The sequence below is a fragment of the Onychostruthus taczanowskii genome, unplaced genomic scaffold (assembly GCF_017590055.1).
Source record: "Onychostruthus taczanowskii isolate IOZ18803 unplaced genomic scaffold, ASM1759005v1 scaffold10, whole genome shotgun sequence".
Classification (NCBI taxonomy): Eukaryota; Metazoa; Chordata; class Aves; order Passeriformes; family Passeridae; genus Onychostruthus; species Onychostruthus taczanowskii.
In genome coordinates, this window is record NW_024496526.1 from 1,995,083 (window position 1) to 2,131,704 (window position 136,622).

Below are 136,622 nucleotides of genomic sequence, written 5' to 3' on the forward strand. Positions count from 1 at the left end.
TTAACAACAGATGAAGGCACCCAGCCTGCAGAGAAAATCTATCTCCTGCCCTGGGAGCCCGAGATCCTCATTTCCTAACTGAAGGGGGATCATAATTCCTCAAATCCTATGAGATCTGCAGTGCCACAGCTCTGACATTGAGGTTGTAAGGTCTCTCTCCACCAGGCACAGGCAGGTGACAAAGCTGAGACACAGGGAGCTGCTGGGAGTGAGGCTGGATTCATCCAGAAGGAATGGCTTCCCCAGGGCTCAATTTCACAGTTGAGAGCAGTTTTGCACTAGGAAAAAGAGGTTCCAGGGAGGGGCTTATTTCCAGGTCAGGTGTGGCCCTGTTGTCACTTCTCTCTCCCTGTCACTGTGCCTGGCTGCTCCGGCTGGGGTTCCTGCCAGGAGATGGAGCTGGATTCAGGGATGCCTTTGGCTTTGCTGGGAGCTGGGGTTCCACAGGAGGGCTCAGCAGTGCCATCCCCTGCCTGAGCACTGTCCCCACTGCCTGCAGGTCATGGTTTGCACCATCTGCCAGCCCAGGGATCTCCCACTCTCTCTTGCTCACCATCCCCTGCCCCAAGCCCCTCCATTGCTTCCACTCCCAACCCTCCCCGTCACAATCCTATTTTCAGGAGTTTTGAACACAAACCAGCTCCCCTCACCTTTGAACTGAGCAACACTTAATTCTGCTGCTGAGATCACAGGTTCCTACCAGCACAGGAACATAAAATTCCAAGACTGGCCTAGCCCAAGGTCTGTTTTTCCAAGACTCCAACTGCCCCTGAGAGCCCCCCTCAGAAAGGGAGGAAACCAGGCAAAGGCAGCACCTCCTCAGGGAAGGAGTATTTGGGATAATCTTGGAAGAGCTCTCATTTCCACCCATTTGTGTCCCTAGTTTTGATGGCAGTGCCCAAATGCTGAATACACTAAATTATTGTGGATATAAAGTACTTAACTTTGGGGGGAAATCCTCTGGAATTGCACTCAAGCCTAGACATTTTAATGCTGTGGATGTTGCCCTTGGACACGTGGGTTAGTGGTGGCCTTGGCAGTGCTGGGGAATGGTTGGATCTTGGAGAGCTTTTCCAACCTTAATTATTCTGTGGCTGCAATGAGTTAAATAAGGAGGCTGTGCCAAGTTTGGAGCCTGGGGAAGAGGAGGCCCAGGAGGGCTCTTTTCACTTTTGCTGAGCAGGGTTGTGTTTCCTCATGCATGGGCAGTGTTTTTCAGGGTGATCCTTATCAAAAAGGGTAAAACTGGGTGACTGTGAGAGCCTTCCAAACCTGTCCTTCTTTGTCCTTGTCACCCTGGCTGGTTGTTCTCTGTGCCTTTCCCTCCAGGTATCCAAGAGCCAAAATGTTGGTGAAAAACACACCCAAGCATCTCATGATCATTATGGGGCTCTTCCAACTCGGAATATTTGATGAGAAAACAAGAATTTTTGGATCCCCTGCGCCTTGTGGTGAGGATGAGCTGGACTTGCAGCTCCCAGGCTCGCTGGGAGGGCTGGGCTGGCTTTAAACCAAGCTGCGCTGTGCCATCTGAAATTGGCCCCCAGGAATTAGGCAGACTTTGGGAAATCAGCACTTAGTGCTGGCTTTGAGTGGGTCAAATGGCACTTTGCTTTGAGGGAGCTAATGGAGGGTGAGTGTATAATTTTGTTTTTAATTTTGGTTTTCACCGAATACAAATGAAAAGCCAATCTCCTCTCCTGTCAGACACAGACAGAGATGGATCTGGAAATCTTGCTCAGGGGTGTTTTTTCATCCTAAGTAGCTTCTCCTGCTCATCTGCTGAGCCACCAAAGGGCAGCTGTTGATTTATTACCCCTGGTGTTTGATCCATGGGCTTCAGCTTATCCTGGGCACCCAGCTCTCCTCTAACGCCAGCCCACTAACAGGGAGAGCTGCTCTGCACTGTAATTACAGGCAACGTGACATTCCTGCATATTTTCCTTCCCCAGACCTTCAGATTCCCCCAGGCCATTTCCCCTCCTCCTGGGAGGGGTTCTTTTCCTTTCCACACCTCTGGAGGCATGAGGTTCATGTTAAATAAAGTGGGAAGGAAGGAGTTTGCTCATGAAACTCTTCAAAGGCCAAGAAATCTGCAAGCTGAGCCAGCCCCCAGCAGCAAACAGAAACCTCAGATCCTGTGGATAAGGCAGCAGCCCAGGCATGAAAACAGAATTTAGGTGAAAATTAATGTCCCAGATGGGAAATAAGGGAGGCTCTGATTGGAGGAGCAAAAATTGGTGCCCAGCTTGGAAGTAAAAGGCAAGAGTGGATGCAAAAAGCTGAGCACGAAGTGTCTGTACAATTCCATGGACCAGCCAAATGAAAACCTCATCACTTCCTACCCTGCCTGATTTTGGGTGGTTTTTTTTTGCACTAGCCCTTCTCTGAGCAAATGACCTTGCAGATTCCCTTCCCAGTCTTTCAAGCCATTTGTAAAGCTAAAACCTTGTCTAACAGGGATAGGCTGGGAAACAACCCAGCAGAAATGGGTTGTATTTTCTCCACCATTATGACCACATTAATTTAATTTCTTTTTCCTCAGTAAGGTGACTTAGAGTATATTGAAGTGTGCAGCAGCTTCACAGGAGGATTTTCCTGGGATGCAAAAGAAGCCTGAGACTTTTTACCCATTTTTCCCCCAACAGGGCAGACACAGATGAGTGTTTTCTGATTGTTGTACTTGAAGAATCTGAAGAACGTCTGTTCATTTGAATTTTTTTAAAATTTGTAATTTAAAAAACATTAGAGAAATTAGGTTAAAAATCACTTGTGCTCTTCTTGAACATGTTTTCAACAGCCCATTTATGCCCCATCTCAGACAAAAGCAGAGGAGATCCAGCCTTTGGTGTCTATGACCCTGGGGAAAGCCAAAGTTGTAAAATAACACCCTGACCCTTGGTGAGTGTGGTCCAGGTGAGCCTGATTCCAAGGAACTGCTTGCCCCGTGGGAATCTCATGACCAGCAACTCCTCACAAAACCTAATTACTTCTTACCAGAGGGGAAAAAATTTAGGTCCATCTGTCACATAGGGTAATACAAGGATGTGAGGATTTGACTTAAAAAGAGGTGATAGAAGCTTTAGTGCCAAGCTCTGCTAAAATAAACCCTCCAAAACCTCAGGGGAAAGAGAACTAGAAAATTTCATCTACAACACCATGGCTGATGGCTGAAAGGGCAACAGAGGGAAAGATGAGCAGAGCTGATTATTTATATGTTGAGAACCTGACAGGGTCTGTACTCAAAGCCTTCAGTCCCAGCTGATGGCTTGCCCATTGCCACCAAAATTGCCAGTTTTCCTTCCTTTCCAAGAAAATTTCCACTTTTGTACGGATGAACAGGAGGAAAAAAGCCAATTCCTCAAGTGTGGGCTGTGGAATGGGGAAATGTTTCCATGGAGGTGAGTTCATGTGCTAGGGAATTAGTACAGGTGCATTTTCCTTCAGGTTTGGGTTGCTGGAAACAGGAGTAGGAGGGAGAAAAGTTTATCCTTTGTGGATGGAGTCTGAGCTCCTGCCAGGGAGGCTGCTCCTCTCCGGGTCCCTGCTCAGTACAAAGCCACCCCACCTCCAGCAGCACCTTTGGGCTGCCTAACATGAATATATAAATATTAATGATATTTACTTAGAGTCTCAGTGTAATGTTTACCTCAGCTGTGGAATTTATTTTACTGGTTTTACAGCTTTGGCTTTCCCTCACGTATTCTCATGATCAGTGAGTGTAACTCAGAATAGGGGAATTGCTCATTCCTTCTTTAATCCCCCTGAAGAAGTGAGATTGCTGACACATTCTTGAACTGGTGAATTATTCAAGGTTTGCTGTCTCATGGCTTTCTGGCATAAGAAACCCAGTCTCTAAACACATCTCCTATTTTCCAATGTAACTATTTAATTTCATTATTCTTTCAGGATTTATTGATCTTTTCTTGCTTTTGATTGCTTTTTCAATCATGTGCATGAGCATTGCTCACTACAGAGTCTACATCTGTGTGTCTTCTAAGCCTGGGCAGTTTGAAGTGAAAAACTATGAACTGCTCTGCAAAATCTCCTCAGGCATGCACAGATCAGCCTGACATGGATCATTTTCACCTCAATCCACCCTGACATACAGATGACCCTGTGAGGAAGAGCTGTGGCTGCTCCATCCAGTGTTAATGCAGAGATTTGTGGTCACAGCTGCCGTTCCTTGGTCCATGGGACATCACCAGTGTCAGCACAGGAACCCTCATGCTGTTCCTCCTTGTGCACCAACATGAAAACTGCTGTGGGTTATGTCTGTAGGGGCAAGTTCAGGACATCAGCACCCTTGAATAAGTTTATTACAAAGCTGCTGCCAGGATCAGTCACCAGCAGATGCAGCTGGGAGCTCAGAGGCTGCAAAAGCCCTGTTGGTTGGCCTCAGCTGCCTTGTGAGGCAGCTTCTGCAGCCCAGCAGCTCTGTGGGTCTGTCTGAGCCCCCCAGGGATGCTCCTGCCCCTTCCCTGCTGTCCCAGGGGCCTGCAAGAGCCTTCTGGGGCCACCCAGAAACCACCCTGGGTCTTTGGGGGGAGCTCCCCCATGGCAACCAGACCAGAGCCCTGAGTGTCACTCTCAGGCTTAGCTTGAACACCTCCGGCCACAGTGAATCCACTACACACATCTACACACAGGAGTACCCCATTCTAATATCTCATAACCCTTTCAGGAAAGAAATTCCTCCTTAAATATGACCAAAACATCTTCTGGCACATTTAAGACTGTGTTCAGTTGTCCTCTTGGCCTGTCCCTTGTTCCCTGGGAGCAGAGCCCAGCCCCCTCGGCTCCATCTCCTGTCACACAGTTGAGGAGCGTGAGAACATCCCCTCTGAGCCTCCAGGCTGAGCCCCCCAGGCTCCCTCAGCCCCTCCGCACAGAACACGAGCTCCACACCCTTCCCCAGCTCCCTTCCCTTCCCTGCACTTCCTCCAGCCCCCCAATGGCCCCCGACAATTGAGGGGCCCACAGTTAGACACAGCACTGGAGCTGTGGCCTCCCCAGTGCCCAGCACAGGGCCACAAGCCCTGCCCTGCTCCTGCCAGCCATGCCATGGGGCCATTTGCCTTCTTGCACACCTGGGCACAGTTGCCACAGGTTCAGCCGGGGTCCAACAGAAGTGCCAGGTGCCCCAAGGTCCTGAGATCACCTTCTGGGACAACCCAGCACCCTCCCTGTGCCTTTCGGTGCACTCTGGTACAATATGGATAGTAATAGAACAAAACATAGTTTGTAGTATTTATCAATACAATATTTCTAGAGGTGGGATTCTCAGTTTTCCTCTAAAAATGTACCTGTACAGGTTAATTAACTTTTTGACTAATTTGACTTTTTTTCTGAAGAACTTCCAGAGTTCTAAGTCATGAATGATGTACAGGCTACAAACTGTGAGCTGGAATGTTGGCATGAGCAAAGCCATGGCCTGCCCTGGTGCTTACAGACAAAGGGAAATCCAGGACAGAAATGCAGACCTGACAATAGGAATCTGTGAAAATATATAAAGGATATTGTAGCAGGGTTAGGAATTTTGTCTTGTGTTTATGGTTTCTTCGTGACCATTCTGAATATATAGGCTGCCCTTAGTTGACTTTCTAGCAGCTTTTTTTCATCTCCTTCTGAAAATAAGTATTTTCCAACCTTGATTGAACCAAGTAAATTTTGCTCCTTATCCACAGTGGCTGAAGAGGTGTATTCAGGACGCCCCAGCAGCAATTCCTGCTACAGAAGTGTGTCAGGCTTTTCACATTTTGCAGGTCGTACACAAACCCACTGTGTGCATTCCAGTGTCCAGATACCCCTGTCTGCACTAGATTTATCTTCTAGTCTCATCAAGACTTATTTTGTTTGATTTTTGCCACAGAAAAGCCGGGCTCTTGCCCTCAGAGAGATCCTCGTCGTGCTTGGCAGAGCACACAGAGTGTAAGAAATGCCACTCACTTCCAAAAATTTAGAAAGGTTTATTAAAACCTTATCAAAAATACAACAGAAGACTGAACAGAGAAAAGATTATGGCGCTGGGAGCAAAGGATTTTTCCTACTGTGTGCTCACCCACACAATGGAGGTTTCACCTTTTAACCCTTTAACCCCTCCCAAAGTTCTGTCCATCGACCCCTTCTTCGCTGCTCTCATCAAGACTTATTTTGTTTGATTTTTGCCACAGAAAAGCCGGGCTCTTGCCCTCAGAGAGATCCTCGTCGTGCTTGGCAGAGCACACAGAGTGTAAGAAATGCCACTCACTTCCAAAAATTTAGAAAGGTTTATTAAAACCTTATCAAAAATACAACAGAAGACTGAACAGAGAAAAGATTATGGCGCTGGGAGCAAAGGATTTTTCCTACTGTGTGCTCACCCACACAATGGAGGTTTCACCTTTTAACCCTTTAACCCCTCCCAAAGTTCTGTCCATCGACCCCTTCTTTGCTGCCCAGTTGTGGATTCACCTCCTTAAATCTGGACTGGAGGTCAGATGTTACCATAGTGACAAACTGACCCTCCCAAATGTCCCAAGCCCAGGCTGTCCCCTGATAACAACGTAAGGGGGTAAAACCTAACTATAAATCTATAAAACTTTTCCTTTTAATTGTGAGAGTCAACCATGGCATTAGTCATCTATCCCACGGAGGGTGGATGGATCCCCGGGATGTGGCCGCTGGCTCCATGTGCTCGGGCAGGTGCAGCCAGGGCTCCCCTCACACCTCACACACGGCTGGCGTTCCTCAGAATCCCCCGGGGATGGCTTCCAGCCCTCCCTCCTGAGTCACAAACCCCACCCCAGCTCAGCCCGGGTGTTGTAAACGACTCAGACCCCAAGTGAGAATGAGTTATAAAAGTTTTATTGAGAACAAATAAAAGTTTCACAAAGCAAATGGGACAGTGCTGGGAGCGTGGCTGACCACCAGAGGTTCGTCCACAAAATGGCGGCTCCACCTTTCACACCCCTGCTCTTGCATCAGCCAAATACATATTTAAACATTTTCCTTATGTATCCCTGGCCCCTCCTAAAGTCTGCCAGTCACCTCTTCTTTGCCACATTGGTGGAGACCTTCTTGCAGCTGTATTGGAGTTGAGGTGTCGTCACACCAAGTCCCCCCAGTGATGAGCTTCCCCCATTGCTGGCTGCCTCATGCGAGGGCACGTGTACACACGCTCCCCACACGTCTGTCACGACCCTGACCACCATGGCTGTCTGGTGGCAACAACAGAGAGGGCAGAGGAGAGAATTGAAGGGACAACTAAAAGGGGTCCGAAAACAACCTACAACACAGTCACTCATCAAAAGAACCTCGGACCTTAACAAAACTTCTTTTAACAGACATATATCCATTCCTCATTAGCGAGCACCAGTTGCCGCCCCACCCATCTATAACCCGGGGGTGTTCCCAGTGCGGGGGACACAGCCACGACCCGGAGCTGCCGTTCCGCCCCGGCTGTCGGGGCAGCCTCTCCCCACAGCCCCGCAGCCCACGGGGGAGGCCGGACCCCGGGGCAGAGCCAGGGCGGGTCGGGGCAGCCTCTCCCCACAGCCCCGCAGCCCACGGGGGAGGCCGGACCCCGCCGAGGCCGCGGGAGCAAAGCCAGGGCGGAGACACGGAATGGCCGGCATGAGCCGGGCAGGGCTTGTGGCCCTGTGCTGGGCACTGGGGGTGCCACAGTTCCAGTGCTGTGTCCAGTTGTGCGCCCCTCAATTGTGCGGGGACACTGAGGGGCTGGAGGGGGTGCAGGGAAGGGAAGGGAGCTGGGGAAGGGTGTGGAGCACATGTCCTTTTTGGAGGGGCTGAAGGAGCCTGGGGGGCTCATCCTGGAGGAGGTGTGGTGGGACAGGGACACCTCTCTCTCGGTTCCTCCGTGCCAGGAGGGTACAGCCGGGGGAGCTGGCTCTGCTTCCAGGGAACAAGGGACAGGACAAGAAGATACAGTTTTAAGTGCGCCAAGCGAGGTTTATATTGGACACTAGGAAGAATTTCTTCCCTGAAAGGATGATGAGATATTAGAATGGGCTGCCCATGCATGTGCTGGATTCGCTTTGGCAGGAGGTGCTTAAGGAAAGCCTGGACATGGCACTCAGTACTCTGGTCTGGTTGCCACGGTGGCGATCGCTCGCAGGCTGACTCGCTGATCTCAGCGCGCTCTTTCCCCCCAGTTTATGCCGCCATTCCGCGTCCTGCCCGCCGCACATTTCGCCTCCCGCGGGGTTTGGCCCCGCCGCGCTGCCGTAGCGCCGGTAGCGCGTTGCCTCGGAGCCGCGTTGGCCGCGGGTGCCGGCGATGTCGTTCCGCGACCTCCGCAGTGAGCGCGGCCGGGGCGGCGGGGCCGGGCGGGACGGGACGGGACGGGACGGGACGCGGCACCCCCGGCTGCGCCTCCCCGCTGCTCCGCTCGGCCGCACGCGGAGCTGCCGGTGGGCGGCGCCGCGGGGGATGCAGCGCTGAGCCGGGGAGGGGTCCCCGCTGCCGGGGTGGCGCAGCCCTGCACGGGCGGGATTCCCCCACAGCTGAGCGCTGTGTCTGCGCTGCTTCGGCTCAGTGAATCCCGTTAAAAACGCCTCTTTTCACTTGGGCGTGTTTTCTGTTGAAATGATATGATCTATGTTAATTATTGAGGTTTAATTTTTTTAACAGGCTTTACACTGGGTATATCGCGTGGTAACTAAGCAGCACTCTGTGGGAGATGGCAATCTTGGCAAAGCCCTTATTGGCTATAAAATAAGAAATCCCTGCTCTTCCTCATATTTCAGATTTTACTGAGATGATGAGGGCGCTGGGGTATCCTCGACTCATATCCATGGAGAATTTCCACACCCCAAACTTCATGCTTGTGTCAGAAGTGCTGCTGTGGCTGGTGAAAAGGTTGGTGATGAGGCAAATTTTGGGCTGATGCTGTGATCTGGGGAGTGTGTCAGAAGTGCTGCTGTGGCTGGTGAAAAGGTTGGTGATGAGGCAAACAAATTTTGGGTTGATGCTGTGATCTGGGGAGTGTGCTTGGGAACTGATGGTGTGCTGAGAAATTAGGGAATTCAGTGATATTTAATCATTCTTTGAGCTCTGCTGTTCTAAATACCAGATAGAAATGTAGTTTGCAGGTTTTTAGCGTCATGATGGAGTCTGCAGTAGCAAACCTAGTGACTCAATGCTGGCAGAGGTTTGTGGACACACTCATTCAAAAGTAGCCTTATCTCTCTCACATGTTCTCCAAACTCCACAGCCATCCTGTCCATGTCTGACCTTTTGTCCAAACAGGGTGATCTGTTGTGGGAACTTCACCAAAACTCAGCCAGTTCTTGCCTTGTTGCTACAGCCTGGTATTGTCCTCTATCCACATGTTTAAAAGAAATAAAATGGTCTGGTTCTAATCTTCTACTATCCAGTTGCAGTTTTACACCCACTTAAGCCATTGACAGACTTTGGTTAAATATTTCTGGATCTTGAAGTGTTATTTGAATTATACGTTACCTTCTCTCTCCCACTTAAGTGCAAAATTAAGAGTTTTTTTTAAAGATTATAAGGTAGAACATTATAATTGAATCCAACATTAACTAGTTTGCCTGATTGCTATTTTTTGGCCTGGATTAATAATTAATATCCATTTAGTTGTTAGAAATTTGCTGAATACTCTTGCAGTTGTAATGAAATTGGGATATACTCACAACCATTCAGAACTACTTGGACTAAGTTGCCTAAATAGTCTTTAAAATGCTGCTGTTACACGGAGGGTCCAAATTACTGAATTTCCTTTTATTCTTCCTTGGTTCCTGAAGACTGGCCACTTCTAAAAGTTTCTGCATCTCACTGATGGGTTTTTTAAGCATTTCACAGATTTCAGTTTATTTTCCCTTAAGTTTCCTTTACTTGTGAAAGGAGAGTGTTTGAAATGATGTCTGGCCATGAACTTGTGCAGTGTGTCAGGTTTTACAGCTCCTGCAGTTTGTACAAACCCCCTGTGTGCACTCCAGGCTCTGGATGCCCCAGTCTGCAGTAGGAATTTATTTACACATTTATTCTCCAGTCATGTCTGTGCTTACTTTGTGTTTGATTTTTGCCTCACAGATGAAGCAGGCTCTTTAATGTTGCCAGAACCTTGTTTTGATCTCCAGCTGTTGTTTGCACAGGTATGAACCTCAGAGTGACATTCCTGGGGATGTGGAGACAGAGCAGGACCGGGTTTTCTTCATCAAGGCCGTGGCTCAGTTCATGGTGAGTCTGCCCAGGAGCTGTGCTTGGGCTGAAGTCCTGAAATTCTGAAATCCTGGCTCCATGGCAGCTTTAGAGCTTTTCTCTTAACCCCACAGAGCTTCCCTGCAAGGGAAGTTGAGTTTGTGTTGCATTCTGGTGCTGCTTTATCCCTGGCAGTGCCCAAGGCCAGGCTGGACAGGGTTTGGAGCAGCCTGGGACAGTGGGAGGTGTCCCTGCCATGGCAGGGCTGGGACAGGATGAGTTTTGAGGTCCCTTCCAACCCAAGCCATGCCATGATTCTGTGATCCTGTGTCTTGTGCTGCTGGAAATTTGAAGAGACCAGGGCATGCTGTTACTGACATTCTGTACTTCCCTCTCCAGAGCAGGGATCTAAATACAATGTTGGGATCTAAATACAACATTGGGATCTGAATACAATATTGGGATCTAAACCAATATTCCTCCTCATCTCTCCTAATTTATAAAAGGTAACAGTGGAAGACACAGCTGTAGATGGGAAATGTTTTTAAACCATTTAAATTGTTTTAGAATAGATCCCACCTTGATTATTGCTAACTTTGGAGGCCTGAATCTTTTCTGTGCTTGAATTTTCATAATTTCTGGTGTTTTCATTATGATATAGAATCATATTTTGGGTCTATGAGATCTCCCATAGATCAAGGCACGTGGTTTTTTCTCAGATGAATTTTTTTATGCATGAGCATATTTGGATTGGACCATCAAATTTTTTAGTCTTTTGGAATAAAATAACATCATCCTTCATAAAATTCATGTTATTTGGAAGCAGTGTGAGCCTTTGATGTTATCACACACTTAGATTAACACTCTTCATTATGTGAAAAGAACTTTCTGTGGCTGTGGGTGGATCTGGAAGCAATGGAAGTTTTTATGCTGATACCAAAGATGAATTGCAATACTTTAAAAAAATTTAAAATGTATTAAAATGTCATTTTAACAATATTTCCCTTGTCATTTGTGAATAGTGTGCACCATAAATTCTCTTAATTCTTAATTTTGCCATGTTCAGAGCAGGGCACATCCCTGTACATATTAGAATGTACTTTTGAGCCCTGGAGCATCATGAGATGGAGTGAACAGGTCTGTTTTATTTGGAAGGGTTTCCCCCTCCAAGCACAAGTTTGGAAGCAGAAATAATGTGATGCTTTTCAATAGCTGATTTCATGTCAGAAATCCCAAGGGTTTTAGAGAATTACATAATATGATTCAGAAAATTAAATTAATGGAAATTACTTTAGTCATGCTGTGCTTAGCCTCAGTTAATATTAGAAGTTAGTGTGGGGATTATTGTAGGTTTTCAGCATTTTCAGGATGAGAGAAGCTTGTAGACATTTCCTTAATAATTCACTGTCCATGCAATCCACAATTACCTTCCCCAGAAGTTAATGGCTTTATGCATCCGTGGGCAGATGGGAGATGTGATGGAGACAGAATTGTCTCAGCAGAGAATGTCAGGACAGATCCATCACCAGGGAATGGAGCTGCAGCTTTGCTCTGCTTTACTGAACAAGGACTGAGGAGGTGTTAATTTTCCACACAAATTAACTACTGCTCTGTGTTCCTGGCAGTTTGAGAACTTACCAAAAGTCCCTTCCCAGACCCCAAAGTTCTGAAGTGCCTGCAAGGTTGCCTTAGGTGGGTTTTTAATCAATTCCCCCCTTAGAGCTGCCCTGATCAGTGGGGCTCAATACCTGGCTCCTGCCTAAGCCCACTTTGATCCAAATTTGAGGTAGAGTGCAACAAAAAGCCTCCAATGAGTTCATCTCATAGAAGTCCATTCATGAAAACAAACTCAGCAACCCAAGGGCACAAAACCTTTGCAAGAGTCCGACATCACAGAAAATTTGACTTCATGATATTAATAAAGCAGATTGTGAACTTAAGCAAATTTTCTGGCTGTGGCTGCTGATCTTGCTGAATGTTTATATTTTTGTCAGCATTTTAACCGTCTGATCTTCAGAATAAATAGCTGTGGTTTTTAATGGTTCTGTAGAACTAGAAATGTTGTATAAGAAAACAACTAATCAAATAGGTGTTTCAAAGATGAAGTGATGGAGGTGACTTTCCAAACATGAAGTTGTCAACATGGAGTTGACTCCACAGTGCCATTGTGCCAGTCTGAAAAATATATATCTACTTCTCTGTGTATTTTTTCTCTCTTTTTGAGTAGCCTTTGAATGAAAAACTTTTTTTTTTCCTCTTACTAGACATTGATTTTACTCTCTTGAGGGTGAATGAAGCTGAAATTGGAACTTGTGTCTCTAAAAACATCCTTTATAATTTAGTGCATCAGTCCCCTTTGGATAGAGGATGTTTAACAGAGTCTGCCAATTTAATGACCACTTCTCCTATAATGGAATACTTGCTGTTTCTGCAATTAATTTGTTAGATTGCTTCTACTGCAAGGGAAGGGAGGTGAACATACCTGGCTTTTCACTTTGTGTGCTTTGTGTCTTGGCTCATTTGAGGTCATTCTGAGACCAGCATTTCAAAAGCAATTTGTGATATTTTGTACTGTGAGTCTTGTATTCCCCTGGCTCAGGTGCACAACATCAGGAGCCTGTTCTGGAACTTTGGGCTTCAGTTTTCAGGAGCCACAGAAGATCCTGAGTTGGGACTTTGAGCTCTGGCAGCCCTGGGGCTGTACCCGTTGCCTGGGGAGCCTGTTCAGTGTCTCACCACCCTCTGGGGGAAGGAGCTTTTCCTGAGATCCAGCCTGACCCTCTCCTAACACAGCTCCAGCCATTCCCTGGGTCCTGTCTCTGCAGACAGATACAGAGAGTCATTTTCCTCTGCTGGGTTGAGATTTTGGGATGAGAGAGGCAAGAGGAAAATATTTATTGGGAATTAAAATCTCATTTTAAAGTCACAAAATCTTGACAAAATACATCTGAATAAGCATGGGCCAGCATCCATTTGCCTTGTTTCTTTGGAAAAGCTGGAGCCACATCCATGGTTTGTAGTGTGGTGCTTTCTCTCTTTAGTTGCAAAGGATTTTTTCCTTCAGTCCATTATTCAGTGAAGCTCAATGCAGAGCTTATAATTGTATTTTACCAAATATTACAATGTCTGAGTCTCTTCCCCCAGCTTGAAGATCCTGCTCTGCCAGAGCCTGAGGGAATGAGAATTCATTCCAGGAGCAGTGTAAAACCAAAGCTGTGTAATACCACCAGTGACTCATGGATGGGCTCTATCTGCTACAGCATTCTCAAAGGAGAAACATTTCAGCAGCAGTTTCATCTTAAAAATATACTGAAAAGAAGAAGTTAAGTCACTTTTGTGCTTCATGTGTCATTTTTAAGCTTCGTTTTTGGATCCATAGATGGTGGTCAATTTTTTTTTTTGCCTCCTTGTTTAGTTATGCCACCACAGACTCCCTCAAAGTTTAATCTGAAATTTGTGGTTGGCTCCTTGAGGCTATTCATTTATAATATGAATTTACTAGGAATTTCAGGAACAACATTTGTGTCCTTTCTGTGGCAGATAGTAATTTCCCCCCGTTATTATTTTGAAGCACAAAAAGATAATATTAGAATTTTCAGTATTTTTTCCCTTATTGTTCTGTCTTTACCTTTCAGAGATGGAAGGCAAGGGAATAAAATCACTAATATCATAGCAGGGAAAAAAATTGAGAGGAGCAGTAAAACATTTGGAAGGTGCTGCTGGAAGAGAAGACAGTTAAATTAGGATAACTGATCTCATTCTTGCAACTCATTAAGTGTGAAATTTACCTCTGTGCAGCATCATCACAAGACCTGGGCAGCACTTACTTTCCACTTAAACTTAATTTGAATTTAAATGGTGCATAGGGTTTTTGCTGATCTTTATTCAGGGAAGAAATGATAATAGTTTGAGGGTTTTTCTGCAAATGTTCTGACATGCAGAAAGAGCATAGCTTTCAGAAAAATTTCTTCTAGAAATACCAGTATTATGATGAGGCAAACTGGGGGTCTAAACAGGAGGAATTATTCTGTACAGCAGAGCCTGGTGCCCCCAAAAAGAGCTTTGAGTGCAGATAACTGAGGATTTTGTTCCTTGTGACTGCTGAATTGTTTCTTTCCTGCCCAAGGCTACCAAGGCTCACATCAAGCTGAACACCAAGAAGCTGTACCAGGCCGATGGCCACGCCGTGAAGGAGCTGCTCAAGATCACCTCGGTGCTCTACGGGGCCATGAACACCCAGGGAGGGGAGCATGCACACCTCCCCGAGGAGGACAGCACCAAGTTCAAGTTTGATCTGGGCTCAAAAGTAAGCAGAGCTGCCACTCTTGTGTTCACCTGGGAAAACTCATCTTTAAGTGGAGAATGTTCTGGCGAGGCAGGGTTTTAAGTCAGACTTTCAGGAAGTGGGGTTATGTGAGTCTGTGATTTGTTTTAATCTCTGAATTCTCAACCAGATGCATAATACAAGGTATCTTGGTTTGGAAAGACAGGTGTCTGCTAAGGAAGGCAGGAGCCTCCCCTGAACTGGAAACTGTAAACCCCCTCCCTTCGATTTGTTATAAATTTGAAATTAAGGGGCTCTCAGGCAAAAATATGGGAGCAAAAATAACAGTTCTTTTATTAGGAAATTAAAAAAAAAAAACAAAACAAAAAAAAAAACCAATGCAGGAAATCAAAGAAACACTGACAGAGTCAGAACACAACCTGACACCCTGTTGGTCAGGGTGCTGGTAGCAGTCCAGTTGGAATTGTGGCTGCAGTCCTCCTGGAGTGTCAGGGGTGGTTCTGTTGGAACAGTGACCCTGTAGAAAAGGGTGTAGTCTTCCTCTGAAGATCCAGTGGAAGAGGCAGCTGTTCCTCTGGGAATCCAGTGGAAATCCAAGATGTCAGGTTCTATCCCATTGGGAATGCTTGGCTCCTCCCTCTGGGCAGGGCATTTCCCAGTGGGATGCTGTAGTTCTTCTCAGTCATGCAGTGCCATTCGATGGCCTGTTATCAGCAGATGTCTCCCGGGAGGGGGGAGTGGTTGTGGAAGAGATCAGGAAAACTGCCCACTTAACAGAAGACAGCTGCCACACCTCTAACAGATGGTAAATAGAATACATATTGCATGGCAATCTAGGACACAAGGCAACGGTGGCACAAAACTGGTTCTCTTTGTATTAAAATCCTGTTGACACCATAGAAATATTGGAGTAGGCTGGAGTAAAGATTATTTTCTACCTACTAAACTTTTGCAACAGGAGGATCTTGCAAAATACTGACTGAAAGTTGATTTTCAACCCATTTGCATTGAAAGAAAGGGAAATCTTCCTGTGACCCTAACAGGCATCAAAGCTGTTGGAGCCCTTAAAATAAAAACTCTCTTGGTATTTTAAAAACACCTTCTGTAAATATTACAATAAAACAAAAAATATACCCAGCACTTTGCTAAATAAGAGGAATCTCTGTTACTACTTCTGTGGAAGATGTCCCTGCCCATGGCAGGAGTGGAACTGGGTGGGCTTTAGGGTCTCTTCCCACACAAACCATTGTATGAGTCTGTTCCTGTGATTCTTGAGAAAATGGCAGACCCAGAAGTGATTCTCCTCTCTGTAAGTCTGCTGGGTCTCTCTAAAAAAAATAACAAAAAACCACTTGGTAGATGCTCAAAAGTTCATTACTTCCATTGCAGACTGGTCCCATTCCTTTTGCTATATGAAGTTTTTACTTCTGCTTATGAAAAAGGTGATGTTTCTCTTTGTCCTGGGCAGCACATGAACCAACAGCTGGCTGAGCCACTGTTCTGAGGAGATTTGTGGGGTTTTTTTCCTTGGCCTAAAGTATTTGGGGGTTTCTCTCAGAAACCTGTACCTGACAGAGCCTCACCTGGACTGTTTCAAAGCCAAGACAGACTCTGTCCATTCTGATTCTGGTGTACAATGTCTGGCAGAGTTTAGACCTCCAGTGCAATTTTGTCATCAGAACGAGAAATGCCATGGATATTCTTTGTGATGTTGGGCATTCTCTTGCTATTCAGTGCTGTTGCTGTGTTCCCAGATTGCTGACTTGAAGGCAGCCAGACAGCTTGCTTCTGAAATCACCTCCAAAGGAGCAGTCCTGTATGACTTACTTGGCAAAGAGGTGGAGCTGAGGGTAAGTACGTGCTGGAGAGCATGGAAAAACTTGTGTTGACATGGTGTCTCAAATGAAAAAAGGGAAAAACGTCTCAGTTCTTATTAATGTTTGCATCTGACATGAATATTCCATGAGTTTGAAGGAATGGGCCTGATAGTTTGCATTTTCTTCCTACTGCTGTTCATGGCTGGACTGCAGGCAGCCTGAGACAGCAGCCTGGCATTTTCTCTTCAGCAGAAAGCTGAAATACTCCCTGTTTGGAAATACATGTGCAGGCTGTGGTGCTGGGGATGGATATTCTAACAGATAAATTATGAGTTCTGTTAGTTTTCCAAGGGCAAGGCTCATTATTTCTGTGGCAGGAGCTGGAGGCATCAGAGCCTGCAGGGTACATGTTCTTCAGCTTAGCTGAGGAGAATGGAAATCAAAAGCTGTTGTGTGAAGTCAGTGCACACTGCCAGGAAGTCTTGCCATTATTTTCTTCGGTGCCTTTATCTGCAGTGCTGGAGGTTCTTCATTTTCTGAAAAGGGACTTTAAAGGAGGGAGACCCTGCATGGTGTTGGAAATGTTCAGATGTCTGAGCTGGAGGGAGTGCACCTTTCAGAGCTGTAAACTCTGAGCCTCCACAATTAATGCTCCCAGATCCTTGTTTGATGGAGTACAGGTGTTTCCAAGGCTGGCTGATGCCCTGGGAAGCTCCTCCATGGAACACTGCCTTTCCTGCTGGATCCATACATCACTGTGGTGTGCAGGGTGTTAATACTTCAAAAGAGAGGGAGAAGTGATAATCCAGTTTAACTCAACATGCAGCAGTGTCACAGAACTGTTAATCAGTTGCTTCTCCTCTTGCACTCTGCCTAATTTCTTGGCTTTGGAGGAGTTTTCACAGAGCTGCTGTGTGATGTGTTAATATTTGCTTTAGTGGAGATTTGGACCCTTTTGCTCTGAGTACAACATCCCTGTAACTCTTCTAAAAGTCAAATGTAGACCAGTTTAGGCATTTTTAAAAGTACTCAAGCATTGGTTTGAATTGGGGGTTGTTTAGTCACTTGAAATCAAGGCTTTGAGGACACCGAGTTTAGAACTGCGCCCTGGAATAGGGCCAGGCACAAGTGGAGTGTGCTGAAAGCAAGAGCTGAAAAATGAGGAGATGAGCATGTGCTTCAGTGCAGGCACTTCTTAGTGGGGCCATTAAGAGCTCTGGAGTGGGAGCCTGCTTAGAGGTGCCATTTCTGAAAGGATTGGATTTCTTAGAGAGAGCAGTGAGCGCGTGTTCCTTGTGGCTGAGCGCACAAGGTGGGGCCAGCTGATCCTGTCCGGGTGCACAGGCTGTGTTTTGCACAAAGGTTTGGCAGATGGAACTTCTTGTCCCTAGGAAATGCTGTTCTGAGAAAGGTGACCTTCTGTGCCATTAGCTCTGAGTGCATGGCCTAAAGGCAGCAGGTGACAGTGACAGCACAGGGACAGCCTCCAGAGAGCTGCAGAAAATGCTTTTGGGCTCTGTTCCTTGTGATTTGGGGCTGGTTCCAGGGTTTTTTGGTGATCTGTTAAACCTGAAGGTCCCATTTTTGTCTGGCCTGTTAAAGTCAAGTTTGGTACATGCAACAAACTCGAGACTTGAGTGTGTAGCAAAGCAAACAGGTTTCAGAATAAAAGTCAGGAGATTGCAGGAACCAGTTTGGCCGTGAAATTTTTACTTTTTAATTATCAGCCCCCAAGTCTGTCTTTCACCTGAAGTATGAAATTTGCCCATCCCAGGAGAGGCTTAGAGCCAGATGCTGCTGGGTTTTTCCCTCACTTTGGGTGTGGGCTTCTTGTCAGTGCTGAGGGCAGGCAGGAATTGCCCTTCCTCCTCTGCCACATCCTCCCTGGATCCTTCATGGGGAAGGGCTCAGGAGACTCAGGAATGGCATCCTGCCCTTCCCACCCCATTCCAGGTGGCAAAGAATTGAAGCTCATTCTGGCTTTGGGTGAGTAGAGCTTTGCTGGTAGACACCAAATTAGTTGCCATTAAACCAAGATTACTTTTACTGCTTTTTAATTATTGATTTCCATTGGTTATTTTCTTCTGGCAGTGCCTGGCTAATTAATGCTCACACTAATTGGCACTGCCAGAGGGTTTGTGCTGTTGGAGGGCAGGGGAGCAGAGTGGTTTATTCCATTTTATTCCATTTTATCTCCTTAAATCTGTTGCATGTGCTAAAATCTATCAACAGCTGCCATAGTGTTTAAAGGAATTTGAAAACATGGGAGTTTTATGTTCCCTAAACCTCTCTTCTCTTTATTTTTCCAATCCATTCATTTCCAAATATTTAAATTAAAGCTCTTCCTACCTAAGCTTCAACAGGCTGATGATAAATCTTATTTCTAGCCTAAGTGAAGATGGCTTCATTTTCCAGGAACTATAAAGGAAATGCCAGCATTTGGCACTAATGGGTTGACTTGATCTGTTTTCACAGTCTGAGCAGCTTTTGGGGAAAGATCGCTGGGGAAAAGTGAAGTAAAACTCATTATTTCCTTTGGAAATGTTGACTCTAATTTGCTCCACAACCTTTACCTTCTATGTTGGAGTCTTTTTGTACATAATTTGTATAGAAACTGTGTAGAAAAACTTCATACATTAGATAAATTTCATTGCTCCTAGTCATGAAACACTTTTTTTAATAAATTACTTTCTGAATGAAAACAAATTTCAGCTAGAGAAGCGTTTAGGGGAATGGTTCTGTTAGATTTATTGGAGGTAGAGAGTGCTGTAAATGTATGTACATATTTTTGTGGAAGAGTTGAGGTCTGATTTCTTGGAAATATGGTTCTGTGCATTTCTGAAGCCTTTGCAAATACCTTATTCTCTGACTGAATATACAGTTCTGTATATTTAAACTGCTTCCCAAATTAATCTGTATTGCTAAAAAATAATCTTTCATTAACAACAGAGGAAGAAACAAAACCTACAGGGTTTGCTGAATTCAGACTATGGTGTTGTTATGTGGGAGAAAAAATCCCAAACAACCCCCAAAGCTGGATTGTCAGATGAAAATCCCAGATATAATTACTGAGTTCTGTGGAAGCTGTGCTGTTTCTAGCCCAGCTGTGGATGAGCACACTACAGGTTATTGGTGTCTTGTGGCAGTGCTGGAGACGCAGAATTTTTATTTAAAAACAAATTTAAGCATTACATTTGGAAGGTAATTTGCAGCTTCCAGTCTTGCTGGTCCAATCCTGGAGCACAGAAATTGCAGCTGGGATTTGTAGAGTTTAGTGGAGCTGATGAATGAGCTTGGTACCACGCAGTGAGATCCCTAAATGAAAAGCCAATTCTATGCAAATTCCATGCCTGGAGAAATACATCTTCATCTTTATTGTTTCCTTTCCTGCCAGGGGCACTTTCTCTGCATTTCATTACTATGTGGCTTTAATTTTCAGAATATTTACAGTTACCTTTGGAAGAGTAAGCAGGCATGTTGAGTTTTTTGCATGGGGAAGGTGGGGTTGATTTGGATTTGAGAGGGGGATGAGAGATTTTGTTTGGATTTCTTTCTCTGTCTTCCTACACGGTACTAAATGAATGGAGAAAAGAAGTTGTTGAAAATACCAGTCTGTGATTAAGGCTGTCAAACTCCAAATCAAGAAAAGTAGCAAGGGAATTAATGTCAGCACTCAGGCAAAATGCAGCACTGCTTCCCTATGCACTCCCTTGTCTGGGACCTACACAGCTGCCATGGTATACATGGAAAAAGATGTTGGAAAAGCCAGTGGTGCTCTGTATCCTAAAAACATGGCAAGGTGGGGGAAATGGCCAGATGAACTTTTGGGGGAAGGGAGGGATGATGAGCTGGACCAAATCATTCTTCAGCTCAAAACAAAGCACCAGTGAGACTTTCAAGGGCAGTTGTCCCCAGCTGAGGAAGGGTTCTCTTGAATTATCCTACAATGGAAATCCAAAAGGAAAAATTCCTGGCTGTTTTTAACTCTGAGTGCCTCCCACTCTGCTTCTGCCAGAGGTCCTGGGCCACACTGGCAGGAGCCTGTCAGGAAGCTGTCCTGCTCAGACTTGCTGAATTATTGGACATGGGAAGATAATGGAGCAAAAAAAAAAAAAAATCCACAGGAAAACTGCCTCTATGCTGCTGGCAGGCAGAAAGATTTCTGACCTCTCAGGCTTGTTTTCATTTTATTTACCTCTTAATTAGCTGGAAGCCCTGTAAAACTGAAGAAAAATGAAAATAATATTTTCTTTTAAGGCTTTTAGCTTGTGCTGAAGATGGACAATGCAGTGGGTTTGTGTCCTAATGCTCCTCTTGGCACTTAGCCCATATGTGCCCTTGAACAAAGTGTTTATTCCCTGTATCCACTCCTGTAAATAAAGGAATTGCTGAATTTGGTAGATTAAAGCTTTTAACAGCCACATGAAGTATTTGCCACTCTGTGGAGGATAAATTCTGGGCACTGCTCCCTGTTATTATGGATGCCCACAGCGCCAGCTTGTTCCCAGACTGATGGGAGGCACTGAGAATCTTGTTACCAGCTCAGCTGGGAAAGGCTGGAATTGAACTCTTCAGAGAGCCTAAGGCATTTAGACCCTGCTGTGAAACTGAGGCAGTGTTAGCTCAGCACCAAGCCTTGCACTAAGGACATTTCACTTGGATCTCTTTATTCCCAGCTTTTGGATTAGAGAGCCCTTCCTTCCCCTCCTTCCCACTCCCAGCACAGCTGCTGGGAGGAGAGGGAGATGTGATTTCAGAGATGGCTGCATCCTCCCTGCTCTTTGGAACTTAACTGCAAAAAGTCATTTTATTGACAATGTTCGAAACATTTTTCCGCCTGCCAAATGTTCCTTCTGGATACGAGACACTGCCTGAGGGAGGCTGATAAATGAATTTCCCTCATTTCCTGGGCTTTGGTTACAGAGCTGCCACACACAGAACTTGTAGTGGAAATTTGTAACTTGAAATTGCCACAACTCTGGAGAATTACTTGGTTTGCTTCAGTTTTTTTGAACAGTCCTGCTTCTAACCCAAGCCTAACCTCTCACTGAAGAAGAGGGCTAATTGCAAATTGGGAAGCCAAAATTAACCCTTGCACCTGTGATGCAGGGTTGAATCAATATTAGATAGCTTTAACCAGGATGCAGTGGTGTGTATGTATTTAAAGCCAGAAATCATTTTGTGTGACCTTCTTTGAACAGTCCTGCTTCTAACCCAAGCCTAACCTCTCAGATTTCATAAAGCCAGGAGTATTTAGCTTGAAGAAATGGCATCAGCTGTAAAGGAGTGGTTGGCACATTTCTCCTGGCATTTTGGGGACTGGTTATGTCCAGTGGAAGGTGTCCCTGCCCATGGCAGGGCGTTGGAATCAGGTGAGCTTTCAGGTCTCTTCCAACCCTGCCCTTTTTTCCTTTGTGAACCAACCAGCAGTGCCCATGCAAGGCCATTTCCAGCTGCCTGTATTTGGAATTTCACTCACAGGCTTAGCTTCTGCTCTGGAGCAAGAAGTTCCTTGTCATGTTCCCACAGTCTGGAGGAGACATCCCAGCCCACCTCCTGGCCAAGGAGCCATGAAGTGACCCCCTGTAGTCCTGAGGACTGATCCAAGCTTTTCCAATGTAGTCTGTCCTCAAACCTTTCCCAGAGTAAATGAAAGGTGAGGATTCTGAGGGTGTGGAAGGATCACAGGAGGCACATCCTGGGGTTTGTGAGCTGAGGATGAGTCAGTGGCATCAACTCCAGAGCCAGAAGATGGATGGAGCTGGTGAGGGAGGGAGCAGAGCAATGTAAATTCATCCCTGTCAAAAAGCTTTAAAGTTCCCTTTCCTGCCTCAGCAGAACCACATGCAGGTTACTTCTGATTCTTTCTGATCCATTGAAAAATTAAGTTTTCTCTTGCTTCTCTCTCCCAGACCTCCTTGTGACATGGGTTTTACATGCTGGGATAGCTGAGGGTTTGGGGCACTGATTGAGGCTCTGCTTTGCTGAGGAGGGAAATGTCTTTGTGGACACCCTTTGGAGACTGCTGAGATGGGCATGAAACCAAGCAGCATAGTCTGGAAGCAGAAAAATTCTCATTTGCCATGACTTTAATGTCTTGAGGGGACAGATGGGCTGTTGGGAAGGGTCAGATTCCTTCAGAAGGATTAATGTCCCTCATGAGCCTCCCTGTTCCAATAGTGCCAAGTCCTGGATTGCTCAAATGTGGTCCCAGCGTGGATGAGTGAACTCCCTGAGTAACCAAGTCCTACAGGAGAGCTTTGTGGCCTGCAGGGGCAGCTGGAATTGCCAAAGCCCTGTTTGCAGGGAGCAGGGGATGTGGGGCTGCCTGGATTGAGGCTGAAGTGGCAGTGAGGAGTGCACAAACTTCTGTGTGCATCAGGCTTAGAACTCCTGGGAAACAAAAAAAAATATTTAACCTGTGCTCAAAAACTCAGAAAAAGAACCATGGAATGGTTTGGGTTGGAAAGGACCTTAAAGATCACCCAGTTCCACCCCTGTCATGGCAGGGAAATCTTCCACTATCCCAGGTGGCTCCAAGCCCAATCCAGCCTGGCCTTGGCACTTCCAGGGATGGGGCAGGCACAGCAAGACCAGTGTGCTGGGAAAAAAGCTTTAATTTCTGTTCCTTACCACAAAATATGTGTTTAGAAAGCTCTGCTAGACCTTGAGCACATCAGAACATGTTATTACACCACATTTATCATCAGTGACTTGCATGCTGGTCATGCCTAATTACTTCTCTTGATTCCTTCCTGCAGTTTAGAAAAAGAGTGCATCCATTTTTCCATACATCAGGCACACTGGGAGCTCCTTTATCAGCTCCTGGTCCATAAACATGGAAATCCAGTACCAGTTGAAAATGCTTCCCTGGGCATATTTGCAGAATGGGTTTTGCAATAGTGGCTCTTCATTGTTAACTGGGAATGAAGCTAGTGGGGAGGGATTCCCAGTAAGGAAAGTGGTGGATGCATTTGCAAAGGGTCCTTCTTGAAAAGAGATATTAAAGATACAACTTTCCTCTCTGACAGTGTTCCTAGGGTAGCAGGAAATGGCCCAGTGACTGTTACCCAGGGAAGCTGTGACAGACATCCACAAAAAAAATCAGTGGTTTGATAGACTCAACATATATTTATGTTTCCATTATATTTCCACTAAATATTACTAATTTTCCATAATATTTAAAATATTTTCCACTTAGACTTGCTACTCCAGAGAGTCAGAGTTAGAGGCTGTGTTGTAACAGTGAAGTTACTCTGCCCGTTCCAAGGCAGAGTTTTGGGGATAGCTGTGTGTCCAGAGGATTCTCCTCTCCATCTCTTGAGGTGTGGGGGGTTAATTGCCCTGAACGTCTCCTTTCCAGGCTAACTCTGATTCCACAATCTGAAAATACAAATTCCTGTGTTTCCACTGCTCTGCATTTCCCTGACAGATATTTGCAGGCAGGTGTGTCAGTAGGACTGAACCTTGTAGGAAACGAGCTGGATTTCTGTGGAGGACTGTGGTGTGTACATGGAACTTCAGGCTCTTAGAGGGAAGGCAGAAGAAGGAAAGACATTAAACTTGCATCAATTATTCCACCTCAGAAGTTTCTCCAACCCCATCAGCTCCCTGCCCTGCCCCACTGCAGTGCCCTGTGCATGTTCTGGGCTGTTTCACCAGGCTGCTGGAGGGGAGCTGCTGAGGGAGTTCTTTATGATTACAGACTGCAGTCCTTGCTGTTTCTTTGACCTCTTTGCAAGTGGAAAGGACAATCATTCCCATTCCTCTGCTGTTTTGTTTGAAGTGTGTTGGCTCTGTGGCACAGACCCTCTGAGCCCACTTGGCAGGGCAGTGTGTGCACCAGGCTGGTCCTGGCAAGGACCTCACAAATAAACAGGGATTTTGCTGGTCCTGGCAAGGGTCTCACAAATAAACAGGGATTTTGCTGGTCCTGGCAAGGGTCTCACAAATAAACAGGGATTTTGCTGAGCTTCTGAAATGGTAAATGTTCCCAGACAACTGAGGTACATTATTCTTCCCCACCCTACTCCAAAAACATTTCTGTATGGAATTATTTGGAAATTTATGTTGCTCAGACCTTTTGTATCTTATTTCTGCCCAAATAAACTTTCTGCTTTGGAGTTTGTTTTTCTCTGCACTTCAGGCAGTGTGAGCAGTCACTGCCACTGACAGATGTAACTGCTGTCACTCTCCCCAGCAGAATTTATTCTCCTTTTCTCATGCCAGGAAAATGAGCCTTTGTGCAGCATGTGCTGGGATTGCTCAGACACCTGACCCAGCAGAGGAATAAGCTCAGCACAAAGAGCTGCTTTTATTGTTTTTTATGGATGAGCTCCCAGGTTGGGTTCACCCTGCAGTTCCTGGGTGAACCCACATTCCCTGGAGCTGGTGGGAAGGAAGGAGGCTCTGCTGGAGCTGAGCTGTGCAATCTGGAGAGTCTGGCATGGCATCTTAGCAAAGTTATTGAATCTGCTTTCAGAATTCCTCCTGTGGTGGGCTGGGTGCAGCTTGTGGCAAAGGATTTTTAGGTTCTTAATCAGCTATTTTCTAGAGAGATGCTTTCTCATCTTTATGCATCTGTTACCAAGTGTTTTGCCAATGCAAGATTGTTTTAGGGACATGGAGGTGCAGAATTCCCTGTCTTGCCTTCCAGTGCCAAGCAAGTAATCAGAAGTTTTCATGTAATGACCAGGTCAGTGTTTAAGGCATCAATTAGACAATTGCACAGTCAAGCCCATGTGTCCCCAAAACTGCTGAGAGGGATGTTTTAAATCCTTTGGGATCTAAACAAGGATCACTGGGGGGTGTTTGAGGAGTCTGACTCACTCAGTTATCAGAAGCAGAAATGCCCATACATCTGCACATGGGAGGCACATGGAATCATGGAGTATCCTGGGTGGGAAGGACCCACAGGGGTTATTCAGTGTCAGTGCAGGACACCCCACAATCCCAGCCTGTGCCTGGGAGCATTGTCCAAAGGCTCCTGGAGCTCTGGCAGGGTCAGTGCTCAGTGTCCACCTGCCTGGCACAGTTTGGTGGCTTTGTAGTCCTTGTAGCTCCACACTTTTGGGCTACTGTGCTCCTCTGCCTGCTCTGGTGTTTTCATGGGTTGTGTTGTACAGGTGATGGAATCTTCTGTGCCCTGCTCCACGTGTGAAATCAGAGCAGTTGCCAAAAATCTGCCTTCAAGAATAGCTGCAGTCAGACACAGCACTCCCCTCATTTGGAAAAGATGTCTTGATTGCTCCCTCCTGCTCATCTCAACTCGCTTTTTCATCATCTCCTGGTCTTTAAATCATCTTAGCCTTGGTGAATAAACACTAAATCCTACCCCATTTATTATGCAGATGATCCTATCATTGTTGCTTGATCACCCTCAGTTCTGCATAAATTAGTTTCTTTGTGTAGTGGTTAAATGTATTGGTTCATTTTATTTCATAGGAAGCAAGGACAGAATCTCTTGGCAGACCTTTGGAGATAAATGAGGCTGAGAAGGTGATGAAAATTGCCATTAACAGCGTTCTGGTAAGCAAAATAGTGTTTATTTCATTACAAAATTATAATTTTTCTGCTGCAAGAAGAAATTTGCTCTTTTTATCAACAGCCTGGGGTAAAGAGTGCCAAAGCCATCACCTGCAGCTGCAGTTGATGCATCTAAGAGCTGCTCTTAGCCTCTCTAGTGGGAGAAAACACACTGTAGTCATATTCCCTGCCTCTGTTGGGCACTTCACCCCAAAAGCTGTACAGGAGAGATAAAAATTGCCCAAATCAGCACAGAAATCTACACCCTCTACCCTGGCTCTGGAGGCAGGACAGCTGAGCTGGCCAAGGGGTGAGTGAGAGCTGGCACTGTGCTAATGAGGATTCTGCCAGGGCATCCCTGTGCTCCTTGGTGTGAAGGGCTTCTTGCCTGTCCTGCACTTGCCAGCACTGTCCTTGCTCCAGTGCCTGGCTTCCTGAATTTCTGAGCCTTCAGCTGCACTGTGTGAGGAGGGAGTTAATTAACTCCAAGTGATTCCTATCAATTATTTCATTGCAAACTCTATCCAGTCCAAATGTTTGACTACAAAAGTGGAGTTCCAGGTTTAAACAACCAGTGGATAATCAAGAGAGATTCCAAGCAATCTTCCCTTATGTTTTGCTCCTGCCTGTGTGAATACTAAATGTTGTTAATGTACATTTCTTACTCCAGCTGTAGAACTGATGAACTGAGGGCTGCATGAGAGAGAGATTGTCTTCCTGGCAAACAGCAGTGGCACACACTCAGCTCATTAATCCTGGCCCAGTCCATGGAATGACCTGCTGGAGCTGAGCAGCACTCACAGCTGGAATTCCAGCAGTGGAATCCTCCCTCTCCCTCAAAAGATGCTCATGGTTTCCTTTTCTTGAGCCTGAGCACACTGGATGTACTCAGCTGATTTGAATCAGTTGGAATATTCCCACTTCCCCTCCTGGCTCCTGTAGCACATGTTGAAATGTTCAAGATGCTTCCCAGATTTTGGAAAATATGGATAAAACAAAACTTAGGAAAGGATGAAGATATTCAGATATAGGAAGTTCTTTATAAAACTGACTTGTATCTTGAAGAGAAAAGAAAAATGATGGAAGCTTAAAATTCCCTGAAATAGTACCAAGAAACAATTGCATTTCTCATCTGTTTATTCAGAGAGAATCATGGAATCATTAAGGTTGGAAACAACCTGAATGATTCCATTGAGATAAAATCCAAAAATACCTTAATGATGCCAAAAGATAGGCTTCTTCCTGCCTTCTACTGCTTCTTCATTGAGAAGGAAAATTAAAGTTACAGCTGTGGGATTTTTCCTTCTTTAAGAATGTTGGCAGAAAAATCAGGTATTTTACATTTGCAAATGTCCAGTTAATTTATTATCCTGGCCACAAAGAACTTCCGAATTTCCACTGCCTACTTGACTAAACACAGATGAGATTATCCAGAACAATGTTCAGCATCTGAAAGATAAATGTAATTATCCCAGTGCCAGCCATGGTTCACCGTCCTTCTCTTTCAGGAAGAAGTCCAAAAGACCAAAGACATGTTGAGTAATGTGGCTTTGGATGAAGCCAGTTTGGAAGCCAAGATTGAAAAACGAAAATTGGAGCTGGAAAGAAGCCAGAAGAGGCTGCAGACTCTGCAGAGTGTTCGGTAAAGATCACGAACTGCTTATCTACTGCAGGAAGGAGTGTGAACAGAAAGGGTGGGACTGGTGCAAACAGTGCCTCTGTTCCCAGAGGTTTCTGGTGCTCACCACCAATTTGAAAAATTCCTTCTGCAGCCCTTGTTAGGATCAGATCCTCTGAGCACTGGTACAGTCTGCCACAAGATTCAAAGAATCACAGAATCCCAGACTGGTTTTGGTGGGAAAGGACCTTAAAGCCCATCCAGTGCCACCCCCTGCCATGGGCAGGAACACCTTCCACTATCCCAGGCAGCTCCAAGCCCCGTCCAGCCTGGCCTTGGACGCTTCCTGGGATCCAGGGGCAGCCACAGCTTCTCTGGGCACCCTGTGCCAGGGCCTGCCCACCCTCACAGGGAACAATTCCTTCTCAATATCCACTCTAAATCTCTCCTCCTTCAGTGTGAACCCATTGCTCCATGTCCTATCACTGCAGTTCCTGATGATGAGTCTCTTTCCCTCCCTGTAAGCCCCATTGGATACTGGAGTGTTCAGGTTCACAGTTTGGGTTGATTTCTGGCCCTTAATTAACATGCAGGTTTATACAATGTTCAATCTGACCTAATATAAAAAAAAAAATAGGAACTATTAGACAAGGGAGTGGTGGAAGGAGTGACCTGGATTCACATCCCTGTTTTATCAGCACCTCTTTGCAGGATGTGGAGCTCTGAGCAGCAGCAGTTGTTTTTGGGGTGCATCACTCAGCTCTCAGGTGTAATGACATCATCACTTCATCATACTGTCTAATTAAACCTGTAATGACCCAGGACACTTTTGTAGCAAGTAAGTCCCCAGCAAAGTAGATGATTTGCCAGCCATGCTACACATTAACTTTGTGCAGTTATGGAACAGTAGGATAAATAATCTAACATTGCCTTCTGAGGGGGCCAAAATGCTGCCTTTGTGCCTGTGTGAAAGGAAGAGGGAGTTGTACACAAACCCCTTCTCTTTGCTTTATGTAATTCCCAGGATTGTTTAGTGAGGGACTTTGTCTTGAGCTTTTATTCTGTGAAAACTTAAAAACAAGAGGTTTTTTGGTTTAGCAGATATGGAAGGGCAGCTGCAAAACCAAAATTGCATTTCAGAATTCTGTTTATACAGAGCAATATTTATAGACCCCTAGAGATCACAGAATGGCTTGGATTGGAAGAGACTCTAAAGCACATCTCATTCCAAGTCCTTGCCATGGGACATCTCCCACTGTCCCAGGTTGCTGCATGCCCATAAAGCCTGGCCTTGAGCTCTTCCAGGGATAGGGCAGCCCCAGCTTCTCTGGGCAGATTTCACTGAGTTCCCTGTGCTTGCTCTCCCCAGCCCTGCTTTCATGGATGAGTATGAGAAGATTGAGGAGCAGCTGCAGAAGCAGTACAGCACTTACCTGGAAAAGTTCCGAAATCTGACCTACATGGAGCAGCTCGTGGATGATCATCGACGGGCAGAGCAGGAGATGTTTGAGGTAGGACACTTTGGAAATGCTCAGCAGGACTGTAGAGCCTGCAGATGAACAGAAAATGTTTTAATTCCCTTTTCCAAAGCAGCACATGAGGAGTTGATTGAGTCACTGGCAGGTGAGGGACAGTCCAGTGACTGTGGCTGCTCCTGGCCAAACACAACAGCACAGCTGCTAAAGTTAAACCAGTTAAACCAGTGCAGTGATGGTTCTTGCCAGTCTCTGCCCCCCTGACTCATTTTCAGCTGCTGGATCTTGTTCCTGAAGAATGTTTTCAGAATTTCTGATCTTCCTTTTGCAGCATACAATGGATGTGTTTACTTCTACTGTCTGCTGATGTATAAGGGTTTCTCAGCACAAGGCTCTTCAGTCTCCTCAAAGTATCAATAGAAAAAGCCAGGAGCAACAGTGAGGAGATCAGATGTGCTGGGATCTTCCCTCTCATAGACTTCAGTCTTGTTTGGCAGAATTCTGCCTTCTCTTGACTTGTGAGTTGTGTCAGTTCAGTGTGATTATCCTCGTGGACAATCTGTATCCTGTTTTGTTCCAGACTTTTCTTTGGGGTTTACTGGACTGCAATGTTTTCAGCTGGCCTTTCCTTTGACTTCCAGCAGCTTCTTGTTTTGTTGTTATCTTTCTCACAGTCATTACCCACTCTGTCTTCTGTTCTTCATTGAAAACACATTTGAGTGAACCCTCTGCCCTGGGATCTCAGTGTTGCTGCAAGTGCTGCACCTGGAGTTACAGAATCACAGCATCCATCCTCTGAGACCATCGAGTCCCACCTGGGACCCATCCCCACCTTGTCACCCAGCCCTGAGTGCCACATCCAGGCTTTCCCCAGGAATGGGAACTCTACCACTCTCTGGGCAGCCCCTTCCAGTGTTTAACAGCCCTTTCCATGAGGAAATTCCTCCTGATGTCCAACCTGGACCTCTCCTGGCACAGCTTGAGGCCATTCCCTTCTGTCCCGTCCCTGTTCCCTGGGAGCAGAGCCTGACTCCCACCTGGCTGTCCCCTCCTGTCAGGAGTTGTGCAGAGCCACAGGGTCCCTCCTAAGCCTCCTTTTCTCCAGGCTGAGCCCCCCAGCTCCCTCAGGAATTCTCCAGACCCTTCCCCAGTGCCCTGGAGCCACTCCAGCCTCTCAATGTCCTTTCTGTTGTGAGGGGCCCACATCTGGACACAGCACTCAAGCTGTGACCTCATCAGTGCAGCCAATTAACCCATTGTTAATCAATGCTTTTTCATTCCACCACCACCTTTGGGACACAGGGAAAGCCATGCTATTGAGAAGTCTCAAATATTTTGCTGCATTATTTGTTTGAGGGATAAAATATCTTTTCAAAGCTGATGTGGGCATTTGGCAACTTGTGAATCCCTCTGAACTAGTTTCCCATCAAGCCTCTCTTCACAAGCACTGTGTCTGTACAAGTTTTTTCATCTCCTATCTGAAGTCAGTTCTAGCTCTGTGTTCCAGTTCTTCACCATATCCTTGTCCCCCACTCAAAAAAAGTCTTCAATTAAATCATAATCTTGAAGTGAAGCCTAAAATCTGATTTATCCCTTCTGTTCAAATGCCACTGAGACTTCACAGCCAGAGGAGAGATGCTTTGAACTGAGCTACCTGAAAGTGTTTATGAATTCAAGAGCAGAACTTTGTTAATGAGTTATCCTCAGCTCTTTGAGGGATTTTTGTTAAAAGATAATAAGACAAAGAAAAAGCCTTTGTCATTCACGGCTGTGCTGTGATTAGAATATGGAGAGCACACTTTATTTTCCTTTTTTCTTCTTTCTCTGAGACTCCTGGGACCCTACCCATATGGTTTGGTTTGTGGTTGCCTAGGATAAGCAGGGAGCAATGCTTCAGTCTAGTGCAGAATTAAAAATTATAAAAGCTGATGACAAAAAAACCACTGTTTTGCTTGGCACATTTCTATCAGCTGTACCTAAAAATACTTGGAATATATAAAGGATGAGACTGTGACCATCTCTTTGTGGGCAGGAGCCCAGTGACTCAGGCAGCCATGAGTGCTTTGCTGCAGAAGCTGTTGCTTTGGTAGGAGAAGAGGGCTGTGTGTGTATGTCCCTCTTCCAGCCAGATATTCAGAGGTGCTGGAGTCCAGACTGGGATTTGAAGTCATTGTCAGATGTCAGTCCTCAAAATCAAACTCCAGGACTTGGGGACTGAAAGAGGAGAAGGCTCCAGGGACACCTCAGAGCCCCTTGCAGGGCCTAAAGGGGCTCCAGGAGAGCTGGAGAGGGACTGGGGACAAGGCATGGAGGGACAGGACACAGGGAATGGCTTCCACTGCCAGAGGGCAGGGCTGGCTGGGATATTGGGAAGGAATTGTTCCCTGGGAGGGTGGGCAGGCCCTGGCACAGGGTGCCCAGAGCAGCTGTGGCTGCCCCTGGATCCCTGGCAGTGCCCAAGGCCAGGCTGGGCAGGGCTTGGAGCAGCCTGGGACAGTGGAAGGTGTCCCTGCCATGGCAGGGGTGGCACTGGATGAGCTTTGAGATTCCTTCCAACACAACCTATTACATTATTCTAATCTGGGTCCCAGCTAAACCAAGAGACTTGCTGGGGAACTCTCACCCAAACCAGTGAGGAGATGCACTGTTTAATCCATTTTGGGTTAATCTCTGGCCACCCTGGAGCACAAGGATGTGTCTGTCACTTCTTTTGGTCTTGATCTGCTTTTCAGGTGGTTCTTCCACACTTTGGCTACTTTATGGTGAGCCAGAACTGTGGGTTATTACATGCTTCAAAAAAAAAAGAGAACATTTTGCTCCAGAGCAATGCTATGCTTGTTGTCCTACAGTTTATAATCTTGTGTCATTTTCAGCATCAACAGAGGAAAAAATAACAAGGATAATTACATTTAATCTATTTTAAAACACACTCACTCCAGCTGTCAGATACACTGAAAATTATGTTGATTTTTTTCCCCAACCCTGATTTGTCTTTTGTTCCACCAAACAAATCTTAATTAACTTCTGCAGTAGCAGCATGAGGCAATTCTTTTATCATTGCTGTGTATTTGCTAAAGAGCTTGCCAGCAAAAAGCATCAGCAGAGTAATTAGATTAATCCAGCACTCCCTGTGCTGTTCTGAGCTCTGCTTCCTGGGCCCCTCTCCTTGAGCTAATCCACATTTTCAGGAGTTTTTGTTCTGATTGAGAGCCTGATGCTGTTGCTGAACAATGAGCCTGATCTGTGCTGCAGTTGGACTCAGAGTGGTTGGGTATCCACAGCCACCACCCTGGGCCAGAGTGCAGCTCCTGATTAGCAAAGTGATTTAAAGATTTTAATTAAGTGCCACTAAGCAGTTGAGGCATTCCAGCCCCTCCAGAGCTGGTGGGTTTGTACATTTTCAAGGTGTTTTCTCCAGCCCCGTGTGGCTCCTGGTGTTGTCCTGAGGCTCCTGATGCTTTGCCTGCCTGTGTCAGTCACAGGGAGCAGTGGCTGGAGTGTGATCAGTGGGAGGCTCCTGCCAGGCACTGGGCTGAGAAATCTGTGTTGAAAGAACTGACAGGCTCGTGTTGAGGCTGAGCCCAGCAGTTAATTGGTGATGAAGCAGCTCCTGCTGAGCACCTGCCTGTCTGATGTGGGACCTGCTGAAATATATGAAAAATACATAATTATTTGGCCATTATCACCTGGAGAAGACAGAAGTCCACACATGAGTCATCTTTCCAGTGAGTTTCTCACACTTACTGACAGCTGTCATGCACAACTTACTCATGGATCCAAGGAATTTAAACAAGGGCCTTTTGTTTTTGCAGTTTCCTTTGCCTCCTTTACCTCTTTTATTCTCCTTCTGTTTCTTGGTGCTGTTCATGGAATTAATCCATCTTCCTGCAGTTCTGTGCCAAGGTATGGATTTATGAGCTATGACTCCTCAAAGATTGTGTCTTATTTTTCTGCTTTGTAAAAAGATTCAGCACAGTTAATTCACTTTTACCCTGTTTCTAAGATGGAATCATTTTGGATGTTTAGACACAAAATCTATTAGAACTTTGGCTGATCTAAGAAACCAAATTTTCAGGGGTTTTTCAGATTTGGGGGTTGAAATTCTCTCTGGATTATAAATGAATGCCTCTCTTTTAAGGACAGCACAGGCTAATACAGTTCAAAAAGGTGGTTTTGGAATTAGCTTATGTAATGCCAGAATAACTTGGCAATTTCCTTCAGCATTTGCCTTTTCCCTGGAGAGAATGTGCTTATTCTTTCTTGTGCTTCTCAGAGGACACCCCAGAAGAACTTTCCTCTTCAGCTGCTTTCTCCTAAGGTATTTTCAGACTGTTTTTGTGCTGCTTGTGTGTAATCTCAGCTGAGGAGTGCCATGAAGTGCTGGACTCGGGGATGAGGATGTTCTTAGCCACTCAGTCTTTTATCTTTGGTGTGGGATTGCTTAAACTGCTTTTCTTTTCATCATGATGGAGTTACCAAAGGCATGTAGAGATAGAACAAGGGGGAATGGGTTCAGACTGGAGGAGGAGAGGTTTAGATGGGATATTGGGAAGGAATTGTTCCCTGGCAGGGTGGGCAGGCCCTGGCACAGGGTGCCCAGAGCAGCTGTGGCTGCCCCTGGATCCCTGGCAGTGCCCAAGGCCAGGCTGGACAGGGCTTGGAGCAGCCTGGGATGGTGGAAGGTGTCCCTGCCATGGCAGGAGGTAGAATGGGATGAGCTGTGAGATCCTTTCCAAGCCAAACCATTCCATGATTGATTCTGTGGATTATCAGTAAACAGTCCTTCATGATTAATCATGCAATTCCAAATAAACAGACTGTGTTGTGACTTACCCTTTGCAACCTGTCCATCCAAATAAAATCCCCTTTTCATTAAACTCTTTTTAGCAGAGCTTCTGAATATGCATATAATAATAAATAGGGATATCTGAGTTCTGCTCCACTCTGGGTCTGTGCTTTTTGCACTGAACTAAATTCACCATTCCCACTGTGACAGCTGTTTGCTGCAATAGCCAGCACAAGGTTAACATGAAAAGCAGATGGTTACAGTCTTTGATCTTTTAACTAATGTGCATTTGAATTATGACTGCTTTAAACATTTTACAAGTGCCAGGAGAGCACTTCTGGTGCAGCATTGCTGGACTGTGTGGAATGTCAGATGTAAAAGTAAGCACAGGCTGCTGAATTGTTGGTTGCTTCTATTTTGGCATTTAGTTCGGTGTGCAAGGGTGACAGTGTTGGTGCACTGAGACACAAAAATCAGTGGGGAAATGTGGAAAAAATTAGAGCAGGGGGAAGGGAATGCACAGAACGAGAAGGGGCAGTGGAGCGTAGGAGGAAAGGACAAAGAAATTATTGGCTGAGAAATGATGATCACAGAAGGGAGAAGCTGGAGATAGAAGGTGGGAGGGTGTGTGGAGAGTGCATTAGGGAAGATGAAAAGGTTCTGTGTGCATTTATTCCACTGAAATAAAATTCTGCAGTCCCCTGGCAATACCATGGCAACTGCCCTGATGCAGGTCATGCCTGCCTGCTCCTGGGCTCTGTTGATACTCTCTCCCATTAAAGCTGTGGGAGAACTTTTTGGGAAGTACAAACAATTGAGATCAGTTCAATTATCTCAGTCAGATCAACTCAGTGCTCAAAGATCTGTGTTTTCATAGGGATTATCTGGATATCTGACGTGCCAGGTGGGTGACAAACTTGCCTTAGGATCCCAGATTTGGGGCTATTTGACTCACAGCTTCAAGTTCTTCATGTCTGACACACTCCAGAGCTCATTTTATCACAGAGAGCAAAAAAGATCAAACAAGAGATTATTGAATCCCAAATCACCTATAGACTTTTCTGAGCAATGATAAAAATTCATATTCTGCTTCTAGCAGTCCCTGAAGGGTAAAGAGGTTCCTTGTGCCTCAGGGCTTGGTGCTGTGGTTGGATATGAACCCCCTGAAAAGATTTCTCAGTCTGGTTCTTTCTTGTTGCTGTTATAAATTTGTGCTAATTCTTTTATAAATTAAATAGTCTGCATTTGGGGAAGGAACACAGAGAGGATGTGCTGAGTTTTGCAGGGTGAGTTTGTCATGACAGCAGCTGTTTCTGTGAAGCATGAGATGTAACAGCTCTCACTGACAGCATGGCTTGGAAATCCATGGATAACTGTCACAAAGAGAAATCAGAACTCTCTGATCTCTAATAAATTCAATTCTTAACTTGTCTTACTGAATTTCTTGTGCAGTGACTCCAGTGGAGAAGAAGCAATGCATGAGAACAGTCTCCAGTGCATTCCAAAGTGCTGCCTTGTAGGTTTTAAATCTTCTCTTTATGCAGCTTCATTTGGGAAGAAGATGAATAAATGTGTGGTTCATGTTATGGTCTTCCTGCCTTCCCTGCATTATCCTTTTGAATATTCACAAAGACTTTAGATATCTGATTTATGTAACAGAAATCACTTGAAATTCACTCAGAATAGGAGACAATCAGATTACTTGAAACAGCACTGATCAAGAAGATCAATTTATATTTTTCCCCAGAGATCAACATTTAAATCGTTGAGAAACATTTAAACAGGTTGAAAGAAAAAAGCTAAAATAACTCTTAATTTAGGACTGATGTTTGGTGCTTTGCACCAAATGACATAAGTAGATAGTGTTAAAATGCTGTACAGGAAATTGAGGAGGTTTATGCTCTGCTGCAGGAACTTAGTGGGGAAAAGGAGCTGTGAGAGTGGCATTTTGATTTGCATAAACATGCATAATCTGATCAGGTGCAAAACAGTGAGGTCTGAGTCTTTCAATAGGAAAATAATTCTCAGTTTTCTGACTGTGTGAGAGCAATTCCTCATTGAGTTCTGTGAGATGTGGAAGTGGAACACTGTGCACGTGTGAGAGGTGCCCCTCTGAGATAAATGTCCTGGCAGCAGCCTTGGCAGGGGCTGGCAGGGGCAGTCAGTGCCCTGTGCAGTCCCTGCCCTCTCCTCCCAGAGCTCTGGGATCCTTTGGAGAGGATTCTAATGTTGGGATAACCCATGGGCCCAGCTCTGCATTTCAGCAGCTTTGCAGCAGGGTCAAACATGAGGACCAAGGAAAGTAAGAAATCTCAGGACAAACTGCACCCCTTTCTGCCTGGGGGCTGGGATCATATTTATTTTGCTGAAAATCCAGTTCCATTCCCATTTGGACTTCCCTTGTGCTTGATGCAGTTCCAAAATCAGTGGAAACCTCCATTGTAGGACACCACATTGTGAGACTCCCCTGATTTTTTTTTAAATTTGCTGACCTGTGAGTCTGAGTCTCCTCCTCAGGCTTTTTTTTCATCTGTGAGAGGACTGAGGAGGAACCTGCCCTGTGAAGCAGGGTCTGAGTGCCCTTGGCAGTGCCACACTCCCTGGAAATCCCTGCTGGTGGCCACCTTCTGCTGGGAAACTCCAGAGAGTGCATCCTGCATCTCAGTTCCTGCTCAGCCACCAGCGTGTTTGAACCAACAGCTCCAGTTTCTTACTCCATGGAGTAAACTGTAGTGGAGCTCTGCTGTGTCCCTGCCATTCCACAGAGGAGAGCAGAGCTATGGAAACCAGAGGAGCAGGAGGTGTGAGGTGAAACCTGCTGGTGTTGGCCATTGCTTAGAAACTATTTACCTGTTCTTTTGTGTTAAAGAACCCAAGCCTGATGGATGAACAGTCCTAGAAGCAGTGCAAGTCACTCACCTGCACTTCCTTCTCCAACCCACCCCAAGGAGATGTTTGAAAATAGTTTTATTCCAGTCATTTTAGGAGTGGGTACAGGATTGTCCTGGGGAGCAGGAAGTAGGAGTGCAAATGTTTTCAAGCTGGAGAAATGGTAAAAAACAGGTCTGTGGTTCCTATGCTTGGGCTCTGACAAGAGTTGGAGAGGCTGGATGGTGCTGCCACTTCATTTGGGTGGGAGATCAGGAATGAACTGAAGTGCGAGTCAGCCCCCTTTTGAAGATGCTCTTGTTGTGAGAAATGGGGGCTGTACTGAGCTAATTATCTCAAGATAGAAGGCAGCAGAGTCCATTATCAGTTCCTGGAACCCTCAAGTTCACCAACAACAGCTGCCCTTTAATATGGTAAACACTCTCCTTGAAAAGCCTGAGCAATCCTGACCCCCTTGAACACTTGAGCTTTGTGCCACAGGCAGAGATAATTCAGGAGTTGGAGTCTGGCAGGGATGAGGCAGTGACTGCTCTGTGGTGCTGAACAAGACTCTGCTGTGCCTCCCAGCTTCCAATCAGTGTTAATTTGGATGATGATTTCTTCAGGCACTGCAAACTGACCCCAGAATTGTACATTAATTCAAATAAATTACACATCCAAACAGTATCACTTGTAAGCTCGCTACAATAAAGATGTAATCCATGAAGGGAATGTTCAATGAGCTGTTATTGAGTCATTAGAATTCATCCCTTCCACAAAAGCAAATAGGAGAAATGGAGAGTTGTCATTAGGGGAAATTTGCATTGTATGTAATGCTGAATACAGAACACGTCTGATACACAGGATAAAGTCCATCTTCTGTCATGTTATTTCAAGTAGTAATGAACTTGTCTGTGTTATTGCTGACTTGAAGCTTCTTGTATGAAAGGATTTTGACTGGAAAATTCTAGAAAATGTTAGTGTGGAACTCTTTTTTAACTTCTTTCCTTAGTTCTGTTTAGATTTCTCTCAGTGCTGGCAGTGATGTAAAGGCCTGTGCCCTGCCCTGCTCTCAAGCAGCCTGTCCCAGTGCCTTCCCAATGCTTGTGTCTGCTGTGTCTGCACAGTGCTCCTGAGCTGTGCCTTGCCAGGGGCACTCACACAATCCTCAGCAGAGAGCTCAGTGCTGTTTCCTTGGATGTTCTGCTCCCTTGGCTCTGGCCTGTGGTTCCTGGATGGGTCAGGAGTATTTCTGACATCACAGAATGGTTTGGGCTGGGGGTCCCTTAGAGCTCATCCAGGGCCCTGGGCAAGGACGCCTGCACAGCCCAGGGTGCTCCAGCCTGGTCTGGAACCCAGCACAGCACAGCAGTGCAAAGGATTTGGGAGGGAAAGTTTTGAGCTGGGCTTTGCATGTTGTCTTTTGGGGTTTTTTTAATAGAAAACCAGTCAACTAAATCACTTTTAAACCTGCTTTCTTGGTCACTGACTGACACATTCATTCTGTCCCAAGCAAGGTCAGCTGTGACATCAGACTTTATCCAAGGACAGAGATTGCAGCCTTTTGAGGGCATTCCAATAGAAAACATGTACTGTGCACAGTAAAATGGGCAGAAAGGTTTTATATTACATCAAAAGTCACTCCAGAATCGTGCCAGGGGGAGAACTACTGGATTCAATGAGTAAATTACTCATTTACTGTGTGAGGATACGAGGGGAGAGCTTAGAGAGAGGCAAAGAAAGCTCACACAGAGCATGAGCTGGCTCAGGTCAGCAAACACATCCCACAGGGTGAGAACAAACAATTTCCAAGCTGCCATTGCTCACCCTGAATGATCTCCTGTTGAGTTCCCAGAGGGAAGGTAGGGAAGGTGTTGGTGTCCAGGTTATGGAGTGTGCTGTTCCCTTCCAACTCCAGTTCATGTATGGGTATTGCAGGGCTGGAGCTGATGAAGTCACGACTTGCCAAGTAATTCTGGGAGCTTTAGGAAGAAGTGTGTGAGAAATGTTAAACCAGTCTGATTTTAAAACAGTTGCAGTGGGCTGGTTTTGAATGCACTTCACTCTCTGGCTCTGTGCAGCCTGAGCTGGTGTCTCTGAGAGCTGCATTGGTGTAAATCAGCCAAAAATCCCATCTTTTCCTGGCTCTGAAGGCTCTGCTGGACCTTTCCCACACATCCCTGATGGAAGTTTTCCTTCCTAAAGACTTTCCCCAAAACAAAGTCATCATAGCTGGCAATAGGACAAAGGGAAATAGCCTCAGGCTGTGCCAGGGAAGGTTCGGGCTGGATATCAGGGAAAATCTCTTCACAGAAAGGCATGGGGACATGCAGCAGTGGGGTCACCATCCTTGGAAGCATTCAGAAAACATATGTGGCATTTGGAGACATGGTTGGCAAAAAAACCTCTTGATCTCAGAAGTATTTTCCAACCTTAATGATTTTGTGATGCTATGAAAACCCATGCTAGATCTTTTTTAATCTGATAGCTTTCCTTGATGAAACATTAGCCTCACATCAGAAAGCATTTGTGCTTTCCCCCTAATTTTCTTGATGGCATGAAAGATGCTCCATTAATTAACATGTTTGTCCTTGAAAAAAGGAACCTTTCAAGGAACTTCTGAGATGTTTTGATGACTCCTCTTGATAAAAGTGCCCTTTAGTAGTGATCTAACAAGTCTAATTGATTATTTTGATAAATGTGAGTGCTGGAGCTGGTATGCCACAATTTATTAGGAGACCCCACGTTTCTGTAACCCCTGTGGGATCACAGCTGATTCCTCCTCGTGTGTTCCCTACCATGGATGCACTTGTGTTCAGGCACGTGAGATGGGATCCCACTTGTTTTGCCTTGACAAGTAACATTCCAGAGCCTGTTCACAGTGCCCTGTTTCTTGTCAGCATCATCATCATCACCATCATCATCACCATCATTGCCTGCCAGACCTCATTCAAAACCCTATTCACAGCTGAGCAAGCCTGATGGTGGACGTTCATCTGCCCCTCTGTTTCAGGTGGATCTTGTCTCTCTGCCACCATACCTCAGCAGAATAAAAAGGAACAAACCCTTCAGCACTGCAGTCAGATCTGGTCAAACATAGTGAAAGCCATGTTCCCATTCAGAGCAGGAATTTTGGGGGAGGTATTCGGCAGTAGTGCAGCATCCAGGAGACATCATCTCTGCTCGTGGAGAGCAGCTCCAGGTGGGTTGGTACCTCCTGTTTCCATGAACTTCAGTCCCTTTCCCGTTGGCCTTGGCAGATTTCCTGTCATTGAGAGTTGTCACATTCTCATCAGGCTCCTCATGATTTCTCCATCCTTTGTCTCCCTCCTGCTGAAGGAGTGGCCACTCTCTTTTCAAAAGCAGCTGCCTCAGTGTGGCAGGAGCTGATCTCAGGTGCTTTGTTCAGTCACAGAGCGGGGAGCAGCTGCCCAGATGAAGTCGAGGTGAGCTGAGCCCTTCAGTCCAGCAGCAAATTGGTTTCCTTCCTCCGAGGGTACTCCAGAGCAATGTAAATCACTCCAGAAAAAAACCAGAAGGAAACATTGTTTTCCCTTGCCAAGATGAAAATATTAGTGAGAGATTTCTAGGGCTGGGAGAGTGTCTGAGAACAAAAGGAATAGTTAAGGCAGAAATTGAAATGCTTGATCCAAATGCAGAAAGTCAGTGAGCTCCAGTTGTTGTCCTGTGCTTTTGTACTTATTCCCTTCCTATTTCACCCACTCCTCTCCCTTTCCTTTCTGTTCAGTGGTAATTGCATCTGCCAGCTGGCTGCAGGGCACAAATTCTTTATATTAAAAATCCTGCTGGTGTTTAAAAAAAAAAAAAACAACCAAAACTTTGAGGTTAGCTAAAATCTAAAAAAAAAAAAAAAAAAGGAAAAAAAAAAAAAGCTGAGCTGTTTTAAATGGTCAAATACTGCATCATTTTTATTCTTCCTGCTTTTGAGCTCTCAGACTTGCTGCTTTGCAATCTCAGGGACGGAGTTGTCTTCAGTCTCGTGATTTCTCATTAATTCCAGCTTGATGTTATGGTTTAACCCAAAACTCAGGAACATCATAAAGGACAGGGATGAGGGACTGGCAGTCAGGTGGCTTATCTAAATCCTAAATCCTGGCTCACTGGCCTCGAGGCAACCACTGGGTCAGTGGCAGAGCAAGTTGTCTGTGGGTCTCCTGCTGGGGGATGTTCTCAATGGTCTCTGTTTAAAAACAAAATCACCCCAACCACCCCTCCCAGCCCAGAGCCTGCACACTGGAACCCAAAACTGTTTTACTTGTGCAGAGAGCAATAGATCAGAGCATATTAAAACATTCTGACACAATTTATTGCAAAGACTTTCATAGTCAGGTGGAAAACAATCTGCTTTGCTGTTGAAGAAGACAGAGTATCTGAATTGTCATTCCAACTCCATTCTACAAAAAGCATTTCTCTGGTGTGCTGGGCAAGTAACATTTCTGTAACAACAGAAAATGGGTGTGAAAAACAGCCCAGTTGATTGTAAACATAGGTGGAACTTATTTGATTTAGATTCTTTGTGTGTCACAGAAGGTCTCTGCATTTGCTGCTGCTCCTGTGTGGGCTCTGTGTGTCACCAAGGGAGGGTGGGGACATCACTGGTGACTGAGGACAGCCTTGCTCTGAGAGCAGGGACAGGTCAATAGCAGTGAGAACTCGTTCTGAGCTGCTGGGAGGAACCTTCTGCAGCCTTTGGCCTCTCAGCCAGTGGGACAGGCAGGCTGATCAGTCTCTCCCTTGGAGATCTTTAGGAGCCAAGAAGCTCCAGCCCTGAGTGCTGGGGTCTGATCCCACTGCTGGTCCTGCTTGGAGCAGCAGCTTGGGCTGGGACTTTGGAAGGTCCCTTGGAGCCAGGGTTGTTCAGAGGGTCTCAGTGTCAGCCCTGCTTTGCTGCCCATTTCCCTCAGCTCTTGGCAAAAATTACTGCTTTGGGCAGATTTGCACCCAGGAGAGGCTGCTTAATGTACAAAGGCAGAGAATTTCCATCTGGCTGTCCCTGAAGCAGGATTTTCAGCCCCAGTGATCCCTGGTACCCTGAAAGCCCTGGGAGTCTCTGAAGGGGCAGGTTTGTTTGCCTTTTGTGTTAATTAGTACTTAAATTGTGTTGATCTGACACTGTGATTGCCCGGTGGGAGCTGCCACTTCATTTGATAACATTCACTCGCAGAGGATGACCCAGAGAGGGTTTGCCTGCTGCAGCTCCTGCTCTTTGGTTACTGCAGAGTCTGAACAGGGGGTTAAATAGTGTTTCCTTCCCATCCAGCATCCCGGGGCACTCAGGCTGTCCCTGCATGAGCACAGGGACACATCTGTGTTTTTATGGAGCTGTCACCTGTCACTGCAGGGAAATGTGACACTTGAGCAGCCCTGGTACCACACCATGTGTTCCAGGAGCACCTGCATGTTCCAGTCCATCAGCCCCAGCTCCTGTGCCTGCCACAGCTCAGGAGCCCTGGGTCACACACAGGTGCCCAGCCTCAAACAGAAACACAGCTCTGATCAGCACAGGCTGGGCTGCCATAAATCACATCTGCTAAGGTGGTGTCACTGTGGAAGGTGGGACCTGCAGCTTTGATGATTGCAGGCACTCAAAACCTTTCAAACATTAAGTGATAAATTCTGGTTACTTTCTAGATTTTTGAATTGCCATCCCTTCTGCCCCATCTTTGAAGATGTCACTTGCTAAGGACAGTCAGCAGCAGTTCACTGATGCTCTCCTGGTTCTCACTGGTTTGGAGCTGCCCTTTTAAAACATTTTCTGTCACTGCAGTTTTTGATGAGCTTCTGCAGGATGTGGCAGGGATGGAGCCAGGGGCTGATTTGGATGGGAGGATGCACAGGCTCAGCAGCTCCCTTGGGCTGACAGTGGCATTTGACCAGCCGTGCATCAAGTTATTCAGAAACCTAAACCAGCAGAAAAACAACATTTTTCCTGCCAGTTAAGTGTCTGGGCTGCCTTGCAATGAGATCAGCTGAGCTGCTGGCAGCAGCACAGGTGAAAGGCTGGAGGAAGGGGAAAAGTGGCTCATTTGTATGGGTAAACATTCTTTTGGCCCTCATTTCTCTCATAGTTTAAGTTCATAAACCCCATCTTCTTCACCCTGCAGTTTCCCCAGCGTCCCATCCTCCAGTCAGGACCTTGGCTAGGCACATGCTGAGCTGCACTGGAGAATTTGCCTGCCTTCACTTTGTTTTGCTGGGTTAGTTTGCAGCAGGTTCCTTTTGTGTCACTGCACAAGTGCTTTTCTCAGAGCTGGAGAGTGGGAGAAGGGAAGGAGCAGGGAGCAGGGCAGGGGAGCTCTTATTTGTCTAAACTGGAATTGCAGCTTCAGCTGTCGTGGTGTGTGCCTGGAATTGCAGTGCCAGGCTGTGATTATGTCTGGGCTGATTGTTCCACTGCTCTGTGAACACTGTAAATGTTCTTCCTGGGTTATGAGTTTGTCCCCATGACATTTGGGAAATGTCCTTTTCTTTTCATCCTGGTTTTTCCTTTTTTGCCATCTGCACAGTGAGGGCTGCAGCAGGCAGTGGGTCTGGGATCCAGGTGGGGGATGATCCCTCGTGTATCCATCTGTCCTAGGGACAGAGCAGGGGGAGCTGCCTTGGGAATGGGGGCAGGGGATTATTTCAATCTCTGACCATATTTAAACTTTAGGGTTGGCTGAGAGGAAGAGATAAAGAAAAAGATTACAGCAATTGTGAGGCTGAGTGAGGAAATACTGTGACTTCCTGATGCAGAGGGAGGCCTTGGAATGACAAAAGGAAACACTGTTGGCTGGAGACCTCTGAAAATTTTGCGTCAGGTCCATGCACAATTTTCAATTTTCATAATTTTTGGAAAGGCTTTGCTGGCACTGAGAGGGTGGAGAGTGTTAATCATGAAGAAGGAAATCCTAAAGAAGAGCAGTTTCCTCCACAGAGTATTTCAGATGTTCTGAGTCTGCATGAAATGAGTTACATGCTTGTGTCTTTCCCTGGCTTGTTTCTGCAGGAATTAGCTTCTCCCTGCAGAACACAGCCATCAGTTTGGAGATTGCAGCAGTCCTGTTGCTGCTGCAGGGTCTCATTCCATGGCATTTGCCATCCTGACTTTTCTGCTTTATCCCCCTGACACTGTCACACCTGCTTCAGTTTTCAGGGTTCTTCCTTTGGTCCCAAGGATCCATTAGCAACACTCCTGTCTCTGCTGGCACTGAGAGTTTGTGGAGCAGACAGTTTGTGTCACTGTCCAAAGCAGATTTTGGATTTATTTCCTTGAGAGAGCCATTGAGCTGTGTTTCTCACCAGCTACAGGTGACACACCACTTCCACTTGGGAACATCTTCCTGCAAGCTTTTCCAGAATGAGTTTCATTTCCCAGGACAGGTATTTGTGCCAAGTTGTGTGGGACCATTCCAGTCTGTCCCCAGGCCTGTATTTCCAGCAGCTTCCTCCTGTGCTGGGTGGGCCTTGGGGGTTCCTTTCTCAGCCTCCATACTTGTGGAAACACACTTCCACCTGGAAGTGTCAAGAGCTTGTGCTCCATTCCACATTTCATGCTCTTCTTACTTTTTCCCTCTGTCCCATGGATATTCCAGCTGAGTGCAGTTTCCTTCCACAAGTGCACTGTAAGTGTGGAGGTCTGATCACATCAGAGCAACTGGTGCTTTTAATGAGAATCATATTTTACACAGAAAAATCAAAGGCTCAGAAAAATCTTATTTCAGTGTACAATTAATTGGCTTTCATTTGCCTGACTGGAATTGAAGAGACTAAAATTAGCAAAATTTGTGGCTAAATCTTCTATCAGCTGTTGCCACCTGTTCTTTTTGTGGGTTCTGGCTGTGCCTGATTCTGTGCATTCATATTTTACCTACTCTGTCATGTTTTGTTTGCTCTTCACCATTAGCATTATCCAAATTTAGGCTAAATGTCATTAAAAATGGGCTAGAAAGGTCCCATTCTGTGACTTTGTAGTGTCACTGACCTTCATTTGGTTGTTTCTCTTTGCAGCAGAGTGGTATAATAAATAATGGCTGTAATTTCCCAGCTCATTGATAGGGTTGTTTGTTCCAATTTGGTTTGGAGCTTGGAAAGGTGTGGATTCTTTCTGGTTTGGATCTGTGATAGGAAGTGCAGTCATTTCACAAACCATTCTGGTGTTTAATGGACTATTGGCTGAAAACTACTACCAAAGTCTGCTTTTCAAAACAACAGCAGGGATGGAGACAAATAAACTAATTTTCCATGGGAAAAGTGATGTTTTACCCAGTGGGGATGTGAGGTTGAATTTCAGTGCACTGCTTGACCTGGGCTTTATATCCTGACCCTCCATGTTTCAAATCAGACCTGTTTTCCCATAAACCAGGGAATTTTCTGGCATTTTCTAGTCCCATTCTCCCTGTGGCAGCTTTCCCAAGGCAGCTCTTTCCTCCTCTTGCAGGAAGCAGCCAACATGCTACGTCTGATTCAGAACAGGCTGAAGGAGGAGGAGCAGCACCTGCTCAAGAGTGGAGGTGAGTGAGTGGGATTGCCTTCACCTCTTGTGGTAGCAGAGGAGTTCTAAGTGCTGGCTGCTCCATGGGGAAGTGTCCACTTCCAAGGGGATGTGGGGTGATGACAGAGCCAGCAGGCTGGGGCTGAACCAGCAGAATCATGACAGCTTTAAAGGACAGCAGGGAAATGTTCCTCTGGGAATGTTCCTCTGGGAATGTTCCTCTGTGGGATGTTCCTCTGGGCATGTTCTGTGGAATGTTCCTCTGTGGAATGTTCCTCTGTGGAATGTTCCTGTGGGAAATGTTCTGGAAAATGTTCCTCTGGGAATGTTCCCCAGAGCAGCTTTAGGCTTCATTTTAGTGCTCCCAGCCCTGCCTGGGGGCACAGACCTGTCCCAGCAGCAGGGGATTGCAGGATGGAGAGAGACTTGGACAGAGGATTCTTCTCAGCCCAGTGCTTCATGGAGGTGAGTGGTCCTGCTGGCTGTGCCTCATCACGCACGTGCTGGGCTGTCCTGCAAAACCAGACTGTCCTTTCTGGCCCACTTTGGTTCTGTGTTCAGAATGATGCTTTTTGACACATCAGAACTTTCCCAGATGAAAACTCACAGCTAAAAATACTCTCTACTATCATCAAGCTTCTCAACAGGATCCACATTTGCATCCCTGCGTTTCTTTGATTTTAATGTACCTGCAGAATGGGAATGCAATTAAAATTTGGGGTTTTTTTTTTTTTTTTTCCCTGAACTATTTCTTAATTAGGATCAGAAGGGAATTAATGACCTCTTGAGACTGTGGAAAGCTCACAAACCAGATACTGCTCTTTTTGAGCCAAACACCAGCCACAACTTCATCATGAACTACCCCTGGGAATTTAACATTACAGTCTGTGCATTTTTATTTGATCTTGGAGAAAATAGGAAGAAAGTTAGTTCTCAGGATCAGAGGGAGAGTTCATGAAAGCTGAAATTGAGTAAAAACATAAAAGTTGCACTTCACAGTTTGTTTGGTGGCTGAGATTTTCAGAGCAAACTCATGAAAGAGGAAATTCACTGATTTCTGCCCATCTTTGATCTCATATCAGTGAGGTAAAGAGTGAAGAATTTTAAGCTGAAATATAGGATTTGTAATGTAAATTACAAGAATGTGGAATTATTTCAAGGATTTATTTGAATGAAAAAGTCCAAGTCCTGCTGTCTTGAGAATTTTTGGGGTAAAAAAGTTCAACAGCAGGTGGACATCACTCACCAGTAATTGGCAGTGTGAGGTATGACATGAAAATTTGCTGCCCTGCTTTGTCCTTGTCTGTGGATTTTCAACTGGAAAACTGTTCTGTCACTTTCCATCTCTGAAATAAAGGGAACTTTGCCTTTTAGTGACTGATTAAACTGCCACCTAGGAATGTGATCATTACTTTTAATGACCTCAAATATTACCATAATACATCTTAATTCAAGTACCAAATTGTCATAATTAGCATTTATTCTAGTGAGAAGAGCACCAGGATCCTGCTTTCCAGAGTTGCCTCATTTATTGCCTGTCCCATCACCTTGGCAAATCATCTCATCTCTGTCAGCTTCACCCTGCTTTGTCTGTGAAACTCTGCAGGGATGGAGCTGAGACAGGGAATTTGGCTCTTCAGGGCTGTTTCCAGTCAGGAGCACAGAAGTTAATTAATGGAATGTTGTAAAGCTCCCCAAGACCTCAGTCTGCTCACACTTAACAGCCTGGGCTCTACCCTTAGAGCAGACCTCCCCCTCCTCTCATTATTAATTAAAAGCTGCCCTTTGAACAATTCAAACCCAAGAGATTTGCTGTGGTGAGAGAATGCAGGAGTTGGTGTCTTCCATGGCACAGTTTGTGTACAGAGCAGCTGAGTTAATCCTCCTCACAGGGAAAATACACATTTGGCACAAGAGGAAACAAAGACAGAGCAGCAGGATGGGCTCAGCACCTCTGAGCAGCTTTGCCTGCCCAGCCTCTCCAGGGTTAATCCTGCAGCTCACAGCAGAAGCAGGGATGGAGACGCCTGAGGGGTGCAGAGCATTCCCAGGGACCTGCAGCTGGATCTGGCAGTGATTTTCTCAGGCCTGCTGAGAGCACGGTGGGGAAATGCTGAGAGGGGCTGCCCTGAGCACTTGAGCCTTTCAGCTGGTGCATTCTGGTGCTGCCTGCTCCTGAGGGACAGCGTGCCCTGGAAGGAGCCAGTGACAGGGAGGAGTGGAGGAGGCCTTCACCAGGAGAAACGTCTTTGTGAAGCAGGTTTTTGGAGGTAGGAATATTTCATAGGATCCCAGACTGCTTTGGGTGGGAGGGGGCTTAAAGCTCATCCCATTCCAGCCTCTGCCATGGCAGGGACACCTTCCACTGTCCCAGGCTGCTCCAAGCCCCATCCAGCCTGGCCTTGGGCACTGCCAGGGATCCAGGGGCAGCCACAGCTGCTCTGGGCACCCTGTGCCAGGGCCTGCCCTCCCTCACAGGGAAGAATTTCCTCCCAATTTCTTGTCTAAATCGACCTTCCTTCAGTTTAAAACCATCACTCTTTGTCCTGTCAGCACAGACCCTCCTGAATACTTCATTATTCCACTTTACATCTTCAAGTAATGCCCCCACACAAAGCAAGGTGATTTTATCCAAAGTTTTATTCCATCTTCAGTTTGTTTGGAAACTTAGGACTTTGTTGTCTGGGCCTTCCACCCAGCAGACACCAGGATGGTTGAAGTGGGCCCTGCTCTGCCTTGGTCTTGCTCAGCTTCTGGAGATGGAGGGATGAGCTCCTCCTCTGCTTAGTGCAGGCTGGGCAGGCTGGCCTGGGCCTCCCCCTGTCCCAGGGCTCCCTGCATGGTCCTGCAGTGTTGGCGTAGGGAGTGAGCTGCCTTGGCACAGGTTCATTGCTTCCCTCCTCAGGGGCTGCAGGGCAGGGTCTGTCCCTGTGGTGACACTGCTCCTGGGAGCTGCACAGCACTTAATGAGGCTGCCAACAGCCTGAGCTGTGGGTGGTGATAAATTTGTTGCATTAATTGATAAAAGTCAGCATCCTCTCTGCCCTGTGAGCTCTGTTACTCTCACCTACCCACAGCACTGATCAGCTCTCATTGTCTGGGTCCTCTGACCTTATCTCCTGCTAATTTGGTAAGAAGGGTTCCAAATTAACACTTCGTTTCTCTCTGCAATGAAGCTGCAGGAGTTTTGGACAGCTCTCAGTTGAGTTTCAGCCTGAGAAGCCTAAATTGTGTTTCTCATAAAGGAGAGCTGTGGGATGCAGGTTGAGTTGTGCAGCTCTGTGTTAAGAATAAAAAACGTCCATGGATATGGGACTCACATCAGGTTGAGTTGTGCAGCTCTGTGTTAAGAATAAAAAAAGGTCTATGGATATGGCACTCACACAAAACTGGCAAAATTGTTTAGTGTTATTGATCAACAGTCTGTTTCTTTTTTTCTTTTTGTTTTGCTTCCACACGTTGCAAATCAGCTTTCCTCTCTGACAGAGCAACTCCATAAAACCGCTGCACTGAAAAAAAACCCAAAAAAACCACAACAAATCAACACTAAATTGTCTGAAATGCTGTTGTTAAACAACATAAAGATTTTGAACTCTTGCTACAGATCGGGCTCTGAGTATTATCTGCCTGATGAAAGTGCACATAAGTATTTGCAACAGTATAAAAATGTCTTTTGTGCTGAGCAGAGAGGAAGTTGCTGTTATCTTTCTAATCTTTGCTTGGCAGAAGATGCTCTTGGAGAGGCTGATCCAGGCAGTGACATCTCACACATCTGCTGCCCCTGTGCCACATCCAGGTCTGCTGCCATGGAACAAATCCAATTGCCTGAAACTCAGGGCTTGGTTCCCTTGTTGGTGGCAGAGTGACACAACAGTGCATCAGACACTGCTTGGAAGTGCCACATCCAGGTCTGCTGCCATGGAACAAATCCAATTGCCTGAAACTCAGGGCTTGGTTCCCTTGTTGGTGGCAGTGACACAACAGTGTATCAGACACTGCTTGGAGGAAGGCTGGAGATAGCTCTGCTGTCAGGTGTGGGTACTGGATGCTCTGGGACTGGATTGTGTGAGAGGAGAGGCCAGGGAAAGTCACTGACCGCAGCAGAAATTCAGTTTATTTCCTCAGGTTTATCCAAAATTGCAAAAACTTTGTTGAGCGAAAAGGAGCAACTTGGAATGGTTCTAGACTGAAATATTTTTCAGACTCTTCATCTCACTGCGTTTACAGATCTTTCTTTTTTCAATGCATTTTCTCACATTCTTCAGGAGCTTTTTACAAATTTAAAAGAAGACAATGCAGAATCACAAGATCCCAGAGTGGTTTGTGTTGGAAGGGACCTTAAAACTCATCCGGTCCCACCCCCTGCCATGGCAGGGACACCTTCCACTGTCCCAGGCTGCTCCAAGCCCTGTCCAGCCTGGCCTTGGACACTGCCAGGGATCCAGGGACACCCACAGCTGCTCTGGGCACCCTGTGCCAGGGCCTGCCCATCCTGCCAGGGAACAATTCCTTCCCAATATCCCATCCAGCCCTGCCCTCTGGCAGTGGGAAGCCATTCCCTGTCTCTCCATCCCTTGTCCAAAGTCTCTCTTCACCTTTCTTGTAGGAATAGATATGAACTGTATTTTTTAGAAAGTAAAATATTTTGTTTTGAAAGTATAAAAACAGAAATGCTTTGAATTTTTCAAGATATTTCCTTCATTTCTTTTGGCCAATGCTGTGCCCAGGATTAATTTAAATATGGGAAAGTATTTGCTGTAAAACTGAAATTTTCAGTGACTCTGCCACTTTTGGTTGTGCTGCTCCAGTCAGTCCCCCCTGCATCCTCTTGCTTGGTCTGTGGAATGAATAAACATGGATTTTCCCTGGCATTTGGAAATCTGCACTGCTTTAACCTAGTTCAGCAATAACCACAGGATGTAACTGATGCTCCTGGGTGCACCCTTTCTGCTCCAGGGCTGATGCTTTAAAATCTGCCAGCAGATAAACAAAAAGCCCCATTGAGCAGCTGTGGGATTGGAGAGGTGACTCCTGGATGAATCCTGGATGCTGTTGCTGGTGCCTGGGCCATCCATCTTCTTGTAGGAGACACTTGGAACTGGTCCACAGGAGCTTTGTGTGATGCTTGTTGGGTAATTGCAAATTCATGACTTAATTTAATAGTGCTTGGATGGATTTTTGGCTTGTAAGACTGTTAGAAATAGTTCTGGTCACCAAATATGACCTCTTGATCAAATGGGCCCAAAAATAACCTAACTGCTCACTCCTGGTCAGACTCCAAATCCCAGCTTAAGTGGAATTTGTCATCCTGAGTTAATTTAAATTATTTCAAGTGGCTGACACCTAATGGTTCCCCAGGCAGTGGTTAATCATCCTCATTGATAAATTGGGAGTTTGGATTCTGTGGAAGACCAGGCTGGATGGACTTGGAGCCTGGGTTAGGGGGAGGTGTCCCTGCCCATGGCAGGGCTGGAATGGGATGAGTTTAAAGTCCCTTGCAACCCAAATTATTCCATAATTCTGTGACCTTAAATTGACCATGCAAGGTAAATAAGTGCACTTAGAGCTACCTCTGCAACCTTGTTGTTGCTGTGTGTTGCTGTTACTGCCCAGTTATTGGCTGCACAGCTCTGACCATCCCAAGTTTTCCATGGAATTCCTAGGAGTTGCTCACATCTGGACCTTGCTCAGTAGCTCTCAGTACCTGGCTGAATTCTTCTTAGGGATGGGATGAGAGATCTCAGTTTTGTGCTGAGGACAAAGGATGTTCCCTCCAGATATTTTCCTGTCCAAGCCTTTCTTTCCCTTCAGCCTGCAGAGCTGTGGGTTTAGGAGTGTGGTGGCTGATCCAGAGCCTGGTGCTGTGGGTTTGGTGTGACAGCAGGAGGGGTTTGGCTGAGCTGAGGCTTTCAGTGGGCCCTGCTTCACTCTGCTTCAGCACATCAAAAACCCCAATCCCACCCCCTTTGGTTTTTGTTGTTCCTTAGTTCATGCTGTTTGTTCCCTGGGTTTCATTTGGGATCAAGTGGCTGTCAGCTGCCCATTTGATTGTTCTCATGATGTTTTCTCTCCCAAACCAGCATCCTGCTGGGTGCAGTAATTGCTGTGGAGCCAGTGCCTGTGTTTGCAAGGCAGTGATTTTCTGATGAAGTTGGACACACTGCACAGCACTTACAGCTAATTCCAGGGCATATCAATAAACAATGGCCACTGTGCTCATTATCCTCACCACAGTAACTTCTTATTTTACAGCTGGATACCTTTACTTGAATATTGATGCAAACTAACAAATCTGCAATGAAATCACTGCTAAGTTATTAAATCATGGAGCTTTTCCTTCAAGCATTGCAAATTACCAGAAATTAAATCATTTCAATGTAGTATTATCTGTCCAGGTATCAGCTCTGGCTTTTTTCTGGGGCAGTGGGAACAGGAACAAAAATCCCACCTTTGGAGATCAGTGGAACCAGGATGTATTTTTTGTGGCTAGACAGCTTTAAAAGAAACTAATTTAGTTGACTGAAACCCATCTTTATGAAATAGAAATGTTGAAATGAAAGGCAAGTGGGGTTTAAAAATCCCACTATATCCTCTCTGAGGCTGATCTTTGGAGTGTTTCTGTGCAGCAGAGGCATTCACAGCAGTGGGGAGATGGGCCCAGCACAATTTACAGACTTGTTCTGCTGATTACCTTTTCATTATAAAAATACAAGAGCTGCTTAAAACCTCAGTCTGAAGCTTCTGGAAGCTGCCAGCTTGGCCTCAACTGGGGCACATGGATTGCTGAATAATAATAAATAAGTCTGTTGTGAGAATTCCAATAATCCTCATGTAAACCCATATAAATCTCATAAGCCAGCTCCATTCCGTGGGTTCTGTACTCCATGTACGAGCACGTGGTAATTAGTGGTGCTGTGGCTGATTATCTTCATTGCCTTATGCTGATCCTGAGAAAAATCTGGTTTTTTCGTAAGGAATGTTCCTTGTCTCCTCAAAATTGATGGTAGTTGTCTGTGCAGTGGTACACAAATGAGATTGTGGCTTCTTCTAGGGCAATAAGTCTTTTTGCATGTTGTTAAATGAAACTTCCTGAACTGTCACTTTTTATGAATGCCAAGAATATTTTGGTGAGAGCTGGGCACACTGGGTGTAGAGTGAAGGGTTGGTGTGGGACACTGCCTAGGACAGCTCACACTGGGCTGGGCTGGTCTTTGATTGAATCCTGATAAAAAGCCTGTACTTAGCTTCTCTTGTATATTTGGATAATTTCTTAGCACTGTGCACTGGTTCTGTGTCCTTGGGATTTGGGCTCAGCACAGTTCAGCTCAGCTGGTAACTCAGATTGTACATGGGCAGAGCTGGGCTTGGAAACAGCAACCCTTGGGCTGAACTGGAGCAGTATATTTGGTTTTGGGGAGTGAAAAAGGTGCTTGATGTCGTTTCAAGAGGGAGCAGGAGGCTTGAAGGCAGGAATTTTGGAATTGCTGAATTTGCAGCTGTCACTTCTCTGATCTCTGGCACGAGTTCACTGCAGTGATGCTCTGAGCTGGGCTCTGTGCTCCAGGACTGCAGCCAGGCTGGGCAAGGAAAACCCAAACTCTGCCATGGATCCATAACAGGATTTATCTCAAAGTCACAACTCAGCAGGAAAAGTGCTGTATTGTGGTTTTTGGGAAGAAACTCTTCCCTGGGAGGTTGGGCAGGCCTGGCAGTGCCCAAGGCCAGGCTGGACAGGGCTTGGAGCAGCCTGGGACAGTGGAAGGTGTCCCTGCCATGGCAGGAGTGGAACAAAATGGGCTTTGAGGTCTCTTCCAAGCCAGGCCATTCCATGACATGCTGGGAGTTCAGGTGATGAATTTGTATTTTCATTTGGCTGGAAAGGCAGTCCAGGCTTTTGAAAGGCACGAGGAAGAATTTGTTCCCCCTATCCCATCCCAGCCTGCTCTCTGGCAGTGGGAAGCTGTAGGTCCCTGCTCAGCTGGCAGCTCAGACTCAGGAGATCCCAGACAGGAGCAGGAAGCACAGGTGGACATGGAATGGGAAAGAAATCAGTGGGCTCCCTGCAGCATCCTCAGCTCTGGGCAGTGCTGCTGCCTAACAGGAATGACAAAGCCTGAAAGGGAGAAATTGCTGCTAAAAATAAAATAAATAACCAAGAGGGAAGGAAAAAAAACTCCACAAAATAAGAATGAGAGCATTTTAGTAGCAGTAAGAACCATCACAGATATGATAAATTCACTCTTTAATATGTTGAGCATAAATTTTGAGGTGATGTTATGATTCCATGTGCATTTGAATCCTTTCTGTAAGCTCCACGTGGCTCCTCCCAAGGAGTTTGCCCCTGCAAGGCTGAATAAAATCTCAGTTTCCTAAATGCCAGGCAAACAGGAGCAGCATCCAGGTCACACAGCAGTGAGTGATTCCCTCACTTGCCAAAGAAGAAAGTGCAAATAGAAATTGTAGCTAACTCTGCTGGAGCCTTGTAATCTTACCAGGCTGGCAGATACTTCCCTTGCCATTATTATTTTCTCATTAACTTAATATTGCAGTGAAAAAGAGGATGGGAAAATGTCTAATATTTGTATATTGTGTGATAATTAAATACTGCAAAGATGTGTCAGCTCATTACTAATCCTAATTAAAGTAGTTCTTTCCATTTTCAGCTCGGACATGTGTGTAATTAAATGTACCTGGGAAAGAATTGCCTATTTTCTCTAAATAATCAGCAGCAAATGTTGCTGTGCTGGGTCCTCCCATGGGGTTCTGTTGGCTTTGTCCTGGCACTGGAGTGGGAACTCTTCTTTGGATGGGGAGAAGGAAACAAAGGCAGATGATGAAAATACCTGAAGAAGTTCTGGTCTTTGGAAGCTTCCCTGTCCAGCATCTTGGGTTTGGCTGGAGCTGCATTCCTTTATCTGGAGATGTGGAACTGTCCTTATCTAGAATTAAGTGAAAGGCAAATAGTCCAAGGAGATGGGTTTTGACATTGCTGGTGTCAGGGTAAAGCCTGGATAATAAACACACACTTCCAAAATGCTTTTCAAAGAGTTTTATCTTTAAATCACTTGCTGAAGTAGCAGCTTCTCTTCATGCCCAGAGGGGATTTTTAAACAGCACCTTTATGGTACAGCCTGGGATTGTCCCAATGCTCTTATTTGCAGTGAGTGCTGCTTTGGCTCTCCCCTGCTGAAGGATTTCTCCTTGGGATGTGGAAATTGGCCATTTCCTTGTGCAGAGCCAATGCTCTCTGCAGGAGTTTTCAATTCCTCTTGGCTTGAGCAAAGGTAGAACTGCTGCCATCTCCTGTATCCAACTACTGCTCTGGGCTGGGGTTGCTTTGGGTGATATTAATGAGCTGCCTTTGTTTTCCATCAGGTAATGATGACTCTGACATAGAAATCCAGGAGGATGAAGGGTCTGACAGCGAGGGGGATCTGCAGTTCACGAGGCACCGCATCAGCACAGAAACTCTCCTGCCAGGTATCCTACCCCTCCTGAGCTGCCTTGAGCCACAAGGATGTCCTGCAATTACCTGGGTAGCTGCAAATGTAAGGAGCCCCTGAAACCCTTCAGGATCTGGGCACTGCTCAGCTCTCAGGAGCTGCAGGAGGATTAAAGCCCTGTGGGAAAAACAGTGCTTCCAGGGAGCAAATGCAGGATTATTGACTGGGGAAAGTCCTGCCTTAGTATTGCCTTACACATTCCTGAAGCAGTTCTGTACAAAGCCTTAGGGAGGCAATCCCATTTCTCATTGCAAAGTATTTATTTCCCTGTAGCTCTTGGCACCTGTTTCAGCTGGGAAACATTCAGTGAGTCAGTAAAGCCACCTGCACTGCCTTGGCACATGTGGAGCACACTTGAGCTACTGCTCCCAGGGAGGGATGTGAGCCTTCTGTCCTTCTGTCCTTCTGTCCTGCTTCCTGGGGAGTGCAACTGCAGCCTCTGCTCCTACTGCTCACAAGCAGCTCAGAGGAATTGCTGGGTGAAGGTCTGTGGTTCACTCAGGTGGGAAAAGAAATGTGCTGCTTAGTTTGGAGTTGAGCAAAACACAGCCAGGAAATCAGGGTAGTTCTTTTTGTTAGCAGTGAGGGATTCTGAGCCGTGAGCACAAACCTCTCTGGGCTCTGGAGGAAGTGCCTGTGGGGGTTTCATGTGCCACCATCCTGCTGGAAGCTGTTCCTCAGATAAACTGCTAATGTGGGGTTTTGTGAGTGGAATTCTGCTTCCCCCTCTCTGACTGAGAGCAGGGAAAGAAGCTGATGTTCTCAAGTCAGTGTAATTGAAGCATTTTTATCCTCCCTTCCTCTGTTTTCCTTGAAAATTGAAAAGTCTTGTTAAGTGCTAGAAACGCTGATATTGTCCAAGGAATATTTTACATTGGCATTTCTCAAAGAAAGGTTTGTACACAGGTTTTAGAGCTTTGGAAGGGACCCTGTAGCTGACTGTGATGCTTCATCTCTGAGAACACCATAACCTGAGTCCCTGCTGCTCTTAACAGCAGTTTTAGAGTTTTACTCTAAAAGTTGTAGATTTTGCTGCCAGTAGATTTTATTTTTCTAGGAAGAGCTTTGTTATCATTAATTACCTTTAATGGAAACTCAGTTCATCAGACTTTAAGACCTGAGATGAATGTCAGAAGCAGCAGCTTCTTTAGAAAACCAGGGCTGAATGTTTGCTATTAAACACACCACAGATCTGCTGGTGTTCTTCAGTAATTTGCATTTAAGATGCATTTAATGATCAAGGCAGCATAACAAAAACATTATTTCTGTTAATTACTGCTTTTTTCCTTGACTCAGTTTAAGATATTTCAGTCACTTTCTTTTGAAGCTTTTTGTTTTCTTACATGGTGATGTTGCTGAGCCACATTTACTCTCAAGCTAAGGAGAAGGAGCCCACTGTGCTCAGTCCCTGTGGCTGCTGGAGTGCACTTTTATATCTTTTTTACATTCTAATTTCCATCTTTTACATTTCTAATTCCCAAGTTATCAGTACTGGGAGATAAGGCTTCCTCCCTCTCTCAGTGGTAGGCAGATATTCCAGTGTGTTTTGCCATTATAGAGGCAAGATTCTCAGGGAGAGATAATCTCTCTTTTTAGGCCACTTGGTATAATTGAGAAAAATCAGCACACTCACCCTCAAGAGCCCTTTCATCAGCTCTGGATAGATGCAGCAAAATTCAAACTAAATGCAGGTTTGACAATATTGCTCCTGGTTTTGTTCTTTCAGCCAACTAAAAGACTTGAAGTAACAGGATTTGGTTTCCCATGGAGCAGCAAAGAGGGAGCTGGGGGAGACTTGTGTGGTGCAGAGACAAAATCAACCCCTTCCCCATGTGCAGAGAGGAACAGGCAGGAGCAGCTGAAGAGGGAAGCTGGAATGGGCTCAGGAGCTTTGACCTCGGTGCTGCTGGGCCAGCAAACTTGGCAAAAGCAGCATCAGGGAAGGAGGAAGGGCTCTGGTCCAGGAGGGAGCAGGGAGGTGAGAGCTCCTGGCTGGGGGAGCAGGGGCCAAGCTGCAGGTGCTGCCTGTGGGCCTGGGGAGCTGCAGCTGCTTTGTTGTCACAGTATCACAGTGAAGGACAGGCCCCTCCTTAAGGGGGGTGTTGTAGTAAACCCATGTGTCACTGGTCATTTGCTTTTGTAGATTAGAGAATACACTGATTTATCACAGAATCACACACTGCTTTGGGTGGGAAGGGCCTTAAAGTTCATCCCATCCCACCCCCTGCCATGGCAGGGACACCTTCCACTGTCCCAGGCTGCTCCAAGCCCCATCCAGCCTGGCCTTGGGCACTGCCAGGGATCCAGGGGCAGCCACAGCTGCTCTGGGCACCCTGTGCCAGGGCGTGCCCACCCTGCCAGGGAACAATTCCTTCCCAATATCCCATCCAGCCCTGCCCTCTGGCAGTGGAAGCCATTCCCTGTGTCCTGTCCCTCCATCCCTTGTCCCCAGTCCCTCTCCAACTCTCCTGGAGCCCCTTTAGGCCCTGCAAGGGGCTCTGAGGTGTCGCTTGAGCCGTCTCCTCTCCAGAGGAGCACCCCCAGGCTCTGCCAGCCTGGCTCCAGAGCAGAGGGGCTCCAGCCCTGGGGGCATCTCCTTGGGCTCCTCTGGACTCTCCCTCAACAGCTCCAGATCCTTCCTGTGCTGGGGACACCAGAGCTGGAGGCAGTCTGATCTGAACATTTTAATTTTAGCATTGTCAATGTGAATAAAATTTCACATCCATTTTTATTCTGTCTGGCAATAGATATTTGAGGCTGTGACAAGTACAATGGACTTCCCTGAATTTGTGGTGCCACTTGCAGTAAGATTCTTGTTTTGTCAGAGAGCCAAAGGAAAATAAATTCTTTCAGCATTGGAAGTCTTAACCATTTGCAGTGTGGAGAACCCTCTTGCCTGAACCAGGCCCTAGATGAGTTGTTTGCAGCAGGATGGCAGTTCATGTGCAGCTGGGGTGGCCTTGGGGGTGAAGGATGCACAGCCTTGTCCTGGGAATGCAGAACCACTCTGGGGGTGCTGGGCAAGCATCCAGCCAGCCTGGTGTGTCCCCAGCCCTGGCTGAAAGAAAATGTCTGGGGAAGCACATGGGAGCTTCCCTCAGGTTCCCTGCTGCTCTCCAGCTCTTTCAGCCCCATCACTTGTGGCTTGCACAGATTTAAGCTAACCCTCAGTACATTTAGTTTCTCCTAAGAACCTGTCCTGTCTCCTCTTGAACTAAATAGATTTTTGTCACCCACACAATCAGAAGTGACAGATTTTGAGGTGATGTTATGATTCCATGTGCAGATCCATCTTTTCAAGTCACTTGGAGCAGAGTCCTGAAATGCATTGTGGCATCATGAGGACCTTTCCCCTCCCAGAGGTGGCAGACTGGGACTCTCTGTGCTGGTGACAAGGCAGTGCTGCTGAGTGAAGCTGAAATAGTCCATCCCTGTGGAGCTGTGCCTGGAAATCACCTTTTATTCCACACTGCCAGGGTGTTTCAGCTCCTGTGAACCATTCCTCCCCGTGCTGTAGCTCATTTCCTTTTACAACATTGGTGTTAAGGACAGGCTTTGTCCTGGCCAGACCTCAGAAACCATTTCACTACTGAAACAGGAACAATTTCAGCCCCATTTGACCTTTACTGTGAGAGGACAGCTTTATAAAACGCTGGTTTTTTAGCAGACAATCAGTCCAGAGCCACACAGTGAGAGCAGCTCTCTTGGAGCCCCTGTCCTGGGCAGAGCTGGCCCAGAGGATCAGGGTGTTAATGGTGTGCTGGCAGAGGGCACTTGCTGCTGAGTGCCTGTGGCACCCTGCCTGCTGGGGGAAGGCTGCAGAGCCTGAATTATCCCTCATTTTTTCCAGTCCTGTAGGGAAAAGGAGAGTTTTGCCATGCAAATCTTCTGAGGTGAGCCTCCACAGTCCTGATTCCAATCCTTCCATACACAGGCAGGCTAAAAAGCAGGAAAGTCCTGTTCTCAGTGGGAATTGTCACTGTGCTTTTGGAATTTCTCTCTCCAGCTTGTGCCTGTGTTCAGATTTCTGCTGTGGAATTTCTAGATGTTTTCCTTTCCTCTCAACCTCCCCCAGGTGTGGGCCATCCCAACATCAGACCTAGTGAAGGAGGAGGAGAGTCTGTAGGTCTGAAATGGTGGGAACAGCTCCCTCACTTCCAAGCAGATTTCCTTTTCATGGAGGTGTAAGAAATAAACTGAAGGCAGCTCCCCCATGCAGCAGCTGTGCTGTGCTTCATGAGTCCCTGGATTTTGGCAATGCCTGGAAAATGCTGCTGGGATCAGGGTCTTGCTCTAAGGGAGGGGATTGCTCTGCTCTGCCCTGGCGTGGCCTCACCCCTGGTCCGGGGCAGCTGTGGTGCCACAACATCAGAAGGCTCTAAAGCTGTTGGAGAGTGTCCAGAGGAGGGACCTGGGCACAGGAAGGGGCTGAGGAGCAGCTGAGGGCACTTGGATTGCTCAGCTGGAGGAGGACACTGAGGGCAGAGCTCAGGGGGGGCTGCAGCTCCTCCCGAGGGCAGCTCCAATCTCTGGGACAGGGACAGGGAATGGCTGGAGCTGGGCCAGGGCAGGGTCAGGCTGGAGTTTGGGAAAGGTTCATCCCCCAGAGGGTGCTGGGCACTGCCCAGGCTCCCCAGGGAATGGGCACAGCCAGAGTCTGCCAGAGCTCCAGAAGTGTATGGACAATGCCAGGCACAGGGTGGGGTTGTTGGGGGGTCTGTGCAGGGCCAGGGCTTGGGCTGGATGATCCCTGGGGGTCCCTCCCCACTCAGGATATTCCATCACTCAGTGGTTGAGAGCACAGTGCCCAAAGGACAGCAGTTCAGAAGGATCAGGCAGAAGGTTCATCCCATTTTTCTGTGTGTGGAAGGGAATGTGATGCAGAGGGAAGAGTCTGTGTGACCCCATGCTGTGAATTCACATTAAGCACTGGAGACTGACTGCAGATCTCCAGACTGGGAGCAAAATGTGTCAGCTCCAAACCCCCCTGCCCCCTTCCCAGGCTGTCCAGACTCTCAGCTTGTGTGTCACTCCTCGTTGTGAGGCACAGGGTTAACCTGTACTGCTGGTGAGGAGCTGGAAATCATCCCAGCCCTGTGGCTCCATCGTGGGCAGCTGCACAGGTTGGTAAAATGGGGAGCATCACACAGAGGGACAATGACAACAGCTCACAGTTCCAAATCATGGATGCACATTGCCTTCTACTCTCTGAAGTGCCTACAAACCATGGCCATGCATGGGGAGAAGATTTGACTCCAAAGGTGCAGTGAATCACAGCCTGTTCATACCAGCATCTTTCCTAATTACTGCTCTGTACAGCCTGTCCCAGCTGGAGTCACATTATCTGGAAGGAAGCACCACAGGCCCTGTCCTCCTGGCAGCTGTGCGAGCCCAGCTGAACTGAGGCCAGGAAGCCAAGTGACAACATCCCAGCCCTCCCTGTGCCATGCAGGTGCCTCCTCTGGTTCCTGCCTGCCCCCAGTAGACACAGGAACACACCAGGGCCATTCCCCACACAGGGAAACGTGGGGGTTTATGGTTTGGGGGTGAAAATAATGCTCCATGGAAAATCTGATTTCTCTCCTCTTTACAGTTTGGTGCTCAGGTGAAGTCAGAGCCCCTCTGTATGCTGAGAGTGTCCCAGGGCTTGCTGCAGCCCCTCGGCATGCTGGGGTCTGCCCTGGGAGTGTCCCAGGGTTTGCTGCAGGACCTGACCCTGTTGATCCCACAGCTGCCAGTTCAGGGAGTGTTCCTGGCTTAGACAATGCAGGGATCCAGCTCCAGGCAGTAGCAGATGCTGGAGTTCCTGCAGGTGTGAGCAGTTATGTGTCCCTGGGATATCTGCACTGCTGCCACTGAGGGAGGAGCAGATCCTGCACACCTCCTGGGAGCATTCTCTAACTTTTCCCATGGCATTTGGAACTGTCCTATTCCATAAGCTCTCCTTATCTGATATCTTGCTTCTCTTTTCTATTCAGAATCTCTCAGTTTTGTCTTCTTTTAGCAGCTCCCTGCAGCTTTCTCCTTTTTGAGGTAGTAATTCCCAATTTTACACTTTATGTTGGGCCTTCTACAGAGTAAAATTGCAGTTAAACTCAGGAGTCATTTGTGAGCTGGGCAAAAATGGGGTTCTGTTGTTATCTAAGGATGTCAGGTGTGATCACCCCCAAATTTATATCATTTAGTGTAGCATAAATAAGAGCAAAAGTCTCCAAAGCTGGAAGACAGATCTATCCAGAAGTCTTTTAATTCCATCTCCACTTCCTGTGTTATCAGCAACTGCTGCATAGAGGCCACTGCTTTTTCTATAAAGACATAAAATCCTTTTAATGCTCTGCCTTGATAAAACAGGGGTTTTTTTGGTGAGCTGTGGATGAGTTAGGCAGCTTCTTCCTATCACCAACTCAGCTCAAACTGCGTGGGACAAAGGGGACCTGTCATCTTTTGTGCTTTGGGAAGTAGAAAAAAAGAGGTTTGCCAGGCTATATTTTAAAGCTGCCTTGTTTTCATGCTAAAAACAGCACAGATTGGATTGTTCTAGATTGGAACAATCCATATTTGGCATGGAGGAAGCTGATGATGGCAGGAAATGAACAATTGGTGAGATGGGACGGACACAGCAGGGCTGGAAATAAGATCCAGTGTTGAGGGGGTTCTGTGGCTGCAGCAGCAGGGCTGAGTCACCCAGGCAGCTCCCAGGAGCTTCTCCCTGCTCACAGCTCTGCTCTCCCTGTTCCCAACACTTCAGACTCCCTCCCCAGCAAAGGACACCTGCCAACATCTTCCCATGGCCTCTGGTAGCCAAAGCCAGGCAAGCAGGCACACGTGTGTGCTCCCCTCTCAGTGAGCTCCCTGCAGAGCCCACCTCCCTCTTCAGCCTCACACTCTAACTCCCATCAGGAAATTCTTGAGGTTTCCCTGTGAGATTCAATCCATCCTGGAATATCAGAAAGGGTCTGAGCTCTAAAGGAAAAAGGTTTCACCACATGGAAAAACCAGGCTTTTGTTCTCTGTGTACCAAAGCAGAGGAGGAAATGTGTCAGTTCATGGATTTTTTGGGTTGGATGGAAGGGACCTCTCAAGGTGATCTGGAGCAGCCTCTCTGCTCTAACAGGAGGTTTGAGCTGCTTGTCCAGGACCACATCCAGTTTGGTTTTGAGTATCTCCATGGATGGAGACTCCTAAACTTCTCTTAGCAACCTTGTTCCAGTGTTTGACTTCCCTCACATAATAAAAGGTTTCTTGGTTCTGATAGAATTTCCTGTTTCTTAATGTGTCCATTGCCTCTTGTCCTACCAGAACCATCATGCTGGAATAAGGTAGCTCTGGAAATAGCACCCTAACTGGAACTAGAATCACAGAATCATTAATGTTGGAGAAAAACTCTAAGATCATTGAGTCCAATGTTAATTACTGTCTGCCTTACCCCCTCCTACCCTCTCCTGAACAATGAGGCTTAACAAGGAGGGTGACTGCATGGACTGGGATCTCATCCTGTCACTGAGGGATGCACCCTGAGCTTGACCCTTCCTCCTCCCTCCCTGTACCACCAGCCAGGTTTGATGGGGATTCTCTTTGCTCCTGCAGGAAGAGTTGGCACACGGATCGTGGGATCAATGCAAGGTGGAGACACGGAGGAGGATGTGAGTAACCATCTCATGTGTCTGCAGAGCTTCTCTGACAGGGCTTTAGATGCCAGCCCTCTCCACAGCTGGAGAGACACCTTTTTACCTGCTGAATCCTCACACCCCAGGCTGCTCTTCCCCTCCTTTCCAGTGGCTGACTACTTTCCTCAGCACAAATGTGTATCTCCTTATTTTCCTTTGTTCTTGGAGTCTTCGTGCTCCATGGGCTTTCACCCCATCCTGCAGTGCAGAACTAGTGGCACACAGGCTGCAGGAATGCTCCTGTGAGCTGTGGGGCAGATTTCTGGGAAGAGGGACCAGTGCAGTGCAGCTGGAGTTGAGTACATGGACCCAAATCCCCCTCCTTGCTCTAAAAAGTTACTCCTTGGAGCCCTGTCCATGGCCTGTACTGGCAGCATCAGTGCTCTGGAGGATGGGGCAGGGATGAGAGCAGGACTGTGAGCTGTGCCCTTGGGATTCCTGCTGCCCCAGGGCTCCTGGCCTTGCCCTTGGTCGTGGTTTTCATGTGAGTAGGCAGTGTAAAAGGCACACACAGCTTCGCACAGGAGGCATTTGCTCTGTGTCTGTGCCCAGCCTTTGGCATCCATGGGCAGCCTTTCCGTGCCTCTGGGCACACCTGAGTGGCCACAACTGCACCAGGAAGCTGAAGCCAGCTGCTGGGATGTGGTTGGCATTTGCAGTTAGCTCTCCCCATCATCCCAAAAAGCTGCTGCCATGCCAGGAGCAGTGGGGCTGTTCTCTCCAGATGATGTTTTGGAGAGGGCTAGGAACTAGTACAGCTGTGGTGACTGTGGGTTTGTGTTTGAACCTGTGCTGCTGTTAATTCCCAGTGTGGGTGGAACCTTTCTGTCTCAATCCAGCAGGCACCCCTCAAGGAGGGGAGTTCAGACATTTCTGGGAATCCCAGAACAGTTTGAGGTGGAAGGGACCTTAAACCCATCTTGTTCTACCCAGAGACCCATTCTACTAAACCAGGATGCTCCAAGCCCCATCCAGCCTGACTTAAAACAATTCCAGGGATGGGGCAGCCACAGCTTTTGGGTCTTGGAGAGGAACTTGCAGCCCATGCTCTGCTCTTTGCTCCTGCCCTAATGGGTTGTTGCCTCCTGGACATCCAGACCCATTTCTGGGAAGGGCAGAGTGTTGTGCTGTGAGTGAAGATGTTGCCACTTTAGTCCCAGTGCTGCCTGATTCTCCTTGGCCACGTTAGTGACAGATTTGGATGGTCACCCTCTGATTTCTGTTCCCTTTAGACTTCCCTGCTGGCAGCTCTCTCCGTGCTGGCACAGCCCCAGCACAGCCAGGGATGGAAAGCCAAGGCCTTCAGCCTGTGACTTCCCTCAGCTGCAGCCACTGCAGTTGTCTCATGGCTCTGCCCTGTGACTGCAGCTTCTCAGAGCTCAGGGATCTTCACAGGCCTCTGCTGGTGTGTCCCAGCCCAGGGAATGAAGCCAGTGAGGCTGCTTTGAGCCCCTCCAGGAGCTCATGGAGTTAGGAAGAGCCAGCAGTGTGTGTCCAGCCTCTGTCACCTGCTGGTGTGGCACAGGATACCTGAGCTGTGCCTGCCTTTGCTGCCTTCTCCCCTGCTCCAGCCTGGGTATTTTCTGTTCTCTTTTATGTTCTTGTACTTTTTTTTCCTGCTCTGCCTCTCGTGTTCCTCCACTCTGGCTCTCCAAGGGGACCCCAGCCCCGGCACGGCCAGGCCGGCACAAGGCTCAGGTGCGTTCCTCTCCTGGGCTTCATTCTTTTCCACTTCCCCTCCATTCTGTGGGCTCACAGTAGCTGTCACCTGAGTGTTAAAACACCCTGACAGGCTTTTAATAGCCCAGAGCCAGCAGAAGTCAGGGAATTTGTGTTCATCAGCCCCGTGGGTGGGGAAGGAGGTTTGCAATCCATTGGGAGTGCAGGGGAAGCCAGCGCTGCCATCCCTCACGTTGGGCTGGCAGAGAGGCCTGGCAGGGCAGAGCTGAGCTGGTCATGGACTCCTGTTCCCTGTCCTGCAGGATGACTCAGGGGATAGTGAGATTGACCTGGATGAAGATGAAGACGAGGAGGAGGAGGATGATCTGGAAGATGACAGCATGGAAATCTCCCCAGGCAAATCCAGTCTCCGAGCCAGGAAGCCAGAGCCACTGGAGCAAAGTGATAATGACTTCTGACCCTTCAGGAGCAGGAGGCCTCTTGAAGCACAAACTTTGGAGAGGCCAGGAGCTAATACCCTGCTGTCTGAAAAGTGTGTGTCAGTGTGCATTCAGGAGTTGGTAAATAATGTTCATTAAACCTGAAAATTAAACTTGGATTGCCAGGTTTGTGAATCTCAAAGCATGAGCAGTTTATCCATAATGAGAATCACAGTAATGTGCACTTATTTCCATAATTGCACTAAACTGGCTCTTGTGCACTGCAGTGTCAGAAGCCTCACTCCAGTGAGCATCATGTGCTTGATTTCCCTGCATTTTATTATGTCCAAATAGATTTCTTTGGCTTAATAAAACTGGATGAAAAGCTGCTCTGGGAATGCATCTCAATTGGTTTTAAATCTGGCTTAAATCTATTTATCCTAAACATATCCTTTACTTAATCAAGGGCTTGTCTGCACAAAGAGCAGCACCAGGGAGACTGAAGGAGTGGAGTTAAAACTGGAGAAGTCTCCAGGGAGACCTTCCAGGACCTAAAGGGGCTCCAGGAGAGCTGGAGAGGGACCTGGGACAAGGGATGGAGGGACAGGACACAGGGAACTGCCAGAGGACGGGGCTGGATGGGACATTGGGAAGGAATTGTTCCCTGGCAGGGTGGGCAGGCCCTGGCACAGGGTGCCCAGAGCAGCTGTGGATGTCCCTGGATCCTTGGCAGTGCCCAGGCTGGACAGGGCTTGCAGGAATAGTGGAAGGTGTCCCTGCCATGGCAGGGGTGGGAATGGATGGGCTTTGAGATTCCTTCCAACCCAAACCATTCTGTGATGATCTGACCCCCAGACCAGGGCTGCAGTTGAGTCACAGTTTTCTGTTTCCTGTACTGTAGGCTCAGATGGAAAAGTGACTCCACAGCTGGTGTGCACAGAGCCAGAGCCTCTCTCTCCAGGCAGCAGTGCCACCTAGCCTCCAGCACAGCCTGCAGGCATGTGGCAGAGCCACTGCTGCTGTTGCAGCTGCTCGTGCCAGGCAGCAGCAGCAGCCCCTGTGGCAGTGAACTGAGCTTTCAGCCCAGGGCAGTGCAGCACAGCCCGTCCCAAATGTCCTGCAGTGCAAGAGCAAGGCTGCAAGAGGCATCTTCTCATCCGAGAACTAATTTATTCCCAAGCATTTACATCTCCAGAGCTCAGCCCAGTGTTTCTGGGATCAGCCCCCAGCCACTGGCTGCCCTGAGTGTGGCAGCGTGTCCTGGCTGGGCTGGGGACAGGGGACAGTGGCTCCAGGGGTCTCTGAGGGTTCACAGTTTGGCTGCTGGGTCACTTGCAAACCTGGCACCTCTGGGGAGTCACTGGGTCCCTGCCACACAGACAAAGGCACCACCTTTGCTCTCCTAATCAAAAGGTGACCTGCTGGGGACAGACCCTGCAGCTGGGACATCAGGAGGACATATTCCAAGGTCACAGAACACCGGTGACAGCAGCAGGAGATCCAAGAGCTCCAGCCTGAAGCTGAGGCAGAAGTTTGAGCTGAGGCAGTCCTGGTGTAGCACCAAGATGAACTGGAGACATCCCACCGTCAGGCAGTGCAGTTCCTCTTACATTCCCCTTTTTACTCCTCCATTTTCCTGAGGACTCTTTATTTTCCAAGGTCTTTCTAGATGGTTCCACTCCTATGCCTTGTGTTACCTCTCTCTTGTTAGAGAGCAGCTCTGCCAAACACTCTAGGTGTGTCTAGCCAGCACCAGCCTGTTACTGAGGGCACAGCACCAGCCAGGACCTGCTAGAAGTGCCCAGGTTCACAGCATCACTCCCATCTGAGCAAGGCAGCAGCAAATCTCTTGTGTCCATCTGGGATTTCAGGGGAGGCTGCTGGACTGGGCTGTTTTTAGCCAGGGGTGACAAAGCACAGGAGGAGATGCTGCCACCAGCAGATAAATCCCCCACAAAAACAAGGTCTGGCTGTGGCATCTGCCTCTCCTCAGTCCTTTTTGGATTTCCCCCATTCCCTGAAGCTCCCCCAGGGGCTGGATGAACACAGACATGGGCACACACATCCCTCAGCTTTCAATGTGAGTCTTGACCCTCCTGCGCTCCTGATCCGACACCCTCGGTCCTCCTGGGCCGTGCCAGGAGCTCAGGAGCTTTCCTTGCCCCAGTTCTCATCCCTGAGGTGGCACCAAGGATCTCCCTGCAGTCACCCAGGCCATGGGGACCCCGGGTCCCCTCGCTGTGGCCAGGGCTCCTCACACGTCCACGACGCAGTCGGGCGCGTTGCTCCGGATGGCGTCCGAGATCATCCTGGCTCCCGACTGCCCGATGCGGTTCCCCTGCAGGCTGGGGGGGAGAGAGCCCAGGCTGGGGCACGAGGCAGAGCAGGACCTTGCTGGGGACAGGAGATGCTGCCCAGCTTTGCAGCAGCATCCCGCAGCACCTGTGCCTGCCCCTCTCCGTGCAGGACCCTGCTCAAGGGCACTCTGGTTTGAGAGCCCTGAGGCAGCCAAGGAAGAGCTGGAGACAGCCCTGGACAGCTGCGGGGGCTGAGCCACCTCTCCCCTGGTTTTGGAGAGTATTTGTCTTTTGAGGTGGTTGTGTGGCCCAGAGGCATCCCTGGAGGGGAGCTGAGGGGTCTGGAGCTGTGTGGGGTGGTGGCTGTCATGTGGAAGGAGCACGGATGGCCCTGCCCTGTGGGGCAGCCAGAGTGGCAGTGTGCTGGCAGTCGGAAGGTCCCTGGATGGTTCCCATGGTCTCCCCCATCCCTGCCTTTCCCACCCACTGCAGCAGCCACTCACTTGACATAGGCGAGGCCGTGGTTGCCCTTCAGGGCCGTGGCGATGCAGATGGCTCCGTCCATGCCCAGGGAGTTTTCCTGCAGGCTGCGGGAGGCAGGAGGGTCAGACAGCAGCGGCACGCGTGGCCACCAGGAGGGAGTGCGTGCACTGTGCCACCAGCTCGGGGTCTGCCCTTCCGAGAGCCCTGGCTTGGCCGTCCCCCCGCTGTTCCCGAAGGGAATGTCTGCCCAGGCTGTTCCTGGGGTGCGGTACTCACTTGAGCCAGCGGAGGCTGCGGTTGACCTTGAGCGCGTTGGCCACGGCCTTGGCCCCCGCCGGGCCCAGGGAGTTTCCCCGCAGGCTGCAAACAAGGGAGCAGTGAGGAAGGACAAACGGGAGGAGGGGGAGAAGTGACCGCACCCAGAGAGGCCGGGGACAGCTCTGGGAGATCGCCATGCAAGGGCAGGAGCAGTGCTGGGCCAAGGGCCAGGCTCTCAGACGCCCCAGGGACAGTGGCACAGCCGTGGGCCCTTGGTGGCCCCATGGAGCACTTACTCCAGGATCTGCAGGCTCTTGTTGACCATCAAGGCTCCTGCCAGGGCTTGGGCACCGGCTGCACCAACTGAAGCCACTTGCAGGCTGCAAGGGAACGGGGACCCTTCAGCACTAGTCCTGAGGTGGCCACGGGGTGTTAATTAGGGTAATTGGGCTGTGACACCAGGGCCCTGCTGCAGCCTGGATACTCACTGGAGATCTGCCAGGGTGGTGTTGACCTTCAGTGCAGCGGAGAGCGCGGCCATTCCCTCGTCTCCGATGGCGTTCTCCTGCAGGCTGTGACAGAAGGGCTGTGTGTGCCCGTGGCCTGGCAACCAGGGCAGGGACAGGGCCAGCACAGGGCTCAGCATTCCCAAATGGCTTGGGAGAGCTCCTGGGCCACAAGGCATTTAGAGCATCCCCACCCAGGGACACACAGTGGGGACACAGCAGATTTGCAGGGCCTAAAGGGACTCCAGGAGAGCTCCAGGAGAGGGACTTAGGACAAGGGTTTGCAGAGATGTGGCTGAATGAATATTGTCCCAAAGCGAAAAAGATAAACACAGAGAGAAGTTCCTCAAAGCTGGAAGAGAGACCAAAGCTGCTTTCAGCATCTCAGAGCACTTGTGGAAACCACCAGGCACAAGGGTTTGCAGCACAGGAAACAGGGAATGGCTTCCCACTGCAAGAGGACAGGGATGGATGGGATATTGGGAAGAATGAGGTGGGGAGGCCCTGGCACAGGCTGCCCAGAGAAGCTGTGGCTGTCCCTGGATCCCTGGCAGTGTCCAAGGCCAGGGTAGACAGAGCTTGGAGCAGCCTGGGACAGTGGAAGGTGTCCCAGCCCATGGCAGGGGGTGGGATGGGCTTTAAGGGCCCTACCAGGAGGGCCCAGGACCCATCCACCTGTGTCCCCACTTACTCGAGGCTGGCCAGGCTGCTGTTGGACTGCAGTGCTTGTGCCAGGGCCGTGGCTGCTCTGGCCTGGATGAAGTTCCACTGCAAGCTGCAAACAGCAGAAAATGAGAGGTGGAGCCTTGGGCTGTGAGCATGCCCCAATCCAGCCAGCTCCACACCCATCCACACCCATCCAGGGATGTGCAAGACCCCGTGGGTGCATCCAGGATGTCACAGCACACCTCCCTTGGCGGGTGGCCCGGGGTGCCACTGTCCCAGCCCAGGAGCAGTGTCCCTGCCCATGCCCAAGCAAGGGCCTCCAAGGCAGGCAGGCCCAGGGACACTCACTGCAGGGACCTGAGTGCCCGGTTCTCTGCCATGGCCAAGGCGATGGCCTTGCCCCCGTCGTCGTGCAGCAGGTTGGCCGCCAGGCTGCAGGGACAGAGGACTCGAGTCACATGGGAAAGGCTGAGGACAGCTCCAGGGGCAGCACAGGGTGGTCTGGGTGCCCTCCTGGGGCCCATGGGACTTACTCCAGCTTCCTGAGGGTGCTGTTGCTGCGCAGGGCACGGGCGATGGCAGGGCCCCCTTCCTTGCTGATGGAGTTCTCCCGGAGGCTGGGGAAAGACACGGGGCTGGGGAGAGCAGCCAAGGCAGGGCTGGGTCAGCTGCTCCCCCAGCCCCCTTCCCCTCCTGCTCTGGGGCTGGGCCTGAGTAGAGCAGTTTGTGTGAGACCACCCCCATCAGCTCCTGCAGCTCCATTCCCTGTGTTTCCTGTGGGCCCAACAGGGCTTTTTGCCAGCCTCCCATCCCTGCTGCCATCCTGTCATTCCAAGATGTGGCTGAATGAATATTATCCCAAAGGGAAAAAGATAAACACAGAGAGAAGTTCCTCACAGCTGGAGGAGGGATCAAAGCTGCTTTCAGCATCTCACAGCTGGAAACAACAGGCACAAGCCCAGGCTGCAGAAAAGCTCCCAGATCCCAGCACAGCTTTTGGCCAGGGTGGCTGCAGGGACTGTCACTCACTTGAGGCTGAGGAGTCCCTTGTTGGAGCAGAGAGCTGCTGTCAGCGCCGTGACCCCTGCGCTGCTGATGGAGTTGCTCTGGAGACTGAGACAAACGGGGAAGACGTGAGGATGGGCCAGTGCTGGCATCACAGCTGGGCTGCAGGGTCATGTCTGGGTGGAAAGTGCCCATTTCACCGAGAAAAGGGCATCTCCCAGCCACGGGGAATGGGGAGCCAAGGCAGAAGGACCAGCCCTGGGAGCATCCAGGGTGGGATCAGCCATTCCTGCTGACCACAGCAGCACCAGCCCCAGCAAGCAGAGGGAACAGGGTCTGCCAGCACTTTGGGGCAGCCTTGTCCCCATCTGTCTGTCACCATGGCTGCTGGCTCAGCTGGGCATGTGGCTCCCATGGGTCTGGGATCCTTGTCACAGGGATAGAACCAGGGCATAGCCACTCATCAGCAGGAGCCATCAGCCATCCTCTCCAGGGCTGTTCCATGGGGAGTGAAGGTGGCACCATTCCAGCCTGACTCTGCCAGGCCCCATCCCATTATCTCCCTCTGCAGCCAATTCCCATCACTTTTGGGAGAGAGAACACCCAAAGCTAATGATTTCCTCCAAGCCAGAATAAAAAGTCATCACTGGGTTTTAGGATTAATTCTGTCAGTGTCCCTTGTCAGCCCAGCCTGGCTGCTGCTGGAGCTGCCACATTGTGTTCCAGCCTGCACACCCCGGGAATGTGGAGTGGGACAGACATGGGGAGGGGCTGAGGGCTTGAGGGGTGGCAGATTTTGCTGCAAGGAGGAGGCTGGGCTCTGTTGGACTCCAGGCATGGAGGGGAAACTTACTCAAGGCTTTGCAGGCTGTGGTTCACCCTCAGAGCTTCAGCCAGGGCAATGGAGCCGTTGTCTCCCACGGAGTTGCTTGAGAGTCTGAGACAGAAGAGGAAGCTTGGAACTGCCAGCAAGGGATTCTCCTCCCCCAGGCCCTTCCTGCTGCAGCCACGAGCACGAACTCGCTGCCACCTCATTCCCACCCACGTACACCTCTGTTCTCATGGCTGCTTTGAGCTGGAATAGCTTTTAATGTTTCCTCAGGGCCTGGAGCCCTGCCGCTTCCCTCTGCCAGAGGGGAGAGAGCTTCTCCTTTCTTCATGTGGCTCCCTGCATCCCTGGAGGCGCAGAGAGCATCCCCACGGGGCTGCTCGAGGGCCCTGCTCTCCGTGTGCACCAAGCGCTCTGGGCAGAGCCAGCAGGGTCCCTCTGCCGGCACACGGGCCTGCCCCTTCCCTGCCGCTCCTGCCCACAGATCCCAGGAGATGTGGCGCTGGCACTGCCACCCCTCCACCTCGTGGCGTGCTCACATCAGCTCTCTCAGGCTGCAGTTCTGCTTCAGCGCCTCCGCGATTTTCCGGGCGCCCTGGGCTCCGATGGCATTCTTCTGCAGGCTGCAAAAGTCAGGAAGGCACCTGGAATGGCAGTGCCACGTCACCATCGGTGGCACCCACCCTGCTGGGGGGCCGGAGGGGGGGACACCACGTCTGGGTCACTCACTGCAGGGTCTCCAGCCTGTGGTTGGTCAGCAGGGCCTCGGCCAGGAAGGCTGCCCCGTCCTCCTTGATGGAGTTGTGCTGGAGGCTGTGGGACACAGGAGGGAAGCCAGGCATGGATGGTCCCACAGCAAGGCCAGGGGCTGTGCAGGGCTGCAGGGCAGTGGCCACCTGCCCTGGGCCACTTGCCCTTGTCCCTGCCTTGAGAAAGGTGTCTGGCCCCCAAGCATCCCTGAGCAGGAGTCTCCTTCCCTCCTCTCCCATGGGATATTCCTTCTTCCACCCAACAGCACCTGGGAGCTCCCATGCACAGAAAGCACCTCGACCTGGACCACAGCCCCAGCCTCTCCCTTCACTGCCCCAAAAGGCAGGAAAATCCCGAATTCCTGGTCCAGGGCTGCCCCAGTCCCTGGGTCTGTGCCAGTTCCAGTCATGTATTCCCAGGCTGTCCCCATGCACTGCCCCTTGGAGCTTGGGAAAACCCCAGTGGGACAGAAGAGGGCTGGAAGGGGGCCTGCCCTGGGGATCTGCTCAGGAGATGCTCCAGAGGCTGATACTTACTTCAGGGAGAGCAGGATTTGGTTTTTTTTCAGGGCATCAGCCAGGGCCTTGGCTCCGGTGGGGCCGATGGAGTTGCTCCGCAGGCTGGGGCGGGACAGGCAGGAAAGCCAAGGTTAGCAAAGCCAGACTGGCACAGGCCCAGTTCAAGCCAGATGCCTCACATGGCACTGCTGAGGTGGGACTTCAGGCCAGCAGCTCGTGGTGGTGGCTTTAGGGGCTGGAGACCCTCCCCAGCCAGGTGAGGCTGGGTGGGATCCAGCCCCGCCGTGGACAGGGAATGGTTCCCAGTGGGAATGTGAGCACCACAGGAGCTGGGCAAGGGGGACACACACAAACACTTACTCCAGCACCATCAGGCTCCTGTTCACCAGCAGCGACCTGGCCAGAGCTCTGGCTCCCTTGTTGCTGATCTGGTTTTCTGCCAAGCTGCCCAGAAAAAGGAAAATTGGGTATTTTTCCAGAGGAGAAAGAGACTGGCACAGACCCTGGCATGTCCCAGGACACAGCTGGGATGGGTGAGCAGAGAAGAGTCATGGGGAGCATTTGGTTCATGATACAACCAAAGTGATGGATGTTCTCCTGGGGTGGACACCAGGGAGGGACTGCAAGGACACCGTTGCTTGACATAGAATTCATTTGTGTCCCATAAAGGAGCTCAGATGGCAGCATGGGGAACTCTGTGCAGGAGGAAGAGGAGGAGTGGGGAAAGTGGGAACCCATCTGTCTGGGATGAGGCACCTCCCTGCACAGGGGTCAGGAGCCTGTCCCCTCCCTGCAGCAGGTGCTCCCTGCAGAGCCTCGAGTGTCCAGCGATCTGCTGTGACCTTGGGAAGTGGTTTGTTAGGATAACCCATGGATTTACTGACATTTTTCAGGAACAGTGAGGAGGCAGCAGTTCCAGGAAGACTGGGCAAGACAACCTTGGGGTAAGGTCACTGTGCTCGGGTGCAGGGGATCGTGTGGGACTGTCCTTGTCATTAGGCACCCTGGGGAGCCAGTGGGAGACACATTCCTGGGGGATCCTCACCCTGGTTTTGCGGCGCCCCCAGCTCCACGTTGCATCCCCAGGACATCCCATCCACCCTGGGCCAGGTCCTACCTGAGCCTCTGGATCTGGCAGTCCTTCCCACTCAGCACACTGCCCAGCAGCTCCATCACATCGTCCTTAAACTGGTTATTGTCCAGCCTGCAGGAGACGCAAGGAAGGAGCAAGGGCAAGGGTTTGGAGAACAAAGTGGAGAAAGGAAGATCCTCCCATAACATCTGCCTGTTCCAGGTGGAGAAGCTCAAGGACAGAAGTGGAGGTGACCCAGTGCCACCCCCAGGGCAGCTCTCTGCAGGTGGACAACATCTGGTGAACCCATGTCTCCATTGAGACCTGGGATTGTGAGTCACAGGGGAGAGAGAACTCATTGCAGCCTCCCATACTTAGAGGGGACTTACAACAGGGAACAGGTTTAAACTAAAAGAGGAGAGATGTAGAATAGAATTCAGGATTAAATTCTTCCCTGTGAGGGTGAGGAGGCCCTGGCACAGGGTGCCCAGAGCAGCTGTGGCTGTCCCTGGATCCCTGGCAGTGTCCAAGGCCAGGCTGGATGGGGCTTGGAGCAGCCTGGGATGGTGGAAGGTGGCCCTGCCCATGGCAGGGGGTGGGACTGATGGGCTGTAAATTCCCTTCCAACCCAAACCAATCTGTGATTCCAAAGTCACAGCCTGGCACCTCTCCTCACTCCTCCCAGTGCAACCCCACCAGGACTCACCTGAGGTTGTGGCAGAAGAGGAGCTGGGAGAGCAGGCTCTTACTGACATTGTAGGTGAGGCAGTTGGAGAGGTTTGTCTCCTCCAGGCAGACGTCAGAGACCTGCAGGAGATAAGCCAGGGCAGAGCAGTTCATGGGGGTGAGCATCCCGGCCAGGGTGCCGCTCCTCATGGCCTCCTCCACGGCCCTGGCGGTGTCCGTGTGCTGCAGCTCGTGCAGGCAGCGCATGGCGTTGACGGCGCGCGAGGAGACGGCGTGCTCGGCGCTCAGGCAGCCCTGCAGGACGCCGATGGCCTGGCTCCTGAACCCGCCGTGCTCGTCCTTCACCAGCAGCCACCCCGAGAGCAGCCTGTTCACCTGCGGGGACAGGAGCCCCGAGAGGAAGCGCATGAAGATGTCCAGCTGCCTGTCCTCGGCCTGCAGCGCCCTCTGAACGGCGCTCCTGAAGTGGTTGAGGAAGCCCAGCTTGGGCCAGGACACGCCGCTCTCCGTGAAGAGGTCGAAGATGGCCCGCTTGGCCGCCGTGTAGTAATAAAGAGCTGCCAGGAACTCCTGGATGGTTAAGTGGGAGAAGTAGTAGGCTGTGGAGGCCTGCATGTCCTCCTTGAGCAGGAGGCGGGTGCAGAGGCAGCTGTGCAGCAGGGAGAGGTCGATGCCGTAGGCCTTCATGTCCTGCTCGTAGAACACGTGCTTCCTCCGGAGCAGCCCGTAGAAGGCCAGCCTGCCCAGGCTGCCCACCAGCTTCTTGCTGGTGTTCACAGCCTGCTCAATCCTGAGGGCTTCTCTCGGCTTTTGCAGCCAGTCACCACTCAGAGCCATTTTAAAATAATAGGAGTAGATTTCTGACAGGGTCCTGGGGACCACGGTTTCTTCTTGGGATTGATCGCTGCTGTGTTTCAGGAAATAAGCGATTGAGGAGCCAGAAATCCAGCAAAACCCGGGAATGGTACACAGGACCTGGAGCGACCTGTTAGCACTGATGTGCTGCAGGACTTGGCTGGACAGATCTCTGTTGTCCAGGAACATCTGGTCCAAGAAGTCCTTCATCTCTGCAGCCCCAAACCCTCGGATTTCCGTCATGCGGTCCACCAGCCCGCTGGGGATCTGCCCGGCCGCCGCCGGCCGCGACGTGACCCACACAGAGGCCTCCTGCAGCAGGTTTCCCCTTATAATGTTGGTGATCAGGTTGTCCACTTGGATCTCCTTTTTGGGATCGGTGCAAACCACCGCGTTGGAAAAATCCAAGGGGGTCTTGAACTCATCCAGGCCGTCGAGGATGAGCAGGGTGCGGGCAGCCCCGGCCGCGGTGCAGCCGGGCTCGGTGATGTGGGGGCAGGCCGAGCAGAGGAGGCGCTCAGCAGAGAGCTTCTCGTAGGTGTTGAGCTCCCGGAAGGTGAGGGGCAGAACAAACGGGATGTCCCTGTTGATCTCCCCCTTTGCCCAGCTGCAGACAAACAGCTTCACCAGCGTGCTCTTGCCAATGCCGGCCACGCCGATGGTGACAGAGACCCGAGGGGGGATGCTGACTTTGGAGAGAGGCAGGAACAGCTTCTCCAGGGGGATGCTCTTGGATACGCTTGGCAGGCCTTTGGTGGTCTCAACCTGCAGGATGTCGTGCTCCTTCTGCTGGATGTCGGTCAGGCCTTCCACCAGCAGCAGGTTGGTGAGGCGCTGCAGGGCTCCTGTCTCCAGGCCATTCCCACAGGAGCTCTGGAGGCTCTCCAGGTGCTTCTGCACCATGGGTTCTGCACAGAGAAATTAAACAGGGCTGAGGAGGAAGAGGAGGAAGTATGAAGGCAAATGACAGAAGCTGCTTCACTTTTCTGCCATGCCCATGCAGAGGGAAATCTCATGGAGTCCCCACGTCCTGGTGGGAAGGATGGCAGGGCTCAGAGGGCACCAATAGGCCTAAAGGGCCCTGGTCAGCCTCACAGTCAGTTCAGGAGCCCATTTAAGCTCAGCCCTGGGCCTTCAGCCTCAGCTAAAGCTGTGTTGTAGGAGCTGTTGTATGTGCATTGCTCTGCCCTTGCCTGGTGGCCACCGGACTGTGTCTGAACCTGGTTTCCCTTGCTGGGCCTGATCCTGACCTCTCCATTGACTTCCCACCTTGACTTCATTCCTGCCTCATTGCCAAAGACTCTCTGATGAGCTGGACTCTTGGCTGAACCTGGTGGCCACCTCAGGACCTGTCCTGCTCACCTGGCTCAGGCATCACAGTGAAATTAAACCCCCAGTAAAGGCTGGACAGGCAGGGGATGATGGTGTGAGAGATTCAGGGCAGACACCAGCCAAGGCTGGAGCCTTCCAGCCAGGAGGGAAGCCAGGGAAAGCTCTCCTGGCAAGGGTTGCAGAGAGAGCCCAAACCTGGGGCAGCCACCAGCGCATGGGGTCAGGGTCAGATGTCCTTTTCCTGTTCCCAGCCTGGAGCTGGGACTGGCTGCTGTCATCTGGACATTGAGGCCATTAAAAACTCCTCAGCTGCCCAGAGAGGTGCGCAGAGAGCAGTGAGGGGGCTGCAGGAAGGTCCCTCAGACCTGGCAGAGAGCCCTTGTCACCCCTGGCTGTGTCCTTCCCCAGCAGAGTCCCTGAGATGGCACCATCATTGCACAGGTGCCAGCACCCCCAGCCCTGTGCACACCTCAGGGTGCTCCAGCAAGCACCAGGTCAAAAGTGCAGCCCCCCTGGCCTGCTGCCCACCATGGACAGCAGTGTGGATGGAGCTGGAGCTGCGAGCTGGAGGTCTCCACGAAGCTCTGCAGGGACTGGGAGGTGTGGCTGCCCTTGCCAGCCAGAACATCCAGCACAGCCCTCAGCTGCTCGGGCAGGGGGCTCGCTGCCTGCACCTGGGCAGCCTCCTGGGCCGTCAGCAGCTCCAGCCTGTGCAGGGGGAGGTGATGTCCTGCAGGAACTGCGGGGAGATGGCCTCACCAGCTGCCTGCCATACCGGCTCATCCACACCCCTGCGGGACAGGACAGAGGGACAGCTGGGTCCTGGGCCAGCCCTGGGAACGTGGGTGACAGGAAAGGCAGCAGTGCAGAATTGCCTCTGACTCTGAAGGGAGCAGGGGTGAGCTGGAGCCCCCCAGAGTGCCCTGCCCAAGCCCTCTTTGTGATGGTGCCATCCCAAAGCCCTAGGAGCAGCTGGGTCAGGGCAGCAGCTATGAAACTGGAGCCAAAGAGACTGAAGAACACAATCATGACATGGTGTTTTCTCCTGGGATCCAAACCCAGGCAGAGAAAAAAGTGTGAGCAAGATCATTTCCCTCCAGAGCCAGCCCTCCCCCCATGCCAGTGCAGCCCTGCCTTGGATCTGCTCACACCTTGGTGCCCCACCTCATCCCATTTCTGAGCCCAGAACTCCCCCAGGGTGGCAGATGTGCCCAAGCACCACTCACCTTCCATCAGAGGCCTCCCGTGACATGGGTGGTCCCTGGGTGAGGAGCGCTGTGGTGGCAGCAGTGTCCCATGGGCCACCCCGTGTCCCCTGGGCAGCTCACAGCCCCACCCGGGGCTCCTCAGCCCCTCTCCATGTCCCTGCTGGAGGAAGAGGAGAAGCATCAGGTGCAGTGTGGGAAGGAGCCTGCTCTGAGCTGCTGTGCTGGCTGTGGGTGAGCCAGGGGCTCCCTGCTGGCTGAGTCCCCTCCAGTGGCAGGGGCACAGCGGGGCCCTCCAGCCTGGCCCGGGTGCCACACGCTGGGTGCCTTCACCACTTACAGCACGACCTTCCTCAAGCACAGAGGTGCATGAAGTGCCCTGGCAGTGCCCCTGTGCCCTCTGACCTGGGGAGCACCCCAGTGTCACCACTGTCACCAGGGCTGGGAGCTGCTCGCACATTCTCCTCTGTCTTGTGAAGGAAGCTGTGGGGCAGCAGGCAGAGTGATGAAGGGCCTGCTTTGGTTTCAAACCCACCTTGGCCCCATCCAGAGCCTCTGTCAGGGCTTGCTGAGTGGGGCCAGCACCACATCCTGTTGCAGAGCTCTGAGGATGCTCTGAATCATCACCCAGAGAAGGAGCAGCTACCTGCTCCCTCCCCCTCAGCTGCTGCCAAACCACGCTGAGGGCTTGGTGTTTATTTTTAAGTGTATCTGCTCAGAGTCCTGTTGTTCTTCAAGCAGAGGCAGAGAGGGAAATATCTCCATGGTAGACGTGCACTGCACTGTGCTGTGGCCTCTCCACCAGCCCCAAAGTCATCTCCAGGCACTGGCCATGTCCAGGTGGGGACTCCTGAGCCCCAGGGGATGTCTGATCACAGGAGCAGTGCACACACAGTGAATCAAGGTCTGTGGCCTGGTATCTTTCCTCCCTTCCACGTGCCCTCCAGGGTGTTCTGGATCCATGTGAACATGGATCAGAGGCTCTGCAGTGGGGTCCCTCCCCACAGACTGCCTTGCCATTGTCAGTCCCACCCCTGAGGGGATGTGGGCACTGTGGGGCTCTGATGCAGCCCCACCCACAGGTAACACTCCTTTCCTTGGTCAAACCTCTTCTAGGGACAAAGCACAGATGCAGCTGGACCAGCAAAACCTGGCAGAGTTTCTGGTCCATGGTGCAAGGCCAAGGTGCCTGGAGCTTCTTCTGTTCCTCCTGCCCCCCAGGGGTCCATGCTGGGCTTGTTCCTCCCACCAGCAGCACAGGACTGCAGGAGGGACCTGACAGTGTCCCCAGGGCTGGGTCCCTCACAGACCTGGATCTCCCATAGAGACAAGTGGCGTGTCCCACAGAGCAGAGAAGTGACAGAAGGTGACAAGGCACCAGCCCAGCCACACCTGCCCCGGTGGTTCCTGACGAGCCCTTGCAGGGCTGGGAGGTGCTGTTGGAGCAGGGCCTGAGCCCACTGCCTTTCCCTTCAGGGTGCAATCCTGGGCTGAGCCCTGGTGCCAGTGGTGCCAGAGGTGCAGGAGCCCCGGGCAGTGGTGGTGATCCCACAGCAAAGCCCTTTTCTCCATGCTGGGAGCAGCAGCAGCTCTTACTCATCACCCCCCAGGCAGTGGCCTGGTCAATGAAGACATCATCAATTAAAGGAGCTCAGTGAGCAATTCACAGCAAAATGTTCACCCTTTGATGTGCTCTTGTCTCTAACTGGCCTGGAAAGTTCAATTAAGCCCTTGCAGTCCCCAGGTCTGTCTCTGGTCCTTGCTGCACAGGATGAAAGGGGTTTTTCTGCAGGGGTTCCCTCTGGAACGGGGCCCTTTGATGGGGAAACCTGCTCCAGCACCAGCCAGGCTTTGATGCTTCCTCTGGTGCTCCTTCAAAAACCAGCAGCTCGAGCAGGGGCATCTCACCGGGAGAATAAAGCAGCAGAAGGAATAATGCAGGGAGAGGCTGTGGTTTTTTTCTGGTCCCAGTAGCTTCAGGTGCAGCTCTAGGAGCACACGGGGCTGCTGGAGGCCGTGTCCTGAGTGCGGGAGGGAGTCACCAGCTCTCACAAGAGCTGTCTGAAGGGTGAGGGACAGCCAAAGCCGAGCTCCATAACCCCTGCAGACACCCAGGTGTGTCCAGGATGGGACCCAGCTCATTCCAGGGCTGCTGGCCGTGAGGTGTCCATCCTGCACATCCTGGGGGTGCAGCTTTGCCGGGCCAGGATCCAGCAGGGACAATGTCCCACTGGCAGCAGAGGAGCAGGGATGCAGGTTTGTGCCTGGCCTGCCCTGCCAGTGTCCCCAGGGAAACTGGGATAAGGGGCTGGAGGGTGAGAGGCTGCCCAGCCAAACCGGGGAATGGCACCTGCAAACCCCAGGGAGGGAAATGGGGATTTTCTTGGCAAGAATTTAGCATTAACACTTTTTTTTTTTTTTGCTTAGTGAAGTCCAAAGGTCCAGCCCAGGAGAAAATTGTTTCCTCTAAGGATGCTTAGAAAACACTGATGTGTTCTTGCAGCAGCTCCAATCCCACTATCCCTATGAACCACTATCCCCACATCCCACCTGAGTGTCCCTGCCCAAACCCATCAGTGCTGGGAGCCACAGGGACTGTGCTGGCAGGTCCCCACCAGGTGCACAGCTGCTGTGGTTTCACTGTGTCCAGCCTGTTCCAGGATCCCTGACACCAAGCCCAGAGGACACAGTCCTGGATGAGCTGCTCCTGCTCATCTCTGCCTCTAATTATGTACAGCATCTAATTATGTACGTGCAGTGTCACCCCTGGCAGTCCAACAGGACCAGAGCAGCGTTCAGGGAATCTGGGATGGAGGAACACTCCTGAGGTGGCCACAGCAGGAAGCTGTCTGCATTCAACAGGCATTTATTTACTGCCTCCAGACCTTCCTCCTGCCCCAGACAGATCCATCACGCCGTGCCTCAGGAACCTGCTGAGCACCTGGGGCAGCACCAGGACTGCATCGTGTTGGAAATCTGTCTTTGTCTCCCTGCAGAGCTCGTGGGCAGATTCAGCAGCAGCGTGGGGGGAGAGGGTGGTTGGCACCTTGAGTGGGACTTTTCAGCTCCCAGCAGAGCCCTGGGGACCCGACCTGCTGCCGGGCTGGGGGTGGGCTGAGGTTACACAGGCACCAAAGGGTTGGGCAAGAGCTCCTGGATGGCTGCAGGCACCCACAGATGGAAAACACGGGAAATGGACTGATCTACAGTATTTAGATAAGATTAAAAGCTTTTCACATGAGCTAAAAATGGCATGGTCCCGCAGCAGCTGCAGGAGGCGGGAGGTGCCCGCTCCATGCCCCAGGCACACCAAACCTCAGCCTGGCTCTCCCCGGCCGTGTGCCGGCACCGAGGGCTTTCGCCGTGCAGCCGATCCCCAGAGCTCTGCGAGCTGGGCTCCGGGCCCCGGGAGCGCCGAGCTCAGCCCCGGCCAGCGCCGCCCTCCCTGCCCGGGCACGGCCCCGCGCCGGGCTGGGCTGGACTGGGCCGGGCCGGGCTGGGCTGAGCCGGGCTGCCCTGGGCTGGGCTGGGCTGGGCTGGGCTGAGTCGGGCTGGGCTGGGTCGGGCTGGGCTGCGCTCCTCTCCTCTCGGCTCTGGGCTCCTTCCCCCGCTCACCTGCGGCGCTTTCAGGTGTTTCTCCTGCCACGTGTCCACCCTGAACTGACCCCACCTCGGAGGTCAGCGAGCTGGAAATGAAAACATTTCCTAGGGCAGCAGCTCCAGCTGTTCCCGCTGAGCTGAGGGAATCCCGGAGCCAGGAGGCAGGCTGCCACCTTTTGGCAGAATGGAAGAGACTTCACATCTTTAATTTCTGCTAGTTAAACGATGCAATAAAATACCTTCGGCATTATTACTCAGTTATGAGGCTTGCAGACTGGCAAGAAACTCAGTTGTCTAAGTTTACGTATTACTTAAATTTTTTGGTCTGGATTTAATGCCAGCAAAATTGATTGCCAAATCAAATATATTTTATGTAAAATTTAATCTCTTCCAGGTTTGAGTTTTGGTTTTTTGTTTCCTTGAGCCCCAACCCCTATAAGAGGGCCCAGACACAGAAGAGGTTAAATACAAGGTAAGGGGACATGAAGGGCCCCTGGGCCGGATGCCAGCAGTGCCAATCCCAAATCTCACTAGAAAAAAAGGAATAATCAGTCTAGGGGTGATTCCAAACAGCTACAAATGAAGCTAATTTTGGAGAGGAGGTTCCTTGCAGGGCACTGCTGCACCTCACAAGCTGCAGAACGAAGGCTGATGCATTTCCTCAGCTGGCCGTGCCCCGAGGGTGCTTTACCACAGCTGTGCAAACAGCTGATTGAAAAGCAGATGTTCCAGCAAACAGCTCCTGCCCTTCCCACCCAGGGACCTCAGGATATCAGCAGGAAAACTGGGCAGGAGCTGCTGCCAGCCCGTCCCTGTGCCCCCCACAGCCCCAGGGCTGCTGACAGATGTGGTACCCAGCCAGCCTTTCTGGGCTTGCAGAGCACCCCAAAGAGCAGCTGCAAGTTCTCCAGAAGGAAATTTTTGTGCAACATGAACATCCCGAGTGGGAGGTGTCCCCTGGATCCCAACCGTGCCTGTCTGGCTTTGGATAACTCTTCCATGTGGTGGCCAAACCCTGAGGGAGGGTGAGACCCCAGGGGTGACAGCGGCCAGCCTGTCCCCAGCAGTTCCATATTTATGGCTGCACAGTGCCCATAGGTGCCTAAATAACAGCAGGATTAAGTCTGATGCCCCGAGGCAGCCCAGGGTGCCCGGGCTCTGTGCCCACCTGGTGCAGGGCTGAGCTCCAGCCCCCTGGCCTGCTCCTGGGACACCCCATGGCCCTGCCCCACTCTTTGGTGCAGTTTTGCACCGTGCCACGGGTGAGTGTGTCACTAATCTCCTCCTTTTTTGTTGGTGGTACATCTTGGAGTTTATTTCTGATGGTTTGGAAGTTAATTAGCTCAGCAGATGGCATTAAGGGGGGGAAAGCTGCTGCACAAGGCTTTGGGCTGAGGCTGCCTTTGTGCCCTGGCAGGCAGAGCAGGCAAGGGGACAGGACTTGTGACATGTGCCAGCTTCCCTGTGGGGTGCCACGCTCGTCTCCATCACTCTGGGCTCCACCCCCTCCTGCCAGCCTGGTGGCCATGCCATGCCGTGCCGTGCCGTGCCATCCCAGGGACCTCTGCCCATCAGCTCCCAGCCCTGCCACCTTGGCCCTGGGACTCCATTTCACGTGGCCATCACAGCACCAGCTCTGCAGCGGCTTGTCCCCACTCGGGAGAGCCAAGTGACACTTCTCCCTCTCCCCACACCCCTCCAAAGCCCCTCCAAGCCCCTACCTTGGCCCTGGCCCAGGTGGCTGTGTGAGCAGGGCAGTGGCGAGGGCATCCTCGTGGCCCGGGAGGATGCAGCCCCTCCGCGTCCCGCTCAGCTCCTTATCCCCAGGGCTTTGCTTCCTCCTCGACGATGCTCAGGCTGAAGGCAGAAGCCACCCTTCCCGCTGGTGTCCCCCGATGGGCCCCGGGCCCGGGCGATGCTCGGGCAGCACCTGGGGAAGGTGGGCGGCTTCCCCCGCCGCTTCCAGCCCGGTGGCTTCTGTCTCTTTCCGTTCTCTCCGCGCCCCTTCCTGCCCTGGGTCTCGCAGATCTTCCTTCCTGTCAGCGTGGGGCTGACAAATGCAAATCGGGGTGAGGGATCCGCCGACACCCGTGTGAGCCCGGCAGCCGCAGCCGGGCTGCCCCGCCGGGATGCTCCGTGCGCGGACGCTTCCCTCGCTGCGGACGCTTTCTCCCAAAAAGCCACGAACCCGCCCCCAGCAACATCCAGACTGCTGCCAATTCACTTGGAGCAAATCCATGAGCTCAGCCCGGCCTGGGAGAGCCGAGGGGTTTTGCTGCACACCCCCGCACTGGCCAGGAGCGCTGGGAATATCCCATGGGAGAGGCTGGACTTGCAGCAGCTCTGCCCTTCCTTGGGCCGTGCAAAGAAATAATTGCACGAGGAAATGAAAGTTGGGGTTTGGAAAGAGTGGGATAAAAGGGTAGGAATAGCCTCCCTTTCCTCCAAAGCCGTTCTCCTGCCCTTGCCAAATGCTTCCTGGAATTAGGATTTGTCTCCAAAGAGCTGGATCCAAGCTGGATCCCACCAAGGATCCAAGCTGGATCCCACCAAGGAGCCAGAGCAGCAGGACCAGCGGGATCTCCCCTCCCCAGCTCCACACACGCAGCTGGGCTCGGAGATTATTTTCCATTTTTGTTCAACAAAACCCTCCATTTGTAAATCCTAAAAAAATATCACTGGCATTCAGGCAAACGGTGGCTAGTGGAGCTCTCGTGGTGGCGAGCTGGTGGGGGTCAGGATGGGCTCGTGGCCACTGAGCTGGGCTTGGGAAGGAGAGGTGGGAGCGAGCAGGAATTGGGACCTCCTTTGAGGACCTCCGCTGCTTTGAGCCGTGTCTCCCCCGGCCTCGCTCTCTGCCCGCCCCAGGCTGTGCCCAGTAAGGGTTAAAACCTTTTCTCTGGCGAGTCTGAAGCCTGTTGGTAATTTCCCCACCTGGAGGGGGGTTTCAAGAGGAGCTGGCGGTTGGTAATTCCCAGCAGCCAATCTGTAGCTAAAGTCCCTCACATCCAAAATGACTGTTCAGAAACCCCGGTCCGGGCTGTACCTCCTCCAGCTTTCACAATCCATCATTGATCTGAATTAACACGTCTGAAATATCTCTTTGCCACTGTGAATTACATATCCCTCGTGCATTTTCTGGGTCATTTAAGAGAGTCACCCCCAAATTTCTCAATTTGTTTATTTATTAAACCAAACCTACGGAGTTCCCGGCAGTTTGGCCGCAGCCCCTCCGGAGTGGCAGGAGAGGTGAGGAAAGGTCCAGGAATGACTCTGTCTGTTGACTCGAGCGGTTGCTTGGCAGGAGGGTGTCCGGGGACAGATCTCAGCTCAGACCTGCACAGTCACCTGCCTGGGGACAACGAACCTGGGGACAACGAACGGTCCCGGCTCCAGAGGGAGCAGCAGGACGAGCCTGGGGAGCAGACCGGCTTCCACACCAAGGAAACTTTACTAGTCTGGGACGCTCGGTGGGTCCCCGGGGAGGAAGGGACACAACCCCCAGTCACCTCCCAGAGGGTGACGCGGTGGCTTTTGGGTTTTAAGCGGGTTTCCTGAACAAGGCGGCTGGGCCAAGGGATGGGACGGGATTGGGGATGGGGTGGGACAGGATTGGGGGTGGGATTGGGGGTGGGATGCGATGGGAGCGGAGTCCCATGCCGGCGGTGGGCGGGGCCCGGCACTGGTGGGCGGGGCCTGACCGGGATGGACATCTGAGCCCCGCCCGGACGGGCGTGGCCGAGCGCAGTCGGGTGAAGCCGAACACAATCGGGTCGCGCCGAACAGACGAACGCACACGGCTCCAGCTCAGCCGTGTAGAGCCGAACCGAGCCGAAAGCAGCCGGGCAGAGCCGATTGGACCCGAACGGAGCCGGGCGTAGCCGAGCAGAGCCGAGGTGAGGAGCCGTGTGAGGGAACGCGCGCCCGGTGCCCCGGGACCGGCGATGGCCCCGCAGCCGCCCCGCTCTCTCCCTGCCCGCTGTCCCCCGGGACCGGCGATGGCCCCGCAGCCGCCCCGCTCCCTGCCCTTCTCCCTCCTTCCCTCCCGGGACCGGTGCGGGGGCTGAGCTGCGGCCGTGCGACCTCGCTGCTTCTCGCCCTGCCAGAGCCCCGGGACCGCCCGCGTTGCTGCATGGCCGAGAAGAAGCTGATCGTGGTGTTCGGGGCCACCGGTGAGTGCTCGGGGAAAGGCCCGGGCTGTGCCCGGGGGCCGGCGGGGAGAGCGAGGGGCGGAGGCGTCGGTGATGCCCGAGCGGCCGCGGGGCGAGGAGGGCGAGCAGGGCGGGGAGCGAGCGGGGCTCGGTGCCTGTGGCTCCGGGCCGCTCCGTCCCGCGGCCCCAGCGCATCCCGGCGCCGCGGGCCCTGACCGGCTGCTCCCGCAGGGGCCCAGGGCGGCGGCGTGGCCCGGGCGCTGCTGGACGATGGGAGCTTCGAGGTGCGCGCGGTGACGCGGAGCCCCAGGAAGAAGGAGGCGGAGGAGCTGAGGCGCAGGGGAGCCGAGGTGGTGAAGGCAGATCAGGACGATGAAGCATCGCTGGAGCGGGCCTTGGCCGGTGCCTACGGAGCCTTTATTGTCACCAACTTCTGGGAGCACTGCAGCAAGGAGAAGGAAATCGAGCAGGTACCTGTCCTGACATTAACTGGGACCGTGTGTGGGTGGATCATGACTAGTGTCAAAGTGGGCACTGCTCTTGGAGCATCCGTGGCAGCCCTGATGGTTTGAGTAGCCAGTCCAGAAGACCCCAAGGCCTCACAAACACCAGGTCCCAATTCTTGCAAAGCCAAGACTTGTTCTCTGTTCCCTCACAGTTGCATGGCTCCAGGATCTGGTGCCTCCAGGAGCTGATAAATTTGTTATGGAGAGCACTTTTCAGGAGCTGGAGTAGCAGGAGTGGGAATGCTTGGCTCCTGAGAGCCTTCCTGGGGCAGAGCTGGGATTGTCGCTGCCTGCAGACCTGTGCTTGCAGCCCTGTGCAGGGCCAAAATCCTGCAGTATCAGAGATCTCAAGGGTGGTGTTCATGCCAGGACAGATCCTGCAGGATGGCAGAGTTGCCACACCTGGATGGCAACAAACAAAAGATAAGATAGTTTAGGGCAGGTATGTTGGCCAGGCGGATTCTTTCTGCTGGTGCTTGCGTGTTTGGTGGAGCAGCAAGCTCCAAAGCTGGAGGGTGTGTGGCCTTTCTGAAGTAGGACGGGGTAAGGAGAGGATTCAGCTCCACCTGGACAACTCACTGTGCTCCCAGCTGAGGGCTGGTGGGAGTTGGATCCTCCCCAGAGGGAAGAGGGGTGTGGGCATGATGGGGATGTCCCATTCCCCCCTTCATGGCTGGTTTCTCCCCTGGCGCAGGGACAGCGTCTGGCTGACCTGTCCAAGCGCCAGGGTCTGCGCCACGTCGTGTTCAGCGGCCTGGAGAACGTGCACCAGCTGACGGGGGGCCGCCTGGAGGTGCTGCACTTTGATGGCAAAGGCGTGGTGGAGGAGTACTTCCAGAAAATTGGGGTTCCCACCACCATCATCCGCCTGCCCTTCTACTTTGAGAACTTCCTCTCCATCTTCAAGCCGCAGAAGGCCCCGCAGGGAGACGCCTTTGTCCTGGGTAAGGAGGAGCTCTGGCTCTGTGGGTCACTCTATTGTGACTGTCCCACCGTGCCAGTGGAGGGATGGCCAGGGCTGTGGGCTGGTAGGGTGAAGAGGCCTCTACCAGCTTGACCACAGCAAGCTGCATTGTGGTCTTCAGACCTGTTTGGTGGCCTGCAGGAAACCACCAGGATCCTGGGCCTGTTTGTGGTGCTGGGTGCTGCTCTGCAGATCCCAGAGCAGCTCTGGACATCCCAAGTCCCTGCGTTTGGGATGGTGGAGGTTGTGGGGCTGCAGGTGACTCATGGTGCTGCTCTGCTGTCAAGGTCTCTTAGCTCAGCCCTGCTCTCCTGCCTTGGCGTGCTGATGGGTGCTCTCATCCCTCCCTCACCTCATGTCCAGAGACTGAAAACTCCGCTGTACCTCCTCAGAGCTGGGCTGCGCTGCAGCTGGGATCAATCTCTCCATACAGAGCTGCCCATGGGGGACACTCCCATGGATGGAATGGCTGTGGAGGACCTTGGGCCCGTTGTACTTTCCCTCCTGAAGTCCCCAGGGGAGTACATTGGCCAAGTGATAGGACTCAGCACGGGCAAGCTCACCGAGGCAGAGTATGCTGCCATCCTCTCCCAGCAGACGGGCAAGACTGTGACAGCCAGCAAGGTAGGAAGTGTCCCTTAGTGTAGGGGATGTTCCTGAGGGACTCACAGCTCGTTTTGGTAGAGCCCAGCACCGACACTGCCCTGTTGGTATTGTCACTGAGCTCATGCCTGTGGGGCACACAGATGTGTCTGGGCAGGTCTGTGCCTGGCTCTGAGGCATAACTGAGCTGGGAGTCTCCAAGGGAGCCAGGGATGGGCACCTACACAACAGGTTTCTGCTGGGTGCCCTTCCCTTGAGCAGGGCTTTCTCCAGGGCTTTGCTGTGTCACCATTAAAACAGACCTGGCCTCTGTGCTGTGTCACTGTTAACAACACCCTGACCACTCCCTGCCCCTTCGTGACTTATTTTTAATCTTTGTTTGCAGTTCAGTTGTGCCTCAGGCAGCCAATACAATGGATGAGGGGTAGCGTGGCTCCCTGAGAACAAAGTGCATTTCATTAGAAACAAAGCTCCTCTGATGCTCTCTGCACGTTCTGCTCTCCCAGAAGTGCAGTGAACCAAACCCTTTGATTCAGGCAGGGAAAGTGCCAACCTGAGTTGCCTCCTGGACCACCCAGTTTCTAGAACCCCTCAGCCATAGCTCTGGTGTGAGGAAGGGCTCCCTCATAGCTGCTCCAGCCCCTGGCCAGCTGTGTGCCAGACCTGGGGGTGGCCCTAGGCTGGCTGGGCTGTTCCTGCCAGGAGGAGCTGCATCCTTTGCCCAACCCCAGCAGATCTGCCTTGCTGAGCCCTCTGCACCAGTGCTGACAGGCTGCTGTAGCAGAGCCCTCATCACATCCCCTCAGAGGCTGAGGGGAAGCCCCAGCAGCCTCTGAAACAGTTTTTTTTCCCCAATTCTGTTGGCAGATGTCCCCTGAGGAGTACGAGAAGCAGGACTTCCCTGGGGCCAAGGAGCTGGCCGCCATGTTCCGTTTCTACACCCTAAAGCCAGACCGCAACGTGGCCCTGACCATGAAGCTCAACCCCCTGGCCCGCACCTTCCAGCAGTGGGTGGGGGACAACAAGAATGCCTTCTGAGCCTCCCCTCCCTCCTCTTCCTCCCTGGTTTCTGCAGCAGGTAGGGCATGGCTGAGGTGAGGTGCCCTGAGCCATGCTGCCTTTGCAGTAGTGCCCCAGGGAGAGGCTGATCCTGTCCCAGCTGGGGAGAGCTTGGCCCACTTGCTGGTCCGTGTGTGTGCTCCTGCAGCGTGGTTGGGACTATTTAGGCAGCTAGAACAAGAGGCAGGGCTGGACAGCACAGGCAGGGGGGTGGCAGAAGTGCTGCCTTTGCACTCTGTCCTCAGGAAGGTGTTGCTTTAGTCATTGTGGGTGTTTTAGGGTGGTGGGGGCTTGTTTTCCCGGGATCACCTCCTTTCCCAGGCAGCTCTGAGCATTTGGCACCACGTGGTAGGCTGAAGGTGTGCACCCCAAAGGCAGTGCCTTTGTGGCAGGTATCCATAGCCAGGGCTGCTGCAGGCTCCTAAGCAAACAGAAGACAGGAATTTCTCCAGGGATCTGGTTTGGGCACTGCAGGTGAGCCACTGGAGAGATGGAGGCTTAGTGTCAGCCCAGCAAGCAGGGACTGCAGTGACTTCCTGTGAGTGTAACATAAAAGCCGAGCCTGATTCCTCATCATACAGCTCTGGCCCTGGTCCTTGGGCTCCTGGAGCTAATTTCAGTCACTGTCCCAAGGAGCTGAGATAAAACTCAGCTTTTCTAGACTGTCCAAGGTTCAGTGGAAAAGCCCCTTCCTCCTCACGTGCCTAAAGTACTGCTCAGATAGGGCAGCTTTGTGTTTAAAGTCAATCCCAGTCCCTAGCAATGCTTGAGCCATCCAACCCTGTCCCCTCCTTGGCCCAGAGACCTTCATCCCTGTTAGGAGGGGAGGGAAAGGGAGTGACAGAGCAGGTGGAAGAGTAGACAAGGCAGCAAGGCACAGCACGTGTTAAATATCTTTATGAAGTCCATCTTATTTACATGGGTACAGAATCACTTTACAGAAGTTTAATCAGGAGGCAACGCGTGCTTTATTTCAGCAAATTAAGAAGGGCAAGACTACAGCATGTCCCTGTTTAACTGGTGTTGAACTGATTAGTATGTGGGCTGATGGTACCTGCACAGTATCACAAACACAGCAGGCTACAGTAACCATGGAATACTCACTGCAAGAGCTCAGCTCCATCTGGAAGGAGTGATCCACCTCACTTGCACTCTCACACAAGTAAAACAACGATGCTTTGACCAATCCTTTACGCTATGGGTGTTGCACTAAAGTAATAAAATATTTTTGTCCCCAACTGGCAAAGGGCTCAGTGATCAACTTGTACCAGTCCAGAAGCGACAGCAGTTGTGTGGTAACTTTAGTTATCTGGGGGATAAACTTGAGGCAAAGTGCAGATTCCATCACTGCTCTGTGCAGGCAATCAGCAGGATAGAGAAAGCCCAGGGCTGTGAGGGAGCCAGGCCAGCTGGGCTCAGACAACACCCAGCCACAGGGAGATTCCACCTGGAGCTGTGCAGGGCAGCAGGGCTGTCGTGAAGACAAGGTTAGACCTTCCTGACCCACCAAGTCTCCTGGAGAGTTCACCAAGCACACCTGGCATTCCAAAGGGCACCTGAGTGAGCAGCTGGTGTGCTTGGTCTCCACACAGCATATTGCTGCTCTGTGCTGGACTATTTGTTTCACATTTCCTCTGGTTTGGATTCTAAACAATACTTCAACTTTAGCTTTTACCAAATAAGCTTCCAGCAGCAGTGGGGTTGTGGAGCAGCGTCCAGAGAGCCACACTTCTGCTAAGCTGGTTTTCCTTCACTGCCAGTTCTTAGGACAGTGGGTGGGGTTTGTGTTGGTGCCTCGGTGGTCCATGGCCTCTCCAGCTGGGATTCTTGCTGTGCTGCTGACATCCTGTGTTCTCCAGAGCCTGGCTGCCAGAAAGATTCACCCCCAACTGCACGGATGACCTGCTGCTGCTGGCTCCTAGTTCCCAGTAGAGCGTTTTCCTGCAGTTGAAGAGAGAGGAAGGTTACAATTTCCTGGCTGTATCAGCACACAGCCCACTCTGGGAGCACCTCCCCTCCTGACCTGCTGTCACATTGTCAGCCCTACAGCACAGCCAGCTTTGAAGCATACAAAGATGCAAAGCTGAGCCCCTGGAATCCCAGACTCTGTGTCTGCTGTAGATGATTCCAAGTGTCGGTGCTCCCTCATAACAGGTCAGCACCGACTGAAGCTCCTGAGTTGCACTGCAGTGATGCATGGTGGGGTTTGCTGTGCTCTGTGACAAAGACTGGCTCCTCCCTGGTGCTGTAAGCCCACGGCAGGGGTGAATCCAGCCTGAGTGTGCCAGCACCAGTGGCTCTGCAGCCCAGGATTTGTGTGGCAGAACCCGGTCCCAGTGGGACCAGCTCATGGGAACGCCCTCAGTGCTTGGAACTGGGCACAGCTCCAGCAGCAGAGCTGCAGGGGAGGCCAGCCACCCCCCAAGGGTGCACCCAGCATCTGTGCTGCTCTTTGCTGCAGCAACAATGCACTTTAATCCCTGGCTTGTTGCTCCAGGTCCCAGGGGACAGCTAGGGCTGTGCACATTCCCGGCTGGAAGGCCTGAGGCTAAGTGAGAAGCAACGCTGTGCTATTGTGCTTCCACCTCCCAAGAAGTGCTCAGTGTGGGGGAAAGACAACAGTGAAACACAAGAGGCCTCCTACCTCGGATGGGGTGTCAGGAGGTAAACATTTTCTTAAGTTTGGAAAGGAATCCCTCCTTGTTCTCCTGAGCCTCAGGCCTATCCCCGCCTGCGTCAGCGCTAGCCTTGGCCCTGCCACCTGGACACAAACAGCAAAGGGCTGCAGTCAGAGACATCTCCCACCAGGACCAGAGGGGTGTTTTAGACAGCAAATGGCCAAGACAAAGCAGCTGGTTGTGCTCCTCCCTCACGTCCAGGGCTGCACCTGGCAGCGAGCCACAGGACTGGACCCCTTGCAGTGGAAGCACTGGAAAGCCTGGATCCCAGAAGTGGAAAAGCCAACCATGAGCTCAGGTGCTGAGCTGTTCCCTTCCCCTCTCCCCAGCCCTTCAACTGGCAAGGGAATTCTCTTGCTGCACAATTGAGTCAGGGACCCCAAAGGCTTTGGAAACAAGTACTTGGAAGTGGGTCTGCCACTAAAAGCAAGTGGTGAACTCGATCACAGCCAACCAGGACTTTACAGGGTTAAAAGACCTATACTGGTGGTCCCTGAAACAAGTTTTTCCTGTTTCAAGGTTGTGTCCTTGCAAAGCAGGGCAAAACCACACCAGGAGCCTGATTTGTGTCACTGCAAGCAATGCTCAGACAGTGTTAAGCAGAAAATTAACTCATGTAGAATGAAAAAGGCTACAAGTATTTCAGACTGACTGTCCAGATAAGGAATGTTAAAATTGTCCTGTATGAACAGGTCCTGAGAACTTGTTTGTCCCTCAGAAGTGGCTATAATGAGAACAAAGGAGACCTGTTAGCTAATCTGTTTTTTTCTACAGTAAAGCCATCAACAACAAGATCCCAAACTCCCCCTCAAGCTTTCTTTGTGCACAGAGAACACGGAGTCTGGTGTTCCCCAGCCTCCCAGGGCTGAGTGCTGGGCTCAGACTGATGCAATGGGATGAAATCCCGAGGTAGGACACGCCTCCCTCAGCACAGCCTGTCTCTACACTGCAACCTACTGGCGTTATTTTAACTCACCTTGCTGCTTATCATGGTAAAAACTGGCAGGTTTGCTTTTTAAAAACTTAGTTTGAAGAGGTTATTTTTCCTCTTTGGCACACAAATGCTTTTAAAAAGCTGGAATGGAAATTCAGTGCTCAGAGTTCTCTGCCCTTCCCCCAAGGCTGACTGTAATATAGGAAAGACATATTTTTTGTATATATAATTACTATAAAACAGAACACTGGGGAAGTATTTGGCAGATCCTGCACTTAAGCCTGTATTCCTCACACTTTGGCACGTAGTAGAGCAGATCCTAGGATCAATCAGCAGCTCCAAAAGGCTCTCACCTTTGCCTAGTCATAAATGCCCTGTACAGGTTCAAATCAAAACCAAAATCCAACAGGCTTTAAGAAGTTCATTGTTTCAATTAAGCAAAGAAGAAACTGCTTTCCAGTAGTGAGAGACAAAACTCCTTCCTTACTGTGTTACCCTGTGTTGTGCCTTTAGCTGCTGCCTCTTCCAAGCACCTCATACCTGAAACTTTGAACACAATTGCTGAATCTCAATTTTCCATCTGGAGCTGGAAAGCAGCTCCACAAATCTCCCAGCTGCCTTCACTCCTCCATCGTGCTGGACACTGTCCACTGACCAGAGCTGACACTGCCACCAAGGGACACTCCCAGCCCAGGTTTTCCCACACACACAGAGCTCAGCCCCAACAGAAACCCCTGTCAGCATTCCAGGAGAAGCAGCCCTGCCGTGCTCAGAAGCACACTGGATTGGGATCACGCAGGAAAGTGGCCTGAAGCACATTTGCTTTCCTGCCTCAAGGTAAATGCTGGCAAAGGGGAAGCAGGGAGCAGGAGGCATTCATCAGCACAGTTTGTCTGGACCCTGGAGTACTCAGCACCTGCTTTCTGTTCACTCATGGACTTGCCCAGTAAGTACTGGAATACAGCTTCCTGGGAAGAGGCTGCCTCCCTGCTGTGTGCTACAGCCTGTTAATATCACAGCAGAACTACTTCTGTTAAACCAGGCTGTGCTGCCACAGGCCTGATGGTGACCCTGGCTCCCCGTGCTCCCCAGGAGCGCTCAGGGAGCGCTGTGCACTCCCACAGCAGCTGCCCAGGGAAGGGCCAGGGCTTCCCCCGCTCACCTGACGCCGTGTTGGTGACCCCGTTCACGGTGCCGTCCACGTCGGCCTCGTCCTCGGCGTAGCTCATCATTAAGGCTCGCTGGCGATCCGTCAGCCTCCTGTGGCACCAGGACACGGGGTCAGGGATGGCCTGGGTCCCACAGCCTCCCAAACCTCCCCCAGCAGCACCCACGGGGGCCAGGGACCGGAGTCCATTGTGTACGAATACACCAGGAATCCATGTGCTCTTTAAATGAGCCATCTGTAAGGAACGATCTCCAGTGGAAGAGGAGACATAGGACCCACTGCATTTCACCTCATGGAATTTTCACAACTTTTAAACAACATTTTTTGTAAAAAATTCTTAAGATTTCACAGGAACTTGTTTTAGCTCTACTTACTGAGGAACTTTTATCTTTATGTGGATGTAGTGGTCTCCATAGCCATAGCTGTTGACCTTGGGAATGCCTTTCCCACTCATTCGAATCTTCTGGTCTGGCTGAATACCAGGGGGTATCTATAAACACAAAGGTCTCACATTTATTACTCTAATTAAACATTTATATAATAATTACACATCTATAAAAATTATCTGCTTCTCCAACCAGCTCCAAAGTAGGATAGGAGAGCTCTCGTATGCTCATGCATTGGGACACATCCCAAAGCTAAGCCAGTAAAGATGGAAAAGCTCTTGAAGGAATAAGTAAAGAACCTGACACAGCCTGCAGCCCTGCAGTTTAGGGTTTGTCCAGCAATCCCTTTCTTTCCCTGTCCCTACACAGCAACAGGAAAGAAGCTGTGACCGGGCAGGTCACAAACTACCCAAGGCTCAATCCTGAAGGAGTCTGAATTGGAATACTGGCAGACTTGGGAGATTTTGCCCTCCTTTACAGCAAAGGAGAAGCCTTTGCTGTGGCCCACTGATTCATACCCAGAATACTGGTACTCACCGTGATGTTGATTGTCTCATACAAGCCTTGACACCGGGCTGTGCCTCCCAGCACGGCCTGAGCTATTGAGATCAGGAGATCCGAGTGGATATCGGCTCCGTTTCGTCGGAACACAGAGCTCTTCTGAACCTGGAGGGCAGCAAAGTTCCAAAGAGCAGTGAGCACACCATGTTCTCCTGCTAAACTGCTCCCAAGGGTCTCAGGAAAAAATATACCATCCCCAAACTGCACGGCTAAGAACTGTGAGTTAGTATTTGGTGTTCTAGTAAAACACAGATCTTGACATAACTGAATTAGCCAAAGGATTGGAAGGATCCCTGCTTCCTGCTTCAGGAACTCCCTCCCTAATCCTGCTGTCAGTTTATCCCTGTCACTGCAGTTGTGCAGAGACAGACACTGCCTTGTCCAGCACGCTGATAAAAGTGAGAAGGAAATGAAGCACCTTTCCAGTGGCCTCACAATGGAACAGAATTAAACCCTCCTGCACCATAAAAGAGGTGCTGAAAACAATCTTCTCCTCAAGAGGGATGTGTGTGGCAGAAGACACCCAGCTATAGCACAGATGCAAAGCAGCCCTGAAGGTGGATCTGCAGGACACTTCACAGGCAGCCTCCTGCAGCACCTCCCACAGCTCTCCTCAGCTTTACCACCCCTGCCAGCAGGCAGCTCCTTCGCATTTCCAAGTCAAAACCTCAAGGCATGAAGAACCTACTCTGCACTTTGATTCACACTACCCTAAGGGCCTGGTCCTGGAACGAGCAGCCATTCTTCATGAACAGATTCAAAGTTACTCTCCTTGCTACAATGCAGATCCCCTGCTCTCTCAGAAAGTTCACAGGGATCATGTTACCTCAGCTGTTCCAAAGGATCACTGGCTCTTCCTCCTCTGCCCATTCTGCAGTCCTTTCCCAGGCAGTTGAGAAGGGAACAACCAACTTACATCACAAACCAGCTTGGGATACATACCCTGAACGTAATGAAAATTTCTTTCTTCCCCACAGGCATCCGAACTGTCTGCCCGTCCTCAACACCTGCAATCAGAACAGGAGGGAATGTGACCTTGGCATATAACCCTTGTGTGACATGGATACCTACAACTCTTGCCAATCACAAAAGCTGGCCACCACAGCCCAAAGGAGGAGGAGTCAGCACATGTTTATACCTCTGAGGTGATCCCTATGCCCTCAACACACTTGTGACTTCAATATTTACAGAATTGTCTATGCATTCTACAAATGCATTGGATTAAGGAACACTGCAGCCTCCACAAGCTGCAGGAAAATTAAGGGTGCTCACGCAGGGTGATCTCAAAGAAGTCTTATTCCCACCACTGAATTCTCCTCTCTGGTGAGAAAGGCAATCAGCACAGCCCTCTGAGCCAAACCAAGGCTTTCAGGATTCCCACCCTCTCCCCAAGCTTCATCAAGGACAAATGAAAGGCTCATGTCAACAAAACCTTTGGAGAGTCACCCTTCAAAACCTGCCTAGGAGGACCCAGGCAAGAACCAAAGCTCAGGAAGGGCAGAGCAAACACGTATAGCAATGGCCAGAAGGTCCATCTCATCACTAGCCCATTTAATTGCTGAGCTCTCAACGTGCTTTGCTTTAAAGACCGTTTCTCTGCAGGAAAAAGGTCTTACACTGTTCCCCCATTTGTACCAACAGAGGCAGTAAATAAGAGAGCAGCAGACAGGTACAACACTGACCAGCTGGCACAGGAACCATCACTGTCTTCTTCTGCTTGGTCTGCCCTGTGCCCCGGCACATGACGCAGGGCGTGGTGATGATGGAGCCGCGGCCGCCGCAGCGCCGGCACGTGGAGCGCATCACGAACGGGCCCGTGTTGATCGTCTCCTGGGGAGGAACAGACACACGATGGGCAAACGATGAGTACTGGGATGGGGCTTCTCACACAGCACCTTTGGGCTCTGATCACACACACCCTGTCAGGACAGAGATACCCTTCAGCAATGGCTGGAGCAGAGAGCCGGCTCTGAAATCCACCCACCGTCACATGCCGATTTCCACTGAACACCACCACCACTACAAGTGTCAGGTGCTGAGGGCAAGGGAAACACACCACCCTCAAAGTCTAGGCTTTAATGTCCAAGAAGGAACAAAGCTCCTTACAGCGCTGCAAACGTCTGTGTTCTGATGAATCCAAGGACAATCCATTTACATGGATTACTGCCAGTGTCCAAGAAAACCTTATGGTGACTAAGCCCTGGACTGAACCACTGGAGCACACAAGGAATCAGATGCATGCAAAAGACCAAAGCCTGCAGCTCCATCATTACCTGCATCTTCTTATTTTACGATTAGCCATGGGTTTTCACCACCTCCTCCACCGTCCAAGTCAAAAGATACCCATTTACTACCCAGGAATTTCAGAGCTGTTACATTATATTCATATGGTTTGTGGGATGTGCAGCAGCAGAGGATCCAGGCTGAAGGCTCATGCTTTCAGCTGGGCACAGCACTTTAACACAAAGAAAATCTTCCTAGTGCCTATTAGCATCAAGCTGACATTAACTCAGCTTTGCCCAACATAAGCTGATGAGCGTGGTGAGAATTTTTCACCATGGAACGAGTGAGTCTCCCCAAGAAGGGAAAGCACAGAACTGGTGTCCTGCTCAGCACTTACCATGCCCGTGCCATTGCAGTAGTGACAGCGCTGAGCTTTGGTGCCAGGTTCGTGTCCCTTGCCATCGCAGCGCACACAGGAGTCCTGGATGTTCACCACAATCTCCTTGTTAACACCTTTTGCAGCTTGGGTGAATGTCAGTTCCATGATATACTGCACAGGAAACAAGGATGTAGAGCCATGACTGAGGTGTGACAGGATCTTAAGGAGACTGAGAAGCATTTAGGCTAAATACCAAACAATGCTTAAAATAGAAATTCTCTGTAAAGACAACTGATCAAAAGAGGGAATTCTCCTTATATGAAAAAGGTCATTTTTAGTAAAACCAGGAGTACCAAACACCAAAAATTTCTGAAGACAACACATGAACCATCAACACTTAAAGGAGCATTTAGCTGCAACACAAAGAACAAGACAGATTTTATTATGGGCCTCACTGCAACATGAAGCTAATTAAGTTGCAAAATTATGCCAATTAAGCAGCCAAACACATTGCTGGAAGGCCTGGTTTATAGTACAAGGTATTTTGTGGGTTTTAGCATTACAGATCAAAGCAGGCATAGGTAAATCAAGCTGCAGCAGAAACGATGCCTCTCCAGCGATGGAACTGCTCAGCAGTACTGGGTGGAGACAGCAAACACCAGAGAAGGATTTGCTGTGTGTTCAAGCCCAGAAAAAATATCCTGTCTGGAGGTGTGGGGTGTGTTCCTGCACAGCTTAACAAAACTATGAGACTCTGCCCATGCCATGGGACACTCACACACTGACATCCCCAGAAACAACTCCTTGCTGAAGCTCCCACAGCACTCTGTGACAGAAGCTGGGGAGAGACTGCTTTGAGTTTGCCATTCCTAAATAAAGGCACCTCCTACCTCCTGTGGCTGGTCAAAGACAGTCTGAAAGTCGCCGAAAGGGGATCCTGAGAACTCCCCAAAGATCTTCCTGAAGAGCTCCTCGGGGTCGATGGAGGGGCCGCTGCTCCAGTACTGCCGCCCCGCGCCGGCCCCGGCCCCGGCCGCGCCCGCCTCGAAGCTCGCCGTGCCGTAGGCATCGTACTGCTTCCTCTTCACCTCGTCACTCAGCACCTGCGGCAACAACCGGGCCATCAGGGCATGGCAGCATCCAGGAGAATCCCTGCCTCCGGGCTCACACCTTCCAACAAGGTCTCGCCCAGCTGTCAGCACCACGGCAGTTAGGGACAAGCTGCTGCTTCCCTGGTGATTCTTGGCTCATCGCCAGAAAAACGACAAGATTTTACTCATTTATAAAATGCAGAAATAACTTCTACTAAACAGCTGATCATTATTGTATCAGCTGAAGAGTGCTGGAATCAAAAAACAGGGCTGGGGGAGCACAGTGAAAGTCCCTCTGTCTCAAAAACTGGCTGGCAGGTTTTTTGTTTGATTATTTAAACTGACGATAATTCCATGGAAGTGACATCCATGCCAGTCACTGCTAAGGAAGGGGAAAACTGAAACAGCCCAAAGCAGCTAAATCTGGTATTTGGACCAAGGAATTTCTTGGGACAGATGTGTCTCAGACTGAAGTGCATCAAAAAACAGCCACGGTTTTACAGGAAATCTTTGCCCTCATCTACTCTCTAGTCTTTCCTCCTTCTCATCACAACAAAATCCTGCTATTACCTCATAGGCTTCTGCCAGCTGAGAAAACTTCTCCTTCGCTTTGGGGTCGTCCTTGTTTGTGTCAGGATGGTATTTCTTTGCCAACTAAAAAACACAAACCAACTATTAGAGACAGGCAGGAGTTATTTACTTAAGCATATCTCACATGCCAGGAAAAACACATCAGCAGAGCCTGACATTCACTAGATGCATTCCCAGGAACTAAACATTTTCATTTATCAACCCTAAACAAGGAACTACAGGAGCTGCTGCTAATCTTCTCAGCAATCCCCGATCCTCCTGGAAGGAGACAAGCGATGACAGCACAGGCAGACCATGCTTTGGAAGCGATCCCCAAGGCCATGTGCTGAGCTTTCCCACTGCCTCCTCCCCTTGTCTCCAGCGGCTCCACAGACGGGGATGGATTTGTTCTCTGGCCCAGCGAAGGGGCAGCCCCGGCTCCTCTGGCAGCCCACGGGGCCCGGCGGGTCCCGCCGCACCTGGTAATAGGCCTTCTTGATCTCCTTCTGCGTGGCGGTGCGGGGCACCCCCAGCACCTGGTAATAGTCCTCCTTGGCGCGGGCCGCGCTGCTGTGGAAGGCGGCGGAGGCGGCGGCGGCAGCGCGTTTCGTCCCTGCGGGAGAGGAGGGAGAGGGGCCGCCGTGAGGGCCGGGCCGGCTGGAGGAAGGGACAGGGCCGGGGGAAAAGACCCGCACCCCGCCGGCCCCGCCCCGCGCCCCGCGGCCGCCCCGACCCAGCGCGATGCGCTCCCGGCCGCCATCTTGGCCCGCGCGCGGCGCTGCGCCTGCGCACCCTTCTGCGGGGACGGGCCGCGCACGCGTACGGCGCCGTGACCGTGGCTGCGCCATGCTTGCGCATGCGCGGTGCTCGGCAGGGCCGCGGGGCCGGAGGCTGAGGGTGGAAGTGTAGCGGTCGCGGGGCCCGGAGGCACCGGGCAGGGAGCGCGCGGGGACACGGCTGGAACGGCCGGGCACTGCCCCGTGATAGCCTCGTGCGGCGGGCTGGGAACCCTGCCCTCTGCCTGCCTTCGCGGTTTGCGCCCTTCCAGGGCTGCTGCTCTTCTCCCGTAGCAGGTGACATACCTCGCAGGAGTGGAATAAAGGCTCTGAAACCGCAGCGGGTGCGGTGCCACACGCCCACACTCACACGGCACAGCAGCCTGGCACGGCACCCACAGCCAGCCAGCAGCTTTCCTCTGCAGAGGGGGAGGATGATTCGTGCCAAGCGTGTCTCTCTCCCGCCCTCATCACCGGGGCTGGGGCCTCCGAGCGCTCCTCAGCACGGGCTCGGGGCTGAGGCGCGGGGGAGGCTCCGCCGGGCTGAGTGGCGACAGGGCCGTGCCAGCTCCTGCTGCGCACACGCCGGGTGAAAGCAGGGCAGGAGGCCTGGCCTCCAGCGGCGTGGGTGACAGCCGGGCTCCCCCGGGCGCAGAGGGCTCGGTGGGCTCGGATCCAGCGCTCCCTCCTCCTCGCCCTCCCCGCAGCCGTGAGTACACGAAGGTCTGTGCTCACCGCCGGCTGCCGGGCCGCGGGGGAGGCGAGCACGCTGAGCCCACGGCACTGCAAACCTCCCGCTGGCCCCGAGCCCGACGGAACCGCTGCCCTTGTGTGGGAGGAGAGCTGGGTGCCAGCTGGGGGTCACAGCACGGCGTGACCACGAGCCTCGGGGGCAAGGGCCGGGATCACCGGGACCGCCGGACAGTCACCCCAGGGGTGGCTCCGCCGCCGGGGTTGGAGGCTCTGGCGGGGGTCCGAGGAGCCGGGGCTGGGGGTCTGTGCCCCGCTCACGGTGACAGCGGGACACCAGGGACACACGGGACACACGTGAGGGGGCCCGGCGGGGCTGGCCCAGGGGCGGGGCTCGGGGCGGGGCCCGGGCCGGGCGGAGCGGCGGGGCCGGGCCGGGCAGGGCTGGGCACGGCTGGGAGCGGTACAGCCGGAGCACCATGAACCGCTTCAAGGCGTCCAAGTTCCGGCACACCGAGGCCCGGCTGCCCCGCAGGGAGGTGAGCGCTGCGGGACCCGCCAGTACCGGGGGATCGCGGGGGCGGCGGGGCCGGGGCTGCCGGCGGGCAGGAACAGGGACAGGCGCGGGGACAGGGCAGGACCGGCCCCACCCCGCGGCACCGGCAGGGCGCGGCTCCGGGCCCCGCAGCTGCGGCATCGCCGGTGTGGCGGGGCCGTGCCCGGGTCTCCCGGCTTGGTGCGGGTGCGTCGCCCGGGCGGCCCCTCCTTGGCACCCGCTGCTGCCCATCCCGGGCTCCGCGGAGGATCCCGGCCCCGGGGCGCTCCGCACGTGGGGCTGTCGGGGAAGCCCACCCCTCTCCTGGGCCGCTGCAGCCCCCCGGCCGGCAGCGGCTGGCATGGGGTACCCGTCCCGTGGTGGCTGCTCCCCTCCTGCCGCTGGGCACGGCTGGCACACGCGGTGCATCCCGGGTTCTTGCTGCCCGCTGCCGTTCGGTATCTCGCCCTCCTGGCCTGTGCCAGCCAGGGAAGCACGCACCGAGTGTGAAATGCTGGGCCTCGCTCCTGCCACCCCGCTCTGCCACCCCGCTTCCGCAGGCACAGAGGAAGGGCTGGGCCCCACGGGGTGCTGCTGAGCCCCATCACCCTGGCCATGAGCTGTGCAGCTCGGCACCGCTGGGGCCAGGCAGCGCTGGGCGTCTCGCTGGGCAGCACAGAGCCATGTGGTGCCCAGCTCTGGCCTCTGCTCCATGCATAACCAGCCCCAAGCGTCACGATCCGTCCTGGCACGGTGTTGGCCGTGGGTAGCCCTGCCCTGCTGTCCCCCAAACCACAGAGCTGGGCCAGGGCAATCTCCCAGGTCCCTGTCCCTACAGACTGGGTAGGGCAGGGCAGGGGCAGAGATGCAGGGGCAGGGCTGGGTGAGTCACATCAGGGGGCATTACCAGCACACACAGCCCTTTTGGGGGTTCCCCGAGCTGGGTACCCTTCACCCAGCACCTCCTCAGCACTGTGGCCAAGAGTGAGGCTGCTGCTGCTCGCAGCCCTTGGCTGTGCACACACTCCTTCTTTGTAACTTCCCAACCAAGCTGTCCTTGCACCCACCCGTGGCCTGCGCTCACACGCCTCTGCAAATCCAGCAAGCACCCAAAACATCCTCTGAGCTTCAGCTGTGGGAGGGGACATGGTGCCCCCATGCCCATGGCGTGCCAGCCTCAGTGTCTCAGGTCACTGAAATCTCAGTTGGATGAATGTTTGGCTGTGAATCCCAGGGTTCAGATGAGTCACTGGCAGCAGGGAGTGTGCGTGCCTGTGGAGTGTGGGTGCTGGGACACCTGGCTGTGCAGGACATGGCGTCCTGCAGGCAGGGACATCCCATCATTGCTGTCCTGGTGTTGGTTCCATGGGGGAGCTCCGAGGGGCAGCGTGCTCTCCCTGTGTGCAGGATCTGCTGTGCAAGGCCTTTCCAAAAGGCTTTTCCCATTCAGGCATGAAACATATCCTTGGAAGTGAGGCCATGCACTCCCCGTAGGGCAGCAGGTGGAGAAGGAAGCCTTGTCACCAAGCCCATCTCAGGTGTCACAGCAGGAAGCTTTGTTGTGTCCCCAGCCGAGCAGCTGTTTATGGAGGCACAAGCAGACACCCGACCTGGCTGGATCAGGAAGCGCAGTGTAAACACCAGGGATCACATCTGAGTCTTCTCTTCAGGCAGCATCTGCAGGGCTCTGCTGGCAGATGGCCCTTCAGAGCTCACAGTTTGTTCTAGGGATGTAGCCAGGATGGTTTCATGTGCTTTCCTGGCCGTGCTGCCACGCTGCAGGAAGGATCACTGCCTTGAGGGCTGCTGCCTGTGTGTGGGGAAACTGTGGGGTCAGGATGGACCAGCTCTGTGAAACCTCACTGCAGGGGTCCTGCTGGCACCCCTGTCTCCTGGGGGCCAGATGTGGCTGGTGCCTCCCTCTCTGAGGGCCCAGTGCAGCGTGGTGGGATGCAGATAGTGGGGCCCTTATTCCAGGGTCCTGCTCATGCTCCCAGCCTGTTCCCCATCCCCAGTGCAGCCCCCTGCCCACATGCTGGGTGTGGAGACAGAAACCTGCCTTTGGCAAGAGATGGGTTAACAGGTCTGCACTGAGCTGTGAGGGGAGGAAGTGCTGCAGGAACCAGCGCTCCCTGTCAGGCCTCAAACGGAAGTTGTGCAAGGAGAGGAAACCTGGGGCTCGGGGTTTCCCTTCCCTACCCAGGTATCTGCCCAGTTTGTGGGGTATCCACTGCTTTTGACACCTGCTGCAGCTCTGGGGGCTGCTGTGGGCACACAGGCCTGGTGCCAGCCATAAAACACCTGCCATTGCCACTGACAAGGATTGGACTTGGCCCTGGGAGTGCCAGGGAGCTCGTGGCTCTGGTGGCCACTTGAGGTGGGGTGTCTGTGTTGCTTGGAGTGGGTCTGGCTGATGGAGGATGTCCCAGGGTCCCATGAGTGCAGTGCTCAGCCCTGGAAAACACTGCAGAGTGGGAGTTTGGTTTTGGAGCTGTAAGGCAGCTTCTTGGCTGTGTGTCCATGTGGGAAGTGTGCTGCTGGAGCACACTTGGTCAGCCACAGCTTGACCCTGTGGTGCTTCACAGCCCAAGAGCTTTTGTCCCATCCAGATTCTCTGGCACCAGTTTATTGCAGAGACCTCTGGGCATTTCCCACAGTGGGACAGCCCAGAAATGGCACAGTCTGGGAGCTGGGATGCTCCTGTGTCCCACCCTTCAGCCCTAGTGAGGGGCTGTTCTTTGTGACAGGAGCAGGAGCAGCCACATTGTCCCAGGACACCCCAGAGGACGGGATAATCCCATTGGCATCGCCATTCTCCGGCTCTCCATCGGCATGGCAGCTCCTCTGGGGCTGAGGGCCTCTGCCATGCTGTGCCAATGGTCCTGCAGCCATGCTCCAGGCCCTGCCATAACAAGGCAGCCCCTGATATGGCTTTTCCCTCTGCATGCCAGGCCTGGATCAGCGGGATCCGAGCAGGCTCTGTCCCCTCCTGTGGGAGCCAGGTGAAGGCCAGCTGCCGCTGGATCGCCTTCAGCGCCGAGGCCGCCGGTGAGGCACAAGGGTCCCAGCACTGCTTGGGGAGTGGGATGGGTTTGTCCCAGGGGTCCCTGTGGGGCTGGGTGGTGGGTCAGTCCCCCACAGGGCACCAGGGTGAGTGGAGGAGGCTTTCTCTGGGATCCCCCAAAGTGCTGACAGTCCCACACCTCTTGGCTTGCATTGCAAAGCTGGGTGCCCCTCGTGTGTCCTAGGCTGGGGCGTTTCCTGATCTGTTCCTGTGCCCTCTCCTGCAGGTGTGCTGGGCATTGTGCCCCTGGAGTGCGAGGATGGGAGCAAGAGGACCATATCTCAGCTCTGCTGCCACTCAGGTGGGTGCCAGGTGCCATCTCCCTCCTCCACAGGACGTGTTTGACCCCACGTGGGCTGTGGAGGAGGCTCAGGGGCTGAGTTCAAGCCTGGCAGGCTGTGGTGGGCTGTCTGCTAGGCAAGGGACATGGGGACCTGCCAGGGACCATCACCTGAGGGCAGGGTGGCACCAGAAGGGGCTCTGCCAGGCTGGAATCAATCCGTGTTCCTTCATCTCACAGGCTGCAGTGAGGCCTGAACATGCAGCTCTTCCTCTCACCCTTCTAGCACAGCCTTTCCACATTACTCATAGCACGCCCTGAAATTCCCAGTACACCCAGTGCCAGGCTGGAGTTGGCATCACTGAAGCATCACTGCCTCCAGTGGCAGGCTGGACCAGCAGCTCTGATGTGGCAGGGAAGAGGCAGTGGCAGTATCACTGTGGCAGAGAAGCAGGGCTCTGCCCTGCCCAGGCACAGGGAGGAGTGGTGCCCACCTCAGGGTGCCCCTCTCCTGGTGCTGGAGCAGCAGTGGCAACCTGAGGAGCACTGACCACCCATTTCCCCAGAATTACACCAGATCAGCAAGATGGGAGCTGGTTCCAGCACCGCCTCCTGCCTGTGTGCCGTGGCATGGCTGCAGGGCTGCGCAGGGTGCCCAGCCTGTGCCACCTCAGCCCTGGCACCAGGAGCTTTGTCGGGTTGGAAAAGCAGGCAGTGAGTTCTGCTCCCTGGGGAGTGCCAGAGGGGTCACAGGAGCCAGCGCCATCCCACGGCTTCCCAATGGGATCAGCAGAAGTCCTTTGAAGCCGGCTGTGCCAGAGCAACGCCTCTGTGGCAGGGAATGGATTTTCTCTCCTCCCGGGTGGATGCAGCCGAGCGAGCTGCCTGCTCTTCATGCCTCCGGGGCCTGTCTCCTGGAAGCAGAAAAGTACACAGTGACCTACTTTTCTGAGCGTGCCAAATGCATCCGAGGGGCTGCTGCTGCTGGTGCCAGCCTTCCTCCCGCCGGGCCCTGCTGCCGGGAGCATCCCTGCCGCTGGCATGCCAACCCGGGGTGTTACAAAGGGAGCCTTGTCACCAGTGTGGCTCCAGCAGGACATGGCACAGACACCCTGGTGCTGGCCATGCTGTTTCCTGTGCCCTGTGGGGGTGTTGGTGCATGGATCAGACAGGGGGATGCCCCCTCCAGGGTTCCTAACCCTGCCAAAGGGGTGCAAGTCCCTGAGGGACAGGGTAGAGGGGCTCAGGTACTCACAGCAAAGTTGCTCCAAAACACCTTGATGGATCTGAAACTGCCCCCCACTGCTGAGTGTATAGGAAAGAAATCAGGCTGGGAAGAGCAGAGAGGGGCAGACACACTGTCTGCAGAGGAAGGTGGGGACAGACTTCTGCCCTTCTCCTTCCAGATGTGGTCACAGACTTTGACTTCTCACCCTTCGATCAGCTCCTGCTGGCCACAGGCTCTGCCGATGAGACGGTGAGTGCTCAGTGACTGGGGTCCCAAGGGGACACCTCGTGACCCCCAGGGTGTGTCTGGGAGTCACAGCAGAGCTGGAGTGATGGGAGTAAGAGGAGCATGGGGTGGAGGGTGCCAGCTTTGGGAGAGTGGAGTGGGACATCCCCAGGGGGACAGAGCACATGGTCAAGGATCAGCCCCCTCCCATCTGGGACCTGATCCCCCTGAGCTGCAATGAGGGATCACATGGGAATGCTCAGGGACCTCAGGGACCAAAGCCTGGGAAAGCAGCGAGCCCAGGTGGGGCACTGCCAGCACCCAGCAGGGTCCTGCTCACCTGCCCTGGAACTGACCCCCCTCCTCTCCTGGGGCTGCAGGTGAAGGTGTGGCGCCTGCCCGAGGGTGGCCAGGACATTCCTGGTGGCGCAGGGCTGACCCTGGGGCCCGGGGGGGCCCCGCTGGACGTGCTGCAGTTCCACCCCACGGCAGACGCTGTCCTGGCCAGCGGTGCAGGGAAGAGAGTCACTGTGTGGGACCTGGGCCAGCAGCAGCCCCTGACAGGTAGGCAGGGCTGTAGCTGCCCATGACACGTGTCCTCCCTGTGTGTCTCTCCATGTGTCCTCCCTGTGTGTCCTACCCATGTGTCTGTTCCATGTGTCCTCACCGTGTCAGTGCCCAGGCTCGAGGCCTGACCTCGGTGTCACCAAAAAGGCAGCTCAGGTGGCTTTTTGGGCAGGGCACCACAGCCCCTTGTGCCTGTGCTGCCCTGCACTCTGATGCAGCGGTGTGAAACACTGGTACTGCCCAAGCTGTCTGCAGGAGCTCTGCTGGGGATCCCCTGGGAGACAGATCCCTCTCTCTGCATGTCCCAGGGCTTGGGTAGATGTGGGTTCTTGCTGACCAGCCTTGCCCAGACCTCAGCCACCCTGAGGGGGGGAGGAGATGGGTGCATAGGCCTGTGGCTTTCCCAGGGCTCCTGCTCTTTGTATCCAGCTGCCAGCAGCACAGGAACGCTCCCTGCACAGACACAGCAGTGTCCCACTGCGTCCTGGCTGCCACCAGCCCTTTGGAAAGGCCAGATCATTTCTCCTGGGAAATATTCTGGGTGGGAGAATGATGGTTCCTGCCCTGTCTGCAGGAGGCACCCTGCTTGATCCTGACCCTGTTTTATCCCCACAGTCCTGGATTCCCACGGGGACCAGCTGCAGAGCCTGACCTGGAAGCGAGACGGGCGCCTCCTCGGCACCTCCTGCAAGGTGAGCAGTGCCCAGGGAGGACCTCGCTGTGGCACGGCAGGGATGGGCTGTGTGCCAGCTGCTGGATGCACCCTGATCCCGGGGGCACCCATTTCACAGAATCCCAGAATGGTTTGGGTTGGAAGGCACCTTAAAGCTCGTCTCGTTCCACCCCCTGCCATGGGCAGGGACACCTTACCTCAGCCCGGGGTGCGCAGAGCTCCATCCAGTCTGGCCTAGAACACTTGCAGGCATGGGGAGCGTGGAGGGACGGGAAGTTTTGGGGTAGAAAAGGGCAGGAGCGGGGTCAGCGAGCCCGTGGGGAGGCGGGCAGGGAGCAGCACTAGATGGCGCCGGCCGCTCGCTGCGGGACGCGCCGGGAACGCGCGGGGGCGGCGGGCGGGGCGAGCGTGCAAAGGAGTGTGCAAGCCACGAGCCCCCGGAGGCTCGGCAAGCAGCTCTGAGCACACAGCCCCAGCCCCAGGCCGGGAGCGCAGCCCGCGCCGTGCCGAGGGAGAGCGAAGGGTTTGCGGGGGAGCCCCGCGCTGCGCCCCGGGGGAGCCCCGAGCCCGGCCCAGCGTGCAGAGCCGCGCTGCGGAATGGGTCGGAGTCCCAGCGCATGCATGGAGCCCCGTGCCCAGAGTGCGGGCTGGGCTCAGGGGTACAAGCCCAAGCCGTGCTGGCTGGGGTGTGGATCAGCCCCCGTGCCCTGTGGCTCTGCTGGCACAATGCGTGCTCCCCAAACAGCACCCTGGCAGCAGGGCTGGTACCCGGGCACCCCCTTGCTGCCTCTGTGCCCTGCCAGCCGTGCCCCATTTGGCAGAGGGATGCCAGGCAGGAAGGGGCTCGTTCTCCTGCAGCACTGTCAGGATGGCATCTGAGGGTCAGGCTCCAGCTCTGACCCTACTTGGGAGGCTCCCTTCTTTTCTGGGAGCAGTTTTGAGTGTGTCAGGGTCCTGGTGGGGTGCTGGGGGTGCTCCCCTGCCCACAATGTGGGAGGACACAATGCAAGCCATCCATAGGGATAGGCACTGCAGGCAGGAGAGTGATGGGCAGGAAGGGGAGGGCTGCTCATTCCAGCCTTCTGCCTTTTGCATCCTGACATCCCACTGGCCCCAAGGTCCTTAACCTTCCTCTGTTTTCTTTTATCTCACCAGGACAAGAAACTGCGGATCTTTGACCCCCGAGCAGGCCCAGCTGCCTCCCAGGTATGTCCCCTCTGGATGTGCTGCAGGCAGCCCTGCCCAACCTGTTCCCTGCAGGGGGGTGAGCTTTGGTCCCCCAAACCATCCCAGCCCTGGCTGGGCTTGGGAGAGGCGAGGAGCTGAGGGTGGGAGGAATAGGGCTGTCCTCCTAGCCCTGGTGGGGTTCAGCAGGGGGCCCTGCCCTCCCACCAGGCCAGGGAGACCCCCCAGGGCACTGGCACATGCCAGGCGAGCCCTGTGCGTGTGAGGGCTCTAGGCTCTGCAGGCTCCTGGGCTCTGCCCTGCCCTGTGGGAGCTGGACCAAAGGCTCTTGGGGACGAGGACCCACCAAGGGCAAGGGCTGGGCAGCCGGATCTGCACAACTCAGCAAATAACAGTGATTAGGAAATAAGGAGAGAATTTAAGCCTTGACGTCAAGTTCAAACAGCCTCTTATTAGAGGTTTCCTGTGGCTTGGGGGCTCTGGCTGCAGAAGGGGCTGGAAGCCTTTGGGAAGGGAGGGATGCAGTGGAGAGCAGGGTGAGAGGGCTGCAGTGGACTCTGTCATATCCTGCTGCCTGTGGACTTGGGGAGCCAATGGCCTCTGGTGACAGTGCTCAGGCACAGTGATGGAAGGGAGCCAGAGCTCCAGTGCTGCACCAGGACTTTCCACCTGCTCCTGCACACAACCCAGGTGCTGAGCTCCCCAAAGGTCCCTGGGTGCTTCCTGCAATACAAATGATGCCCTGACCCTTCAGGCAGCCTTATAAACACCCCACCACAAAAAATAAACACAAACCCAGCGGTGACACGTGCAGACGAGCCGGGGCAAAGTGCTCCCAGCACTCCAGCGGCTGCCACAATCCTGTCCCGCTCCAATTGCCTCAGCATGGCTGGAAGATCCCATTCTCTACTCCAAAATTTATCCAGCGCTGGCCTCAGTGCTCCCCTCCCCTCCTGGCCCCCCTTCTCCCCCTGCCAGACCTGTCGGCTTGTCTGATGGCGGAGCTGTGAGTGCGATGGGCTCGAGCCAAGTCTCCTGGGGAGGGTGGACTCTGTCTCGCTGAGCTATTAAAAATAACGTGTGAATGATGGTGGCTGTTCAAAGCAGGCAGTTCACTTCCCTCCGCTGCTGTCTGATCCAGCCCGGGGCCGGCACTCTGTGTTTGCCAAGAGAAATATGCACCTTCACTGCCGCGGCCCTGCCCGGCCGGCTCGCAGTGGATGGAGATGTTTAGTCTTGGAGAAGTGCTCTGCTGAAGGGGAAAACTTTAAAATGCCATAAATCCTCTAGAAGTTTGCGCAGGGCTTGCTTAGCCAAGAAGAATAACGCTCCTGGGCTTTGTTCTTTTCTTTTTTCCCCATTGCTGGAGGGCTGGGTTGCTTGGAAAGTCTCCTTCTTCCCCCGGGCCAGCACGGTTACAGAGCCGGGTGATACCGGGGCCGCCGTGCGGTGCCAGCACCTCGCAGGCTCCTGGCTTTGAACTTGCCTGTTTTTTTGCAGAGGTGAGCTGCAGGATGGGTTTCCCAGCTGTGCTGGCCCCTGCAGCACCGTGGGCTGGGTTTCCTCACAGCCGGCACAGGGTCCCGCTGCCTGCTCACCCTGGGCCCTCTGTGGAGTTGAGAGCCGGCCCCAGGCTGCTCCTCCGGCTGGATTTCTTAATTGCCAAGCCTGCCTCATTAAACATTCCTTTGTTTAGAGCAGGGGAAAAGAATGAGAAGGAACTAAAATAAGAAGCTCAGGGAGGAAGGGTCGCTCCTCCTAATACCTGGTGCTCTCTCAGGTACCATGGATGTGGCACACATGGGGTTGGGTGACAAGGAGGGTGACTGGCAGGCTGCCCACACCCTGTGGCCATATCCCCGCCAGGTCCTGACCCCCCATTCCCGGCTACGCCCGTGGCAGCTATTTTGAGCATATCCCAGCAGCGGGCAGACGTGTGTGACGCAGCATGGCCAGGGTCTGGCTGACCCCGTGGGGTGCCTGGTATGTACCCATGATTTCCCTTGGGAGAGCAGTGGCCTCATCCTGCTGGATCCCCATCCCTTTGTTGCAGCCCCTTTGTGAGCATCAGGGCTACGCTCACACCCTATTGCTGCTCTCTGTGCCCTAAACTGCAGTGGAGACACCAGGGCTGCCCTTGGTCCTGCCTTGCCACCTCATGGGGCCATGCTCCTGCTGCTGGCTGGGTCCAGATCCAAGCACCGCTGTCCTTCCAAGGAGTTCTGTGAGTTCTGTGCTCTGCCTTATCCCCTCCCAAGGCTGCACTGCCCCGGCCGCCTGTCCTCCCCTCCCGCAGGGTGGTGGTCGCTCTCCTCGCCTTGACCTTCCCCCTGGAAGCGAGTCACGTCCTCTCCCTTGCGGCTGCAGCCCTGCCGAGGCTCAGTGTCGCTGGTTCTGCCCTCACCCTCCTGCAATCCCCGTGCAAACCCCACCAAAGGTCCCTCCTGTGTCCCCCCGGGTCCTGTCCTTGGTGGGACAGGGGACACAAGGCTGAGCAGGGAGCTTGAGCACCGGGAAGCTCCATACCCGTACCGTACCCTCCTCATACCTCAGTGGGTCACCAGCAGTGTAAGGCGATGATTCGGATATGCCCTGGGCTACTAGAGTGACATCTCTGCTTGCCCACTGCTCCGGCCACCTTCCCCTGGGTACAGAGCCCATGGGCCACATCCTGCTCCCCACAGGCTGTGGGGCTGTGTGTGCATCTGGCCAGCACCTGGCTCCCGGGACAGGCCTGGGACAGGCGCCGTCCGTGTGGAGCTGCGGGGCAGCCGCTGAGCGCGGCCAGTGTGGGATGGAGAGGAGCCGGCTCCGTTCTCACGAGAAACTTCCTCCGCCGGCGTTTGGGCAGGGCCGGGGGCGAGGGAACGGCCCCGCGCACCGGGCCAGCGCACGCCCCGCTCACGTCCTAATGAGCTGTGCTAATGAGCGGGGCCGGGGCTGAGGGCGCCCGGGGACAGCTGGGACTGTGTCCCTGGGGATTGTCCCCGCCGGGGGTTTCTCCCCCCGGCTCCTAGGCTGTGCCGGGGGCAGAGTTCAGTGATGAGCAGCAGCGGGGCTCACAGCCCAAGCACAGCCGGGGCTGTCCCAGCCCTGCTCAAGGTTCCGGGGGCAAGAGGGACTCCAGACCCTGTCCCAAACCATGGCCACCATCCCACGGACCACATCAGATGTGCTCCAGTGGGAGATACACCATGGAGAGGGTCCCTGGGGGCAGCGTGGCCGTGGTGGGAGGGTGATGCTGTGGCGGGGTGGAGATCCATTTTGGGGTGATCTGGCCCACAGCCAGAACTCTAAAGACCCTGACGTGTCACCTCTGTCCAGGATCCAGCTGTCAGCCCAGCGCTGGCTGGGGACCGCTTGTCATCATCGGGGAGGCGCATCAGGACGTAGAGAGACTTCAGCCTTCCTCCCACTGCCCCATCATCACGGTATCCCACGCTGGGGTCACCCCGGGGGTACCTGACTCCCAGCCTCGGCAGCAGCTTCCTCCGGGCTGGGGGAAGGTCCACAGCATCCCACATTCCCAAGGAGACCGTGGGAAGCTATGAAAAAGTTGGCCTGACTCTGGGCAGCCTATTTATAGCAGCGCACGCTCGGCGCTCTCATGCTTCTGTTCCCCAGCGTAGCTGCACGGGACTGTTTATATTTCCTCTGCTCCGCTTCCCCCTCGGCCGTCCTTCCCAGGAATGCCGCTTGGTATGGCAGACATGGGGAAGTCGAGGAGGATCTGGAATGAGCCAGAGGCATCTCAGGGGGTGTGGGTGTGCGGTGACACTGGCTCACCCTCGCCTGGGTGCCCGTCCCTCCCACTGGGAATGGCCTCACCAGCTGAGGCCCACACAGGTTGGCATCTCCATTACTGGGGCTGGGGCTCCTCATGGTATTTCAGGAGCCTTAGCCTGTGCCTGACCTGGGCCTCCTGGCAGGCTCCTCTCCAGAGAGCAAAGGTGTTTTGGGATTTGATGGCGTCATAGCAGGGCTTGTGGGGCTGGTGGCTGCAGGCAGAGGGGAGAGGCAGCAGAGGAGGGGTGGCTGCTGGCTGCTGCAGCCTGCCCACCCCCCTCTCCTGCCCCTTCCCAGCCTTATGGTGTCTGTGCCCACTGGGAGCCCACCCACCTTCCTGCCCTTGCTGGACCCGCAGCATCCTCTGGGACATGGCCTTGGCCTCACCAAGGGCAGGAGGGATGGATGGAGCAAGGACGCCATGCTGGGGATAGGGGAAGAGGCAGAGCCTGGTGGTGCCCAGTTCCCCAGGGCACAGGGGCTTCACAGCAATGCTGCCCTGGCCACTGGGATTGGGGAGGTGGTGTGGGCAGCAGGGGACTTGTCCTGGTCGCTGCCCAGTGTGACACACACGTACCACACACCTGGCAGAGAGCAGGGCCAGTGCTGGCAGTGTGATGGCTACTGGAGCAACCCCACATCTCTGTGGGATCCCTGCACTCCCCTGGGGCAGGTGACAGCTCCTGGTCTCCTTGAACTCCAGCAGAGACCAGGAGTGGGGCTGGCCTGGGAGAGGCTGCTCTGTTCTCCTGGTTACCTCTGGAGTAACTGGGATTTGGCAAGGGAAGGAGATCACTCACATTCTTGTTCGGAGAGGAGGATTCGGTGCGTGGTTAACCCTCTCAGCTCCCGGGAAGCCGTTCCTCCTGCTGCCCACAGCCTCGTGGGGTGTGCAAGGAGCAACAGCTTCCCCATGTGCATGGACGCAGGGTAGGTGTCTGTCCCCAGAGTCCTCCACCGTGCCTTGGCCAGGGGAGACCCCTCCTGCCCTGGCACCCCCTGGCAAAGGGGCAGCTCAGCCTGGCACTGGCGCCTCCTGTGCCCACGCAGATCCCGCTGCTGGGGTTGCTTCCCACGGGGATCAGATGTCCGTGGGCTGTTAGCCATGCTCATGGGCTGTTAGCCACAGGCAGGGCTGAGCTGTGCCAGCCCTGCCAGCCGCGGGGGCTCTGCCAAGAGCAGAGTTTAAACCCCCCCCCCCCCGGCCACCTCCCGCCCTGCCAGCCCCAGGGCTCTGCCCTGCTCTCCAACCTCCGGCTCTCCCTGTCCTGCATCCGGCTCAGGGTGACGGCTCCCGGGGAGACAGGGATCGCCTGGGAGCCGGAGCAGCCTTGGCTTTGTGTGGGGCTCTCCCAGGCAGCCGCGGAGCGTTAGCGGCCGCTCCCTGCGGGCAGCTGTTCCCAGCTCCCCGACCCCGCCGCATCGCTGCCAACAGCTGCGTCCGACACACCGGCCCTGGGCCCCCCGCAGCCCCCGGGCCGCACCGGGAGAAGGGCTGGAGACCCCCTGGAAACCAGCAACTCTCCCCAGCCTGCCTAGGAGGGATTGGTTGACACTGGGAGAGGGACGGTGCTGGAAACTCTCCCCATGCAGCAGATCTGGTTTCGAGGAGGGGGCACAGGCTCCCCCCAGCCTGGGCTGCCCAAAACTGGCAGGGCTGGATCTGTGCAATGAGCCAGAGGAGTCTGGGCTGCCTGGGCACTGGCAGGGAGCTGGGAGGCTTCCTTGGATCCCCGCGTGCTGGCCCAGAGCTGGCGGGCTCCTTGCAGCCTGCCGGAGGGACGAGTGGCTCAGGAGGGACGCCCGTCCCTTATGCTGTGGCTGGTTCCTTGCTCCAGGAGTTCCAGCATCACACCGGGAAGGGTGCCAGGGTCTCTGCCCAGCTCTTCCAGCCCCGGAGTCCACAGCAGCCCCACAGGTGTCCCAGGGCTGAACCACACCAGTGTCCACCCTCAGTGCCAGGCCACACCGCCCCGTCCCTGCCAAGACCCTCTGCACCAGGGGAGCTGCTGTCCGCACGCTCACCTCTGGCAACATCTGCACAGCTGAGCACGGAACAGCCCAGCCTCCCGCATACTTGCTGCCATACGTACAGCTCAGCCGGGATGGAACTAATGCAGAAAACATGGCCCTGCGCCGCAGCCGGCACGCCGGGGGCTGGGAGCACCGCGGCAGCACCCTGCCCTCCGCCAGCCCTGCCACCGCCCCGGGGCCGCCACCACCGCCAGGGGGTCCGGGGCACCCGCGGGACCCAGGGCCGTGGAGCCCTGGGTTATGGGATCTGCAGATGTTGAGCTGCGGCTGCCGCAGCCACACGGCTCAGGTGCAGAAGTGCTCTCCAGGCTGACGCGCGGGCTGGCCCCAGCTCCTGGAGTTTCCATGCCTCTTGGCACCGATCCCTTCACACGTTCCCTTCCCAGGTCCTTTCCCTGCTGGGTCCACTGCCAGCGTGCTGGCGGTGGGGGCCAGGCCCCTCCTGCCCCACATCCTGGCCCTGCGGCTGGGAGCTCCGGGCTCGGCTCGGCCAGCGCTGCCTCTTCCAAGTGAGCCGTGTTTGTGCTGGCAAGGCAGCTGGCGTGACGGAGCCAGGGCACGACAGGCTTGGCACCGCATGCCTGCTCCCACCCTGGCTCTCTCCAGAGAGCAGCATCTCTCTGGGGCTGGAGGCTGCTCCAGCAGAGCTTCTCCAGTGAGCTGCGACCCCTCCATGGCCCCTCTCTGGCTGCCGCGGTGGCAGAGCCACTCTGGTGGTCACAGTGCTTGCACCAAGGGGGACACAGCTCATGGCTCCTCCGTGGGCACCATCCGTGCCCCCCCCACCCCTTCTGCCCCACTCCTGGTGCCACTGCCCTGTGCAGAGGTCCCGGAAGCACCATGCCAGGTTTGGCTCTGGCAGAGCCCTCTGCTTTCCCTGCCAGCTCTGAACTCGTTAGCAGCCAGTTCTTGGCACTCCTTAATGAGAGCCAGGGGCTGCGAGCGCTGCCTGTGGCAGAGGCCAGGGCTGCCTGCGGCTCCCACTGGGGCGCCGGGAACCACAGGGCCCATCTGGGCACCACATGGGAGCTGGGAAACACCCGCTGACAGCCCCGTGGAAGCTCTTCCCTCCCATCCTCAGCAGGCCCAGGATGGGGACAGGATGTGGGCTGGGGGTTCCACCCCCACAGGGAGCCAGGGGAGAGGTGAAGTAGGGTGCAGGGGATTAGAGCAGTCTGGTGAACTTGGCCAGGCTCAGTTTGCCATGTTTCAGTAGCATCCAGGCACACACGGGGCACCCAGCTCCAGGAGCCAGGATTCAGCATGGATAAAGAGCCCGGGGATGCAGCCAGGGAAGTAAGTCCCTCTGTCATCATCGCCATGGCAGAGCCTCCTCTTGCATCTGTGGCACGGAGCAGCTTCCTTGCAGCACTCTGTCCCCCTCACCCGGGTGACCTGGTGTGGGAGAGCCCTGGGGACATGGGAGCCATCTTCACACTCACGTTACCTGCTCCCACCCTCCACTCCTTGCTGGGAGCTGGGCCAGCTGCTCCACAAGGCAACCACGCTGGCATTGGAGGGAGTCAGGGCTGTCACTGCTTGCGGGCTGTCCCCACTGCACTGTCCCCAGGGCAGCTCTCAGCAGAGCCAGCACTCGGCTCCACGTGCTCAGCCCCGGGGCAGTTCACAACCACGGCTGGTGAAGCACACGTCCCCTCAGCGTGTCCAGCATGGCTGGCAGCAATACTGACAGCCCTGTCTCCTGTGCCTTGCAGAGTGTCCCGGGACACGACAACAACAAGGACTCCCGGCTGCTCTGGATGGGCTCCAGCGATTGCCTCATCTCCGTGGGGTTCAGCCAGGTACAGTCCCTGCCAGGAAGGTGGCCCTGGCACCTCTGGGATGTTCCAGCCCTACTCCCTGTGGCTGTTGTGCCAAAACACCCCGAGTGCTTTTTGGGTAGCCTGTCCCCCATGAGAGCAGGAGGTCCCCTCGCCAAAGGCCCTGGCCCTTGCTGGGATGGTGGAAGGTGGCTGGGGAAGGCGGTGGCACCGTGGAGCCATCCAGGCAGCCCCAGTGCCCACTGATGCTGTGTCTGTGTCCCTGCAGATGCGGGAGCGGGAGGTGAAGCTGTGGGACACGCGGAGGCTCAGCGGGGCGACGCTCACCATGGCACTGGACACCTCACCTGGGTAGGGATGGGGACTCAGCATGGGGTGGGAGGGTGAGCAGTGGAAATGTCGTGGTCAGGGACCCATCAGGAGTGTGGTGGTGGAGGGGGAGCTGGCAGAGACCTCTTGGAACCAGCAGCACTCGGCCACAAGCCAGGGACCATGCAGCTGCGTCCCCATCACCATTTGGGGGAGATGAGAGGCAGAGGCAGGGCTGGCGAGGCACAGAGGTGTTCTGTAGTGCCGTGGGGGGTGGTGGCGCTGCTGGGGACAGTGTCTGAGGTGGCTGCTGGCCGGGTGGGCTTGTGCACTGGGGCAGCACCACAAGATGCTGCAGGTGGGTGAATCCCTTTGGCGCTGCTGGAGCACTCAGCCCTGGCCTCCCACTCCTGCCGTGCTTTGTGGCTGCCCAGCCGTGGCCGGGCCCGCACTCCCCGGGCACCACCGGGGAAGAGGAAAAGGAGCCTTGGCTGTGTAAGGGGTCAGCGCCCCCTGTCACGGCACGATGGAGCCGTGTCCATCTGCGTGGCGCTGCCAAGGCTGGGAACCCTCCAGTTAGAGCTGGCCTGGCCTCTCCCACGCTGCCCAGTGAGCTGGCCTGGCGTCACCATGTGGGCAAGAAAATGGGAGGAAGAGGAGGAGGCTGTGCCTTCATCCCACCAGGGTGATGGGGGCTGGGGGCACAGTACTTGTTGGGATGCACTGGAGGCCACCAGCTGTTCCCAGGGCTGCTGGCAAAGCACTGGCTTGCAGGGACCCTCGCTGTGTGCCGAGCTGGCTCCGTGACGGGCCGGGATGCTGGGGCAGGCTGGGTGGTCGGCAGCCAATACAGGGCCTCTGCTGAGGGGCTGAGTGTGCTGTGACAGCCCCTTGGCTGCCCTGCCAGCATCCCCCACAGCGGTGTCAGCTCCAGGCCAGTGCTGGGGGTGACCCGGACAGACAGGAGGGGAGAAGTGAACCTGTGGTGGGCATGGTGGGGTGAGGTTGTTGTAGAGAAACTGCCTGAGCATCCCTCACCCTCCTGCCAGCTGCCAGGGGAGCAGCTCCCAGCTCTCCTGCTCACCAGCTGTGCCAGTTCAGTGAGCAAGAGCCATCATCAGTGTCCAGTGAATGCTCTCAGGGGAGGCTGGGCTGCTGCGAGGGGACACCCTGGGGTCCATTATTGCTCATGGCGGAGAATCCAGTGGGAATTACCCCGAATCCTCGCTGGGCCGGGCCGAGCCAGCCGGGTAAATGGGATGCAGGCGCTGCTGTGCTCGGCCCCCTCAGCACAGGCTGCAGTTATTTTGGCTGCCGGGTTTATCGGCTCAGGAATGCGGCTGGCGGGCGCTGCCTGCGCGTCACGCCGGGGCCCTCCGGCCCGCGGCTGCGTGGCGGGGCCAGCCGAGAGGGGCTGGGGGCGGCGGGGGCGAGCGGAGACCCCCCCCTCGTGCTGGTTTTAGGCAGCCGCGCCGGGGTCACCGCGCTTCCAGCCCCAAGCGCTCCCGCCTGTAAATCTGGCGGAGATGACAAATGGCGGAGGGGGATTTGGGCTGGCTCCCGGCGGAGGTGCCGAGCGGGGGCCGCGTTCCCCCTCCGGCAGAGCCATCCCGAGCACGGCCGCGACACGCCGGAGCCGTGGAGCCGCGGCAAGGGCACGGGGTGGATGGTCTTGGGGTCACCAGATCACCAGATCTGCTTGGGGCAGACTTAGAACTGGGGGACTCAGCCCCCCGGGGATGGCCGAGCAGCAGCGGGGCTGGCTGTGGATCTCCGGCGTGGCCGTGGGTGCCCAGTGTGGGGCACGGAGATGTGTTGGGCAGTGCAGCGGTGCCGGCCGGGCCGTGAGCGGGGCGTGGGGAGCTGCAGCAGCAGCAGCAGCAGCTCGTTGAAGCTCTTTGAGGAAGCAATCAGTGGGCGGGCAGGAAACTCATACCATTCATTACTGACGCCAGGCCGGCAGGAAGGGGAGTCCGCATCCCCACCGCATCCCCACCGCGCCCGCCGAGCCGGCACCACGCGTCCCCTTGGCACCCCAAAGCAGGGCCACGGCGTGCCCCAAGGTGGGGGACACCCCAGTGTGCTGACCAAACCCTTCAGGCAGACTGTGCCCTATCCAGCATCCCTGGAAGAGGGCAGAGAGTGGGAGGTCCAGCCCCATGGACCTCCACATCAGCATGTGCCTTTCGGGGGTTCTCTTTCCCAAATCCTGAGCAGGTGAGATATTTCTGACCACACAAACATCATTTTCAAAGCATGTCAGGGCCATGCTTAAGAGCTGACCCCACCAATGCCCAGACCCTGAGGGAACAGGAGGTGGGAGGTGTGGGTGGCCATGGCCCCTCTCCGCATCCTGGCCTGAATGTGCCACCCCTGGATACCCGCTGTTCCTTCAGCTCGGGTTTTGTCCCCGCCTGGCCCCCTTTAATTAGATCAAGGAGCAGCAGGGCAGGAGCCAGGAAGGGGCCTCAATAGGTTATTGTTGCCCTAAATTGTAACCAGCACCAGTGGGGTTGGGTTACCGGCTCCGACTTGGGGTCACCGACCAGACCCCGCTGCCGCACGCCCGGCGGCCGGCACAGCACTGCCCGGGGACGGTGCTGTCACCACTACGGTGACAGGAGAACAGCGGCTTCCTTGCATCACTGCTTCTTTCAATGTCCTGAAAATGTCCCCAGGGAGGCTGGGGTGCCATGGCCAGCTCAGGGCTAGGGCTGGATCAGTAGGGATGAGATCCGGGGTCAGCAGAGGTCCCTGTGGCATGTTCCAACAGTGGGCATGTCCCTCCAGGGCAGGATGGTGGTGGGGCTGAGGGATGGGGACAGCTGGATCCCCCCACCCTTCACGATGCAAAGTCTGACAGGGCTGGGAGGTGCTGGAGCCGGGACCTGTCTGTAGCAGGGAGTTGGCACAGCAGGATGTTTGTGGAGGGATTTGGGGCTGTTTGGCTCCCCCAGCGCTGGAGCAGGACATGGAGGGGCCCAGGTGGTTCCCTGGGGGCACTGCCCAGGGGGGCACAGTCCCTAACACCCACCCCTGCCCTTCTCCCTGCCAAAGCCTGGCTGAGCCAGCTCCTGGGGCTAGGCTTGCAGCCCTGGCATCTCCCAGCAGCAGGGCACCCAACCCCACTGAGACACATGTTCCCAGTGTCACCCTGCCACCTCTCCCCAGATACCAGCTGGAATGGGACCTGCTGTTGTCCTGCCTGGCATCCTCTGCACTGCTTTCTCCTGGGGCTTAGTAGCAATTTTGGGTCATGGTAGGTGTTTTAGGGGTCTCTGAAAAAACCTACCCCAGCACTGAGCAGGACAGGTCCATTGCTGTCCCCATCTCCCTGCAGATCCCAGAGATGCCTGGGTTGACATGTGCTTGCCATGAGTGGGAAAGGGGTTTTTCCTGTCCCAGCTTGGCTGCCACCCTCATACACAAGGAAGGGGAGAGGCCACCCCACCCCATCAGGTGTCACCCCAGTGGGACCCATCCCCATGGGCAGCCACATGAAGGGGTTAAGTGGGGGCAACCACTCAGTCCATGTTGCCAGTCCCGTAATTCCACTGGGTAAAAATAGCCCAGCGCTGGGGCGGGATGGCAGCGCCCAAATCACTCCCAGATGAGCCACAGCCTCGATGGCCACACGGTGCTCCTGGCCTCCCCAGCTTTGTGGGAAGATGATGAGGTCCAGAGCTCTTCCTGGCAGCACTGGGGTCAGTGTGATGGGCACACGCCTGTCCTCCCCCCAGAGATTGGACATCCAGACCCCTGGCACCGAGCCATGACCCCTCGGGGCTCTGCTCCAGACCTGGGGACCTGGGGGATGCAGAGGACCTGTCTTGTTTCTGTGGGGCCGTGCTTGGCACCAGGGGTGATTTTTGGGAAACCAGAGCCCTCCAGCCTTGCCATGTCAGGGTGCAGGCAGGATTTGCCCCGGTGAAGCCGGCAGCTCCTCCCGTTGTGGCTCCCCGCCGAGCCCCCATCCTGACGGTGGCTCTGGCCGGGGCTGTCGCTTACCGGCCCCGCCGGATCGCACAGAGAGAGAGATTTTTTTTGGGTCCATTTCAGGGGGTTTTGCAATCCTTGTCGGCGCTGATTCAGCTCGCAGGAATTAGCAGCGCCGCACGATGTGCCGCTCTTGGAGCGGCTCTTGGCGCGCGACGGGGCTGGCAGTGGCCAGGGGAATTTTGTGCTGGGATTCAGGAAGCCACAGGGGCTGGACAGTCCCACTTTGGGCACTGCTGCTCTCCCGCAAGGCTGCCCGGGTGCAGACGTGGGTGTGGGTGGGGCCAAGCCCTGTCCTGGCTGCAGTGTCCCCATCACCTCCGTGCCAAGGCTGAGCCCTGCTGCCCCTCTTGCGCAGCTGGCACCCCAAAATCTTTGGTTCGGGATGTCCCAGGGGTGCTGCACCTACCAAAGCTGAGCCCTAACTTTGCTTCTGCCCTCCTGGCATCTCCACTGGAGCTCGCTCACTCTGGAGCTGCTGGAAGCCCCTCCAGAGCAATGGAATCAGCTGAGGTGCCAAGGGGTCCCCCGCACACACTTGGCATGGGGGGGCCGACCCTGCAAACCTTCGGCTACTTGCAAGTGGGGAAATCGGCTTCGCTAGGGGAAAGGCATACCATGGAGGCAAAGGAGGGGGGAAGTGAGGGGCCAGGAGGGGCTGGAGGGCTCCTGACGCCGGTGCCGAGGCGGGGACACGCCAGGGGCTGGCCCGGGCTCGGGGGGCTGTGGCGGCGGCCGGCCGGGGGCACCCGGCGCGAGGCCGCGGCTCCGCCAGGGACTTTTCTTCTCTCCTCCTCGCGAGGCTGGAAAATATACAAAGCTCGCAGTGAAAATATTTACACAGCAGCAATTTTGGGAGGAATTTGGGATGTTAATTTGAAAAATCTGTGGGGAGAGGACCACAATGGGCCCTTTGAGCGGGCGAGCGTGGCCATCGCAGCGAGCCGCCCGCGCCGGCGAGGGGCCCCTCCTGCCGCTGCGCCGGCCCTAATGGGAGCCAGCCCTGCCGGAAGCCCACCTGGGAGCCAGGGGGCTGCGCCAGACGGCCCCGCCGACGCCCCGCGCCCCTAATTGCATCCAGAGCCGCTCTCTGCCCCGGCGAGCGGCACCGAGGGGCCGGGGGTCAGGGCCGTGTCCTGCGGCGGGGCGGCCGGCCCGGAGCGGCACGGCGGTGACCCTCGGCTTCAGCCCCGCGCTGTGCTCATTCTCTCCAAATCAAACATACCTCGGCGGGCAGGGCCCCAACCTGGAAAATTCCAGCCCGAAAGATAAAGGATTGGAAAACGATTAAAACCAGAGGGTTGGAGCAGAAACCGCTTGGCAGCGGGAACCTGCCGAGCGTCGGCTCGCAGCCCACCCCGCCGGGGCCAGCGCACAAAACCGGCTGCTCCTGGGGCCGGGCAGCGGGGGCTCTGGCGGCGGTCCCCGGCATGGGGGCCACGCAGGCTGACACTTGTCACGGGCGATTTGGGGGTCCCGGTACCGCCGCGGGTGACGTCAGGAGGTTGGGCTGGGCTGTTTGTCCCGCAGCTGGCCCCGCAGCCATCTGGCAGGCGGGGAGGGATGAAGTAAGGCTGGATGATGCGCAGGGCAGGCGCTGATTTGAGCCCCGTGGCCTCTGTTTTGGGAACACCTCCCCAGCGCCCGAGGTGGGGGGCAGCGTCCTAGGGGTAAAAACGCCCAGAGTAGGGAAAACTGCCCCCTCCCTTGCCCTGACTCATCCCAGTGCTCGCCAACAACAACGGGAGGACACGGCTGACCTTCCCGCTCCTCTGCAGGGGACACGCTGCACTGCCCACACCCCTGCCTGTGACGGGCAGTGTCTGCCGAGGTGCTAAGGGCTGCACAGAACTTCTCGTTGTTGTCATTTTAATTATTTTGGGGTTTTTTTTTTTTACAAAAAGACACCCTTCTGATCGGCCTTACAAAAGAGATGTACACAAACCTGTACTAAAAAAAGTTTTCCCAGAAGAAATGGGAAATAACAATGTATAAATATTCTCTCTGAGTTCTTAAAGCTTCAATTCCCGGTTTGCCTGCTCGGCATTTCCTTTGGCCCAGGGGGTCCCGAGGGTCCCAGCACCTCGGCCGGGCCGTATTGCTCACATCAGCTTCCAGGGAGTCGAGTCATGGGCCGTGCTCCACTGAAGGACCCTTGTTACCAGCACGTGGGCGTCCCTCAGCCCAGTCACAGCAGCTTTCCCCTTAGCAGGAGCTAAAAAAAGCCCCCCAACCCCCAAATTAACCCCCCCTTCTCTTCCGCTACCCACGTTCTAGGTAGAGTCACAGAAATCAAGGCACAGAGCAGTAAAATTCGTGTCTCCTCCCGAAGCATAGCAGCCTCTCGGAAATTGCACGTTGTGGGATGGGGGTGTTTCTGCCTCAGTTCATTCAGCTCCTTGGCAATCCGTATCCCAGAGGGACATGGCCAGGTGCTGCCACTGGAGCTCAGCTCTCCTGTGTCCAAGGCTCTGGAAGCCCTGTGGGTTCAGAAATAGGAGGGTTTGAGCCCCGGGGTGTTGTTGTTGCTGGGGTAGTGCGACTGCATGAGCGGCACCTCACACTCAGAGCCACCAGAAAGCATGGCCGCCTCTGGCACCTTGCAGCCGTGGCTGCTCAAATCCCCGTTTTCCAGGCAGGCTTTCACCCCTTCCAGCTCCAGTGGGCCGGCGTCTACCCCAGCGCCGGCGTGTGCCTTGGCGCGGCGGTGCCGGCAGTAGTACATGGCGGCGGTAACCACCACCAGCAGCAGCAGCATGGCAGCCAGCGCAGGGACGAGGATCAGGGCGAGGTTGGGGTCCTGGCTCTGGGTGACAGGGGAGTGCTGCTGCAGGCTGAGGGGCAGGGTGTGTGCCTCGGCGCAGTGCTCCTCCTTGGGGGCCTCGCCCAGCGCCCCGATGCAGACGCGGTAGGTGCAGTTGGGTTTCAGCGCCCGCACCGTGTACTCGGAGAGCGAGGCCGGCAGGCGCAGCATCACCGGCCGCTTGTCCGGCCCCGACAGGTTCCGGTAGCTCAGGCGGATGCCCTTCAGCTGTGCCTTGGACTGGATGTAGTTGTGCAGGTCCACTTTGAGAGAGGTGCTGCCCACCTGGGCGATGCTGACCCGCTGGGCAGGTGGCAGGGCTGGTGTGCCCGGGGCTGCCGTCGTTCCCCTCACCTCCACCTCACAGTAGACGCCAGCGAAGCCCACGGGGCACAGGCACTCCAGGAGGTTCTGGGCACCCAGGTGGCAGGTGCCGCCGTTCAGACACGTGCGGGGGGGACAGATGGGCACTGGGGCGCTGGTGGGGGCCGGGGCGCCGCTGAAGGGCACCAAGGTGGAGCTGCCCTGGGGCTCTCTGGGCCTCAGGGTGGGTGCAGCGGTGCTGGGGGGTGGCGGCGGGCGGTGGGTGCTGGGCAGCGGCGCAGGCGGTGGCAGCGTGGTGGTGCGGGGCGTGGTGGGCGTGGGGGTGGTGGTGGGGCAGCCAAAGTCAATGTATTGCAGGTGGTGGAGAAGCTTGCCGGAGTTTTTGGGGGGGAAGTGGCAGCGTGTCTCCTCAGGGCGCCGCAGGACCACACCACTGGTGTTCACCCACTGCACCAGCCAGCTCATCTGGCAGATACAGTTGAAGGGGTTGCCAGCAGCCGTCACAGCCCGCAGCCTGGGGAAGAAGCTGGAGAAATCCCGAGGGATGGTGTTGATGTTGAGGTTGCTGATGTCCAGCTCCTGGAGGTTGTGGAGGCTCTGGAAGTGCTCAGCCGGCAGCTGGGAGATGCGGGTGTTGCCGGCCAGGCTGAGCCTGGTGAGGCTGCCCAGCCGCTGCAGCACCGCTGGGACACGCTCCAGCAGGTTGTCAGAGATGTCCAGCTCATGGAGGTTGTTTTGGACCTGGAAGAGCTCCTCGTTTAAGCTCGTCAGGCCCAGCCCTGCGATCTTCAGGGACTCAATGCTGACGGCATGGAAAGCCCCTGGTGCAATGGCAGGGATCTTGTTCCAGCTGATGTCCAGCAGCAGGAGGTTGGGCAGGTCGAGGGGGGGCACAGCCCTGAGCTGGTTGTTCTGCAGCTTTAGCTCCAGCAGATTTTCCAGCGTGTCGAAGGCAGCAGCGTGGATGTGCTGGATCATGTTCCTCTGCAGGTAGAGCCGTTCCAGCAGCCGCAGCCCATGGAAGGTCTCATTGGTGATCTCCTGCAGCTGGTTGGAGGACAGGTCCAAATTGACAAGCTCCGTCAGGGGCTGGAAGATGTTTCTCTGGATGCTGGTGATCTTGTTTTGCGAGAGGTCCAGGAGCTGGAGGGCAGGCAGCCCTGCAAAGCTGTCCTCACTGAGCGTTGTGATGCCGTTCTCAAAGACGTAGAGGGAGAGGGTGCTGGGGGGCAGCCCCTGGGGCACCGTCTGACCCCGCCTGGCTGCACACAGGATGGTCTTGGGGTCATGGCACTGGCAGCCTGCAGGACATGCCGTGGCCAGCTCCCCACGGGCCAAGAGCAGCAGTGTGCAAAGGATCAGCTGTTTCATGGTGTCAGCTCTGCGGAGAGACAAGCGCAGCCAGGGTGAGGGGATGGGCCCTGCTGGGGGTACCCAGGGCTGGAAGGGCTGTGGGGCACCTCTGAACCCCACTCTGCCTCTGGGGCTGCCCACCCCAGCTCCATGCTCCCCCCTCTCTAACCCCCAGGATCTGGGGATGTGGTACCTTTGCACACCCCAGGTTCTACCATGAGACACGTCCCACTGGTATTGGGGCCGTCTTCGGTGGAGCACCAAGACCTTTCCCAGTACTCACAAGGGCCCCAACCTCCCCAGCTGCTCAGCAGGGTGCAAATCAAACACAGGGGATGCGGAGAATATCAGAGCACCGAGAAGGGGTGGGAGCATGGCCAGCCTCCCCTGCGCAGAGCTCAGCTTAACCCTTTGCTTGTGCCATCGTCACAGCAGCTGCACCCTCAGGGCCTGTTCCTGCCCAGATCATCAGCAACAGCAGCCCCTCTTGGGGACAGGGGACAGAGTGTGGGGCTGGAGGAGCCATTTGTGTCCCCACAGAGTACAGTGGCTCATATTCACCCCCACCACACCCCTGTCCCCACAGGTCACCTTGCTGTTCCCCTCACTGTTAAACTGCAGGGACTCAGTACAAAACCGTGGGCTGTGCCCTTGTCCCTTGAGGGCTGGGTCAGCAGGGATAGAGGGAGGAGGCTCTGGGGTGACCAAGGCTGTAACCACCCCAACCCCAGCTCCCCATGGATGCCCTGGCCAATGTCACAGCAGCTGTGTCCCAAAGGGCTCCTCCCTCAGCCCTGTCTTTCAGCCCCTTTAATGACACTGGGTTGGGACAGAGACTCACAAGTGTCCCAAAGGGCTCCTCCCTCAGCCCCTTTAATGACACTGCGTTGGGCCAGAGACTCACAGTCTCCTGGCACTCCACCTCAGGGTCAGGGGGAAGTGGCAGAGTAGAATCCCTGGGCAAGGAAGAGGCGGAACCCTTCCCCAGCCCCATGTGTTGCCACCTCCCCCCTGCTCAGAGCAGTCGGAGCTCCAGGCAAACGCCCCTGCTGTGGCTCACAAGGGGCCCCCGCTGTGTGTGGGGGGCTTCAGGTCACACAGCAGCACGTGCCGCCTGCGCCGGCCCCATCAGCAGTGCAGGGACAACATATCCTGAGCCAGGAGGGTCTGGACCCGTGCTGTGTCCTCTTGTCCCCCTGCCGGGGTGTTGGACAGGGTTAATACAGCGGCCAGCTCTGTCCTTGCCTCTTCCCGAGCGGCCCCCCTTAGGGTGGGGTGAGCCCACGGCTGGGCAGGGTCACCACAACCGCCTGAGTCACTTGGCCCGGCCGGCCCTGCCCTGACGTGACCTGTGCCGTCAGCCCCTGACACTGGGGAGGAGCTGAGCCACATCCAAGAGGTCACTGTCACCCAGGGGTCACCATCACTGCATCCTCTCCCCAGCAAGCCCAGCTCAGCCCCCAGCCCCCTCACCAGTGCCGGGTGCTCCTGCACCCCACATCACAGTCAGACTGCCAGCAGAGTTAAAAACACAACATGGAGACCCTGTGAAGTGCTGTTTGGGGCTGGGGACAGACCCAGCACCCCTCGAGGTGGCTCCAGCATCCAGAGCGTGCTGGCTGGTGGGAGAGCCCTGGGTGCAGGGTGCTGGCATGCCAGAGGTGCTACGGCCGTGCCAGCCCGCCCGGGTGGGCAGCGCCGGAGCGGGGCCAGGCCTGCGGGATGCTGGCGAGGCCGGGGCTGGTTTTGCAATGCCAGGGTCGGGTTTCGCTGACGTGTCCCGTGCTGCAACCAGCTGCTGACTCCAAGCCTCTCTCGTCCCTTTAATTACGCTGGCATTTCCTCCCCGTCTGCCAGCTCCCCGCTCCGGGCAGGTTCGGCCAGCCCGGCCACGGCCGCGCATCCGCGCCTGGCCGCGAGCGCCGGGCAGGCTGGCACGGCCCCGCAGCCTCCGCCGCCGCCCCTCGGCATCGCCCGCTCCGCCGGCACACGCCAGCATCCCGCCCGCGCCCCGCCTCCCGGCACGATGCTGCTGCAAGGCAGAGAGGAGTTCCCCCAGCCCAGGACAGCCCCAGAAACGGGGGGCAGGGGAACAGCCTCCCCAGGTCCTGGCAGGGTCCCCGAGGGCGGAGAGGGGGCCCCGTTTCTGCTGGAGGTGTTGGGGCCGCCCTGCCAGCGGCCTGCTGCTGCCTTGGCTGGGCTCCCCCGCGCCTGCACCGCAGATATTTGCCGAATTATTCATATTTTCCGGCTGCGGGGAGGATCTGGGCTCAGATTCCCCCAGTCCCGGCTCAGCCTTTCCCTGCCAGCCTGCTGGGGTGGGAGTGCCGTGTCACCCCCCTTCCCCGCCTGCAGCCCCCCGGGCTGGGCCACCGCGCTGTCCGCCCAGGGCTGCCACTCGCAGGGTGCTTTGCACCCGCCTCCTGTTTTTAAGGACGGGGCCGATGTCCCCGCGCTGCAGGGTGACACCTGTGCAGGACAGGCTGGAGGAGCTGCAGAGTCCCTGCCTTTCCCCTCTGCTTGGGGACCTCAGGGAAGCAGGCACAGCCGGGATGTTCCTTCCCGCACCGGCAAGTGCAGACAAAGCCAGCGTTGTTGCTGGCCCGTGGGCTGCCACCTCGGCCGGTGGCACCAGAGCAGGAAGGACGGGGGCCCTGCAGTGTGCGGTGACAGGGAGGGACACGGTGCCTCTGCCAGGTGGGATGCAGATGCTGCTCCCCTGCCTTACACCCCTCAAAACAAGCCGATGTCAGCACGTGCCCTATCCCCCGAGCCAGCCGGGGGGATGTGCAGGATTAAGCCCTTAATCCTCCTCCCCTTCAACCCACCCTGCGCCGCCGCAGCTCCCACCTCCTCCCGCTCCCCTCCCTATTTAATTAAAGTTTCCGCAGCAGCCCCGCAGGAATGCAGGCCTGGTTATTGCATTCCCCGGAGCACTCGCCAGCCCCTCCATCCCCTCCTGCCCCTTTGACCCGGCCGCGCTCCCCATCTCAGGTGCCGGCAAGGAGAAAAACCAGCAGAGCCGCTTTGCCGGCAGCCAAACCGCCTCGGGAGGAGCCGGAACGCCGGCGGAGGGTGGGAGGAGGCCGGCGATGGTGCCACGCGTGGCCCGGGCGGCACGGGCAGATTCCTCCGCAGTGACTGGGGCGGCCGCGGCTGTCCCCGAGCGCTTCCTCGTGCCGCGTCCCGCCGGCAGAGCCAGCCGGGCAGGCAGCGCTTGCGTCAGGGCCACCCGGCCCGGCCGGCCGGCCTCGGCGTGGCGCGGGGGAAAACAGTAATTAGTGTCATCCCTGATGGCGGCACTGCCCAGCGCCGTGTGGGCAGCGGCACAGCTGGGTCAGGGCAGTCCGGCCGCCCCAGCCCCAGCAGGATGAGACCTGTGGGCGTGGGGCACGCTGGCAAGGGGAGAAGTATGGGGGGGACTCTACTGGGGGGCTGCTGGTTGGGAAGAGTCTCAGAACTGGAGCATCTCTGCTGGCATGTGTTGGCTCCTGTGGCTGTTGCCAGCCTGAGAGGGAGCAAGGCGTGGAAAGGGACATTTACCCCATGGTGGCCCAAAGAGGTGACACCCAAAGACAAAGAGGTGACACCCAAAGAGGGTGACGGGTGCCAGCACCCTCCGAACTCACACCAGGTGACAATGAAGTGCGCAGGGAGCTGGCGGCAGAAGAAGCAGTGGTGTATCCCTGCCTCCCGGTGCCTGGCTGGCCAGTGGCCCTGCTGGCACCCATCCCTCTGTGCCAGCCAGAGGGAAACCCTTGTCGCCACCGCGTGGGGACCCGCTTGGCCCCACAGCAGGTCAGTGACCCAGGACAGCAGCCCCTGAGGACAAGCAGAACGAGGGCAGCCAAACCCCACCCCAGCCAAGCCCTCCACTGAGGAGGGTGGTGTTTGACACTGCTGCCAGCAGCTCCCACCTCTGCCTGACCCCAGCAGGAGAGTCCAGCCGCCACATCTGCCAGGACAGAGCAAGCATGGGATGGGCCCAAGACCATGCTGGTCCCGTGTGGGTCTGGAGCGCTTCACTGCCACTCGGCCATGCTGGATGGAGCCACGCTCCATGTCAGCCCCAAATACATCCCTCCCCTTGCCTGCGATGGATGCAGCACCAGATCAGGATCCCTGGGTCATACCCCAGCGCATCCCACGGCAAAACAGGCACAGGCAGGGACAGGGAAGCAGGAGCCCTCCGTGAACCCGTGTCCCAGCCCACTGCAGTGCCACCGCCCCAGCCCAGCCGAGGCCCCACCATCAGCCGAAGCAGGGGCCAGCCGGGTGCCCCTGGCTCAGCTGAGGCCTCGCAGGGAACAAGGCATGCCGACCCTTAGCCGAGGCCCCAGTGTCACCCTGTCACTCTGGGTGCCCAGGCCACACCGGGAGTCCCACGGCCCGGCCGGGCCCACCGGGGCCCCCCGGGCCCCACCGCCCCCTGAGCCCACGGATGCCCGGCAGAGCCCCCTCCCGCCCGTGGGCTGCCACCCCACAGAGCCCCGGTGGCCGTGTGGAGGGTCAGGCGGTTTGGCGGCCGCGGGACTCACCGTGGCGGGCGGTGCGGGGCTCTGCGGGGCGGGCGGTCAGTCCATGGCGGCAGCGCAGCGGCGGCCGGGCGAGCACTCCCCTCTCTGGCGGCGCGGGGCGCGGGGGGCGGCATTTAAACTGCGGGGGCGGGGCCTGCCCTCCCGCTGGGCGCCCATTGGCTGCGAGCACCGAGGGGGTGGGGCGGGGCACGGCCTCCACGGAGGCTCCGCCCCCGCTCACCTGGGGCCCGACGGGGGCGGCACCGCGGGGACATCCAGGGCCTCTGGGGCCTTACAGCCCTGGGGACCGCGGGGACATCCAGGGCCTCTGGGGCCTTACAGCCATGGGGACCGCGGGGACATCCAGGGCCTCTGGGGCCTTACAGCCCTGGGGACCGCGGGGACATCCAGGGCCTCTGGGAGCCTGGAGTCACACGAACCATGGGGACTCTGGAGGCACAATGTCTCCGGGACATTCAGGACTTCTGAGTCACAGGGACCCCCTGGACCTGCAGGACCTGTGGGACTTTAGAGCCACAAGGACCCTCAGGATATCTAGGATCTCTGAGTCACAGGGACCCCTGGGATACCCAGGACATCTGGGACCTCAGAGTCACAGGGACCATCTGAGCACTCAGGACCTCTGAGTCACAGCGGCCCCCAGCACCTCCAGGACCTGGGAGTCACAAGGATCCCAGAGGCCTCCAGAGGGACCTCCAGACCCCGTGACCTCCCAGAGTCACAGGGACATTGAGATTTCAGGAGCCTCCAGAGTCACAAGGACCTCTGAGACCCCTTGGGAAGTCCATGTTACCCCAGGGCTCCCCAGACCCACAAAGATCCCCAGGACCCACAGGATCTTTGGAAGCTCCGAGACCTTCCAAACCCTCCAGGGCCCCCCAGGACCTTCAGCATCCCTGGGGCACCCCTGGTGTGTGCACACACAGGTATAGGGCTAGATCCAGGTACAGGTATCTCCCTTATATCCCCAGCACCCCCTGGTAACCCTGGTAACAACAAAGTCTGTGTTGGGTGTCCTTGGAGTGCCCAGGGACCCCCATATCCAGTGTGCCCAAGGTAACGAGGGACTCTGGCACCGTGAGCCCCAGTGCCCTGGGGTCCCAGTCCCCCCATGCCCCCGGCGTCCACGGAGCTCCTGCCACCATGTGCCAGGTGACAGGTGGAAAGTGGGTGGCCCTTGCAGGGCTGTCCCTTGCCCCTGTGACAGCAGGGCAATGCTCCCTGTTCAGCATGGTGAGGATTGCATGGGTTGGGCCAGGAAAACCAGGCACTCAGGTTGCCCTTGTCCCCGACCTCCACCACTGTGGTGGTGGCAGTGCTGGTGACTGTGGTGACAGCAGAACAGGGGACGCCGGTGCCTGCCCCAGACATCCTGGTGGTGTTTGCCTAGGTTGTGCCAACAGTCTTGGGGCAGGACCATGCCATATCAGATATCCTTCATGGCATGGGATGGCATGGAGCAGCTCCCTCCCCTTGGCACAGCCACAGAAACGTCAACCGAAAGTAATAGATTGTCCCTTTGGTCTGTGCCTGCGGCGCTCCCTCCTCCGCCCCTGCCGAGGGAAGGCACAGAGTGCCTCTGTGCTCCTGTCACCACTGTCCCCTCAGGCCACCGAGTGTTCCCTGTGGTGCCCTCCTCCACCGAGCGTCCCCCAGCCACGGAGCACCCTGGCTGCGGTGTGGGACAGGGTGCAGGGCAGGGAGCAGGGACACGCTCCAGCTGGCACAGCCGGGCCGCAGGGCGCTCCCGGGGCTGGCCGGCTCCGCAATGAGCCGGGTGTGCCACGCGCCCGCCCCGAACTGGCCAAGCCGGCCCGGCCGCCCTCGGGGTGAGCCTGCGGGTGCCGGAGGCTTCCCGGGGCGAGGCCGGGTGCCGTGGCCGGGCACAGGGAGCAGGGCAGGGAGCAGGTGCCCCACGGCTGTGCAGCCGGGGCTGGAAGCAGGTGGCAGTGACACCCTGCTGCCAAGCTGTCAGCCCAGGCTGGGACAGTGAGGGTTGTCACCTGGGGACCAGCCCAGCAGCCTGCTGCCCTCCCATCGCAGCACAGCCTTATCCTGCTCCACGCTTCCCCAGGATGGGGTTTGGGGTGTGCACCAGTGAGGGAACAGGATCCAGCCCCACATCCATGGGGGTGCTGTGCCCGTGGGGGCCCCTGGCTCAGCACTCCCCTTCCCTTGCAGGGTGACCATCCCGCTGTACGACGCCGACACGGGGCTGCTGGTGCTGGCAGGGAAGGTGAGGTCTGGGGGGTGTAGAGGGGCACTGTGGGGACAGGAGGATGCAGGGGAGTGTAGTGGGGTGTAGCTTGGTACATGTGGGTGCAGTGGGGTGCTTCCTACAGCCCTGCTCATTCCCTGGGCGGAATTCCCTGCTCATTCCCTGGAATGTCTCTTCCAGGGAGAAAACCTCCTCTACTGCTTCGAGGTGTCCCCCATACAGCCAGCACTCACCCAGGGTAAGCAGGTCCCCTCCCACCCATATCTCCCCCGGGGGGCTCACCAGTGCCTGGCCACCCAGCCCACGGCCACCCTGCCTGTCCCGCAGTGACCCAGTGCCGGACAGAGGGCAGCACGCGGGGCCTGGCGGCCGTGCCACGCCTGGCCCTGGATGTCATGGCCTGCGAGGTGCTCCGTGTCCTGCAGCTCACTGACACCGCCCTCGTCCCTGTCAGCTACCTGGTGCCACGCAAGGTAAGGGGGCCCTGTGGGTGGCACTGTCTCGTATGTGCCAGGTGTCATCTCACGGGTGACACCTCACCAGCACTGGATGACAGAAAGGACTTGGCTGCAGTGAGACCCCAGTCCCCAGCCTGGGGAGAGCAGGAGAGGAGGTCAAACCTGGATGCTGATGGTGGGCTGCAGAGTCTGGGTGCTGGATTTGGGAGTCTGGGTGCTGCATGCAGGATTGGGGTGCTGGAGAGTGGATGCTGACAGCTGGGTGCCACCTGCTGGGTGCTGTTGTGCAGTGGGTGCTGGGCACTTCAAGCAGCTGAAGTTTGGGTGCTGGGTAGTGTGGTCTGGGTGCTGGAAGTGTCTGGGGCTGCCCAGGGGTGCCCCAGCTGCAGCAGGACAAAGGGTGTGGGATTTTTGGAACACCCATCTCACGCCATCCCCTCTCCCCCAGTCTGTCCAGGAGTTCCACGAGGATCTGTTCCCTGACTGCACAGGGATGCTGCCAGCCACCGATGCCCAAGGCTGGTGGGCAGGGGACAGCCAGCAGGTCTGTGTCATCTGGGGGGGTGTCCTTGCTGGTGGCATTGCCACTGCCCCATGCTCACCGTTGTGCTCGGTGCAGGTGGGGAGGGTGAGCCTGCACCCTGCACGGAGATCCATGGAGACCTTCACATCCCCCATCATTGCTGGCACCGGCCCCACCAACGCCGGCCACACAGACACCAACGCTGGCCACACAGACACCGACACTGGCCACACCGACCCCGACCAGAGTGTGAGCATGGGGTGCTGGAAAAGTGCACTGAGTGCTGAAGGGGTGGGGTCCCTGCTGCCCGCACCCCACAAGACAAGACTAGGGTGCCAGCACCCCCTGCCTGGGCTCTCTCTCCCATAGGAAGCCAGTGGCTACTCCTCACCATCCTCACTGGCCTCACCAGGCAGCGCGGCCACCTCCCTCTCAGCCAGCACCGGCCCCTCCAGTGGCTTTGCCAGCAGCCCCAGCCAGAAGTCCCTGCAGAGCATTTTGGGTGAGCAGGCAGTGGGGTGGCTCGGGGTGCCCCACCCGGGGCATTCAGGGCGCTCACCCAGCCCTCGCCCGCTGCAGGGCCCAGCTCCCGCTTCCGGCACGCGCAGGGCCGGGTGCTGCACCGGGACCAGCACCTCACCAACCTGCGGGGGCTCAGCCTCACCACGCCGGGCGAGTGCGACGGCTTCTGCGCCAACCAGCAGCGCGTCGCCCTGCCCCTGCTCTCTGCCGGCGGCCAGATCGCCGTCCTCGAGGTAGCCCGGGGAGCTGTGGAGGCCGGCACGGTGCCGGGTGTGCCGTGCCGCTGACCCCCGGCTCTCGCCCGCAGCTCTCCAAGCCCGGCCGTCTCCCCGACGTGGCCGTGCCCACCATCCAGAATGGCACAGCCGTGGCCGACCTCACCTGGGACCCCTTCGACCCGCGGCGCCTCGCTGTCGGTACGTGTGTGCCAGCCCTGCCGGGGAGTCCCCCAGCTCCAGGCATGCCAGATCACCCAGTAACCACTGCCCATCCCTTCTGGCACAGCGGGCGAGGACGCCAAGATCCGGCTGTGGCGGATCCCTGAGGGAGGGCTGCAGGAGACCCTGCAGGAGCCTGAAGCTGTTCTCCGAGGTGAGGGGACTACTGAGCACCCCACGCTGGGGACAAACCAGCCTGGTGGCACCCACAGCTGGGGACAGCCACGCGCTGCTGAACCTCTCCAGGTCACACGGAAAAGATTTACTCCATCCGCTTCCACCCCACGGCATCCGATCTGCTGGTCTCCTCCTCCTACGACATGACCGTGCGGATCTGGGAGCTGAGTGCCGGGCGGGAAGTCTTGTGCCTGCAGGGACACACGGATCAGGTAAGGGATGACAAATCCAGGGACACCTGAGAGGCAACTTTGGGACATTTGCACAACATCTGTCTCTCCAGATTTTCAGCATGGCTTGGAGCCCTGATGGGAAGAAGCTGGCAACAGTGAGCAAAGATGGACGGGTACGGCTCTACGAGCCACGGCGCAGCTCTCAGCCTCAACAGGTACAATCCCAGCACTGGAGAGCTGGGGGTGTGGGCAGGAAACCCTCCCCATGGGCACGCGACTGCACCCCCAGCTCTCTTGGAGCAGGCAGGGTGACCTTCAGTCCATGCAGGAGGGCCCAGGTCCCGAGGGGGGACGCGGAGCGCGCCTGGTTTGGGTTTGTGGTGGTGACTACCTCCTGGTGTCCGGCTTTGACAGGTAAGGAGGGGGACACATACCAGGGCAGGGAAACCTGAGGACACTGCTTGCTCTCACTGTCACCTCCCCACAGCCGCAGCGAGAGGAGGATCCTCCTGTACCGGGCACAGGCTCTGCCTGAAGGACCCTTGTCTGTGCTTGGTCTGGACGTGGCCCCTTCCACCCTCCTGCCCTTTTACGATGAGGATACCAGCGTCGTCTTCCTCACCGGCAAGGTGAGGGCTTGCCCTCCAAAAAACTGTGGGGCTCCCTGCCTTCAGCACCCCACAGTGTGGAGGGACCCTCCATGTCCCCCTGACAGCCCCTAACCCACTCCATCCCCAGGGTGACACCAGAGTCTTCCTCTATGAAGTGACCCCCGAGCCCCCCTATTTCCTTGAGTGCAACAGCTTCACCTCCAATGAACCCCACAAGGTAAAGGGGGGATTTGCTGCCTGTCCCTGACCCCCTACCTGTGCTGCCAGACCCCACTCACACCCCCACCCCACCAGGGCTTCGTCTTCCTGCCCAAAACGGTGTGCGAAGTGCGGGAGGTGGAGTTTGCCCGGGCGCTGCGCCTGGGGCAGAGCACCCTGGAGCCCGTGGCTTTCCACGTGCCACGCGTCAAGGTAGGTGCCGGGGGGGCTGGCTGTGTTTTGGAATGGGACAGGAGGCAGGGCACCCCCCTGAGCGCCCCTTGTCCCCGCAGAAGGAGTACTTCCAGGATGATCTCTACCCGCCGACCCGCGTGTGGTGGGAGCCGGCCCTGGGCGCGGGTGCCTGGCTGGACGGGCAGGACGGGCAGCAGCGCCGCGCCAGCCTGCGCCCCGCAGACATGGTGCCAGGTGGGTGCAGGGGCTGGGCGAGGACCCTCAGGGGGCTTTAGTCAATGGGGTAGAGCCTCCCGCCCCATGGTGACACCGCTCTCACAGTGAGTGAGGCCCCCAAAGAGGCTCCGGCTCGGAAGTTCGTCCCTGCGTCCGTGTACCTGGAGGAGAAGACTGATGAGCAGAAAAAGGAGGAGGTGGGTGCTGGGGTGAGCACCCTGCGCCAGGGCCGGGGGTGACGCCCCGCGCCCCACGGCTCTGCCCGGCCTCTCCCCACAGCTCCTCAGTGCCATGGTGGCCCGGCTGGGCAACAGGGACGACCCGCTGCCCCAGGACTCCTTCGAGGGCGTGGACGAGGACGAGTGGGTGAGTGCAGGAGGGGGACACACGACCCCCGGCTGGGTGCTACCCGGCCCCGCCGTGCCCCTCACCCCCGGCCTCCCGCAGGACTAGGCTGGACCCGGCACCCCCAGAGCAGCCGGGACCCCCGGGCCCGCGACCAGGAGGAGGAGGAGGAGGAAGAGGAAGAGATGGAGGAGGCGCAGGGCCCGCCGCGGGCAGGACCCGCTATTAAAGCCGCTGCACCAGCACCGTGTCCTGCCGTGATCCTGGGACACCGGGGGGGACACGGGGACCGGGAATGGGGGAGACACAGGGAGCGAGGGGGCATGGGGACCGGGAGCGACACAGGGACCGGCTGCTGGAGGATACGGGCATCGGGGTGACACAGGGACCGACAGCGGGGACACGGAAATCGGGGATAACACAAGGACCGAGGGGGACCCAGGGACCGCGGCAGGAGGGAACACGGGGACGGGGGTGACACCGGGACCGGCACCGGGATAACACAGGGACCGGGGGCGGGGGGCACAGGGACCGGGGCACACGGGGACCGGGCCGGGGAAGTCGCGCCCCACCCGGCGGCGGGCCTCCCGCGCGGGGACACCGCCAGAGGGCGCTGTGGCTGCAGAGGGGACGCTCCGCCCGCGCCGTCCCCGTCTCGGTGTCCGGCGTGACCCTCACCCCCCGCCACGTGACCGCCGGGGCGGAAGCGGCGGCGGGGACATGGTGAGAGGGGACGGGGGGACGCGGCGGGGGCACGTCGGGAACGGGGAGCAGAGCTGGGGCTGGACAGGGCCCGGGAAGGGGCAGCGGGCTCGGGAATGTGCGAAGCAGCTGGTTCCGGGAGGGCCAGGGCCAGTGGAGAGGGGACAGGGAGAGGGGAAGGGGTCACAGGAGCAGGGAAGGGGGAAGAAGTCGTGCGGCAGGGGGGACAGGGACAGAGGAGGGAGGACAGGACTACTGGAGAGGGGAGCAGGGACAGGGGAGCGGGTCAGAGGGCCAGCGGAGAGGGGACAAGGCATGGGGCCGGGACAGAGACAGGGGAGAGGGGAGAGGGCCTGGGGAGGGGACGGGGTCTGGGAAAGGTGTCACAGGGCCTGGGGGGGACAGAGGAGGGGGGACAGGGCCAGGTACGGCCATGACAGAGGTCAGATGTGATCAGAGCAGACCCTAGGGGCTGGTGAGAGGTGACAGGAATGGGCTGTGCAGGGCCCATGGGGAGGTGACAGGGTGAAGGAGCCGCGGTGGCTGTGACAGCAGGGTGTCCCCGCAGGCCAAGTACCTGGCACAGATCATTCTGGTGGGGGCCCAGGTGGTGGGACGGGCCTTCATGCGGGCGCTGCGCCAGGAGTTTGCAGGTAGGAGCTGGGATGCTGCTCCATGAGCTCCGTGTGCCCACGCTGCCCTGCTGGGCACTGCTCCTCATCCCCACCCTTCCCTGGGCACCCCAGCGCCCCCCCTCCCCGGGCCGTGCCTCCAGGGGACACTGCCAGGTTGTCACGGCTCCATCCTGACCCTGGCACTGCTGCCAGGCTCCCAGAGATCCCGCCACCCCAAAGGGCAGAGTGGGATAATCCCTGGGATGTGATCCTGCCTTGCCTGTAGCAAACGGTGCGTGCCCGGTCCCTGCCACCTCCCTGGCACTGGGACAGCGTGCAGATGTCCCCAGGGTGGCGGGATGGGGACAGAGGGGGACACCGGGGTCGGAGCACCTGGAAGTGCTCGGGCTTTGCTGCCTGCGGGTGGGGGTGGCCGGGGTGGCGGGGGGCTCAGGCCTGGTGTCCCCAGCGAGCCAGGCCGCGGCCGATGCGCGGGGACGCGCCGAGAGGCCCCAGTCCGCTGCCGCCTCCCGGATCATCGGCATCAGCCTCCAGGAAGCTCAGCAGATCCTCAACGTCTCCAGCCTCAACCCTGAGGAGATCCAGAAGGTAGAGGCTTCCTTGGAGCCGGGGAGGGACGGTGCTGGCAGGGCCTGGCCTCTCCAAGGGTGCTGCTGTGCATGGGGGTGGCAGCTGGTCCCCTGTGCTATCTTGGGCCCAGTTAATCACAGTTTGGGGATTCCCTGCCGCTGCTGGAGCTGCCCTCCAGGCTTGGCCTCTGCATCTGCCCAGCGGGGCTGCTCAGGGGAGGGACGTGGGATCTCTGGAGTGCCCTGCTGGGAACATGGGGACTCCCAAGGGGCGTCAGGCAGAGCCAGCCATGTCCCCAGGATCACTCTTCAGCAATGCGGTGGGGAGTGGGAGGCTGCCAGGGTTTGGAAGTGGGCATGGCAAGGCTGGGGGTGCCTCTGACCCAGAGTTTCTCTCAGCAGAACTACGACCACTTGTTCAAGGTGAACGACAAATCAGTGGGAGGCTCCTTCTACCTGCAGTCCAAGGTGAGCGCCGGGAGGAGCAGGGCAGGGGCTGCACCTTCCTTCCCCTGCCGGGGCTTTGGGACAGGCAGAGCCTGGATATACCCATGGATGAGGCAGGGAGAGCAGGGGGCACCCCAGCCCTGTGTGTCCCCCCCATCCCTGTGTGTCCCCTGTCCCACAGGTGGTGCGAGCCAAGGAGCGGCTGGACGAGGAGCTGCGCATCCAGGCCAAGGGCGACAAGGAGAAGGGGCGGAAGGCCGAGACGTGACTCCTGCCACCCCTGCCCCCGTGCCCCTCACCCTTAACTTATAGGTAGCCAATAAACACCGTGTCCTCCAGCACCTGGCCTGGCTGCTCCACACCCGGGGAGGGAGCGGGGCCCTGCCTGCCCAGCGCTGCCCTGCCGGGATCG

General features: G+C 54.4%; 6 protein-coding genes across 10 annotated transcripts in view; 3 read left to right on the forward strand and 3 right to left on the reverse strand.

The window, feature by feature from the left end:
* The first annotated feature begins 8,247 nt into the window (after positions 1-8,247).
* CLUAP1 (clusterin associated protein 1) lies at positions 8,248-64,689 on the forward strand. 2 transcript variants are annotated; one of them, XM_041406174.1, is made up of 13 exons: positions 8,248-8,299; positions 8,748-8,859; positions 10,119-10,203; positions 14,291-14,470; positions 16,204-16,299; positions 25,711-25,794; positions 27,300-27,433; positions 28,779-28,920; positions 44,979-45,051; positions 54,408-54,512; positions 62,123-62,178; positions 63,859-63,900; positions 64,185-64,689. In XM_041406174.1, the coding sequence occupies exons 1-13, from the start codon at positions 8,278-8,280 to the stop codon at positions 64,338-64,340; spliced, it is 1,287 nt and encodes a 428-aa protein (XP_041262108.1). In that variant the 5' UTR covers positions 8,248-8,277; the 3' UTR covers positions 64,341-64,689. The 2 variants fall into 2 exon arrangements, with proteins under 2 accessions (XP_041262108.1, XP_041262117.1); XM_041406183.1 differs by lacking the exon at positions 63,859-63,900.
* Positions 64,690-66,545: 1,856 nt separating this feature from the next.
* NLRC3 (NLR family CARD domain containing 3) lies at positions 66,546-76,811 on the reverse strand. Its single transcript, XM_041406162.1, is given in 20 exon segments — positions 66,546-66,646; positions 67,102-67,185; positions 67,358-67,441; positions 67,636-67,719; positions 67,828-67,911; positions 68,537-68,620; positions 68,860-68,943; positions 69,045-69,128; positions 69,541-69,624; positions 70,370-70,453; positions 70,885-70,968; positions 71,075-71,158; positions 71,632-71,715; positions 71,974-72,057; positions 72,731-72,817; positions 73,392-75,135; positions 76,198-76,275; positions 76,278-76,313; positions 76,316-76,350; positions 76,786-76,811. Coding segments are annotated over 20 exon segments (3,189 nt in total). The 3' UTR covers positions 66,546-66,555.
* A 7,261-nt stretch (positions 76,812-84,072) lies between these two features.
* On the forward strand, positions 84,073-88,835 carry NMRAL1 (NmrA like redox sensor 1). 2 transcript variants are annotated; one of them, XM_041407642.1, is made up of 6 exons: positions 84,073-84,260; positions 84,471-84,536; positions 84,747-84,985; positions 85,716-85,965; positions 86,419-86,609; positions 87,456-88,835. In XM_041407642.1, the coding sequence occupies exons 2-6, from the start codon at positions 84,497-84,499 to the stop codon at positions 87,624-87,626; spliced, it is 891 nt and encodes a 296-aa protein (XP_041263576.1). In that variant the 5' UTR covers positions 84,073-84,260; positions 84,471-84,496; the 3' UTR covers positions 87,627-88,835. The 2 variants fall into 2 exon arrangements, with proteins under 2 accessions (XP_041263576.1, XP_041263568.1); XM_041407634.1 differs by lacking the exons at positions 86,419-86,609; positions 87,456-88,835 and adding an exon at positions 86,273-86,393 and having other exon boundaries at positions 84,128-84,260.
* Positions 88,529-98,485, reverse strand: DNAJA3 (DnaJ heat shock protein family (Hsp40) member A3). The gene is made up of 10 exons (XM_041405123.1): positions 98,117-98,485; positions 97,638-97,721; positions 96,867-97,079; positions 95,995-96,147; positions 95,057-95,204; positions 94,317-94,381; positions 93,351-93,479; positions 92,802-92,917; positions 92,422-92,519; positions 88,529-89,588 (listed from the first exon to the last, which is right to left on the reverse strand). The coding sequence occupies exons 1-10, from the start codon at positions 98,483-98,485 to the stop codon at positions 89,566-89,568; spliced, it is 1,398 nt and encodes a 465-aa protein (XP_041261057.1). The 3' UTR covers positions 88,529-89,565.
* A 1,030-nt stretch (positions 98,486-99,515) lies between these two features.
* Positions 99,516-136,622, forward strand: part of LOC121337458 (mitochondrial import inner membrane translocase subunit TIM16-like) — a 37,606-nt gene continuing 499 nt past the window's right edge. The window contains exons 1-31 of one of the 3 annotated variants that reach the window (XM_041407603.1): positions 99,516-99,642; positions 102,590-102,686; positions 102,929-103,003; positions 104,389-104,459; positions 104,816-104,999; positions 105,618-105,694; positions 106,831-106,881; positions 114,396-114,482; positions 114,730-114,812; positions 129,966-130,020; positions 130,183-130,240; positions 130,330-130,475; positions 130,909-131,004; positions 131,080-131,232; positions 131,353-131,485; positions 131,563-131,738; positions 131,813-131,921; positions 132,010-132,096; positions 132,189-132,331; positions 132,403-132,507; positions 132,621-132,706; positions 132,780-132,921; positions 133,031-133,120; positions 133,198-133,314; positions 133,395-133,530; positions 133,618-133,709; positions 133,792-133,878; positions 135,128-135,212; positions 135,643-135,782; positions 136,166-136,231; positions 136,392-136,622. The exon at positions 136,392-136,622 is cut by the window's right edge and continues 499 nt beyond it. In XM_041407603.1, the coding sequence (XP_041263537.1) occupies positions 99,583-99,642; positions 102,590-102,686; positions 102,929-103,003; positions 104,389-104,459; positions 104,816-104,999; positions 105,618-105,694; positions 106,831-106,881; positions 114,396-114,482; positions 114,730-114,812; positions 129,966-130,020; positions 130,183-130,240; positions 130,330-130,475; positions 130,909-131,004; positions 131,080-131,232; positions 131,353-131,485; positions 131,563-131,738; positions 131,813-131,921; positions 132,010-132,096; positions 132,189-132,331; positions 132,403-132,507; positions 132,621-132,706; positions 132,780-132,921; positions 133,031-133,120; positions 133,198-133,314; positions 133,395-133,530; positions 133,618-133,709; positions 133,792-133,878; positions 135,128-135,212; positions 135,643-135,782; positions 136,166-136,231; positions 136,392-136,478 (3,174 nt within the window). In that variant the 5' untranslated portion in view covers positions 99,516-99,582 and the 3' untranslated portion in view covers positions 136,479-136,622. Of the gene's footprint in view, positions 99,643-102,589; positions 102,687-102,928; positions 103,004-104,388; positions 104,460-104,815; positions 105,000-105,617; positions 105,695-106,830; positions 106,882-114,395; positions 114,483-114,729; positions 114,813-129,965; positions 130,021-130,182; positions 130,241-130,329; positions 130,476-130,908; positions 131,005-131,079; positions 131,233-131,352; positions 131,486-131,562; positions 131,739-131,812; positions 131,922-132,009; positions 132,097-132,188; positions 132,332-132,402; positions 132,508-132,620; positions 132,707-132,779; positions 132,922-133,030; positions 133,121-133,197; positions 133,315-133,394; positions 133,531-133,617; positions 133,710-133,791; positions 133,879-133,959; positions 134,581-135,127; positions 135,213-135,642; positions 135,783-136,165; positions 136,232-136,391 lie in introns of those variants that run through there. The other 2 variants (XM_041407586.1, XM_041407594.1) reach the window with 2 other exon arrangements.
* Positions 120,638-127,847, reverse strand: VASN (vasorin). Its single transcript, XM_041407615.1, has 2 exons — positions 127,785-127,847; positions 120,638-123,274 (listed from the first exon to the last, which is right to left on the reverse strand). Exon 2 carries the CDS (start codon positions 123,262-123,264, stop codon positions 121,255-121,257), a length of 2,010 nt encoding a protein of 669 aa, XP_041263549.1. The 5' UTR covers positions 123,265-123,274; positions 127,785-127,847; the 3' UTR covers positions 120,638-121,254.

Bases quoted from the DNA above. Each gene is read 5' to 3' on its own strand.
- DNAJA3 (XM_041405123.1), bottom strand. From the start codon at position 98,485: ATGGCGCAGCCACGGTCACGGCGCCGTACGCGTGCGCGGCCCGTCCCC. The intron at 97,722-98,116 runs GTGCGGCGGGAC...TGTGTTTTTTAG, and splicing joins TCAAGAAGGCCTATTACCAG to TTGGCAAAGAAATACCATCC. The intron at 92,918-93,350 runs GTGAGTACCAGT...TTGTGTTTATAG, and splicing joins ATGAGACAATCAACATCACG to ATACCCCCTGGTATTCAGCC.
- VASN (XM_041407615.1), bottom strand. From the start codon at position 123,264: ATGAAACAGCTGATCCTTTGCACACTGCTGCTCTTGGCCCGTGGGGAG.
- CLUAP1 (XM_041406174.1), top strand. From the start codon at position 8,278: ATGTCGTTCCGCGACCTCCGCA. The intron at 27,434-28,778 runs GTAAAGATCACG...TGCTCTCCCCAG, and splicing joins CAGACTCTGCAGAGTGTTCG to CCCTGCTTTCATGGATGAGT. The intron at 45,052-54,407 runs GTGAGTGAGTGG...GTTTTCCATCAG, and splicing joins GCACCTGCTCAAGAGTGGAG to GTAATGATGACTCTGACATA.
- NMRAL1 (XM_041407642.1), top strand. From the start codon at position 84,497: ATGGCCGAGAAGAAGCTGATCGTGGTGTTCGGGGCCACCG. The intron at 84,537-84,746 runs GTGAGTGCTCGG...CTGCTCCCGCAG, and splicing joins CGTGGTGTTCGGGGCCACCG to GGGCCCAGGGCGGCGGCGTG. The intron at 85,966-86,418 runs GTAAGGAGGAGC...CTCTCCATACAG, and splicing joins GGGAGACGCCTTTGTCCTGG to AGCTGCCCATGGGGGACACT.